The 143,874-nt window shown below is 34.2% G+C and overlaps 13 protein-coding genes, 1 long non-coding RNA gene and 1 pseudogene across 15 annotated transcripts; 9 read left to right on the top strand and 6 right to left on the bottom strand.

Moving 5' to 3' along the window:
* The first annotated feature begins 7,720 nt into the window (after positions 1–7,720).
* Positions 7,721–11,076, top strand: LOC115966007. Its single transcript, XR_004086248.1, has 2 exons — positions 7,721–8,926; positions 10,639–11,076. It is a non-coding gene; the product is annotated as an uncharacterized LOC115966007 (long non-coding RNA).
* An 11,475-nt stretch (positions 11,077–22,551) lies between these two features.
* Positions 22,552–23,259, bottom strand: LOC115964512 (ethylene-responsive transcription factor ERF112-like). Its single transcript, XM_031083809.1, has one exon. It carries the CDS (start codon positions 23,257–23,259, stop codon positions 22,552–22,554), a length of 708 nt encoding a protein of 235 aa, XP_030939669.1.
* An 8,593-nt stretch (positions 23,260–31,852) lies between these two features.
* On the top strand, positions 31,853–33,274 carry LOC115964511. Its single transcript, XM_031083808.1, has one exon. The coding sequence runs from the start codon at positions 31,853–31,855 to the stop codon at positions 33,272–33,274; it is 1,422 nt and encodes a 473-aa protein (XP_030939668.1).
* A 54-nt stretch (positions 33,275–33,328) lies between these two features.
* Positions 33,329–34,543, top strand: LOC115964510. Its single transcript, XM_031083807.1, has 4 exons — positions 33,329–33,632; positions 33,801–34,005; positions 34,122–34,297; positions 34,413–34,543. The coding sequence occupies exons 1-4, from the start codon at positions 33,344–33,346 to the stop codon at positions 34,541–34,543; spliced, it is 801 nt and encodes a 266-aa protein (XP_030939667.1). The 5' UTR covers positions 33,329–33,343.
* Positions 34,544–45,431: 10,888 nt separating this feature from the next.
* Positions 45,432–46,515, top strand: LOC115962900 (transcription elongation factor TFIIS-like). The gene has a single exon (XM_031081781.1). It carries the CDS (start codon positions 45,662–45,664, stop codon positions 46,439–46,441), a length of 780 nt encoding a protein of 259 aa, XP_030937641.1. The 5' UTR covers positions 45,432–45,661; the 3' UTR covers positions 46,442–46,515.
* An 856-nt stretch (positions 46,516–47,371) lies between these two features.
* LOC115965828 (mitochondrial amidoxime reducing component 2) lies at positions 47,372–53,552 on the bottom strand. Its single transcript, XM_031085123.1, has 8 exons — positions 53,310–53,552; positions 50,780–50,929; positions 49,867–50,043; positions 49,184–49,272; positions 49,035–49,099; positions 48,771–48,873; positions 47,807–47,917; positions 47,372–47,723 (listed from the first exon to the last, which is right to left on the bottom strand). Exons 1-8 carry the CDS (start codon positions 53,419–53,421, stop codon positions 47,598–47,600), a joined length of 933 nt encoding a protein of 310 aa, XP_030940983.1. The 5' UTR covers positions 53,422–53,552; the 3' UTR covers positions 47,372–47,597.
* Positions 53,553–59,505: 5,953 nt separating this feature from the next.
* Positions 59,506–61,521, top strand: LOC115963319 (annotated as a pseudogene).
* LOC115963317 (pentatricopeptide repeat-containing protein At4g20090) lies at positions 61,519–64,403 on the bottom strand. Its single transcript, XM_031082286.1, has 3 exons — positions 62,161–64,403; positions 61,951–62,067; positions 61,519–61,608 (listed from the first exon to the last, which is right to left on the bottom strand). Exon 1 carries the CDS (start codon positions 64,140–64,142, stop codon positions 62,169–62,171), a length of 1,974 nt encoding a protein of 657 aa, XP_030938146.1. The 5' UTR covers positions 64,143–64,403; the 3' UTR covers positions 61,519–61,608; positions 61,951–62,067; positions 62,161–62,168.
* A 3,666-nt stretch (positions 64,404–68,069) lies between these two features.
* Positions 68,070–71,634, top strand: LOC115963318 (calcium sensing receptor, chloroplastic). The gene is made up of 6 exons (XM_031082287.1): positions 68,070–68,474; positions 68,856–69,101; positions 70,023–70,215; positions 70,383–70,524; positions 70,958–71,089; positions 71,246–71,634. Exons 1-6 carry the CDS (start codon positions 68,247–68,249, stop codon positions 71,484–71,486), a joined length of 1,182 nt encoding a protein of 393 aa, XP_030938147.1. The 5' UTR covers positions 68,070–68,246; the 3' UTR covers positions 71,487–71,634.
* Positions 71,635–77,136: 5,502 nt separating this feature from the next.
* On the top strand, positions 77,137–87,137 carry LOC115963696 (probable acyl-activating enzyme 17, peroxisomal). Its single transcript, XM_031082814.1, has 14 exons — positions 77,137–77,545; positions 79,015–79,144; positions 79,255–79,523; positions 80,688–80,892; positions 81,304–81,344; positions 81,438–81,563; positions 82,151–82,224; positions 83,439–83,659; positions 84,865–84,959; positions 85,127–85,343; positions 85,478–85,603; positions 85,679–85,777; positions 86,544–86,756; positions 86,851–87,137. Exons 1-14 carry the CDS (start codon positions 77,283–77,285, stop codon positions 86,959–86,961), a joined length of 2,190 nt encoding a protein of 729 aa, XP_030938674.1. The 5' UTR covers positions 77,137–77,282; the 3' UTR covers positions 86,962–87,137.
* A 1,242-nt stretch (positions 87,138–88,379) lies between these two features.
* Positions 88,380–91,829, top strand: LOC115962545 (protein CHAPERONE-LIKE PROTEIN OF POR1, chloroplastic). The gene is made up of 5 exons (XM_031081398.1): positions 88,380–88,642; positions 88,727–88,812; positions 89,859–90,241; positions 91,379–91,455; positions 91,556–91,829. Exons 1-5 carry the CDS (start codon positions 88,575–88,577, stop codon positions 91,704–91,706), a joined length of 765 nt encoding a protein of 254 aa, XP_030937258.1. The 5' UTR covers positions 88,380–88,574; the 3' UTR covers positions 91,707–91,829.
* Positions 91,830–93,654: 1,825 nt separating this feature from the next.
* Positions 93,655–95,283, bottom strand: LOC115965501 (tetraspanin-11-like). The gene is made up of 2 exons (XM_031084744.1): positions 94,653–95,283; positions 93,655–94,181 (listed from the first exon to the last, which is right to left on the bottom strand). The coding sequence occupies exons 1-2, from the start codon at positions 95,160–95,162 to the stop codon at positions 93,861–93,863; spliced, it is 831 nt and encodes a 276-aa protein (XP_030940604.1). The 5' UTR covers positions 95,163–95,283; the 3' UTR covers positions 93,655–93,860.
* A 6,315-nt stretch (positions 95,284–101,598) lies between these two features.
* Positions 101,599–105,754, top strand: LOC115965505 (enolase 1, chloroplastic). The gene is made up of 7 exons (XM_031084750.1): positions 101,599–102,145; positions 102,972–103,279; positions 103,606–103,760; positions 103,837–104,154; positions 104,436–104,582; positions 104,672–104,722; positions 105,332–105,754. Exons 1-7 carry the CDS (start codon positions 101,751–101,753, stop codon positions 105,395–105,397), a joined length of 1,440 nt encoding a protein of 479 aa, XP_030940610.1. The 5' UTR covers positions 101,599–101,750; the 3' UTR covers positions 105,398–105,754.
* A 10,759-nt stretch (positions 105,755–116,513) lies between these two features.
* Positions 116,514–117,542, bottom strand: LOC115962901 (uncharacterized mitochondrial protein AtMg00810-like; the record flags this gene model as incomplete). The annotated part of the gene is made up of 1 exon (XM_031081782.1): positions 116,514–117,542. A coding segment is annotated over one exon (1,029 nt), but the record flags the coding sequence as incomplete, so codon positions are not given.
* A 5,626-nt stretch (positions 117,543–123,168) lies between these two features.
* On the bottom strand, positions 123,169–128,983 carry LOC115965689 (plant cysteine oxidase 3-like). 2 transcript variants are annotated; one of them, XM_031084976.1, is made up of 6 exons: positions 128,640–128,983; positions 127,329–127,558; positions 126,661–126,812; positions 126,133–126,295; positions 124,875–125,075; positions 123,169–123,586 (listed from the first exon to the last, which is right to left on the bottom strand). In XM_031084976.1, the coding sequence occupies exons 2-6, from the start codon at positions 127,438–127,440 to the stop codon at positions 123,453–123,455; spliced, it is 762 nt and encodes a 253-aa protein (XP_030940836.1). In that variant the 5' UTR covers positions 127,441–127,558; positions 128,640–128,983; the 3' UTR covers positions 123,169–123,452. The 2 variants fall into 2 exon arrangements, with proteins under 2 accessions (XP_030940836.1, XP_030940837.1); XM_031084977.1 differs by lacking the exon at positions 128,640–128,983 and having other exon boundaries at positions 123,169–123,583; positions 127,329–128,623.
* Between the last annotated feature and the right edge of the window lie 14,891 nt (positions 128,984–143,874).

The following is a 143,874-nucleotide window of genomic DNA, read 5'->3' as shown; positions in this document are numbered from 1 at the left end:
GGACCTCGGCATCCTTGTGTAAGGATCCCTTCCCCCCTTCTGCTGTTTTTTGGCCCTTCTGGTCCCTTTTCCTTTTGTGATCAGTAGGATTGGGTCGAGGGATTTGAGTAGGTGGAGAGGGAGGGAGTTGGGCCGGGATGGATTTCTCGGGTGCCTTGCTTCCTGTCGAAGACTCCATCACTTCTAGGAGACCAGTCCTCTGCTTGTGCTTTATCCCCATGTCTTTTGGTGGGGAGGAGTCTCCTTGGGCTTGGCTTGGCTTGTTTACACGGAAAAAGGTTGGCCGAGGTCACCAAATGGGATTTCAAGAGATAAAGGTTGGTTGAAAATTTCAAAGTCGTCCTCAGAGTCTTCGGAGCTAGAAACTTCAACAAACTCTTCCTCTCCCTCGAGCGTGGGTTGGGACGAGTTTACCTCTTCCTTGGCAGTGCATTGTAAAGGCAATGCTACCTTTGGTACATCGTCTGGGATGGGATCAGTAGTGAAGGTGCCTTCTGGGATAGCGCTAGTGATAAGGAAACCCAGAACAGTAACACTGATCCGGTGCAAACATGGGTCCTTGGCGTTTATAACGCACTTTGGCACTTGAAAGGTCTTGGATATGGGAGTGTAGCTGAGAATCAGGTGTGCCGCTCTAAGCTGACCGTCACTATGGACGAACACCTCGGCCTTCAATATTTTGTCTAAACTTAGCTGATTAATAAGACTAAAGTTAGGAACAACAGCTTGCTTATCTGCAAAACCATTAAGAAAAACAAAAAAATCATCAGCAAAAAGTAGTGCGAATCAAAGTAAAACTCATATACAAACAGAAACCAAAGAAAAAGAAAGAGGGATAACTTCGAAATAATTGACCTAGACCTAGAGCTGCACCTGGTTTCCCCTCTCTCGTGGGGCAGGGGATGCCATCGTGCCACTCCCCTAATACTATCAAGAAGTCCTTGTTAAGGCCTTTGTTGGAATCAGGGAGGCATTGAATGAGCCTAACCTTGGGGTACCTAGACTTTAGGTAGTTCCCCTACCCTTTCAGGAGATGGAGGTTGTAAACCCAATTAACGTCGTGATGGGTAAGACCTAAGTCCATTTTCTTGTTAAGGGCATCGACACTACCTAAGATTCTAAACATATTTGGGGTGCACTGAGTGGGAGCTAATCTATGAGCCTAAGGTAATCCCTGGTGACAGTACCCGTGGGGATTCTCATCCCTCCCTCTATAAAGGCAATCATCGGGATCACCACTTCTCCCTATTGTCTTTTCTCATGCCATTCCCCTTCCTTGCAATACCTAATGGACACATTTGGCGGGATCCTATACTGAGCTCTAAAGTCCTCTATACCCTCCTTGGAATCTACTAGGTAAGCAAATCTGCCCATATCTAGAAAGGGGATGGAGGTGCTAAGATAGTAAAGGAAAGACTAAGAAGGCCGAGGAGGAATAGACACGGAGAGAAGAAAGGTAAATGGAAAAATAAATGGAAGAGTTTATAAAGACTTACGAAGGAATGAAAGGTTTCCTCAAACAAGTCCTTGAAATTTGTGAGGGCATGAGTAGATTGAATAAGTTCGTAGGTTCAGTGTATGAGCGCTAAAGTAAGAAGAGAGCAAAATCCTCAACCGTTGGATCCGCATCACGCCATAGAACATGGGGGACAGGAAACCGTAAAAATTTAATGAAGGTGTGTCTCATATGCCGAAGCATCAAGAGCGTGTCTTGGACAACTAAAAAGGCATCTACGTAGGCAGAGCTGATGCATGATGAGCACAGAGTAACTATAGTGACATCGAAATCCTCCTTTCTTTCCGAGGAGCTAGAAAGAAGAATCTCGATGGGCTATTGTAGGGGTGATAGACTCAGGGGTACATATCTATGAATATGTTGGGCCAAGGGCCCAATCCGAGGACATTAAGTAGTCCGAGGACGGGTAAACACCATTCTAAGAATCCATGTTGGTAAGTAAAGAGGTGAGGTCTGATCATAACCATCCGAGAAGGTTGTCCAAGGAGGAATACTTCCTTGGCTGAGCAAAGCCGAGGTTAGAAGGTGTGGTCTGACACTAGGAGTAACATTCCGGACGATTCCACTGATGAGAATAAGTATCCCGAAGGAACAGGACAGAGAAAGGCCATGAAATATTTCAAGGAAAAGCTGCTACCACCGTATTAAATGCTTGCAGCTAACTTTCTAGCTGCATTAATGTGGAGAAGACCCATGAACAATGCTATCTTGGCTGCACCAACTCACAAAAGGCCTGAGAAGGTGTCCGATGGGATAAGCACTCAAGTGGTGGGTTGGATGATCAACAAGTGAAGGGCCAAGATCGTCTAAAGAGAACTATATAATGTAAAAGATCCTCTATAGAGGAATGAGGGAGAAATAAAGAGAAAAATATTGTAGCAACCAAGAATTGAACTTGTAATCAAACTAGAGAAATATACAAGAACTGATCTCCTCAGATTGTCCCGAGGACATTTTTTTTTTTTTTTTTTGGTTTAAACTAATTTACCTACATTTTCTTGTCATCTAGATCCACTTTACTTGTTATCCAACTCACTAAAGCCCGGTTTTCCAACCCACTCTCTACAAATTCATTATATTGAGTTTTTTGGGCCTAAGTTCATTCATCATTTGGGCTAGGAACTCCAACCTGGCAAAATTGCAAACTACACTCCTAAAATTTAGGAGTTTTTGAATTTTACATTTTGAAATTTTAGAATTTAGATTTTACTTCCTGAAATTTGGGGATGATGTTTGAATTTTACACCCTGAAGTTTCAAAATCCAAACACCCCCAAACTTTAGGAGGTAAAATCTAAATTCTGAAATTTTAGAGTATAAAATCTAAACATCCCAAACTTTAATGCTATGTTTGGAAGTTTGAGAGAGAGGATAATAGAGGGGATGAGAGTAGTGGGGAGAGGAGTAGAGGGGAATGATTATTCTCCATCTCATTTGGATGTTTTTAAAATTAAGTAAGGGGGAGGAGAATAATTAGTCATTCCTCTTATTTGAAAGTTTTAAAAATTAAGATGGGAAGAAGAGGAAATGATTAAATATATTTAAATAGACAAATTTACTCTTATTTGAAAATGGACTTGCAACATTGGCCTACGATTAATGTAGGGATGAAAGGCTCGGGTAAGGATATTGGGCCGTGGGCCGCACTCAAGGACATCAAAGAGCCCAAGGACAGATAGGTACTAGTGAAGGCAAGTAAATTATTGGGCCGAGGAAGAGGTATGATCATAATAAATAGGTGACGTTGTCCGAGAAGCCACTCTTCCTCAGCCAACAAAGTGGAAGCCTGAAGTCCGACCACCTATCAAGTATTGGGCAGTGGGCAATCGTGCTTGGAAGGATAAGCTTTAGAGAAAGGTGAATCAACAGGAAATTGATAAATATCTGGGAAGAAAACTGCTACCACTGTATTGAATGTTCTACACCTAACCAACTGATCACATTAATGTGGAAGTGATACTTGAACAATGACTTCTAACCTTTTAGATACCCACAAAGACTTCAAGATGGTGCTGATGGAAAAAGTATCAAAGAGATTAGCAATCTGATCTACATGTGGAAGGCTAAGATGAAAGAAGGGAAGAGAGTATAAAAGGGGAAGGATTCCATTATAGAGGGGATCATCAAAAAACCAAAAAAGAAACCACTGTATAACCAAGAACTTGAATATTTGTATAAGTCTGAGAAATATCTATAAGAACGTACCATCCTTGGGCATGACTGAGGAGTCCTTTTCTTTTCAACTTGTTCATTCTAGCCATTCCAGCACTAATTAACCTATTGTGGCTTATATCTAACTCATTGAACATTTAGTGACAAACTCACTCTCTAACAAATCTATTGTTGTGAGCCTATTGGGCTATTGTCCGAATCTTTTTGTACTGTGGACCAAATTGGGTCCTTACAATTAATATATTTAATTTGATAGATTAAATAATTATATGCCTTAGCACAGTGTTAAAAATTGTTTTGTAAAAGGGTCTTTAATTTTTAACATTAATTTTTTGATGCATGTCATTGGTGCAACATTAAAAAAAAATTTGGTGCATGTCACTAATTTTTAACATTAAAAATTGTTTTGTAAAAATATAATTTGTAACGTTACAAAGAATTTATACGTAGTGAATAATTTTTTGGTGCATGCCATTGGTGTAGCATTAAAAAAAATGTTTACTTTACAAATTACCCTTCACTAATGCTCCCTCTTTTACAAATTAATTTAATATCAGTTTGTAATTTTGTTAATATAATAATGGTAAATTGATCAATTCATTTGGTTAAGAATTTCTATATTCTAATCTCCCTCCAAATCTTTCCAATCTGAGAGAATTAAAAATGAGGGGTTAAAAGTAGTTAAAACCCCTCCAAATTCCTCCTCCTCCTTCTCCCTTAAAAAAAACATTGAAATTTAACTTACTTTCCTTCTCTTTACCATACTCCCCTCTATTCCCTTTCAATCTAAACAAAACATAAATGTGTACTTTGCAATTCATCCTAATAACAACATTTGGGTTGAAGTTAACTTAACTTGTTAAATCTATTGTAAATAAAAATGGAAAAAGACATTAAAAGTTTCAAATCTTATCCCCTCTTTCTCTCTCTCTCTCTCTAACACATGACAATTAAATAATGATTAGTGATCACATCATCAAAGTAATAATGCAATATATGTCATTACCATCTTAATCATCTTCTTTTGTTACTCAATGTTATCTTTACTTAATTACCATATTGACCATCCAAACCATCATGTGAGATTATTTTTGAATAGCACTAGATAGCAAAAGAATCTATAAAAATCCAACTGCAACTTACAATGATATTTTCTATTTGCAACAAAAAGAAGTGACAAGAAGTAGTTTATTAAAAATTAAAGTACTAAAATGATTAAGTTTATTGACTTTTCTTCTCCTTCCTCTAATAATTAACTTAAAAAAAGTTAAAATAAAAAACAGTTGAAATGAATACATCAAGGAAATTTAATGGTTTAAATTCATCATGTGCTTCATGACTTTACCGACTGATTGGTCCTGCCAAAGTAAGAGTCACCAAACACGTGTACGGGTACACCAGTTCTTTTGTACGTGAACCAGAGTTAAAAACAAGCACAAAAACAAATAAGTAAAAGCACCAGTACAGTAAAATAATAATAATAGAGATAACGTCAGCTCAATCAGTAAAAATATGTTATCAATAAGAGATTTGATGCTTCTGCCAGTGTTTCTTAGTTAATGATATTTTCATATTTACCAAAAAAAAAAAAAAAGAGATCTGAGAATAATAGATATGAGGTTGGAACTTGTGTATATTTAAGTCTCACTCGGTACATCCATTCAAATATATATATATATATATATATTTAATTTTTAAATAATATTATATTTTTATCAATATATACTTTCACACATATTTTCAAACAATAAAACATATATTTTTAAGTGTATGTACTAAACACTCTCCAAATTCTGTGAAGTTTGAACCACGAATAATGAATTAGTGTTTTAACTTGATTATAAGGATAATTATTATGGAATAAATATTATAGATGAAATTCTACTATGAGTCTATCTGAGATTCACTTATTTTGTTGAAACTAAAATTTTTTTGCTAAAAGTATTGTAGATAAAGGTAAAAGTTAGCTGAAATAGTATAGTATAACTCGTAAATACCAAAAAGTGCAGTAGAGCTCATGAATAGTAGGAATGGCAATGGGTTAGGTTCGGGCTTGGTTTTTACATACCTGGACCTGACCCACGGGCCAAGACTCGCGGTTCGGACCCGGCCCATTTACTAAACAGATTTTTTTCCCGGGGCTCGGACCCGCTCCCATGTTAAGCCCAAGTAGAAAGGAAGCTTTTTTGAAACAAGCCCCAAACTCAATATCAAACCCACGACCAACAACCAATCCCAAAAATCCCTTCTTTTCAAATCTCCACAGCCACACCCAAATAAAAAATAAAAAAAATCTCATTTTTCAATCCTCAAACCCAGAAATAACCAAACCAACAGAGGAGATTTCGGATCAAACAAAAAATAAATATAAAGAAGAAGATAAAAATATAAATGGAGAGAGAAGAGAATCTTGGCCCTGAGTTGGAGATCAGAAAGAGAGAGCTTGAGGTCTTCGGCCTTGGGTTTTAGATCTAGAGATAGAGGGAAGAGTGCTTAGGTAACAAGCAGATCATGACCCAAAACCAATTCAAGAGGAAAGTGCTTGAGAGCGAGTGAGTGCCTGTGTGAGCTATGAGATTGAGTGTGAGTGACTTAGAGTGGGCCGAGGAGTGACTCAGAGTGAGGTCGAGGCATGGTTGCGTGCTCTTTTGCGTGGCAGTATGCTCTTGTGCGTGGCGGCATGCTCTTGTGCGTGGCTACGTGAGTGACAGAGAGATTGAGGGTTAGGGTGAGGGCGTGAGTGACAGAGAGATTAAGGGTTAGGGAGAGGCAGATGGGTACTGGGTTATTGACTTAGGGTTTACAACTACACACATATATATATAAGGGGGGTTTTTAGCAATTTGACTAATTTCATGGTAACCGGGTCTTATCTGGGTTGAGTTTCAGGCCGGGTTTTAGATTTTTTTGATAAAACCTGGACCCAACCCGGACCCGTTTCGGGTTTTTTTTTTTTTTTTTTTTAAAACCCATACTCGACTCTATTCTTTATCAGGCTGGGTAAAATCCGACCCATTAGGATCAGGCCAGGCCGGGTATCCGCAAGTCGGATCTAAATTGCCATCCCTAATAAATAGTAGTAAAAATATGCTGAATAGTAAAATAAGCTGACTTTTTAATTTGAAGCCAAACTCACACTATATTTATATGGATCTGATTAATGTATTTTTTTAGGGCATACACAAATCATTTTTTTTAGAAAAATTTTTATGAAAAATTGAAAAATTGTCAAATTTTTTTACAACTTTTTTCAATTTTTCATAAATTTTTTTCTAAAATAGTTTACCAATTCATATCCTAAGAGGTTATGTTAGTAAAATCTTATTTATATAAATCAAATAGACGAGTGCTACATTTACAATATTTTCATAATAAATTCTAGGTTTTTTTTTTTTTTTTTAAATTTTTTTAAGAGGGTTTCAATTTATGACGTCTGCTTCTGATAATAATTTTTTATTATCAAACCAAGGCACCAATTGATTTTTGACGTATGCGAAGATTAAATCTCAGATCTCTTATTCAACTATCATAAACTTTACTAGTTGAGCTAACTGAAACCCACTAATAAATCCTAGGTGGTTCTAATTTAAATTATTTTTTTGCCATCAATAATAATTCGTAACAACTTATCACTTAAAATTTATTATGAATAATATTATCAATATAACATTTTTTTCAATAAATAAAAAGATTGCGTCTATAACATTTTCAAAATAAATTGTTATAATTATAATTTAAATTCACCACTTAAAATATATATATTTTTTCACCGGTTACGGTCACTTTTAAAATTTGTGGAGAAAGTGTTATGTTTTTGTTTTTTTCCTTAAAAAAAAAAAAGGACACTCTATGGACCATTGTACCATCCCAATCATAAGACGACACGCTACCTCGTCCATTTCCCATCAACGAGCCGAAGAAAACATAATAGTCAATTCGATTTAGTTGGGCAATAAGGTAATTCCATAATACATAAAAATAGTAGTAATACTAAAAATATCGTAAATTCAAAAGCTAAACCTTAAAAAGTCACTCTGTGTCACTCTCTCAGCAAAGCAAAGAGAGAGAGAGAGAGAGATTCCAAGTTTCCAACAAAAAGAAGAGAGAAAAGAGAGAGAGAGATGATGGGGGTGGGGGAGAGAGAGAGAGAGAGAGGAGTTTGAGAGAGATTGTACGGTAATGGTGACTCTTCAGATTCCTCAGTTTAATCAGTCTTTCTCTCTCTTAAACTAACTTTCTCTCTTTATAAATAAACTAGTACAATATTATGCTATTTATGATTATCGTTGTAAAAGGACAATTTTTTTTTTTTCCTTCTACTTCTCTTTGTAATCAGTTTTTTAGTGTTCAGATCTGTGTTGTTTGATACCATTTGGTTATTGGGTTTTGTAAAAATTTGTACTTGAATATATGTTTGATCTAGCAATTTTACTCATTTCATGAATGTTTTTAGTTTTTTAAGTTTTTATGACTTTGTTGTCAGAAAAAAAATAAAAGGCAAAAGAGAGATTTTTTTTTTTTTTTTTTTTCTCTGTTGGGTTAGTTAAGCTTATGGGGTAGTTGTGGTAGTTGAGCGTGAAGTCACTGGAGGCAGCGGTTCATCGATCTCTTCCTGGGAATTTGTTGTGACACTAAAACAAACATGAATCGGTCGATAAACCTCTGCATCCAGCGCTCACCTCTCTCTTTCTTCTTTGTGTCATCTTTTGGCATTTATGGAATCATATATTTTTGTGTTTTGTTGCTGAAAAATTTGAAGTGAGGCAACAGAAAATGATATAGTTTGGTCTTTTTTACTAGTTGGGATGCAAATGAAGAAGGATAAAAGGGGAATCTTTGCTTAATTGAGCCTTCTAGTCTGGTTTTTTTTGTATTTACTTCACTTGGGAATTATAAAGATCATCAAAACACTAAATGGGTACCTTCTCTCTTTTGTAAAAAAGCAAGGGAAGGTTGAATTTTGTTGATGGGGCTCAAGACCCTCCTGCTGCATGTATTACTTACTAAGAAAAAAGAAAAGAAAAAAGAAGAGTTTAAAACATTTGGGTTCAAATACTAGTTTTCTGGAATATGCCTCTATTTTTTGCCTTTTCTTTTAATTTTTGCACCACTAATACTTTTTAGTGCATTGTTTTGTGTTATGAGCTTATGATATGTTGTTGAGTAATTTGCAGGTTATGAGATGAATAAATTTTGAACCGGTCGGTTTTGAGGAAAGTTGCCTTTGCCTTCAAAGATTGTATGTGCCTTTTTTTTCTACTCTTTTGGTGGAAACAGACTATGTATGTCATGAAAATCGTTAACATTATGATGATGACGATGATGAACTCTATTTTTAACATCATAATGATGAATACTATGATGCTGATGACAGTGGTGATGATATGATAAACACAGAGATATGTTTAGCTGAATGATTCTTAATCTAGCATTCCTTTTTAAGTACATCTGCATGTAATTTGTGGCCAAATTCATTTCACAAAATTAATGAATCTGTGAATTTCTTATTGTTGGTTCTTTTCAATTGACACGTCTCTTTTTTTGCCTCATCAAGTTCAACTTATTACTGTGGATAGATCCCTCCCATTGAATTCTCCAATTCTCACTAATTTTTATTTAGACGTAAGACGTGTCATTCAAAGAACAAATAAATGCCATGTGACTCACATCCAGCCAAAAAAATGAAGGGAATTGGAGAATTCAATGTGAGATCTGAATCCTTTCCCGGGTAATTCTTGTTTGATGCTTGCTGGTTTGGAAACTTCAAGTTTTTCTTGTTTTACATATTTTGTTACCCTCAAGTCCTGTACTTGATGTGCAGTCAACTTGTTAAGCTCTCTAAAAAATGGCTATTTCTTTTTTATTTGTGTTTCACCTTGCGTGAAATAGCTTTTCTGGTTTTTTTTTTTTTTTTTTTTCTCTGCTGAATACTGTTCTTAGATAAGGTGAAAAGTCATCATGGCTATTTCAATGTCACTTGTGTTTTGTTTCTTTTGTGCTAAAGTTATATCTTATTTGACAGTTTGCTGTGTTTCCAAACTCAATGATATATGCTTATTGCATCTACATAACATTTTCACTGTGGAGTCAACTTGGTGTCTCATGTAGTCATGTTTTCCATATTCACCTAGAGCGTTTTCTCTGATCAATCATTCTCTTGTTTTTGGCTCCTAGTAAATTAATGAAGCAAAGATGGGTAGAAAGTACATCAGCATTTTTTTTGTAAAAGCTGGTACACATTTATTTTGGAAAAATTCTGGCTGTGCCACAATTTGCCCATGTGACGAGTTGTGGTTAGTGAAGGTGGTGACAGTGGGTCTATGTGGTACATCTCTCTACCAATCATAACTCGCCACATGGGCGAGTTGTGGCACAACTTGGCACCAAAACTACTCTTTATTTTGCCTATTCAAAGAGCAATGCTCTCTCCTCTTACATGAGGGGTGGGTTTTACGCATGGGTCCCACCTTGAGGCCCACTTCTCATGTGAGAGAGTAGGGAGCATTGTTCCCGGAGCATGTAAGAATTACCCTCAAATTAGTGTGGCACTATGTCAGTGGTTTGGAATCTTTCCAGAAGTTTCATTATTCACTGTATTACTTAGATAATAATTTGAGACTCATGGTGCCAACTTCCTTAAGAGGCCCTTTTGGTTTGTCTAGGTAGATGTGAAGACTGTTGAATGAATTTATATATATATATATATATATATATCCTGATAAATAAGGTGATATTTACAGCAGCTTCTTCTTCTTCTTCTAATAAAAAAAAAAAAAAATTTATTTTACCATCCTTGTCTCAATTTTTTCATGATATTTATTAGAATTAACCAATGAGTGGATCAAATGGCCCCCTCCATATTGTTAGAGCAAAGTTTAACTTACCAATAAAAATAAAAAGAGAATTATCGGAATGAATTTTATGCCAATTATGTGTCATTTTCTTGAGCAGGTGGTTGTAAAGTTACTACTTGTTTCTTTCTTTCTCTGATACGGGGAAAGGTATCTTTGAAATAAAGTTTGAAGTGGGAGACATAATATCGTCATTCCTATGTGAAAGTGTGGGAAAATCACAATCGAGTACAAGTTGGCAGAGTATCCTCTATGCAGATGCTCACTAGTAGAATCTGGTATCAAATTCCTTGTACCAAGCTTAGAATGGAAATCAATAAAAGTAGAAATGACTCTACTATACAAAGCAAAACTCTTTTTAAGTTTTTGGTTCAAGTAACACATGTATCAGCTAGAAAAGTAAGGGAGGAAATGAAACTAACGCAAGCTGTCAATATTCCATCATTTTGGTTCCTTGTGCTGATTCATTTTGTTGAAGAACCTGCCATAGTGAAATCATCCTAATATAATGGCATTAGAAAAAAATTTCATTTTCATTCGTTCTCTTCTTCCAAAATTTTCTTTTGGGCCAAAGGATCTATCCTTATCCAATGTTTAAATCGAGGGAGATGGAGAAGGGAGGGATATAATATGGAAGTGACAAGAATATACTAAATTTTAGTAATATTTCGGCCAACTTTCTCACTCTCTCGATTCTCTATTCTCGAGAGCGAGATTTGTAAATCAAAGCATATAAACAAATTTAAGGTCATGGATGTAAATCAAAGCATATTGTAAACATAGTTTTAGGATATGAGAACAACTGGATATCGTTTGATTGTTTAGTGCACAAAAAATACATCAGCGGATTCCCTGTTTCAAAGGTATGGGTCCCAAAACAGAATGTAGAGCATATAGTTTGTGCTTTCTAGTTTTAGTTTGACTGATGAGCCACAAAAATTGATATTCTTAGGTTTAAACTTTTCCCAAATAGTTGAAAGGCAAATTCATTATGAGACTTGCCCAAGAAAAAAGATCTACTGAGGGTGATCATGAATCACCTAGTCCCTATCAAAAAATATTGGAATAGGCCAATAATTCTGCAGATAATGAGAATCACATTGGTGATGGCAATGAAATCATGGTGATAGCGGTGGTGGTGGTAGCGTGGACTAGTGTCAGGCCTATGAAAATGACCACCAGGACATGTTACATGTGAGGACAAAGGCCATCTTGTCATGTATAGGATGGTGATAATTGGGCACTTAAATTGCACTATTTTGACTCTACGGACTGTTGGGCTTTCACCCCACAAAATGGTCATTTAAACCAAAAACAAAAAAAAATCTCTCCTTATCAAGTGATCAAATCTATTTTTAACCACTCATTTGTTTTTTTTATTTTTTATTTTTTTTATTGTGCCGCTAAGAGTATATTGGTGGACCAGAAAAAAATAAAATTCGGCACTTGCTAAAAGCCAAAAAAATAATATCTATGATCTTTTGGGATTCCTCATTCCTCAGGGTAAGTTAAACATAGATGTCAGCTCAAGAGGAAATTTTGGTCCACTAGAAGCAAGTGCGATCTTCGGCAATCATAGTGGTAGTTGGATAGTAGGGGTTTTTTTTTTTATTTTTTATTTTTTTAATAATTATAATTCTTACCACAGAGAGAATATTTGAACCTTGAACATTTTTATTAAAAATATTAAAAAGTATTTAATTGAGATATAATGTAAGATGTATAAATAGATATCTTGCTAAACAATGGTCGGTTAGAGAAGTGTTTAGTTTGGATATTGGACTTTTTAGATGTTATCTTGGTAGTAGATTCTATCACTGTTTTTTAATTTTATCGTGCTTAACATTTTGATTCCTCCTTGCTATTCAAATTTGGTATTGGATTGCAATATGTTGCTCTTTTGAGTTTTGGGGACTTCTGTATGACAGATATGCGATTCTAAAATTAAAAAAGAAAACTTTAACTGTGGATGGTTGCCAACAACTTTTGTGTGTGTTTTGCTCTTGCTTGATATGATATATATAATCTTTTGTGAGATGTGATCTTGGTGTAATTTTTTTGTTAATATACAATTCAATAACTTTTTATTGACTTAATATTTTAAAACTTCTACGGATAGATTATATATTATTAATTCTTTATAATATGTGTGGGGTCAAAGAATTTATGATCTCAGCCCATTTTTATATTAAGGTCCAAGGCCCGAGCCGAGGTGGTATATAGTCGAGGACATATAATAAAAGTCCAAATAACCTTGAGACATAGTCGAGGATGACTCTATCCTCGGCATCCCTAAGGTCCTCTTGGAAGAAAGGGCGAGAACGGTATAGAAACGGTTTTGGGAGAAACCTAAAATATCTGCGTTGATAGACAAAGGACCCTTGGATAATATGGCGACAAAGGACGAAGGGAAAGCTGCCATTATTGCCATTGAATACTCTGCACCTGACAGAGCCATGCTCTTCAGTTTTTACAACCACCCCCAACCACTTTGGGTATGGGCTGATGGGACAAGTATCAATCCTGGAAAGTCGAACCTACACGTGGACGTAGGATAAGGGATATAGGCTAATATAAAAGGAGAAGCAAGCAATCCGGAGAAATGGCTGGGAAAAAAGGCTAAGAACCAGAGCCTCCCAGGCCGAACCGGGGAGAAAAACCTCTCGAGCATGCATAGTTTATTTCCGTATGAATACCTTGACAAACCACCGTTCGGTGACCAAGACCTAACCTTTCAAACTCACGCTCTACAAATTATATTGTTTGGGTCCTAAACGTGCGGACCCAATACTATCTTGGGGCCGTCACAAATCGAGTCCTTACAATATGCACACCAAATTTCATTTAAATTTGATATTATTTATTATTTGATCCATAAATTAATGTTTTGTGTATAAATTTAAGTTATTTTTGTTTAAAAAAAAAAAAAAACCTTGATTTTTAAACATTTTATGGATGAAATAGTTATTGATCTCTAATTATTTTGATATTTTGTAAGCATGAAGAGTATAAAGAGACAATGTGATCAAATAGTAGATTTGTCAAAATACATATATAGTAAAAAATTATTGAATGGTTGATGTATGGGCCCGAAAATACACTAAGCCCACTTAGGATGATAGAGTTAGGTCATTAGGCCCAATACCATTAATTTGTTTAGAGTAATGGGTTTTCGAGGTCACTTTTAGTGCAATCTTATAATCTAAATCTTGTGTTTGAAATAAAAATAACTCAATAAATCATTCGTATAAGACCAAATTGGGAATTAACACTTCCTCGGATTTGGCCAAGGAGCCAACATTAGTATTGAGTTCAAGTTTTTCAAATACAGAGTTTCCCTACACAGTTCTTCTGTTTTCTTACAATTTCTCGTCCCCCAATTTGGAGGGGTTTCCTTTCTTTATATAGTCCTTTGGATTGCATCCTAGTCCTCCACTTGTATAGTTAGGGGCCTTCCTTTGGATACTTGTCCCATCAGGGCTGTGCTGGAGGTAGTAAACTGTGCTGCAAGCTGTGAGGCTACTGTTTAGGGATCATTCCTTTATTAATGCGACCATTTAAGTTGGTACAGTGCATTAAATGCGGAGGTGATGCCTACTTTATCTAGATATTTCCTTTCTTCTTTGCTCACGCGTTTCTTCCACCTTCCTCAGTTTCTTGTCTTCTGGTTCTATCGACTTGCTTGGTAATTCTCAAGGAATGCTTGCTCCTCGGGCTCCTTGGGAGGTCGGCCTCTTCATCTCCTCGGGCTCTAATCCACGGGTTGGGCTAGGATTGATGTGTGGGTGGGCCTTTTTCCCTCCTTGGGCTAGGCCCACAGTTTCTATTCTGTACTCAGCCTCACCCCTCCTACAGTTAAAAATGGTTAAAAGTTATATAATGTATAACTTGAACTCAACCTCTATATCTGTATGTGTGTGTTGGGGGGAGGGGGGTCATCCATTTTTCTTCTTCCTATATTTTTCCTTGGTATGTTGGTATTATGCGTACTTCAAGTTGGACTCTAAATAGGTCAAGTTAACTTAATTGGTAAAGTCTTTGATGATTGAATAAGATATTTGAGATTCAGTCCCCATCCACACCAACAACCAATTGGTGTCTTGATTTGATGATAAAGAGTACAATCATTAGAATCAGACACCATAGGTTGAAACTCTATGTATTAAAAAAAAAAAAAAAAAGGTCAAGTTTCATTTAATGGGTCATCTAATAAGTTAAGTTGGACTCTACTAAGTTTCATTTTGATAAGGCAAAGCTTAAGTACAACTCTTTAAGTGTAGTACATTAGGTTTATGCAATTAATTTCATACACATGTTTGCATTGACCAATGAAGGACAAACAATGTTCTTTTCCAATCTCATATATATATATCCAAAATTGAGAGAAAATTCAATTAAATTCTAAATGGATCTCAATTGAAGTATAATTTACCACAATGTGTCAAATTGAGGAGATTGGTAGTTTTATATGACACTACTTTCAATACAAATGATTTCTTTTTAAAATATAATAATTCTATAGAAAATTAAATTTTTAGTTTTAAAAAATTTCATTTATTTAAAAAAAATTAGACAACTCCTTAAAAAGAATTATTTCTTTTTTTAAATATAAGAATTTTACAGCAAATATAATTGAATAAGATAATTCAAGAATATAATTTTTCTAAAGCTATAATTAAAAAACTTAAATTATAATTATAATTAACATAATCGATATTTTAAGGAAATAAAATAAAATTTAAATGTAAAATAATTAGCCTCTAAAAATTGAAATCTTATTTATTTTTTTTTTTTTCAATGATCCTACCAAGAATAAAATTTTCATTAAATTATAATATAACAATCAAAAGCATACTTTATAATACTGACTCTAAAACATAACACAAAGATCAAAGTCATAAAGTAGACATAATAAAAGAAAAAAAATGCTACTACAATTAAGGCCAAATTATAGTGGTCCCCAAAAAAAAAAAAAAAAAAAAAAAAAAGCAAGCAACAAACCAAATAAAATGCAAATTTTTTTATATAAAAAAAATTGAAATAGTAATACAAATAAACTACAACTATATAGCTAAAGTTAGAGCTACGTGATATCAAATGTGAGATGCCGATAAAATAATAGACGAGTAATTTGTTGTTAAGTGTCCCAATATTTTAGATGGGCTTCAATTGTGCTAAGCGTCATTCCATCTGTAAAATTTTAAATGTGTAATAATGCTTCCAACTATTTAAAACTATTTTTAGTCAATTTAAAATTACTCCTAGCTCATTCTATTTAGACCCCATTTAAAATTGCTTCCATTCTATTTAAAACCTAGATTTTCTTATAAAAACTTATTATTAGTCAAATATAAAGTCAAATGACAAAGTATACTGTGCTCTAAAAATTGGTTGTTCATATCTTAATTGAAAAATGCACGCATGAAATAAATTTATTATATCGCAATAACATAAATAAGTTAAGAAGTAACATATATATATTTTTTTCCTTAAATAAAATAAACAAGCACAAAATTTGCATTTTCTACCCAATAATAATCTTAAAATGTTGGTTTTTTTTTTTTTTTTGTAAGAGCTGACAAAATATAATATTGATGATATTTAATTATGTAGGAATTATACTATGCATCTAAGCATATTTTAAAATGTACCCATGCATATGCATTGAGTTACAAGGTAGTAATAATTAAATTCAATGCAATTGTGTGTAAAAATTTAATTGGATAACCTAATAAGAAACTGTACCTATGTTTTACATTTTCTGCTAAATCCCAAGCTGCCTAATAAAGGAACCAAGAAGCCAAGAAGTATCAAATTTTCTGATTAAATTTTGTTTAGTATAATATACTAAAGTTAAACGAAATAAACTAGTAGAAAATCTTTACTAAAGGCAAAATGCTATATGAGTGATTGACTGAACCTTAGTCATGCATTAAGGCGTACATTTTGATGGATTAGTCCAATTATATAAGATAATAAAAATTGAAATTAAATTTGAGTTCAAATCCACCTCTCCATCCCCCTATCTATTTATCAATAAAAATTGATATTAAATTTCTTTTTTCCTTTTTCTTTTAATTTTTTTATTATATGTGTAGGGGTAAAATCCCCAGATTAAACAATGGGCCTTGGGCTCCATATAGAGTTCAATCACATCCTAGGAGAAAGTGTGGGCGCCAAAAGGGCTCCCGGCCCGATTTTTATGAGCCCAAACTTATTTAAAAGGCGGTCTGAGGAGGAGTGTCTCCTCAGACATGCCAAGTATGGCTCAAACGTGCATTCTACCAATAATAAAGAATCACTCCAACGAGTATTAGTAGCAGGAACGAGTCCCACAAGCCCGGGAGAGGGAAGAGAGTATCAGATGTCAAGGGAGAGACTACAGCTGCCACATTAAATGCAGGGCAGCTACTTTTTTGGCCGCATTAATGCGGAGAGGACAAGTGAATAGTGTTACCTTGACCACTACAACTCACAGAAAGATAGGGGAGATGTCCAATTAGACGGGCACTCAAGTGAAGGTCCAGATGATCAACAAGTGTAAGGTTCTGATGACTTCAAGGGGGCTATATAAGAGAAAGGAATCCCCATGAAGAAGGGGGCGGAAGGAAAAAGGAGGAAACAAGAGCAAAAGAAAGAGAAAAAGACCATAGCCTTTGATCAAGAATAGAGGTGCCCCCATGCGTCTCCTCAAACCGAATACCCAGTGGACTTGAAGGGGATATTCTTATGCTCAATTGTTGTCTGGCACAGAGTTAACTAACATTTACTTCGTTAGGGCCTAGTTCTGTAACCCGCTCTCTATAAATTCATTGTCTAGGACTCCTTGGGCCAGAACCACCTACCTTTTGGGCCTGGGCCCCAAAACGAGGCCCTACAGTATGCTTATGGGATATATTTTGAATTTTTGAGAGACAACTATTTTGATTCATTTAAAGCAACCTCCCGCCTTATTGTTAGATGGTAAAATTTTCTCTCAAAATTTTCTGCCTTTTGATGCCACTAAGTTGTTCACTTAGTCTCAAGACTCTCAACCAACATCAAACACACACAAGTATGCACAATAAGCACACATCACATACAGGAAAATTCTCGACCTATTTTTGCTTTATCTCAAAAAATAATACCACTCGCCCTTTGAACCCAAAAGCTTCTCAAAAAGTATTCTGTCATTGGAAAAAAAAAAAAAAAAATTAGAAATGAACATTTATTCCTCCGTATAGGCTGGTCAGTTACAAATTTAAAATTGTGAGTGAGATGAGCTGGTTGAGATCAACATGCCCCAAAAATTGAAGTCATGTGGTTGAGTGACATGCTATAAGGGAAAAAAAAATTGTTTGTTACAATAAAAAAATCATTATAATAAGGAAAAAGTTTGTAGTCAAACTTGGTTATAGTCTAAAGTTATAACTTTACTTAGTATATATATATATATATATATATAAATTTTTTTTTTATTGAATATGAATTTTGACAAAACTACTATTAGACTACAATTTCTTTTTATATCCTCTATGCTTGCAAAATTTCTAAAAGGCCAAAAGTCAGTAGTTATGTCATTAATCAATTGTTTAAATTGCAAGTTTTTGTAGTTTAAAATTTTGCATAAAAAATAAGTTTATGGTTCATATAATAAATAACATCTAATTGACACAAAATTTGACATGTGTTTTAAGAATGTAGAAGACATGTAATCTAATGATTGGATTTTCAAAATATGAAGTAGTGTTCATTTTTTTTAAAAGGTAGTTATAAGTTATAACCATAGACTACAACCAAGTTTGTAGCCAAACTATGTTCTTACAATAGTATCATAATTGTTGCAATAATGTCAAAGTCATTACAATATGTTGCTATTTCGTCAATTTAATAGTTGATGCAAGGGTGTTAAAATAAAAACCATGGTAATAGGTTTATGCAACAAAAAAATTTCATTGCAATAAACTTTTAGATATTTCAACAAACAATTTGTTGCATTGAATATTTTGTAACAATAGGCTATTACTACACAAGTTTTGTTGCAATAGATTCCAAATTAATTGACAGAAAAAATTTGACTCATTATTGCAATAAAATCTTTGTTGTAATAGATTATTGCTTCAAGAATGACTCCCTCAAACAAACATTCCCATTAGCAAAAACTAACCGCTTTTGTCACTAGCCAATCCCATCCCCTCCATCATCATCACCTCCTTCAAGTCCACCACTCCTTTCCCCTCCATCACAGGTGCCTCCTCCATGTCCACTCTCATCCCCTCTATCACCAATGTGTCCTCCATGTCCACCACTCCCTTCCCCTCCATCAAGGGTGCCTCTCCATGTCCACCATTCCCCTCCCCTCCATTACAAGTGCCTCCTCCTTGTCCACCAATCTCACTCCCACCATCCATGTCGCCTCCTCCTAGTGGCGGAGCCAGGAATTTATATTTGGGGGGGGGGGGCAAACATAAAATTAGACAATTTATTATTTCTATGTATATATTTATTATATCCATATAAAAATATGAGAAAGTGAGAGTAGCCTACACAGCTACACACCTGCTTTTGCAGGAAGTATTTTAACCACACACATAGTTATGTAATGGAGGAAAATTATTTAAGTGTTACCTTTACAATATTTTTATAACAATTTTACAATAAATCCTAAGTGGTAAGTTGTTATTAGTTCTAATTTTAATCCACAACTAAATAACCTTTTTGCACACACATAACAGTCAATAATAACTTGCCACTTAAGATTTATTGTAAAAATATTGTGAATATGACATTTTTTTTATTAAAATAATTAACTTTACTATATATATATATATATATATATATATATATACTATTTTTTCAAATATTTTTGGGGGGCCAAGGCCCCCTTGGGTCCCAATGTGGCTCCGCCACTGCCTCCTCCATGTCCACAACTCCCATCCCTTCCATCACCGTCACCTCCTCCATGTCCACCACTCATATCCCCCATATCATTGATGCGTCCTTCATGTCCACCACTCCTCTCTCCTCCATCATAGGCACCTCTTCCATAGTTCCATGTCCACCTATTCCACCACTACTGCTAGTGCCAACACTTGAGTTCAGTGCCCGAGTGCTAGCAAGATTTCTCTGCACAAGACGCTCATGCATGACTCTATTCAACTTGTGATCACAATAGCTTATTGCTTCATGCTTGCTATAAGGTTATTACAAAAATATGTTCGATATAATAGGCTACCATTTCAAAAATTTCATTGCAATAAATTGAAAAAATAATTGATATTGGGTAATTGAAACTCTATTTTTATTTTAAATTATTGCAACAAATTTTCCTAATGCAATAATGTGTTAAGGCCTCTACTACAACAAAAATATAAAAGTTATTGCAACAAATTATTGTCGATGCAATAGTTTACCACTTTTTAAGTTACTATTGCAACAACTTTATAACTTTTAGTGCAAAACTGTGTCTTACCGCTTTATTGTTTTTTGTTGCATTAACACCTTATACAATAGACATATTTTATTGTAGTGACATCTAAGTAATCCTCATTTGAGGATATGTATGTGTGAAACTGACATGATCGCAAGTTTAAATGGTGATTGAGAGTTTCACAAAGAAATTGATAGTGGTGATTTGTTTTTTCAAAAATTGATTTAATCATTGACAGAAAAAATAGCAAATTTGGATTGCTTAATTATTATCATTGGGACTCAAGTGATAGCCTAGTAGTAATGATATATTTTGTAGTACTCCATATCTGTAGTGTGTGTGTACATATATATATATATATATATATATATATATATATATAAAGACTTTTATAGGTTTACACCGTACTAGCAATGTAAACTTACATTATAGACACACAAAAGGCAAAACTTAGGTTCAGTACTTTAGGTTCTTTATTTAAAATTTTGACACTTGTCCAATTTAATAAACTAAGTAAACAACGTTAAAACTAAAATATCTTTTTTTTTTTTTTTTTTTTTTTTCCCTTCCTTGTTCCTTCTTTTAGTTGCAAATGTCTTCTCTTCCAAACCCAAAACCTATATTTCCTTCTTCCTTCTTTTTCCTGTACCTGCAATCGGCTTCTCTTCCAAACCCAAAACCTTTCTCTTCCAAACCACCCATGACCCTTCTCTTCCAAACCCAAAAAGGAAAAAAGAAAAAAAAAAAACTCATATCTCTCTCTCTCGGTGTGTGTAAGTATGTGTATCTGTTTCCTTTCTTCTTTTCTGATCTACTATTCTTTCTTTTCTGATCTATGACTCTTTCTTCTTTTCTGATCTATGATTCTTTCCTTCTCTCTCTCTCTCTCTCTCTCTCTCGGTGTGTGTGTGTATGTATGTGTATCTGTTTCCTTTCTTCTTTTCTGATCTATGATTTTTTTTCTTCTTTTTTGATCTATGATTTTGTGGAATCTAAACGGATCAAATCTGATTGGTACTGATCATAGCTTCAAGTTTAGGTGCTGTTTTTTGGTTTGAAACCCAGTAAATTTGGCTTTTATTTTTTGATCTTTCTTGTTTGGTTATTGAGAAAATGAGGAAGAAGGATCCCTTTTTTTGATTTGAAACCTGGTAGAAAATGAGGCAACTGGAGATTTGAAGCCGTGGGTTCTCGCAGTACAGGAAAAAAAGGAATAAGGAAAAAAGAAAAAAATTATAAGTCGTGGGTTAACGCCCTTTTTTTGGGAGGTCAAATTGGACAGGTGTCAAAATTTTAAATAGGGAACCTAAGGTACTGTATTTAAGTTTTGTTTACACATAAAATGTGTACAATGCTAATGCATTTGTAAAAAATGTACAATATTGTTCATTTTTGTGTGTCTACAATGGAGTGCTCTAACATGCCCTAAAATTTGAAAGCTTGGCTTTCATGAATTATTTATAAGCATTTCTTGATTGTTTAATGTTTATGAGTTTGTTTGTTATAATTTAAAATCTCAACCATTTTTTTAACCCTTTGTTTACGTACATCTTTTTAAAGTCTTAATTCTTTTTTTTATAGGTACAATTGTATTTTTACACAATGTATATTTTACACAATAAAATAATGAAAATAAGTTCACCCATACACAGATAGTTTAATTTTTAACTTTTTGGATTAGCATTTGTTTTTTAAGCAAATTTATATGTTTAGGGAATAATTATAAGCTAATTTTTTTACTTATTCTTATATATTGTTTGCGGGTTTCATATTAGTTTTTTCTCAACTTTATTTTAAATAATTTAATTTTTAACTTTTTATCTTACCTTGTACAAATAAACTACATGTCATTTTCAAACAGTAAACGATAACTATCAAGTTTACTCATTGTTATTTTATTCTTCTTTTCTTGTTTCTTTATCCAAGATTTTTTTAATTTTTGAGTCTACTTTAATAGTGTCTGCACGGCTGCTAACATCGAAAACAGGAATTTCAAAATTTTGAAATAAAATATGTATGTATACGCAGTATAGCAGAAATTAGTAATTTTCTTTATTTTTTAAATTTGATAAAGAGAACTATATGACTGCAACGCTATGTTAACTACTCTAGCGACATGTAAATTGCAAAACTAGCAAATTTCTCTATATCTATCAAATCATTTATTCTGAAACAGACCAATGATCCATTGACAATTTCGGTAGAGAAAGTTATTAAGGATCTGATTCTCAAATAGAAATTATATTTCATATTTTGGATTTTCCACACTATATATATATATATTTATATATATATATATAAGTAGCAAATAACGCCTGGATAGAGCATTCAGTGCAAAGTCAAAGGAAGCAATTGACATTGGACTAATGGAGGCTAAAGTTAAGTTCACGCATAAAAAACTAGTATTACCTTTGTTTGCTAGAAAACTTCCACATCTATTTGACATTCATGTAGACAATCTCTATGTAATTTCGACCAAAGACAAATAGCTTATAAGCTTGGAGGAGAACATCTAATCAATAACTGAAAACAACATGAAAAATAATTTACAAGAAAGAGTACTGGCCACTCTTTGACAGTATATAGAATGAGATATTGAAGTGACTAAGCCTCTTGGCTATTCTTTTGATCTTCTCTTACTTGACATAGAGAAGAACTGAAAGAAGGAGCTACAAAAACAGAAGAATAAACCTTGGAACTACCAAATGAGAGCTGTGAAAGCATATTTCTATCATGATCAAAACCACAGCTTCCAGCTGATTCAGAGTTTGATGAACAAACTATAGTTTCTTCAACAAGCGTATCAAAATGGTTTGAATCCACTTTGTCACCTGTTATATGATCATTCCATGGAATTACCTCATCAGGGAAAAGAGATGGGGATCTTGCATGGTTCTTTGTGATTGCATGCTGAAGAATTTGAAACAGCCTCGGATTCTTTCCCAATAAGCTGCTACTTTCTTCATGTGAGTTCATGTTTCCATGACATGGGAAGTTTGTCTTGGCATTCCTTCCCCTTAGAAGCCTGGCAGCACTGTCATAAGCTCGAGCAGCCTCTTCGTCACTGTCGAAAGTCCCTAACCAAAGCCTCAGCTTCTGAGATGAGTCTTTGATTTCAGCAACCCATCTTCCTGAGGGCCTTTGTCTCACCCCTAGAAACCTTCTTCCATTGCTGTTCACTCTTTTAGGAAACTTCATGCTTCTTTTTTCTTCATTTTCATGGACTTCTTCTCCTTCAAGTGGTGTTTGGGTATAATTTTTACATAAATTTTGAGGCTCAAAAGGGATTCCTGAGCTCTCTAGGCTGTCCATGAGTGTATAGGAGAAGGGTTTGTTAGCAAATATGGGAGGGACGCATTGATAGTACTATTATAAAACAAATATGACCAAAGAATGATGGTGGGGATGATGTCAAGTTGATTGTCTGGTTTCAGGTTTGTTTTTTACAAAACTAATAACATATATATATATATATATATATACGATTAGAATTATATAGTACCTGGGAAACAGTATTTATATTGTAACCTAGGGCAAAACTTCTGAAGTGGTCCTCAAATGTATGGGCCGGGGTTAGTGACAGCAATTGGGGAGATGTTGATGAAAATTAAACAATTAATTGTTTTGAAACATTGACAGTAGTACTATGGATAGGCACGATGAATGGTGTATTAGGTATCAGCTACTTCATTCATTTAAATAAGAGAGGCATCATCTACTTTTGGTACAATTTATGTTATTGGTATCCTGTACTGGTTTAACTAGAAGCCTAGTAGTTGTTCCTCAAAAAAAAAAAAAAAGAGAAAGAAAGAAAAGAAAAGAAAAGAAGCCTAGTAGTAGTTAAGAGAATATATGAGAAGAACCAAATTTTGCATATTAGAATGATACCCTGAAAGAATGTGGACATGTACTAAGAACTTTTAATTATTTGTTTTGAAAATATATACGTCAAAAATGCTTATTCTTCAATTTGCTTTCACTATCTACATTAATTTTTTCATTGTGCACAACAAAATCTTTTTAAATAATGAAAAAAAAAAGTGGTTTGGGACTTAAAACTAAAAAAGAACAACTCTTTTGAGCAGCTTATCCCAGCGTCCAAAGCCTATATATTGTTCAATATATTGGCTCAAATGGGATTCAGATTCTCTAGATTTCTTAAAATACTCTACCAAATAGATTTCCTTAAATCTAAACCATTTTTAATGATTTAATGGTCTAAATTCTGTCGTGTTAGCATTCCACTAATAATAATTTTAATTGTTTTGTTTGCAACATTATTTTATTATTTTAAGAATATTGTTAATGAAATGTTGACATGGCAGAATTTTGACCATTAAATCATTAAAGAGTGGTTAGGATTTAATAAAATCTACTAGTAAAATACCCTAGAAAATTTAGAGGATCTGAATCTGCTCAAATGTATGTCCATGATTGTATATAGTCCGCCAGAATTTGCAACACACTTTCTCCTTTGATGACTACAATTTGCCAATGATATCTTTTTAGTAAATGGTCAGTTGGATTAAAATGAGAACATAAGATGATGATCCAAGTAAGTTCAGGTTTTTGCGAGAACTGAGGTTAATTTTTTTGTTAAAACTTAGCATAGCTCTTAAATCAGTCTCTTTCAGGTCTCATATAAGGTTGCAGTGACAACCTGTTAAACCTTCCTAACCAATGGTAATGACATTACTTAGCAAAAAAAAAAAAAAAAAACACATTAATGGCATAATTAGTTGTTAAGTGCTCTGCTAAAAGACTCAAATCATTGGATTCTCCATTGTATTAGGGTGTCCCCAACAATTGGTCTGTAGGTCAAAATTTTACTAACAATATATGTTCATGACATTAGCAGAGGTGGTACCTAGTCTAAACGTCATATACAACATTGTAATAGGGTACCGCCCCTGTGCCTAACGAAACAAAAAATGTCTCTCTCTCTCTCTCTCTCTCTCTTTAAAATCAAAAATAAAGAACATGGGTCCAAGATTCAAGCAAAAGCAGGGTAGATTAGTAATGTGACATCCTGCCAAAGTACCCAGATGTTGATTTAAGGTGGAATGTGCATTAGCTCATGTGGGTTGCAGAAAAAGCCATAGCAATGAAGTGACATAAGCAACGTTTATTGTGATTAGTGAATAGTTTAGTGTTTAAAAAACCATTATTAAGGCTAATTAGTTCCAGACATGACATACATCCAACAACCTACAAACAAAGTCACACCTCAAAAGCTCAAAAACAAACCAGAACGCCCCACGTTTATTTTCTAAACTTCGTCAGGCTCTTAATCCTAAAAAACTAATGTATGACATTTGTCACATTATGGGTGTCTTTGTTATTCCCTCTTAGAACGTGCTACCCCATTCTTTGGCTCACTTATTATTTTTAAATTTTTTTTGAAATTATACCTACAATTCCTGTGCACTGCAAAATCCTCAGGCGAACTTTTAGCTTTCATATTTGTTGGATTCTTCATGTACTTTTCTCTCACATTTCTATCTTAATTAAACTCCCACTTCCCCTTTGTGTTAGGTTTGCTTTGTAGTGTTGTAGTTCTAAGGGGCTAAGATCATCGATTCTTCATCATTGCAAGCGGTTAGCTATCTTGTCGGATCCTTCATCCTCTTTCTTCTTTGACAACTACTTCATTAAGTTTTTTTGCACAACCTTACAGGTACTAAACTTTAATGGTTGTAGTATATATATATATATATATATATATATACACACACACACACAAATGTAGATTGAAATATTTGTAAGTGGTCTTATTTTATGGAGTAAAAGATCGTAGAGAAAGACTTGCAGTTAAAATTGAAAATTTTAAAGACTTGCACAAGCGTGGCCATTGTGCAAGCAACAGTGCAATAGGTACAAATAAAGTATCAATATTTGTAAAGTACGAATGACACTTTGCCAAGCCTGCTCAAGCGAGCATCGAGTTGAGGTCAAGCTGAATACACACGCGATAAGAGAACACGATTTCAATTATAATTATAAGAACACCCACAACAGATGTGGGATATGTGCCAAATGCTAAATATTTGACATATATCCCACACCAAACACCATTTGACCCCATTTATCAGATGTGTCATATCTCATATTTTTTGCAACATACTACAGTAGAGTCACAAATTTGTCACGATACGTATGGAAAGCGTGTGACATATGATTTATTCTTTTCTTATTCCTCTTTTTTGCAACTATGTACTTTCTCAATTGTGTGGCATAATCAAATAACATTCCTTTTTTATTTAGTAAAAAATTAAAATAATTAAAATTAAAAAAAAAAAAAAACTTTTTTGAAAGTGAAACACACGAATAAAACAATTAGAAATCCTAAACATGATATGGGTCAAAGGATATTTTTATTGTATATATTTATTTTGAACTAGGTTAGAAATACTACATAAATATCCCTGCTCTCCTTCCCCGGGCTTGAATTGAGGTTCCCACATTTCCTCATGAACTTAAAGCATGGCCGGAAAAGTACAATCAGGCTCAAATCACTGAATGGTATATTTGTATTGTATATTAAATTGCAATTAAATCATAAATGAGACGCGTATAAGCACACAATAATAATATTGTAAAAAATAATACTCCGTAAAGAGCGATGTACAAGTAGCAAATAAAGTAGTAGTGTAAAATGGACCTAGACTTTGATAGCCCTATTGTCTAATACTCCAATAATGATAACTAACATTACCCAAAATATTTGGTTTTTTCCAGTAATATTATACCTTTTCTGTCTCATGTATCTTGCTCACACAAGTGACAATTAGCAAGTCCCACACGTTATGATTTGTGAAGTAAAAAAAAAAAAAAAAAAGTAAAAAAGTAAAAAATTTGTTTTGCAAGTATATCTAATTTTTTTTGTTGCCAGTAAATATGGTAAAGAAGATTGATACGAAATAGACTACAGCAGAAGTAGCTATTATTATAATTTTTTTGATCTGCTGCAGAAGCAGCTATTAATCGTAGTCATTTGCATTTGCAAGCCATAAGCAAGATGTTCCAAGATGTAATGCTTTGTCCCATTGGAAAAGGTGCGTAGCATGCAACAAGCACATTGGACCAAAACCTGAATAATTGGACAGGACCATAATAATCAGTTTCTGAGGCCTTTCTTATTATAATATTTTTGGCAGGGGCCTATAGATACTAGATCTAGATGTAATCATCCTTCTCCTGAGGTTCGTATTTTATAAGGTTGGTTTAAATGAGATTTGTAGATCAATTGACAAAAAAAAAAAAAAAAAATTGATGATTGTCATAGGCACTTGAATACAAAAATCGTTTTTGGAGTGAGAGGATAAACATGAGGGCAAAATATTGTTATTACATACAAATGTGTATTGAACGTGTATTGCATCAGTCGAAATCATGTTTTCAAAATGCACAATTTTTTTTTTTTGAGAGAGTTTTAATCTATGGGGTTCACTCCTAATGATCCTCTTTATCATCAGACCAAGGCACCAATCAGTTTTTGATGTAAGCGGGGATTGAACTCCAGATTTCTTATTCAACCATCAGAGATTTTACCAGTTGAGTTAACTGAAATCCACATTGATATTGCGTTTTCAAAATGCAATTTCCAAAACTATGCCTACGGGTATGTGCATTACCCAAAATATTTGGTTTTTTCCAGTAATATTATACCTTTTCTGTCTCATGTATCTTGGTCACACAAGTGACAATTAACATGTCCCACACGTTATGTTTTGTGAAGTAAAAAAAAAAAGAAAAAGAAAAGAGTAAAAAATTTGTTTTGCAAGTATGTGTGCGTTTGGGAAGCACGTTTGCATTTTCCAAACGCACGTTTTGCGTTTTCTGTTCTTTTTTTTTTTTTTTTTGCACGCGTTTGAGAGACCAACACGGCTACTATTCATGAACAGTAGCAGCAAAATTTGACTTTTTCCACCTTTTCAGCACAAATTTTACTGTTTATGGACCCACAAATTTTACTTTTCAGCAACTTTTTCATTAAAAATAGGTCCCATGGTACTATTCACACATTTAAAAATTATTTTGCTACAGTATTTTTTAGTTTTTAGTTTTCAGCTGTATCCAAACGTACCTTATATCTAATTTTTTTTTTTTTTTTTTGTTGCCAGTAAATATGGTAAAGAAGATTGATACGAAATAGATTACAGCAGAAGTAGCTATTGTTATAATTTGGGTAATGTTAGTTATCATTATTGGACCAAAACCTGAATAATTGGACAGGACCATAATAATCAGTTTCTGAGGCCTTTCTTATTATAATATTTTTGGCAGGGGCCTATAGATAATAGATCTAGATGTAATCATCCTTCTCCTGAGGTTCGTATTTTGTAAGGTTGGTTTAAATGAGATTTGTAGATCAATTGACAAAAAAAAAAAAAAAAAATTGATGATTGTCATAGGCACTTGAATACAAAAATTGTTTTTGGAGTGGGGATAAACATGAGGGCAAAATATTGTTATTACATACAAATGTGTATAGAAAGTGTATTGTAGCAGTCGAAATCATGTTTTCAAAATGCCATTTTAGTCAAATTATAAAACACAATTTCATGATTTTAAAATTATAATTGATATTGCGTTTTCAAAATGCAATTTCCAAAACTATGCCTACGGGTATGTGCAATTAGTTGTATGTACCAAACATTAATGAAGGTAGGAGTATTTCTACACCTTTGAGTAATTTTTTACACAAACTCCGTAGTTTCAATCTAATGTGTTTAGGAACGACCAAATTGATCCTTCCGTCTTACTTTAGTGAGTTTTATAAACGGGAAAATTTCATCACTTGTGCAGTGCATGAATCATGATCCAGTGTTGGGGTTGTAATTCTCATAAAGAAAATTTCTTAGTTCCAAAAGTTCTGTTCAAAGCATGAGTATTTTTAACAAAAGCTGCTACACTAGATTTTTCTAATGTTAACGTCTAACTTATCTTCTCAAAAGAAAAGTGTTTAGTCCCACATCGGTTTGCTAGGAACTAACGTATAGGTTTAAAGCTTTCGCTAGACTAGCGAGGCTAAGGCCGTTTTGTTAGTATACCATTAGTGATATAAGACCTATTAGTACACTAGATTTTTCTAATGTTAACTTCTAACTTATCTTCTCAAAAAATATATTAAAAAAAGGCTGCTATCTGACAATCTCATCAGGTCAGTTGACTAACTTGTTTGCATTTATTAGACCATTACGGCTGTTTCCATGACTGAATAGTCTTAAAATATGTGAGCCCTATTGGTTTGTTTGGAGATGTTTTCTGTTTTTATTTCTATTATTCAATTTTCTAATTTTTGAGTGATGAGTTATGAAAATTAAAAACATATTTTATGTATTTTCAATTTTCAAAACTCAGTTTCAATAGCATTTTCATAATTAAAAACATATGCATGAGACCCACTGTAAGTGCAAAGTCACACCAGGCTCTGCTTTTGACAAACCCACCAATGGCTCCTTCTCAATCTTCACACCAAAAATCAACCCACACAAAAATATCCCACATCCAACCTCAGAGCTCCTATCACACACCCTCAGCCCAGACACACCTACCGAGCAGCCCCACCTCAACCAACCCACACCGGCCTGAGCTCAGACCGGCGAATGTGATGCCCAAAAAACCCAAAAAAACCCAGATTTTTCTTATAATCTTTCAAGTCCTAGAAAACCCAGATTTAGCACCAAATAGAAACAAACAAAATCCACTAAAATTAAACTTAGAAATCTAAACATATGAAGTTCAAGATCAACTCAAAATTTAACATCAAAATCCATAATCAATATTAAAACATGATTTTTACTGGGTTTAGGGATACAGATCTGGAAAAAAAAAAAAAAAAAAAAAATCAAGTGCTGAAAAAACAAAAAGGGGAAATTAGAAACATTTATGGGATAATGATAATTAAAAATAAATAAAAAAGCTATTGAAATTCATCTTCTCGTAGTACTGAATAGAGAGAAGAGACAGTGAGAGCTGCATCTCGTCTTTTCCCCACCGTGCTGGCGGCTTTGAGCTCACCATCGGAGCAAACGGTGACCAAGCTAAAGAAGAAGAAGTCGTAGAAGATGAAGATAAAGAAGATGAAGATAAAGAAGAAGAAGAAGAAGAAGATCCTTCACTGGGTTTGTTGTGGGTCTTGGGAGAATATGTGGGCTAAAGGGGAAAAATAAAGTGAAATGGCCCCTTAAGTCCTAATATGTTACGCGGGTAGGCTAACCGTGGCCAGACATTGTGCTCAGGTATGGGTCCCACAAAAAAGTAGAAAAATTGAGTGATGAGAATTTGAGTGAAATGTGTCAAATGGGTGGGTATAGGCATGGAACTTAGACCCGGACCGAACCGTATGGTTGGACCGTAAAACCCTCGAACCGTTCACATCTACGGTCCATTTAAGGTGAAGAACCGTTCCATGCGAAAAAAGCATGGAACCGTACGGACCGCAGTCCGACCGTCCGGTTCTGTGAACCGTGAACGGTTCGGACGGTTCAAACGGGCTGCCTTGTTTTGTCTCAAAACGGCGCCGTTTCGTCCCTTTTTTTTTTTTTCCCCCTAATACGGCGTCGTTTTGGGCTTTCTGAATCCTGATTGAAAAACCCTCAATCCCTTTACCTAAACGAAACCCTCTCATTCGTTTCTACCTCTTCCTCACTCTCTCAATCACTCTCTCGTCTCTACCTCCCTCTGTCGTCGACGTCGCCGTCGCGCTCAGCTCAGCCCACTCTCAATCGCTCTCTCGTCTCTGCCTCTCTCCGTCGTCGACATCGCCGTATCGCTCAGCTCAGCCCACTCTCAATCGCTCTCTCGTCTCTGCCTCTCTCCGTCGTCGACGTCGCCGTCGCGCTCAGCTCAGCCCACTCTCAATCACTCTCTTGTCTCTGCCTCTCTCCGTCGTTGACGTCGCCGTCGCGCTCAGCTCAGCCCACTCTCTCAATCACTCTCTCGTTTCTGCCTCTCTCTATCGTCGACGTCGCCGTCGCAGCTCAGATCAGCCCACTCTCTCAATCGCTCTCTCGTCTCTGCCTCTCTTTTCGTCGACGTCGCAGCTCAGCCCAGATCGCAGCTCAGCCAAGATCGCATGGTCATCGCTCGAGAAAAGGCCGTTGAAGAGGTCATTTCCATTTTCTTCTTCTTTAATTCCATTACTACATTTTATTTTTCATTCATAAAATTGGATAATTCTTTGATTAATGAGAAATGAGAAATTCTGAGATTTTTTGCTTTTGAAAGTGGGGGTTTATGTTACTGTGGGGCTTGAAAGCCGAATCTAGGTGAGTTTGTGATCACAGTTTTACTAATGAGAAATGTTTTTGTTCAAATTTGTGTTCGTGTCGTCTGTAACTGTATTCTTAGTAATGCAGAAATTGCAGAAATTATAATCTGATTAAGGTTTATTCTTCCATTGTATAATCTTAGCGGTATGAGTTGCTTCCTAACTATTAATGCAGTATCGTCACAAGATTAGGATGTCTTTGTAGTTCTGGCATTCTTGCTTTGATGTCTTTAGCATTTAAAAACATTGTTGAAAATGGGAATTTATTAATTTTAGAGCAATCAATAATTACAATAAAATTTTATTTTCTGTCATGTATCCTACTGTGAGTTGTTTTCAGTTTGGGAGTCGTAGCTTTGTTGTCTATGTAACATACCGCTGATTTATTTTATTTAAGCTTACTGAGATTTATCTGTGGAAACTTTGACAGCATTATGGGAACTTTCTGAATATAGTTGGTGTATTTATGTGGATAGAGTCTGTTGTTATGTTTTAATTTGTAGTGTCTTTACTCTTTTTTACGGTTGGTAGTGTTTTAATGTGTATGAAGTTGTGGTTCTTTGAATATCTATATTTCAAAAATTGATGGGTCTATGCGTGTTTGACTGTTGTTTAGTCTTTTAGATTAAAATGGAAACAGAGACCGGGTCTACTCCATCACATGAAGTTGATTCCAATGTAGTGGAATCTTGCTCTAGAGTAAGGGAAAAGGTTGATCCGGCTTGGGAACATTTTAGCCTTGGGTCGGATGAGAAGGGACGGAATACTTTTACATGTGTGTATTGTAGGCAAACATATAAAGGTGGGGGTATTAATAGGATGAAAAAACACCTTGCGGGGATAAAAGGTGATATTGGATCGTGTAAAAAGGTTTCTCATGATGTGAGATACCAAATGTTGGAATATGTGAAGGAGTTTGAGTTGAAGAAAAAAGCTGAGAAACAACGTCAAGAAGAAATGTTTAGTGTGCCTTCTACAAATAGTGATTTGCAAGAAGATGATGATGTTCAAGAAGTATTTAGTAGTGGGTTGCCTAAAAAACCTGTTTTAGGTAAAAGAAAGGGTACAAAGCTAGTGGATAATTACTTTGCTCCAAGAACTACTCCAGGAGCTCAACCTGGTCTTAAAAGTGTATTCCAAAGCAAAGAAAGGGTGAGGCAAGCTGATATGGCTATTGCAAGGTTTATGTATGACAATTGCATTCCTTTTAATGTAGTGAATTCAGTGTACTACCAAATGATGATTGATGCCATAGCTGCTGCTGGTCCTGGTTACAAAGGTCCATCTTATCATGCTGTACGGGTCCCTTTGTTGAGGGATAATAAGAAAGAAGTTCAGTTGTTGGTTGAGTCACAACGTAGGCATTGGGCAGAAGTTGGATGTACACTTATGGCTGATGGTTGGACAGATACTAGACATAGGTCATTGATTAATTTCCTTGTTTATTGTCCTAGGGGAATGGTATTTGTAAAATCAGTTGATGCCTCAGATATTGTGAAGAATACCAGAAACTTGTTTAAATTGTTTGATGAAGTAGTTACATGGGTTGGTCCAAAAAACATTGTTCACTTGGTTACTGATAATGCTTCCAACTATGTATCTGCTGGTAAATTGTTGTGTGAAAAGTATAAAACTATTAGTTGGTCTCTTTGTGCAGCACATTGTCTGAATCTTGTGTTGCAGGATATGGGGGAGATGTCTCATGTGGAGAGACTAAAAAATCGTGCAACCAAAGTTACAGTTTTTATTTATAATCATGTAGCTTTGATTGCTTGGTTGAGGAAGAGACCTGGTTGGACAGATATTGTACGTGCAGGAGCAACAAGATTTGCTACTACTTTCCTTTCATTTGGAAGCCTTCATGTGCATAAGCATGACTTGCAAGCCTTAGTGACTAGCAAGTTCTTTGTGGACAATAGATTGGCAAGAGAGTCAAAGACAAAAGAAGTAGTTTCTATCATATTGGATAATTCTTTTTGGGATGATATTAATGTTCTTGTCAAGATTTCATCACCACTCATTCGTTTGTTACGGATTGTTGATTCTGATTAAAGGCCTGCAATAGGATATGTGTATGAGGGCATGCATAGAGCACAGTAGGGAATCAAGAAGATCTTCCGAATGAAGAAGCACTTGTACAAGCCATACACCTCAATTATAAAAAACCGTTGGGACAAGCATTTGCGTAAAGATCTTCATGCTGCTGCATATTGGTTAAATCCCGCTTTTCAATATGATGAGGAGAATTTTTGTCGGAAACCAGCAGTAAATATGGCTATTTTGGACTACATTGGGACAAAATATGATGGTGATCAAGAAAAGGTAATTAGGGAAACCCAATATTTTCGGGACAGTATTGGGAGCTTTGATAGAGATCTTGCATTGTCAACAAGCAAGACCACTCATCCAGGTAAGAAGTAATTAGTTTACTTTAGTACTATAAACAAATCTTAGTTTCTTTGTTCATGTTAAAAGTTAGTTTTGTCACTATAATTAGAATAACTGAAGTGATTATTTAATTGAAAGTTTGTTTGTTTATGTTGATTAATATTAGATTACGTTGTGTTATGAAAATCAGATGAATGGTGGAAGTTGTGGGGTGCTGATGCTCCAAACTTGCAAAAATTGGCAATTAGAATCCTTAGCCAAACTTCCGCCTCTTCTGGATGTGAGCGTTGTTGGAGTTTATTTGATCAAATACATTCTAAGAGGAGAAATAGGTTGGAGCATCAAAGGCTCAATGATCTTGTATTTGTTAATCATAACTTGCGATTGAGACATAGGTAATTAAATGCTATATTTTGTCATTATATTAATTTTTAAGAAGTCATTTATATAATGTAATTGTTAGTTACTAATTATGTTCAAATTCCAATGATGAGCATGACATTTTATGCAGGCTTTACAACAAAAAGCTTAATTTTGATCCCATTGATTATGCAAGTATCGACAAAACTGATTTTTGGGTAGTTGTGGAAGAGGAAGACCCGTATCTTAATTATGAAGAGTTGGAGAATGCAATTTATGAAGAGGGTGCATATCTAGCAAATGTAGAGGCTTCTTCTAATATTGAAGGTTAGTTTATATGTAAACAATTTGATAACCTATAGTAATTTTTCTTTTATTTTTTTCAAACTTACATAAACATTATAATAATTTTTCTTTTTATTTTGTTCAAACTTGTGTGTAGAATCTATAGATGATAGCAGTGAGATTGAAGGAATTGATTTGGGAACATTTGGACAACCTATTGGCCCTCCTCCTAGATTTCCAGGGAATGATGACGAGCATGATAACTTTCATGACATTGATGATTTATGATCATAATAATTCTGTTTGAACGTTAAAGTTCTATTTTGTATTTTAGAGATACTTTCTATGTCTTTTTGTAAGACACAGTGTTTGACTTGGAGTTTGAAGTTAGTTTATTGTTTTTTAGAACTAAGTTTTATGTATTTTTGTAAGAAACAATGTGTAGTTATGTACTATAACTTGGAGGCTTGTTTATGTATTTTTACTTTGTACTTTTAAGTTTTATGGACTACATTGGCTAGTTTGGACTACATTGGGGTGTGAATTTTGGTAATAGAAGCAGTACTAGCACCAGTACAGCAGTACTCTATCTATGGTTGGTTGCTTAATTATTAGTTATATATGTTTTACCTTTGTGTTAGTATAGTTAATTAGTAAGAGTAATGTCTTTTTGTGCTTTTGTAATAGAAGCAGTAATAGTACTTTGTAGCTTGTGCATGTCTGAGCTGGAATCTGGATATACCTGTAATGTATGTGCATGAAAGTACTTAGATGAAGATTTCATTGCAAGCCCACTCTCTTGAGATCTAGCGGGCCATGCAGGTGAATATATTATATATAGATACTTCAAACTAATAATTTACAAAGTTTTGCCTTTTTCTCAGCCTGTGAATGCATTTGTGTATGTCTGTTGGTTGTCTTGAAAGTAAATTAGACTAATTTAGTTATTTTTTTTTTTTTTATTAATTTAATGTTTTTATATATATTTAAAATAATTATTAAATTAATTATGACATCATCACGGTTCGACCCCGGTTTGACCTCGGTTCGACCTTGAAACCCTTGAACCTCGCCCTTTTACGGTTTAATGAACGGTCCGGGTCTGAAAACCATGGGTATAGGAAATTGGGGTCTTTTAAGTGATGAGTGATGAGTGACGAAAATTGAGTGAGAAGTGATGAGTGATATAAAAAAAAAAAAAAAATCTATTTTACATCCTTAAATACTATTTTATCTATTTACCAACCTATTTTATAACTTATTTTACATCTCAGTTTTTATTTTTAGATGCAACCCAATAAAATAATATAAAATACCTAATAAAATAATAAAAATTACTATTCTCTCTCTTTTTCCTCTCACTCTCTTTTTCTCTTCACACACAATCACAAGATTAAAATAATATTTTTTTTTAATAACTTCAAGGGTCGAGTTCAAATCTCTAGGAGGGAACTTCACACACATATACACTTAGATTAAGCTAAAGTAGAATTTCTATCTTACATAAATATAAATAATAATAATAATAAAAAAGGTAAAGCTTCATCAAGTTTTTTTTTTTTCCTAAATTCTACCCATTCATTTTTAAAAGCGTTAATTGGATTTTGTAATATCAACAATATTTACAAATTGTTAACTATGGTATTATCTATTTAAATTATTGATGAGTAACAAAATCTACAAAACCTTATCTACTAATTTTAAAATGGATGGGTATAATTTTAGTAACTTCATTATCCTAAAAACTCAAGAGGATCTTAATACTTAATCCATAAAATAGATTTTTCCCAAATGCCACAATTTCTCTTATATGTATCTTGTACAATAATAATAATAATCATCACAGATAAAGTCTCATAAAGTTTTTTTTTTTTTTTTTTTTAATTCTACCCATTCATTTTTAAAAGAGTTAATTGGATTTTGTAATATCATCAATATTTAAAATATTGTTAACTGTGGTATTATCTATTTAAATTATTGATAAGTAAAAAATCTACAAAATCTTTTCTACTTATTTAAAAGTGGATGGATATAATATTAGTAACTTCATTATCCTAAAAACTCAAGAAGATCTTAATACTTAATCCATAAAATAGATTTTTCCCAAATGCCACAATTTCTCTTACGTGTTTTGAATTTCATGATAAAATAAGGATTTAGAATACACAATTGTTTAGGGTTTTTTTGGTAAGAGAATTTAAATACAATTTTTTGTTTAGAAAATCAAAAATTAATGGTGGGTCTCACACTTAAATCTATTGTCTAACTAATTTTTTCAGAAAATTGTTTCCTATTTTTCCTATTCAAAATAGGATTTTGAGAATAGTTGAAGGTTGTTTCCAAAATACGAAAAATGTTTTCAATGACATAGTTGTAAATAAATTGAAAACAATGAACTCCATAGATTTATCCAAATGCTTCTGTCTTTTAAATTAAGGAGCTTATTTTTATCACAATAAAATTCCCATGCTTCAAATTCAAAGCTTATCATTAAAATAAAATATATAAAAAAGTTGCATATGCTCTATTCTCTAATCATTATCCCAAAAAATTAAAAAACAAAATTCAATATTTTGAAAATCAATATCAATATATATATATATATATATATATAAGCAAAGACCTCGTGCTAGAGCGTACGAGGTTGAGCCATGTGGTGTATTCCTTAAAATTTTCTTTATTTAGTTTTCCACTTCAACAAAGTTTGCATTTATATTAAAGTATTAGTTCATTGAATTAACCAATAGAGTAAATGCATATATTAATTATCTATTGTTGTGCATTAATTATTTCTATTAAATGAATTTATATGATTATTTTTATAAACTCTATATAGAAAATAATTTTTAGTTGGAATAATAATAATAAATTTAGAATTCTTACTCATGTTCAGTTGTTTTGACAACAATTGTCACAAAAGCCATAAAAAAATAAATATTTGTGAATTCATTAAAATTAATCTTAATCCTTTAAATTTCCTAATTCCTTTGTGTGTGTGCATGTGTGAGCTTGCGCCTGTATGTATGTGTGTGGAAATAACATTGTAGCATGTATTCTGTACGGACACGATTTTTAACGACCCAAGGATGACGTTGGGCTCGTATGTAAAGGGTCCGAACAATACGATTTGTAGAGAGTGGGTTTGAAAAGGTTGGACCTTGGTCGTTGGACAACGGTTTAATCAGGATTTTCATGGAGGCTCATACGAAGGTGGATTTGGCCTGTATAACTAAGCCTTACACGGATGTAGTTTGAAAGGTCTGACTCCTCGGAATTAGTCCGAGGAGCAGTATCTTCTCACCATTCTTCCTCCTTTTTCCCCTTCGTTTTCCGGGCCTCCTTCTTTTTAGCTCTCTTTTCCCTTTTATACTAGTATTCAATTCTCCTTCTTCATCTACGTGTCAGTTCCTCCTTGTTTGGGACAATTACTCGTCCTATCAATCCTCACGTCAGAGTGGTTGGGAAAAGCTGGATAGCATGGTATGGGGTATGGGCTTGTCAGGTGCTGGGTTCCACGTTATGGTGTTGGCAACTTTCTCGCTTGTACTGCTCTTGTACTGAGTTTGTCCTTTTCTTCAGGCGTTTTGTGAGGCGTTGAGCGTGAGGTTGTCCTCAGCTACATTCTTGGGCCATTAAGGGGTTCTCATCATACCTCCTCGGCAGTAGGGCTCCTCGGCTTGGGTTTTGAGCCCTTAATATGAAGTGGGCCGGGATTTCAAATTTCAGGCCCCACATATTCTATGTAATTAGAAAGATTACTAATATAATAAATAAGTTTATTTTTTTATATTAATTATTTTAAGCATAATGAAATTTTAATATCATTTTTCTAAGATTTATATGAGAAACAATTGGTTTTTTTTTTATGTGAAAAACAATTGATTTGAAATATGGCATTTTTACTCAAATTTAGTTTTTTTTTTTTTGCAACAATTGAAACCATGTCCAACAAAAAGGGGAAAATTATTTTAGTAACACACAATCAAGAATGTAAAAAATAATAATAATAATAATAATTGAAGGATAAATGCATTTTTTAGTAGGCATGAAACATGCCTATTGTGGGGCCCGGCCCAGAAATAATGGGCTATTCCAAATTCAGGCCCGTCCGAGGAGCGTCCTGTCCGAAGAGAAACCACATATGAAGCATTATTCAATCCCAACAACGGCAGGGTAACCTGTCCGAGGAGTAACTACTCCTCGGACGTCACGAAGTCCAGACGAGGAACTCTCCCCAGCCAACTCAGTTCACCCTCCCAACATATAAAATGAATAAAATCCAAAATATCTCACGGGAAGCTACCATCACATTAAATGCGCCCCAACCACCCACTTGGCCGCATTAATGAGGAAATGACCCCTAAACAGTACCACCTTGGCCTCTGCAACTCACAAAAAGAGTGATGAGGGCAGCTGATGGGACAGGTGCTTAAGTAGATGTTTAGATGATCAACAAGTGTAAGGTTGAGATGAGAGGAGGAGGACTATATAATGTAGTAGAATCCCTCAAAGAAGAGGAGGGAGAACTGTATCAGAAACTAAAAGAAATAGAATAAAACGTGAGAGATCCATTCTTGTGTCTTGATTTTCTGCAACCATACTGTCCATGCATCAGATTGAATAGACTCACTGAGGCCAAGTTCTTTGACCCATCCTCTACAAATAATATATTGTGGGTTGCGCTTTGGGCCAAGGCCTGATCAATAGAATTTGGGCTAGGAAAATCGTGCAACTACACCTATCTATATTAGCTACTATATCATACAATTTTCAATTTGTAAACGCATATATATAGTATGATCAAATAACTATACTAATCTTAGTATATTTTTATTTTGTTTATATATAAAATAACTAAAGATTACACTATTTTACAATGTAATTTATTGAAATATCTTTTTTTATATATCGATAGTTGTGGGGTGGGAATCTAAATCCTTAATATTTCTATTGGAAATTGAAGTGTCAATCAGTTAAGTTACAAGATTTTTTGTACAACTAATCGAAGTATTGGAGAAAACTAATAATAAGTTGCATCGCACTTCATGCAGGAACTTAGCTAGTTGATCTTAAAAGTGAGAGCCAATCACGTATAGTGTAAAAATTATTATTTAAAAAATAGTTCAAATTTCAATTTTTTAAAATTGTTTTCATGCTACTATTTTGAAAACAAAACAATAATTATCCTACCAAAGAACCCTTATACTCCCAATCTCTTTTATTTCAAAATAGTGACTAAGCATTTCATAGCTTCAAGTTTCATGGTCATCTCTTGCTGTGAGATGAAGTAGATAAGAGCAAGAGAGATTTGGAGAAAGAGAAAGGAAATAAGGTGAAAAAGATTAAAGAGAGGAGAGAAGAATGAAGAAGAAAAGGCAAGAATGGTAGAGAAAGAAGGTGGCGAAAATGAAGAGTTTTTGGATACATAACAATTTTGGACCCTTGAACAAAAATGAGTAAATTCATACCCGACCCCATAAACACTGGTCAGGTCACGTCAATCCACAGGTCATGACTTGTTTCACGTTTTTTCTTTCTTCTATTTTTTGGGTGGGCGTGGACTTTGAAGAGCCTAGCCCTAGATATAACCAAAACCGTATTGCATAGTTTTGGGGAGGGAGGGGCTTCTAACCTTGTGTAATTGTGTTAAGAATTTGGCTATTATAAAAGTTCATTTTTTTAATTCATTATCAGGAATTTATCTGTTATAAAAGTTCACACTGTTCAATTAGACTTGTATTGGAAAGCATTCTTATAAGATGCTTCTAAATCAATATTAAAACTTTTAATATTGGAGATAAAATTCTTACTTACGAGATTTTTTTAAAAAAAAATATATATATATATATATATTATTATATATAGGAACCAATTTTAGCAAATTTTTTTCTATTTAATTACATTGTCGCCCTTAACAATATTAATAATTCTTTTAAGAGTAATGTTATAACCACAAACTTTTCTGCAACATTTTTTCATACTGCTAAAGTAGTAAATTCTTATTGATTCGCATTTGGACCGACACTTACATCACTTTTTTACTTATTAATAACCACGTACTGCACCCTTGGCACGATGGTCATTCTACAAGTATAAGTGTTTGTAGGGTGTGGAAGACAAGGATCACGGTTCAAATCACCAGGGGGAGTTTCACACACATATTCACTTAAATTAGGTTAGAGTAGAATTTCTATTTTGTATTAAAAAAATAAAAATAAAAAATAAAAAATAAAAAAACCACTCATCAATTTATAAAAAAGTTAGTAACTCTAGCATTATCCTACTTTTAAAGGCCATTAAAAATTTATAAATCTAAAATCTAAAACAAAATATAAAAGTCCAAAAAAAAAAAAATAGCTCAATCAACCAATTTTATTAACACAAACAACTCAGCCCTTTAAAAAATTTTAAACAATATAATTTTGTTCTTACCCAATGCAGACACAGTGACACACACATCTCAGAAACACAACAATAAAAATAAAAACCCCTTAGCGGTTAAACAAATAAGCCGGATACCAGAGCCCCTGCACTTAAAAAACAACATTCTTCATTTGCGCTTGAGTGAAAGTCGAGCAAGTGTCACGCAAAATTTTCTGTTTTCTTTAAGAGAAATGATATGTCTACAACATTTTTACAACAAATTCTAAGTGGCAAGTTGTTACTAGTTGTTATTGTTGGGGCAAAAAAATAATCTTAGTATTAGTTTGAAATTTGAACCAATAACAACTAACCACTTGTGATTTGTTGTAAAAATGTTGTAGACGTAACATCTCTCTTTCTTTAATGATTTGCTTGAGCGAGTCTTGGTTTTGCTCAACCAAAATTGCTGGTCTTCAGAATCTTCAATCTGCTCTTGACACCTTTTTTTTTAAACTAACTCAATACAGTACGTGATTACAACCGTTTGTGACATAAGTTTCTCACATGGATTTTGTCAATATCTAAACCTTAAGTTGTCCTTAACAAAAGATATTATATAACTCTTTTCGTAACATATTCAATCCTTTTCAATGTTTATTAAATGGCTTTGCGAATTCAGTGAGGAGACATAATAGCCATGTGGACTCCAATTTCTTTAATCAATAGGATTTAGATTTTTTTTTTTTTGGTATAAAAAGAAAAGATAAATCAGCTCTAATAATTTTATTTTATATTTAGTAAGTTACACACACATCAAATGAATCTTAAAACAACCTCACTTGTGAAGTTGCGATTCCATTATTAGAAGAGGAAGTCTCATTTGAGTTAGAGCTCATTGTGATCTAATAAACTTACTTTGTTATGCTTGTTGCTTGTATGTGCATAGCATGTCTATTTATTTATGAAATAGATTAAAGGTTTCTAACGAGTTATGAGTACTAATTGAATGAAATGAAGTTTTTTTTTATGGCCTCTAAAAGTATGCATGCTTGCAAAACCAATGCAAATCAAGTTGTACTCCTTGGCTTCAATCATTATATTCCTCTTACTCATAATCTAAGCAGAAAAAAATGTATATAGCTTATCCAAAATGCTAACAGACAATGCAGTAAAATAACTAAGTGTGAATGGATAAACAAAGAATTCACCCATATATGAGCTCTTAGTAGAGTCCCCAACCCTCTGAAAATGCCTCATATGGCAGCTCTACCTCCCCCAAAGCAAGTTTTGGTTTAACCCTTTGAGTATATGCCCTCCCTTTGTCATTTGCAACTATCCATTAACAATCCCATCAAAATCCTGTAATATCAAGCACCAACAAAGAGGAAAAAAATTAGGTCCAGTCCAACTGGTTTTTCTTGTTGCTTAACATGAAAAAAATTTTAAAATAAAAATTTACCGATAAATGTTAATCATTATTAAAATGATCAGTTGTACAACTTTCAGGGTGATTGGTTAATTTTCAATGACAACGAATTGGGGTCACATTATAGAGAGAAGAATAGCATCACCTGTTTAGTGAGCTTATGATGAAAGTCAACAATGTATTAGACAGAAAAGCCTAGACTATGAAACTCAATATGAGCTTGGAAATTTAGATCTTTGGGACTCCAATCTTTTTGTATCTATGTCCTTTATAGTGGCATTGCGGCTACTGACTATGGTTCTTCAATGACCAACAACAATTTGTCAGATTCAAAATCAGAATGTTTCCTAAACTAAATAGATGACAAATTTGGTCTGGAAAAAGCCCTTTTTGATTGGTTCCAATTTGACACATTTAAATTAATCAAGCTTAAGCTTGCTCATCAGCTTATGTTTACTTGTGCTAAGTGCAAACTATTTGATATAATGTCCTGTACCAAGTCATGCATCCAAGCGACCCCATATTTGAACACCTACTAGATTTGCTTAAATGTGAACATCGCAAGGAACTACTCAAAGAACATGACACGCCATATCACTAATATCAGGACGTACACTAAAATGCTAATGAACATAAAATTCTAACATGTTGAGTAAAGATGAGCACAAAGTCATAAGCACAGCTCTTGAGTCTTAGGTATTACATTTGAAGGGTCATACCTTGTCATTCCAACCAACATTAGGGTGATCGGGTTATTAGGCTCAATTTAAAGGTCAGCCTGTCACTCAACTCGATTATGTCGAGTTAGGAATTCTCTTGCCTATTGACAATTGAGTACTCAATCAAAGCCAACCGCTGCTCATTCTCAAGTGAGCAGTCAGATTTTGGTCAAGCAACAAGCATGATTTTCAAACCCGAATCATTCCAAAAACCGGTAAAGGGAGAGGCTAGTATGACCATTGGATTCATCACTTCATGGACTGAGCTTCATGATTGACATAATTCTACTTAAGTGGGCTTTGTGATCCATAAAATTTCATTACTTTTACGAATTGGGCTTTACAACCCATAACTTTTTTTAGACGAATTGGGCTCATAATAATTCTTCATTACTTTATAATATGGGCTTTACGACCCATAACTATAAGTTTCATCAAACAAATCAGGCTCATGATTCATTTTCTCTTTCTCTTCATGGACTGGAGTCATGACCCATGTTCTTTTCCCTTTATGTGGGTTGGACTCATGACTCATGTTTTTATCCTCTTTACGGGCTAGGTCCTAGTGTTCCACGTCTAAAAGCTTTTTATTTATATAAAATGGGCCAATATTATATAAAATGGGCCAAAACTTAAGCACATGGTCTCTTACACCGAACAATCAATGAGTTAGCGAATCCTTGAAGCCCACATTATGTATGGGGTAAGATTAGTGGGATTTAGATTTAATTTTTTTTTTTTTTTTATTTAACAAAAACCCTCTCAATCCCCATTCATTTCACTTCTTGCCTCCAATATTAGGAGTCACTGACTCACCATGGCCTTGATCCTTTTAAACACTTGTTACGACCTCACACTATTTTTAAAAAAAACACTTTTACTCTATTTTAAACTTTAAATTGATTAATGTGTCCTCATTTAAAAACACCATTATCAACAAGTAGACATGGAACTAAGCACCCTACTGGCAAATTAATAGTATAAAACTACTTTTTTTATATACTTTATTTACACTAAACTTAATGTATTAGAGAAAATGAGGAAGAAAAAAAAACCCCTCTAATCATTCATATTCCATTCATTTCTTGTATAAAGTCCTTGACATAGTGTTGGAAGATAGAAAATGAGGTGGGGTGGAAAAGTGAAGTGATAAAAAACTATTTTGTTTGGTTGAGTAGAAAAGTAAGAAAAGAGATAATATAAATTTACTCTCATACTCCTATTACATAAAATAAAAACAAAATTTTAATAGTTTATCTCCATAATATTCTCCAAATTGGGAGGATTGATTTTTGGTGGGTCCAGGGAGAGAATACCTGGGCCCACCAAAATCTCCACTCACTTTTCCCCTCCAACCAAGCAACTAAGAAAGTGTTTTTCCCCCTATTTTCTCCTTCATCTCCCAAAATCACTGTTAGTAGTTTCAATCTAGGGGTGGGATGATCATGTGATGTTTGACCCAAGTTTACTCAATTTAAAGTTCAAGGTTTACTTCATTAACCACTTATTTCCCTTGCGACTAAGGTTTCCCCCCCCCCCCCCCAAAAAAAAAAAAAGAAATTAAACAAGCAAACAAAATAAATAAATAAATCATTTTTTCACTTTCAAACTCCCCCCAATATTTTTTTTTTTTGGACATATTTGACTTTTGACCTTTTTGATTTTTTTTTTTTCCATTTTTACTTTTCGCTTTAATTTTTTTATTTGACTATCACATTTAAGTGTAATTGTAATTTCACTTGCGAGCATAGTTTTTAAAATCCAACCCACCCCAACTCAACCGGTTGGACTTGTAACTTGGTGAAGCGATACCTAAGCTAGTCCAATTGTTTGATCGGATAACTTATGAAATTGACCTATATATTAAAAGTAAAATCCAACAGTTTTTTTGCAACTCGTGCAATCAAAAGGGTAGTTGTGCTTCATCTAGTTTTGTAGTTTTGAATAAAATTACCTTTTTGGGTTCATTGCAGTCTTGTTGTCTTAATTTAGAGCTTAATGAAAATAAGAAATTTCTTATGAGATTGATGCTTGACTTTTCAACAAAGATATAGTTTCAACTTTCTAATCAGATTGTAATTCATGAGATTAGAGTAACATTTGAGATATACAATATGCATTGAGCGTAACTTTGGATTTTGAGATACTCTTATTCCTAGAATTTTAAGAAATATAATATAATAAGATTTATTTAGCAAAGCCTTGGCTACAATATTCTTTTATTTTATACTTTCAACTGTTGTTACTTGTGAAACTTTGAGTTTGTATTGGTGACTTGTATTTTAGACTTAATTTTAATTAGTAATTAAGGCATGTCATTTTTTTCATATTTATTTTTATGATTTATCAAACTTATTTTCATATTTATTTTAGTTTCATTTAATCATGTTGTTTAATCGATATCCACTAGTTGAACTAGTGACCCAACACTTATTCCTGTCCGGATTTAATAATTATGTGAGAACCAAAATCATCTCTATTTTAAATAGTAAAAAAAGTAGAAAATAAATAATTAAATAAAAAAATATAAATTGACCAAACCAAACCCCAAAACAGTAAACAGTTTAGTATATTCCTGAAGCACCGAAGCACTAATTAGTAATTACCTGTGACTTGCTTAAACTAAAAACCAAACAGCTTACAGCCCAACGGCTAGAAGCCAAATTTAATCACCGCCTTTCTCCAAACTCCGATTCCGATTCCAACTCGGAACTCCTACTCCTTGAGGGTCACGGAAACAGCAACACAAGTAGCTTTAAATACATATATTCTGAAATTATAACAGTTGCTACAACGTTGTGTACTTCAATTTAAAGAGAGCAAGGCTTATTTGATTGTGTATTTGTGAGAGGAAGAAGGTAGTTGTGATCATCAACAATCTCACTACACGTTGTGACAATGACAACAGAGACTGAGGTTCTCAAGTTTCGGCTTCCCAATCCTGAAACAGATGTGGGTATGGCTTTTCTTGATCATCAAAATTCCAAGAAACCCATCATCAACGACCGTAAAGGTGGTGGCTTTGAAAAGGATTCCGGGGTTCCAAACAGAAAGAGGCTGATAATCAAGATTCCTAATCCTAAGGCAAAAATAGAAACGACCACAGTGCCTTTGAAGAACAATATTGACGATCATCATCACCAAGATTTCAAACCCATCACCAAAACCTCTTGTTACCGTGAGAGGGTTAGGAATCAGTTGCAAGAGGCCTTTTCTAGAGTTTCTTCTGAAACTGATGAGAGCATATCACCAGCAATAGACCCAGTTCAAGTGGCTGTTTCAGTAGAGTCTGCTATGATTGAAAGGATTGGGTGGTCTAATCCCATCAAGAAGGCTAATTATCAATCCGTCTTGTTCAATCTCAAAGACCCAAAGAACCCAGATTTGAGGAGGAAGGTGCTTCTTGGAGAGATCAAGCCTGAGACTCTTGTAACCATGAGTGCAGAGGAGATGGCCAGTCACAAGAGGCAGAGTGAGAACATTCAGATACAATTGAAAAGCTTGAAAAGATGTATGCATGATGCTGATGAGGAAGAAAAGGCCACCACTGACATGTTCCAGTGCAGCCGGTGTCGCGAGCGCAAGTGTACCTATTACCAGATGCAGACCCGGAGTGCCGATGAACCCATGACAACTTACGTCACTTGTTGCAAATGCAGCAAACGTTGGAAGGTCTAACCAGGGCCAGTAGCTTGAATTAATTGATTGTCAAGAGCACTACAGCTACTGTTAGAAGAAATTATTAGTCTAGGAATAGGAATTACTTCCATTTTTTGTCCATATTAATGATTCTTGATGTAACTACGTTTTCAGTATTATATGTTAAGATACTGTCTCAAACACAAAGTTTTCTTATCATATGTTTGATTCTCTCTCTCTCTCTCTCTTTTCCTGGTTGATTAGTTTCTCTTAGAATTTCATGGGCCCAACACTATGATTTGTTATATTATAAAATCAATAGCATATTTTGTATGTGCTTTAGAAATTAATATGTTTCCTGTCTGAGTAATTTTTGCTAAAAGCACATTGTTTTAGAACTCAATTTCTGTTTCTTTTTTTAAGTTACAGTTTTTCTGCCGTGGATATCTAAAGAAGTGAACAAATATAAATTAATTGTAAATAATTAGTTTAAAAAAATTTCCTCTAGAATTGTTAGACGTGCGGCAGAGGTAGAATCAAGAAATTTAAAAGCTCCATTGTAGTCTATAATGACTCGTTCTATAAGATCAAGTATAGTTGCAATGATTATATATGATTTCTCATTAAATTTTAATGATAATCATTTATATTAAGTTTCAAATAGTTAGGTTAGGTTTTTTTTTTTTTTTTTTTTTTTTCTCGGTACAAGTTCTCGCACATTTTGTATGTGCATTGTTTGCCGAGAGCAATTCCTTTAAGTGAGAGTCCTTTAGCCATGGATATAAAATTGTGAGCAACCGGTCCATACATTGAGTGGCTGCGAATATGTGCTGCCATAGGATCTCTGGTACCTTTTTTAGCAATATTTTTACATCATGGTTATTAAGAATTCTGCTTCTACAAGCCCTCTGATGGAAACAAACAAATGGTATCTGATATGTGGACAAGTGAATGAGTTTGTATTATCAAAAAAAAAAAAAAAGCACAATGACAGAGAAGCATATATCCCAGCAAAACTGTACAAGCCAGTCACAGCTGATGTACTTATAACCAGGTCAGTAGGATAAACGCCATGAACACCATGCACTAGCAGCCAACAGGTTAATTACCAACCTCTTATTCTGTTATGATATACTAAGCAACAAGTCTTATTGTCTATAAAACATTAGTAATACAAGAAAATATTTTAAAGAGTTCAAGCTGCAGCTTCATCAGCAGAAGAAACCTTCCTGAGGACATAAATAGGATCTCCTACTTTAATGATCTTTCCTTTCCCTTCAGTAAGAGAGTCCTTCCAGACTAAATTCTGACCAAAGTAGATCTGCAGAACCATTTAGCACGCTATTAATGAATAATTTGGATGGAAAGAATAAAATTGTTAGGAGTCAGGGATACAAGATTGACCTTTCCCCGCTGTTTTTGAGTTGGACGCAAGACATTATCTGAGCGGAATTTTTTCAGAGTTTCATTTGGCTCAGAACCTGCAATCCCAGACTCTTGATTGATTGTAGGGACCTAAAAAACATAGAAGTGTCTTTTTAAACATTGAAAGATCAACACAGTCAAGCAAGTGAAATTCACAGCACCAAGTTGTGATTTAAAAGGTTCAGAGTGTATGAGAACCATTGTGGTAGTCATGGAAGCAAATATAACATCAGGACCCAAAAATAAACAAGTCCCCACTAGGATATCAACATGGAACATATAATCTTAGGGTGGTTAGATTTTAGTACTTTTAGTAATTTGCATAGGGCAAAACTTAGGTACAGTACTTAGATGCTATTACTTCAGTTCTTTTCTTAAGATTCAGCCATGTGGTTGTACTTAACTAAAAATACACTTCCATCCCATGAGAAAAAAGCCATATGGCTGAATCTTAAGAAAGGAATTTAAGGAATAGCACTTAAGTACTGTATCTAAGTTTTGTCCATTTGCATATAACTTAGGAGGTGATTAAAACGGAAAAACAAAATATAAAAACTCTTGTAGAATCAAATGATTTAGATCTATTAGGGTGATGATGATATCCAACATGGATCTACTAGTGATATCATCACCGATAAACATGTTCAACCTGTTTAGCTTTGGGGCCTGAGAATTCACTCATGCTTTTTCTTCGAGCTCACTGCAAGTTGCAGCCATTCTTTTAAATCGTATGTTCAACAGTTCATCTTACCAAGTGGCTGATAACATTTTTCATTTCAAGCTAAGTCCACCATAAAGTGAAGATAATTGCACATCAAACTGGAATTTTTTTTTTTTTTAAAAGAAGATTTTTAACACAAAGCATGAGATACACTAATATTTTAATGAAAAATAACTTGAATATCATTAGATAGGCAGAAAATGACGAGATGTAGCTCTTTACCTTACAGCGGGAGCATAGCTTGACACCCTGAAATATGAATTTGTTTATCTTGATCTCTGCCCATAAATCTTCAGCAAATGATTCACAACCATCAACCAGGATGCTGAGAAATGAAAGTAAAAATTTCAAAGATAGAACCAGTGTTTATGGTATGAACTTATTAACCTTTGGGTCTAAAGCAGTCAATAGTATTGGACAACAGTAAACGGTGAAGAATACATGGATGCTTTAAACGAAATAAAGAGATATGATAAGAGCAGATACTTGGGTCTAAAACGGTTGACTGGTATGGGTTCCCTGAGAAGCTTATTTAGTGCATCCATTGATCCCTGCAAAAGATATGTTGAGAGCCACCTTCAAAATTCTATGTAAAAGCAAGAAAAAATTCGATTTCATTTCCCAACTTGACCAACCTGAGATAACAGCATGTATGGATACATGTCAGAGAACATGACACTGTGTCCAGGAGCATACCCAGGTTCCACAGGCCTAGTTTCTGAAGCTGCATTTCAAAAAAATGGAATCCATAATTTACAGAGAAGTATATATATATATATAAAGAAGGAATAAGTCCACACTCTTTGAAGGATTAGAAATGGTCTACGGAGGCTGCCATGGCAAGAGGGGGAATGCAAAACATAAAAGTCTATTAATGAGTGTGCGTTTGTGTGTGTGTGTGTGTGTGTGTGTGTGTGTGAGAGAGAGAGAGAGTGATACAATCTACAATGCAAAGTTGAACCAAACCATATGGAGTTGACACATATCACTTATCAGAACCAAATGCAGCCAAATCATTATCAATTATTTTGAGTTTGGAAATTTGACAATGTGCATAATGACATGTATCATGATGACTTTACCCTTTTTTTCTTCTTGCTGATGATATGTATGTATTTGTCTTCTCTAGGGAATGTGTGTGTATTACGATGCCAAAGCACAGGCTTGCCCATGCCCATTCATCATTCAATTCAAAGAATTTTTATTTTCCAATAACACCCCTATCCAAAGTAATTTTTGCTTTTATTGGTATCCCTAATCAATGGATGCAGTGTCCTACACTCCTAGTCATTTAAGATGCAAAAAGATGAAACGCTACCAGTATTAAAACGAACTAGCCGGCTGGGCTTCCCCAAATAATTTGAAAACCATTGTGACGCTTCATCTCCTTCATCCAATGCAGAGCCAGACCATTCCCAGACTGAGACACCATCCGTTGTTTGACGTGGTTTACTTAGAGAAACCTTTAGCACATTCATCCCAGGTGCCTTTAAGACTGTAATGACAAACTTGGTTAACAAGTTGAAAAGGTAAAAACAAAAATGAATAAATAAATAAACTTACTAGTTACCTTTGGTAATGGTATGAAAGGGAACTTAGTCAGATAAGACTTTTATCTCAAAAAAAAAAAATTTAGGAGAAAATTCACTGTTCCTGGTCTATTAAAAGGCTGACGTTGCCTTCAACAAATCCAGAATACTAATACCTTCTAATACTGGCCATTAAAATCACAACTTCATAACCAAGCTCATCATACCAACTGACACACGTCATGTAAATGATGCAAATTTTTATGCCTTTTACTAACATTTCATGATATGTAACGCAAATGACCATAGGTTACGGGAGCTTAATTAGACTTTATTTTAACACATGAGAAAGAACCATTAAGGATTATCTTTGCATAATATTATACTAACACGAGCAATATGATCATCTAGAGCAAAAACAAAACAATTAAGATTTCATTTTGAAGTAAGCTAATAATCTTTATAAACAGTCTTGCCCAAAGGGGGAAAGATCTATAAACAGAGAAACGTGCATCACTTGATAATCTAGCAGTTAAGTAAACTCTCTGTTGTGAAAAAACATTACGTGGCTTAACTATGGTATAAGATGAGGCAACCATCATATCTGAAAGAATTTTTCTAACAGATAATGCAGTAAAAAAAAAAGGGTATATCTGTGTGTGTGTGTGTGTGTGTGTGTGAATAGATAGACAAAGAATTTACCCATATATGAGCTATTAGCAGGTTCCCAACCCTCTGAAAATGCTTCATTTGGCAGCTCTACCTCAACTAAAGCAAGCTTTGGTTCAACTCTTTGAGTATATGCCCTCCCTTTATTATTTACAACTAACCATTGACGATCCCATCGACATCCTGTAATATCAAGAACCAACAAAGAGGAAAAATAAATCACGTCCAACTGGCTATTTTTCCGTTGACTACTCCAAGTTTTTCCTGTTGCTTAACTTGAAAACTTGAAAGTTTAACAATATGTTCAGGAAACTTCTCATTATATGTTAATTATTTTAAAATGATAAGATGTACAAATAGCAGGGTAGTTAGTGTTGACTAAAAATTTAAGTACTCAAAGTAATGTTCAATAACAACTGATTGGGGTAGTCTAACATTATATAGAGAAGAACACCATCAATTTTCAGTGTTCTTATAATCAAACTCAGCTATTTATATTCTACAGACATGCTTAGAATATGAAACTCAATATGAAAAAGTTTTGAAATTTAGATCTTTGGGAATCCTATCTTTTTGCATCTATGCCCTTTGTAATGGTTTTGTGGCTACAGAGTCTGGTTGCCAACTACAATTTGCCAGATTCAGATTCAGCATGGCTCTTAAGCAAAATAGAAGACAAATTTGGTCAGAAAAATTAGGCCTTCTTTGATTGGTGATGTAGCAGCTGTCTTCTAGTTGGACACATGTAGGTTAGTCAAGCCTAAGCTTGCTCATCAACTTAACTGCTTGTGCCAACCAGCATGAATTTGTCCAAACTTGAGAATACTTAATCAAAACAGAAAACTTGAGAACCATTACTATGAGTCTATGACCATGAATCACCTCAGTTGACTGCTTAAAATCCTAACTAAAAAAATTCGATGTGGCTTTTGGTCTTGTATAGTTTTCAAGGTTGAAATTGAAGATAAAATCTGGCTAGTTTATATGGTGATGAGCTCAAACAAGCTAGCTAGCAAGCCAGTCTCAAATTGTTTATGATAAAATCAATCATTTTATAAGAAGCAGCCTACATCATTCATTGTGAAAAAAGCCAATATATTTTTTCAATAATTCTGAATTGCTTTCAAGATAGATATATAAGACAATTATATTGTTGCACAAGTTGCAATCTCTTTTTTTTTTTTTTTTTTTTTTTTTAAAGAAGAGAAATACCTTGGATACTTCGAAAATTAAGGTAAAATTCAAGGGATTAAATTGAATTTTAGCCAAAACATAGTGATGATTTTGGAACTGAGCATAGAAAATTATTGAAATTTAGTGATAAAAAATAATAGATAGTAGATAATGTTGGAAAATATGTAATATGTTTTTGTTATGAATTACTTACAATAATTTTTAATTTAGCTTATGATTTGCCATTATCCAAGGTATTTCTCTTCTTAAAAAAAAATTGCAAGGGATTAAATTTTACCTCAGTTGTAATAAAAACATATAACATAAACATTTTACCTTAATTACACCTTAGGGACTAATTTGACAATTGAAATAAAAGTGAAGTGAGAGAGTAGACTGAACATGAAAAACAAAGCAAGTCACCAACCTCACATTTCAAAATTGTACAGATGATTAATAAAAAAGTTTATAAATTATAGCTAACACCCAATTTCAAAGACTAGATGTATAAATTATAGCTAACACCCAATTTCAAAGACTAGATGATACTTTCTTCCCCTCTCAACTTGAAAAACTTAACCAAGAAACTGATTAGAGTACTACAGAATATATTGTTCAGAGTTAAGAATAATTCAAGAAAACAAATAGTAGAACAATCAAATGGGCAGAATAAACAACAGTGAAAGAACAAGAAATAGAAAAAATTTAAACGGGTGTCAGATGATTAATCAAAAGTTCACAAATTTATCATTCAGTTTCAAAGACTAGACCATATTCTGTCTCCTCCCAACTTGGAAAACTTAACCCAGAAAACGATTGGAGTGGCACACAGTATATATTGTTCAGAGTCAGAGTAATTCATGAAAACAGAGAGAACAATAAAATAAAATGGGTCAAACAAACAATAAAGGAAAAAAAAAAAAAAAATTATATATATATATATATAAAAAATTTCACAACTTTATCACTCAATTTCAAAGACTAGACCATAGTCTGTCTCCTCTCAACATGGAAAACTCAACCCAGAAATCGATTAGAGTGACATACAGTATATATTGTTCAGAGTTAAGAGTAATTCATGAAAAGAGAGAGAACAGTCAAAAAATGGGTCAAACAAACAATAATGGAAAAAAAAAATGAAATTTTATATATAAAAGTTTACAAATTTATCACTCAATTTCAAAGACTAGACTATACTCTGTCTCTTCTCAACATGGAAAACTTAACCCAGAAACCGATTAGTGTGGCACACAGTATATATTGTTCAGAGTGAGAATAATTCATGAAAACAGAGAGAACAACCAAAAAATGGGTCAAACAAACAATAATGAAAGAACAAGAAATGGAATTATATATATGTATATGAAGAATTGAGTCCTATTGGTTTTACCAGTAGGAGTGATGGGTGCTTGAGAAACTGAAATTCCACGACATGACTTTATTGGGTATATGAAAATTGAAGAGATTCTGGCTGTGGGTTTTGATGACAAAGCCTGTGCCATTGTTTCTCTGAGTCGGTGTGTGTGCTTTGTGTGTTTTGCTAATGAAATATGGCAAGTTTTTCGCGTAATAAATAGAAGTTAACATCCAGAATATCCAGACCAATTTACACACAAACAAACAAAAAAATAATAATAATAAAGAACATTTTAAAGTTGAGTAATGAGTGACAAAGGCACAGGACACTATCATAAAAATTAAGATTCTTCCCCCCTTAACCAAAAAAAAAAAAAAAGATTCTCCGCCGCCGACCCCCCCAAAAAAAAGAAAAAAAGAAAACTTTATATGTTTATTGTTTACAAGTTTGGGTGTCGCTGCAAGGAATATGCTGCTCCTTGAATGGAAATTTTATTTGAAAAAGTATGAAACCTTGTACTTTGAATAACTATTTAAAATATAAATATTTATTTGTCATAAGAGTTTATTAGAACTTACTTGTTAAAAACAATATCTATTTGTTAAAAACTTTTAAAAATGATGATGAATATTATCATCTTTCAACAATAATCAGTTGAGTTTTACTGAGACATTATCACAATATTTAAATTTTCATAATTAATAATTCTATATGCTACAATTGAAGGTCTCCATCAAACACCTGCAATCATCCATAACGAAGAATTTGTTTATCATTTTACATTTTATGAGTCTAACTACAATGTTTAACTTACTTAGTTTTTAACAAATACCCTTTTAAGTAAGAAAAAAAAATAAAAAAAAGGACATGTATTATTGATGTAACCATTAGATAAAATTATAGGTCTAGAAGATTTAAATCTAGTAAATCAAGGTTCTTTAGGTAACAAATAGGACACCTTATATCACCATTTGAATTTTCCAAGCACAACTACCACATAAAACTCAAAATACACGAAAAAAAATTTTGGGAAATTAAAATTTAGTAGGGGTATTTTAGACATTGCACAATGGAATATTCTAGGAATCATAATATTTCGTTATGATTTAACAGAGAGAATAACAGTAGAAGGTATTTGCTCGATTTTAAAGTTTAAGGGCGAATGAAACTACCCCAAACATAAACAAACCTTTTATATATATATATATATATATATATGTGTGTGTGTATTTATTTTGGTTGCAAAACTATTTATATATATATATATATATATATATATACACTTTAAACAGTGCATAAAAAAATACGAACAAAAAGTCAATTTAAGAAAATTGTGTGTGAAGTAGTGAATTTTGGCTCACCAAATTTGACTAAACCAAAAAAGAAGTCTAGGAATACAATAAAATGTTACAACATTTTCCTAGTACCTTTATTTTCAATTGTGGTGAATCCCAGTCTAATATTTTATATTTTATTTTATTAGGAATTTACACCTTAGTAGTTAATTGTTGTGAAAATATTATGATAACAACAAAATGTCATGATATTTTCACAATAAAATACCTTTATTTTCAATTGTAGTGGATCATGGTCTGATATTTTATTATTTTATTTTATTTTTATCAATAAGGAATTGACTCCTATGTCATAAAATTTTCACAATATCTTTATTTTTAGGCGTGGTTCATCTGGTCTCATATTTTATTATTTTATTTTATTTTGACTTATAAGAAGTAGACACCTCAACAATTGTAACAATTTGTTATATCCCTATTTAAAAAAAAAAAAAAAAAAAAAAAAAAACTCCTGAACCAAAATAAGCATATAAATATCTTTTAAAAAAATAAAACAAAAACAAACTAATGTACTTAAAAATAATAATAAAAATAAAATAAAAAACCAACTCACCACCAAAACTTGACTAAACCAAAAACATTATCTTAGCCTCTTGGCTCTTTTTATATAGTTAATAGAAATAGATAAAGAACTAACACCTCAATAACTGTGACAATTTGTTGTATTCGTATTATTAAAAAAAAATCTCCTAAACCAAAATAAGCATATAAATATTTATAAAACAAACAAAAATAAATTGACATACTTGGAAAAAAAATCCAACTCACCAAATTGACCAAACCCAAGCCTCTGAATAAGTTTGAAAAAATGTGTTTTTTAGTAGCATTAGCATGAGTCTAAAACTTGAATAAACCAAAAACACTATTATTCACTCGCTTGACTCTTTTTATATTGTTGATAGATAAAAAAAAATTTAACACCTCAACAACTGTGACAATTTGTTATATCCATATAAAAAACTCTTAAACCAAAATAAGCATATAAATATTTAAAAATAAAAAATAAACAAAAATTAATTGACGTACTTGGAAAAAAAAAAAAAAAAAAGGCCAACTCACCAAATTTACCAATCCCAAGCCCCTAAATAAGTATGAAAAAATGTGTTTTTAGTAGAATTAGCATGAGTCTAAAACTTGACTAAACCAAAAACACTATTATTTAGTCTCTTGGCTCTTTTTCTATTGTTAAGAGGTAAAAAACTGTTACATCAACAATTCTGACAATTTGTTATATCTGTATAAAATAAAATAAAATAAACTCTTACACCAAAATAAGCATTTAAATATTTTTAAAAAAAAACTTATGTGTTTTTTAGTAGTATTAGCATGAGTCCAAAACTTGACTATACCAAAAGCACTATTCCTTAGCCTTTTGGCTCTTTTTATATAGTCAATAAAAATAGAAATTGTATTGGTAGATTCTAAAAAAAAAAAAAAAAATTAGATTGGTAAATTTTACATTAAAAAAAAGTGATAAATATTGTATACATTTACAAAAAGTGTATAATATTAACCGCTTTTTGCTAATATATGCACGTAAATTTACATTATAAAGTATAATGTAAAGAAGAATTTCAAAACCAAAAAAATAATAATAATAAGTGACAACCAGTCTAACCAGATTTAAAAATTATAAATAAATAGGAAGAAAGAATACCCAAAAAGATTTGGGGGAAAAAAGGGAATAAGTTAAATGAAAAGTCACACAACACAGACTTCCCAAAAAAAAAAAAAAAAAAAAAAAAAAAAAAAAAAAAGGGCATCCATAAAGTTTTTGGGAAAGTAATGGGAATAAGTTGAATGCCTAGGGCATCCATAAAGTTTTGGGAAAACAAGGGGATTTTTTTTTTTTTTTTTTTAAGGAGAAATAAGGAGAATAATTTAAGTTGTCACTTCTTTTTCTACCCTCTAAATTGTAAGTGACGGAAAATATAATTAGTATCAATTAAGAGTGTTCATGGTGAGATGCAGTTTTGGACCATTTTTAACACTATACTTTGCGGTGCAGTTTAACTAAAATTATAACGGCAACGCATTTAATTTTTGTTATCACATATGTGGTGCAGTGCAGTGAGTTTAGCTAAAATTATAACCACATTGTACCTTATTTTTACAATCATATGTGCGGTACAGTGTATAAGATGTAGTTTGAATGGCTTGAAATCGGTATATTTTTCAAATTCTGAGTTTTTCCTACCCAATCCAAAACTAATTTTTTCCTTTATTTTGGGCCAAGTTTCAAACTATTAAACTAGTTTTTCTTTATTTTGAGCGAGTTTTCTTAGTCAACACTTACTAGTATTATCAAACTTTTTTTTTTTTGAAAAATAGGGTTATTAAACTATTAATAATATATTTAATATTAAAAATAAATAAATATTAATATATAGAGAGAGGGTGCGGTGCGGTTTGTGTGGTTTTCTTATTATAAAACTGCAAACTACACTACACCATACTATGCGATGTGGTGCACTGTTATTTGTGGTATAGTACAGTTATACCATTTTGTGAGCAATTTTAGTGCGATTTTTACAATTTGTACAGTTTGGTAAACCCCTAGTGCCAATAAAGGTACCATATGAAAATAATTCTCTAACAATCATAAATACTCACCAGCTCAATAGGTTGTGAAATAATAAGGTGAAAAATAAATAACATTTTTCTTTCTGGCTTTTGTGATAAGCATAAAAAATACAATAGAATATTGATTGTGAAAGTTTCCTACTTTTTGGATATGTCTGACTCTAGTCTTTGTGATAAGAGTGTGGTCCACACATTCCTATATTTTGGACAAATTGGGTATGTGAGCTACGCAAAATAGATCTTTCATCAGTAAACCAAGGACAAATTATAGGACCATTATCTCTTAAAATAGTCAAATTGAAAAATATTCTAACTATCCATTTGAAACGGTTTATCTAGTTTTTTTTTTTTTTTTTTTCTTAAAAGCGTATTAAAATATATTTGTATTTTAAAAAAATAAGATAAATTTTTTGAAAAAATAAGATAAAATTTTAAAAAAGCTGTACATAAAACCTAAAAACTAAAAACTAAGCTATGCCACTTTTTTTTTCTTTTTATAATAAACTTCCATCCTTAGGAGTCAAGACATATAACTATTGAAACTTCCAAAATTCTTTCACAGCTAAACAACTACTTATTTCGAGCAAGTATTACACACTGGAATTTAATAAAAAGAGTTCTTTTAAGTACGTGCATAACAAGACACAAGATTAGTGTATATAAAGAGAGAGTGTAGTTACCATCATACACCCTCGGTGCGATAGTTACTCTATAAATATAAGTACTTGTGGGGTGTGAGAGGGCAAGGGCCTGGAGTTCAAGTCTCTAAGAAAGAGTTTCATACACATATACATTTAGATTAGACTAAAGTAAAATTTCTATCTTGTATACAAAATTAAAAAAAAAAATCTTGTATCAAAAAAAAAAAAAAAAAAGTGTACAAATTGTGAGACACAATAAAATCTCACAACATTCATAGTTTTATATTTGCTAAATTACTTCATTTTAAATCATTTTTGTAATTTTTTATTTTTATTAAACATATTATTTTACCTAGTGTACACATTTTAAGAAAAAAAATAATGATACAGCAATAGTTGGGGAGTGAGGAGATTTAAACCCAAAATGTCTCCATTGAAAACACAAACAAGTAAGAGGTACCAGAAAAATTATTAGGTACTTCCGGAGTATCATGAATGTGTACTCTTCCCTTTCACATGAATGGTGGGAGTCCCACCATGAATTTAATTAGTAGTACCCATCATTCATATAAGAGGAGGGAGTACGTATTTATGGTACTCCGAGAGTATACAATAATTTCCCAAGGTACTAATTGAATTACAAGGTTCTTGGTATACATGCTTCCAAATTGATTGTTAAATAATTTTTATTTTAGGTAATTTTGTAATTTTTGGTTGTTATTAATGAGAAATTTGACCTATTATCCAAGTTTCCAAATTGATTATGAATTATTTTTATTTCTTCATTTGGCTTGATTTTTTTAATCTCAAGCTAGATTTAAAAAATCAAGCCAAATGAAGTTCGGCCAGAATGTGAACAAAGCTTTTTTTTTTTTTTTTTTTTTTTTTTTTTTTTTTTTTAACTCATTTTCTTTTTTCTTTTCATCTTTTCAAAGTTTTCATTTCTTATAACTCATTAATGACATGTTTCTTTTATATTTTTTTCATTATTAATGTGTTTTTCCTTTTTCGTATATTTTACACACGATTTTTTTTTTTTTTTGGGGAGTGGGGGAATTGCTTGACTTGGATCTGCATTTTTTCAAACAAGTAGAATATTTTGTGTGGGGTTTGTCCGTTTGTGTTGATTTACTCATATCTGTCTTGACTTAACACAAAGCAAGTGAACTAGGGGTAGGAAAAATAAAACCAACAAGCAAGTTGGGGCAGGCAGCAGTGTCATCTTGTGATGGACAAATCTTGGTTGGATACAATGTATTGTAATGAAAGGTTCATGCATAATTATTCAAAAATCTCATCAACTTAGGGATTGAGCATATGGTTGATCTTTTGGTCAATTGATTATTCTAGTTTATTAACTTGGATCCGTTCAAAATACAAATATTATTAGGGGCTTGTGCTAGTGTCTTTAAAATGATGTCCCTCTGTTCCTTACTACTTGGTTTTATAGCAAGTGTATCTGGAATATAAAATATTTCTCATTTGAACAGAAACGATTGAATTTTGCATCTTTCAAATGACAAGGACATTAGTAGTTTAGAACACAATCATCGGAATCTCCCACTTGTTTTTTTTAGTATTAAACCAAATCAGTGGCCTTTCTATGAGTCCAATTACAGTTTTTTTTTTTTTTCTAAAGATTTGCATCTTCTCTGCCATTTCTTTTTGCAAATATACTTCATTAACCCACCACAATAAAGAAAACAAGATCCTATTTTGTCATGATTGTCAATTTCAAGTCAACCATTGTGCATGGAGACATAACCTTTAGCTTCATTATCAATTATTGAAGAAAAAATATCTATAAGACATTGAAGCTTATCTGAACCAATCTTCCTATCTTTTTTGTCAGTGTGTAGTGTTAGTAAAGAATAAAGGGAATGCATTAACATGGATTCCATAGGAGAATTGGGTGATGATTTCCAACCAAGACATTATTGGAAATGGGGCACACATGATGTCTTCCGAGAGGAATCCTTTCAAAATGGGGCACCTACCAGTCTGTGCTATCATATACAAACATGTCTTTGATCAAGGATCATCTCATAAGCAGATCAAATGATGCTGAAGAGATCAGAGAACTTCATGAACAAACCAAGAATGATATGAAACAATGCCTGACCTGGTGCAATAACACCTGTTTCAGATTTGGTGCAGTCAGCGTTGCAGGCATCTTTGTACTCACTGGCCAAGAAGCGCATGAATATGCTGGACCAGCCAGTGTTTCTTCCTGTGTTGCTTCTGGTGTTTCAGCAATGCTCTGTCTTCTGCTACACAGAATTTGTAGCAGAAATCCCAGTAGCAGCATTTGCTTACTTAAGGATTCATTTAGGTGACTCTGCAGCTTTCATAACACCGGGAAACGGCTTGAGAGCAATGTCGGAACTGCAGCAGCTGCCAGAGCATGGGTGTCTTTCTTTATGACTCTACTGAACCACCACGCTGACTCATTAAGCATTCATAAAGACCTCTGCAATGGGTTTAATCTCGTGGACCTAATAGCTATCGCTGTCCTTGCAATATCCTCAAAAATTGCAATGATCAGCACAAGAAAACTTAATACTTCAATTGGATAGCAATATAGCATCGGCAGTTAATACTTAAGCAATTTTATTTGTGATAATTGCAGCATTTGCTCTAGCCAAAATGTCAAATTTGACACCCTTTTTTGTCTTACGGAGCTAAAGGAATATTTCTGGCTGCTGTAATTGTCTTCTTTGCTTATGGTAAATTTGACAATACTGCCACCATGGCTGACGAAACCAAAAATCCATCCCGAGATAGACCATTAAGATTGCTTGGATCAATGTCCACCATTATGGTGATATATTGCTTAATGGCACTTTCAAGAGTTACGATGCAGAAATATACAGACAGACCCAAATGCAGCATACTCTGTAGCATTTCAGAGCACGGCATGAAATGGGCAAAGTATCTGGTAGCTCTTGCTGCCCAAAAGGGGATGACAACTGTTCTTCTGGTAGGGACACCAGGACAGCACAATACTCATATTGCGCGAGATGAAGATGAGGCTAGTATTCCATAATTTTCATTTGATTCGACCATTGTTTGTTTGTCCAACCAAAGACAGGAACCCCCATAAGTACTACACTCTTGTCTTGTTTACTATCTCAAGTGCCTCTATTTTTTTCTTTTCAGGCATGGATGTCTTGGCAGGCCTGTTACTGGTAAGAACACTCTTTATCCTTATGATGATGGCTGTTGCACTTCTTGTGAGAAGATACTATGTGAGAGAAATCACCCCACAAATTAACCTCCTGAAGCTAGTTATCTTCTTGTTGATGTTTATTGCCTCCTCAATGGCAACTTCAGTTTATGGGGGACTAAAGAACAATGGTTGGCTTGGATACACTGTTACCATTTCCTCTTAGGTTCTTGGGGACTGCAGGAATTTCAATGTTTTTTCCTCAACAGAGGACGCCAAAGCTTTGTGGGATTCCACCTGTTCCCTGGTTTCCATCTGTGTCAATTGCAACAAATATCTTTCTCATGGGATCTTTAAGTTCTGAGGCATTTATCAGATTTGGAATCTGCAGCCTTGTAATGCTAATATAGGATGTATTCTTTGATCACTATGTAACTTGTGATATGGCCCATCAGCAAGAGAACCTGAAATCCATGAAAGTTGATGGTGCAGGGCCTTGAGATCACTGTACATCTTTACCTTTCAGTCTCTCAATCCTTAATAAGATCTCCTTCCCACTTGTTTCCATATTAGGATGCTCCATGTGTCTGAAATTAGTAATCGGAAGTCCAGCTAGAATTATGCTCATGTGACAATGATTAATGAGATATAGCTACATAGCACTGAAATGAAGAAGCATAACTAATTGAATATCGAAGTTGATCAATTAATTCTATAATTGAATACTGGTGACTTACCGATCAAAATAAACTGTGTAAATAATGAGAGTGAATCACACAATATCTAATGCAGAAAAATCTAATTACAATATACTCCACAAAATTAGTGACTATAATTCTATCACAAGAAAGAAAATGAAAAAGAATATGAACAAAATAACAAAATAAATCAGAGACCATATTATGTTAAGCCCAAGAAGCACTTTGTACCTGATTAGGATTCCCGGTTTCAGATTACTTGAGAGCAATAATCATCAGGTTTGTCACAAGCATAGTACTTTATTGTCTGATATAGTTTCAGTCTCAAGTCTGATATGGTTTGAAGACCTGGTTAAGGGTCAAGAAGTGGATATAGTCAACAGTCTAACTAAGATTTGAAAGGTAAGACTGATAATAATAAAAATAAAAAATAAAACTTACTTAAGAAATCAGCAGTATAGGTTGCTCCAACACTTGTCAATGCCAACTTGAATTTTCTTAGGTTTGCAAAGCTCTTGAACAACTTTTTCCCAAGTAGACGCTTTTGGAGGCAAATACTTTTGCAACATCACCTCTACAATTCTAGAAGCACCTACGACTCTCTGCCGCTTAAATAGCCGGACCACAAGCCCATCTAAGAATTCCCTTCCATCTTGAGGTGGGTGTACCTTCTCTCTTAAAGTTCTCAAGAAAATATCACATGTAACTATGTCAGGATCACAACCCCGATCTAGCATACTGTTTAAAAGATCAATGGCACGGGAGATGCTACTCTGCTTGCACAAAGCACTGAGAATTAAATTATAAGTGATCACATCTGGTTGAGATTTAGCCTCCAGAAAAAGCATTTCATTGAAAAGTTTCAGACTCTGCTCTATCAAGCCAGCATTGCAAAGGCCACGAATTATTGAACTGTAAGCCACAACATCAGGTTTAAATCCCTTGCCCAGCATCTGGTTCCACACCATCAATGCCTCACGAAGCTTCCCAACCTCACACAAGCCATGAATTAGTATGCTGTAGCAAACCTCATTGCGGGTACAATTATTGTTTGACATCTCATTCCACACATGAATAGCACTATTACTATCACCCATCTGAAAGAAACCCTTCATTAAGGAACTATAAGTGAAAGCATTGGGCACACAACCCTCATTCACCATCTCAGACAGAGCTTCCTTTGCTTCAACCAGCTTTCCTTCTCGGCATAGACCATCTATAAGAGCACTGTAAATAACAGTATTGGGTTTACATCCCTTTTCCTTCATCTCCTTCCACAATTTCATTGCCTCTTCAATCTTTCCCTCCCTAAAAAACCCGCTAACTAGGGCTGAATAAACGTACTCATTTGCGTGATGCCCTCTCTCCTCCATAGAAATCAGCACACGAGCTCCATCAAGAGCTCTTCCTTGCCTGACAAGCCCATTAATGAGTGTGCCATATGTGACATCATTAGGCACACATTTACTTGACACCATTCGATCCAAAAGACTAACTGCCTTCTCCAACTTACCCTTCAAACACAAACCATGGATAAGGGTGTTAAAGGTCACTTCATTAGGAACACATCCTTTGAGAAACATATTATCCACAAGCTTTGCAGCGCGTGCCAAGTCACCCTTCTTGCACATAGCATTGATCAAAACATTAAACGTAGGAGCACTAGGTATACACCCCTCAATTTGCATCTCATCCAACAGCAAAACAGCCTCATCAATCCTATTTTCCCTACACAATCCATCCATCAATGTACCATATGTAAACACATCAGGCGTACATTTCTTATCCGGCATTTCCCTAAACATCTCAACTGCTCTATCAACCAATCCCAACTTACACAAAGCCTTAATAACCAGATTAAAAGTGAGCAAATTTGGCGAAATACTAGCATTCTTACTACTCATAACACGCGAATAAAACTCCAATGCCTGAGAAAAACACCCTTCTTGTATAATAACATTAAGAACTGAATTAAACGATATCACAGTCCTCCTACATCGAAACTCATCCACCATTCTATCAAACAATTCAACAGCCTTTTCGGGCAAATGGGCTTTCCCATAAGCTCTAAACATAACAACAAAACTTTTCTCAATAAACTTCCGGTTTTCCCGTTTCATTCGATCTAAAACCTTGTCTAATGAGCTAAAATCACCAGAATCAGCATAGTTATGAATAAGTGAATAGAAAGTGGAATCACCCAATTTGTAAGAACCCATATGGGGACTTGACTTGAAAATCTCATTAGCTAATGGGGGCTCAGTTTGAGCATTGGTTTCATCTGGGGTTTTTGGTGATGGAATAGTGAGAACTGAGAAATGAAAGTGAAGTGAAGGAATAGAGAACTTACTACTGCTCGTTGGGAGAGCTCTGTGGACTGAGTTTGTGAGGAGCTTTGTGTGAAAATTTGAGCATTTTGGCATTGGGTATTGGGTATTGGATTGAGAAGCTGAGTTTTTATATGGAGCTTGAAATTGAAAATGAAAAATGGTGATTCCTTCTCAACGTTGCTAACATGAGTCACCTGTGTATGGAGCTGGGGCCGAGTCAGAGCTAGCTCGGACACTGACCAAGTCCCTGTGGGTGTCCTTGAAGATGGGTGGTCGGAGAATGCGACTTTCAGGCGTTTTTCGAAGCCGAATTTGAACCCTATTGGTGAAGATGGTGAAGGGTTCGTCGATGGAGTTGGGTATATGCCCATTTGGTCCTCGTTTAAAAATAAGAAAAACTTAAAAATTAAAAATTAAAAATTAAAAACTTTATAGATTATATTTATAATTTATGCATTGAATAATTAAATACAAAATATTGGTTGAGTGGTTTATATTTTGTATAGTGTTTTATAAAAATAAAAATAAAAATAAAAAAAATTATAGCTTTTTTACTAAATTTATGACAAAAAGCTAAAAGTTGATCTACTTCATTTTCAAAATAACTAATTTATTAAATTTTGAAGAAAATTGAACCATTGAGGAAGGATGTTATTGTTCTTGTTTGTTAATAAATTCGGATTAAAAAAGAAAAACAAAACAAAAAATAATCATCAAGTTATCTAACGATCACGTATGCTCCTTGTGGTCATTTTAGTGTTTTACAGTAAACCTTCATGAGATCAATTACCACTAGCAGATAGTAATAATTTTTGTTGATACTTTTTGTTTTATTCTCTTCAACATGGTAGTATTTTATGCGATGGGGTTATTATTAGCTACTTCGAGAGTATACTTCTTCTCTCTCACATAGAAATGAGTGTCACTCACCTAGTGCCCATCATCATGTGAGGGGAAAGAAGTATACTCCCGGACTATCTAATAAATTTCCTTATAGGATATACTATACTTATTTCGACTTGCATTATTATTATTTATAGAGAACAATAATTGAGTAATATTATAAAATCTTTAAAAATTCTCATTATAAAATTCATGGGCGACGTCATGTATAGTTCAGGGGGTTCATTTTCAGGGGGTTCAAATGAACCCCTGAGTTAGCAAATTTTTTTTTTTTTTAAATACAATATATTTTGTTTTTTTTTTATTTGACCTTCTTAAATAAAAATTTGAACACTCTGACTCTAAATATTTTTTAAACCCACTTGAAATAAGTTTATTTATGATCATCTTAACAATATTTAGATCTTTTTAGATACAAAAAAAAATGTCTAACAACAATCCAATTTTATTTAAAATCTAGGAGAAATAGTAAGCCCAACAACAAAGTAAAATTTTTTTTTCATCTGAAATTGTTTTAAAAAGCCCATTTAGATCTTAATAAATTTGAAATAAACTAATGGAAAATTCATAGTTTACATTGTACTATCATTGTAATATTTACATTGTTTCTAAACAAATGTGTACAATATTGTATAGTTTTTGCAAATGTGTGTAGTATAATTATTTATAATATAAATCTTACATTGATAGTACAATGTAAACATATAATTGTCATAAACTAATAAATAAAAGTATTTTAAGCAGTAATAATTAAAATTCGTTTAACAACAACAATTAACATGTTCATTATGTTAAGAAAAAATGTCATATAAACCTATAGTTTATTTTTTATTCTATTACTAGAACATACTATAGACAAATTTGTAATAAGAAAACTATTTAGACCGTAAGATTTATATTTTACCTAAGATGTATCTTCTTACTGACCCCTTTAGAAAAAAAAATCCTAGATATGCCAATAAGACCTGCCAATAAGGATTGTGTTTGATGAGATATGCCATTTAAATTTTAATAGATGTTAATGTTAGATGAGTATCATTCAAAAAAATAATAATGGAGAAATATTAAAACGAATTCATTTGCTAATAGAATTTGGCCGAAGGATTGATTGACTCATTTGGACAAAGTGATGAATTAATTTGACAATTGAAGTAAGTTTCTGAGAAGTGAGAAGTAGATATTGTCATTGGTGCTGGAATATTTTGACATTCATAAGAAGCCTCCTCAAGTGGTCGTGAGATCAGACCGGTTCCATGGATTCCCCCCATGAGAAGGTTTGTACAAAGCTAAATTTTATGCTACTTTCTTTGAAAATATCGGAATGGCTGGTATAGGAGTTGCTGTTCGTGATTTTACTAGTAATCTTATTGCTGCTCTAAGTCAAAACATTCAAGTGCCTCATTCTGTGGCACTTGCTGAGGCTTTGGCCTGTAGTCGTGCAATCACTTTTGCTCGTAGAGTTAAGCCTCTTCCAGGTTGTGTTTGAAGGGGATAGCCTTCGGGTTATTCAGGCCATAAATAACCAGGGGGAAATTTTCACTTTGTTTGGTCATTTGATAGACTATGCTCCACTTTACATAGCTCTAGTTTTCAGCATGTAAAGAGGGGGTAACAAGTTTGCTCATGCCCTCACTAGACGAGCAGTTTTATTTGCTAACACTATTGTTTGGGTAGAAGAGCTACCCAGTGATTTGGATAATGTATTTCAATTAGATTTAGTTCATCAACAAAATTACTTACCTTTCTCTCTCAAAAAAAAAAAAAAAAAAAGTGGGTCACGTTCTATCTTCTCTGAAGCCCTTCCCATAAAGTTGTCTCAATGCATTTGATTTGAAATTGAAACACCACAACCAAAAAAACCCCAAACAGTGTCCTCCCCATTCCTGTTCCTCTCTTCATAACACATGACCATTTAGGGGGTGTTTGGATCATCAATTTCCATAACTCATAACTCAAAAATAGTGGGACCTATAGTTAAAAGTCTGTTTGACACCACCATAACTCTATTTCCATTACTCAATTCTCTAATTTTTGAGTTATGAGTTATGGAAACTGAAAACATATTTTAACTGTTTTCAGTTTCCATAACTCATAACTCAATGACATTTTTGTAATTAAACACACATGAGACCCACTAGTCATAACTCAGCCGCACCTTTTGACCAATCTACCTTTTTTCTTTTTCTTTTTTTTCCTTTTTTTTCCTTTCTTCTCCTGGGTTCAGTCTAGGGTGTTCTTCCTTTTTTTCTTTTTTTTTCCTTTCTTCCCCTAGGTTCGGTCTTGGGTGTTCTTCCTTTTTTTTTCCCCCCTTTCTTCTTTCACTAGATTTGGGTTTCTGGGTGTTTTTTTTTTTTTTTTCATTGGGTTCGGGTTTCTGGGTACTGGGAAAAAAAAAAAGCTGCATCGAGTGATAGGTATGGGGCCCACAAACAGTGATGAGTGATGAGTGATTGAAATTTAGTGATAAAAATTGAGTGATGAAAAAAATCATCCAAACAGCCCCTTAGTCTTCTTATTCAGTTTGTAACTGAGTGTAGACATCCAGTGATTGTAGGAGAACCAAACGAGTAAGAAGGTGGTTGGTGAGGTCCTAATTATATCTTTTTCTTTTTTTGCCTTTTCTTCTAACTTACTCACAAATCTTAAGGAAATATTAATTCTTTATGTCCCTTGAGTTAGAATATAACCTACAAAAAAATGGGGTATGCAAAACTTTGCCTTTAATCTTAGATAAATACGATCTAGAGTCATAATAATTTTCATAAAATAGTTCACAAATATCAAGATGATAAATTGTGAATGGTAGATGACAAAATGATCTTAATAGTTGATTAAGATAAAAACAAATAAGAAGCTGCTAATTCAATAATTATGAAAAATATTGTGAGAATTGTTACTTATGCAGCATTAGTCATCTCATCTACAAAACTTTGATTTTTGTAGTTTTTGTCGTTTACCTGGAACTACCAATAAAGTCCCCATATCTGTTGGGACCATGGGGCTCTACAAAAATCTTTTGTTGGGCAAGTCTCTTTGATCCTTTCTCTTTTGAAGGTACTGGGCTTTGAATCTAGTTGAGACAAAAGCAACCCCTGCCACATGGGCTGAAGTGAGTGGCTAAAGTGAATATGCGAGCCACATTGGACATCAAAGGCCAAAGAAGAAAGTTACTGGTTTGTTAATATTTGCCATAAGTACCCAGTTTTCCTCCACTTATTTCTCATCACACAATCTTCAGGCAGACACGCTCAAGTACACTCTCCGACTGTGAGTAAGCGGTGGCACAAATCACAAATGGCTATGGAGTTGGCCATCCGAGCTTCAGCCACTCCCAGGCTTTCCCGTCCCACAACTTCCTCGCTATCTTCTACACCCAGAGCTTCTTCCAGACCACAATTCAGACCCACCTCTGTATCATTACCAACATCAACCACCATATCTCTGTTGGCTCTATTTTCTGCTCCCCATGAAGCAAAGGCTCTCAGCCTCTCCAAGGATCAGATAGTCTCTTCTATCACTGAAGTAAGTTCACCTAACTTTCTTTCATGTTCTTGCTGAAGTAAATTCACACCAAGTTTGCATCTTTATATGGCATTCTTTGGTGAGTATATTTGAAGTACCCGTTTTGAATGTCAGAAAGCATGGACAAGTACTTTCAAAATGCTTATTAGAGGACTACTAAGTTGTTTTTATTCTGTTTTCATCAGTACCCACTGATCAAAAATGGTGTTAAAGAGTAATTTTCTTACTCATGAGATGAGAGCAGAAAACAAAGCAATTTATTAACTTCAGAAGAATGAAAAGTGTTTCCAAAAAATGCTGTGGATTGAAGCTTAGGTAGTTCTCTTCAAATTTGAGTTCGTGCCCATTTCTTGAAATTGATTGTGTTTTCTGAATTAATAGGTGGAGAAAACAATGGATCAGGTTCAGGAAGTGGGTTCGAGTTTCTTCGATACTACAAAGCGTGTTCTTGAAGGTGTGGGGAATGTTTTGAAGCCAGGCATCGAAGCAGCAGTGCCAATTGTAAAACAGACAGGAGAACAGGCTTTGAAGATAGCTTCCCCGGCGATTTCTGAGGCTTCAAAGAAGGCCCAAGAAGCAGTTCAAAGCTCTGGCTTTGACACGCAGCCTTTCCTCAGTGCTGCTAAGGTTTCTTTTTTTTTTTTCTTTTTTTATTATTATTCAAATGCATTTTTTGTCAATTATGCATTGTGCTTTTGTTGTTGTAGCTTATGAGATTTGCAAACCATGTGTTTTTAGCAGTGCAAATACTGCTTGGCATTGGCATAAAAAGAATCATAACTGTAATAAGCTGGTTGAATTCTTAAGAATGTTTGCTCTTGTTCTTGAAATGACTAGATTTTACAATGAATGTTGTGGGAAATTGGTTTGGTTCTAAATGACTGGTTTGTACAATGATGGATGAAATGCATTTAGTTGCATGATAATTTTTGTATAAATTTGTTTTAATGGGGAATACAATGTGTTATAATGAAAGGTTGTACTGTGACAATCCTGGCCTCATTTGTTCTCTCAATTTTAACATTTATCAGAATTGATTCTTGTAAAGCAATCAATTTCCTTGGAATTTTTGCTTGTTTTCATTGAATACTTCATTAATGTAGTTTGAACAGGTTCAAATTTCATTAAGTGATTTGGAAACTGGATTAGCCCATGAGTTTAGTAGCGTGGGTTCTAAAATGAGGCTACTTGCTCCTCGAAGCATTAAAATTGTTCAATATGTTATCCTTAACATTCTTTTTTTTTTTTTTTTTTTCTTGAAGGAATGCACATTTTATGACTTTGATAAATTAACTTGTGTCCATTTTATGTTAGTTGTCTTTGGTGATGTCTCATATTGGACAACTAACTTATGTATTCAATTCATATGTAAAGCACCATGGAGTAAATAAGTGATTTTAAGGCCTACATACGCCTTGTATTATTTTATTTAAAGTAACACTTATTAATCTCTGGCATTTCGGGAGATATTTTGATATGGATGTAGCTGTGATCATGTTTATCTATTTGCTTGCATGGTCATAAAACAAATTTTCTCTTTGTTTGCAGACAGTCGCAGATGCAGCACAGAAGACCACAAAGGTGATTGAAGAAGCCGGGCCTATAGCTTCCTCAACTGTTGACACCATCTCATCATCAGACCCTATTGTGATTGTAGGAACTGCTGGAGCATTATTTCTTGTGTACCTCCTTCTTCCTCCCATTTGGTCTGCCATCTCTTATAACCTTCGTGGTTATAAGGGTGAGTTCATTGTTTGATATACAGTCACTTCATTTACACCTAGAAGTTTGTAACATGGTGAATTGGGCTTTATGAGTTTCTTCTGGTGTAATCCTTCCGAATTTATGTCACACCAAGTTTGTGCTATGTAATGGATCTAAGATTTTGATGATTCTGTTTCTTTGTAGGTGAGCTTACTCCTGCTCAAACTCTTGATCTAATATCTACAAAAAACCACCTTATGATTGACATTCGATCAGAGAAGGACAAGGACAAAGCTGGTATTCCTCGCCTTCCCTCTAGTGCTAAGAACAGGATGATTGCCATTCCGTAAGTAATCCTACAGTTTCAGTATATTTATTTTCACTTCCATTCTTTGCTTATTGAATAATTAACAATATCAAAAGGGACTATACTGTTAGAAATAGGTTAAATGGTTAAATTTATTATTTTCTTTCAATTTAAGCTTTTGGGACAATTGATAATTTATCATGATATTAGAGCAAGAGGTATGAGTTTGATCCTTGTCTCCACTTTACCTCCCATTAAGAAAGTTGAAAATCCCACATCACATGTTGTTCACCTTTAAGTCTCTATTATTGTCTTTAATGTGAACTGGTGTACTCAGTAAGAACATTTAAGGCTACTTGGGTTTAATGTGACCATTAAAGATATGCACTCAGGACTTTCCTGTACACTAAGGTTATGGAACCTCCATCTGTTGGTCACCTTTAATTCTCTACTATTGTTTTTAATGTTTCAGTTTGGAAGAATTGCCAAGCAAGTTAAAAGGCCTTGTCAGAAATGCAAAGAAAGTGGAAGCAGAGATAGCTGCTTTGAAGATTACATATCTCAAGAAAATTAACAAAGGCTCCAACATTGTGATCATGGACTCGTGAGTTCTTCCTCGTTGCATATTTCTTATAAATTTATAGTGCATTACCAGATTCAGCATTTGAATTTTAGTCAGATGGACGTCCCAGTCCCCCTCCCCTCTTTGGAAAAGTTGCATGAAATCATTACATTAATGTTCAATTTTCAACATATTCAGGTACTCAGACTCAGCAAAATTGGTTGCTAGAGCACTAACAAGCCTTGGCTTTAAGAACTGCTGGACTGTAGTTGATGGATTTTCTGGAAGCAGAGGATGGTTACAGAGTCGGTTAGGAACAGATACTTATAATTTCTCTTTTGCGGAGGTCATCTCACCATCCCGAGTCATCCCTGCTGCAGTCAGACGTTTTGGTACAATCAGCTCAAGTGGGCAAAAATTACTTCCCCGGGCTGAGTGACAATTTCACTTTTGTTTCCTTTCTTAACCTGCTCTGGGTTATAAATACTTCTGATGTGCATAAATGGTTTAGGTTAGAGCCCTCCAGACTGATTCCTGTAATTCTTTGAGCAATGTCAAGTCAATCAATTGTCCTTTTTCATAGTCCATTTCGTTGCCACTTTTTCTAGTTTGTTCTGAACATATGGTTTGAACAGTTTACAATATAATGGCATGGAGAAAACTTAGAACAAGCACAAACATTCTGGAATACCTACTCAGGTGTGAGTTGGAGAGAGTCAGGGCTTGATTGGTAGCGAGGTTCAAACAACAGTTTTCACTTTTCAATATTTAAACACTGAAAACTGTGGGCCAAAAAAAAAAACGTGTTTGGTAGCGATATTTTATTATGGGTGTTTGAGTTACAATTGTCAAATAAGGTGTTTAAAACATGTATTTTAAAAACTCATCCAAACCGGTTTTTAGTTTTCAAGTTGCACTGTTTAATGGTCATTTGTAAATAAGTTGAAAATCATCGAGCCCATTAACAAGACCAAACTCTTCTCTTTTTTTTTTTTTCCTTTCTTTTTCTCTTATGAGCCCACCTCTTTGTCATTCTTTCTTCTTTCTTTTTTTTTCTTTCATTTTCTCTCTCCTTAAATAAAACAATATTATTTTACTATGCAATCATCACTTTTAAAAAAAAGCAAATACACATACTATATACATAATTATGTTTTTTCACATTTTAAAATATGTTATTTGAAATATGATACCAAATACATTTTTTACATTATGAATACTTTAAACTCATGTTTTCACAACACTTTTTAAATCACAGTTTTCACATCAATACTTAAACACCTTGATGTAGGACAAGGGGGAACAACAAAACCTAATTTAGAACACCAATAGCAGATTTGGTATAGCTTGGCTTGGGTTTTGAAGAATTAGGGTTAGGTTTTGGTGGGAAATAAGCTAGAAAATAATAGGGATTATAGGTTTTCCAAAGGGGACAAGGATTAATAGTGCTTGGGAATGAAAACAAAGGTGAAAATTAAGATTTGGGTTGCTGTGAACTATGATGTGAATGGTAACCATGAATAAAAAAATTCTAGGAATCACACCTAGACTTCCTGAGCATCACACCTAAGCATCACACTTAGGGTTCCTTAGCATCACACCTCGGAGAAGGTTGAATCACACAAATCATAAAAGAAAGCTTCATAGCTCTTAAATTCTGAAAACATTTATTAAACATCTCCATAGAAAGTACTACAATTCTTTAAATAGAAGACTAATACCTAATCCTTTTTTTTTTTTTTGATAGAAGATAGAAATTCAACTCTAACCTAATCTAAGTGTATATGCGTATGTAACTCTCTCCTGGAGATTTGAACCCCGACTCTTGCCCCCCAGTCCCTACACCCCATAAGCACTTATACTTATGAAGTGATCATTATACCAAAGGTGTATGGTGGTAATAAGATTTGGATTTGGACCCCTTAGGATTTTACTACTAAACCCAACTAAATAACCAAACTTAAAATAAAACCCAAAAGAAGATCTAATGGACTGTAAGCACTGCCCATTCCAGCATATTATGAAATTACAAAATTTCCCTTGATACATAAAATCAAATAAAATATAATTAATCTATCTTCCAATTGCCTCCTACATCACACCTGCTACGAGCCCTTATTGTGAAGGCAAAGAATTGACTAATGGTATGAGATGGTAATGTGAAATCTTGCTAATTTAAGCATAAGAAATGTTAAGGAATGACCACCTATATCTTGGCCTGGCCTCTAGTGATAATATCAGCTTTGTGAACAGTAATAACTAGTCACTAACTCAAGCAATGCATGGAAAATCTATTGAATATGAGAAGTTGTATTATGCCTAACAATTTTGATGCAAGGATTACCCTCCTATAATACCATTTTTTTCTTTAAACCTACACGCCAACCTCCTCTACAATGCATGAAGATGTGAATGATAAAACCTACAATATGATATAATTCAGTGCTTAGCACCCTGTGTGATTATGAACTCAAACTCAATGTTTCAAACTTTCAATACCATTATGGTTTTACATGCAGTAGTTGTTCTGGATATGGCAACCTATCCTTAAAAAATAGCAACTAACATAAGCATTTGACAAAGGGAAGGAAATCCCAAATGATAACTCTTCAAAGAAGATTTGCCTACTTATGCAAGGCATTTGGAGCAATCACAAACGATGATGAGATCTACATCTCTATTCTGGTTGCACCCACAAGAAATCTAGGTTGAATCTCGTGAAAGCCATAAAAAATTACAGGTAAAATGCCACACACAATTTGCTCTATTATTAAGATTTGAAGGTCTAGTACATGATCCTTTGAAATGCTTCCATATTCTCTTTAAATTTGTATTGGCCCTAAGCTCCACCAGCATAAAAATCATAGTGCTTTTTTTTTTTTTGGAAGGACTTCCCTACCCAATTATTGGAACTCTTTCACATTAACTGCCCTACTAGATGTTTGTGCTTTCAAGTGGAGTGTGTTGACTAACTTTGGTTAATTATAATATTCACTTTCAGCCATTGAACTACAATCCACAAATATTCCTTCCTGTTGTCTTTGAACTTTGAGTGCTGATACATGCCTCATTTAGAAAGGTACAAAAGAATCAAGATCATGTATAGTAAGACTTTGGAGGACGCCTCTTAGAGTGATACCACTTGAAAAATATGTTTTATTTTCATGAATATCATTACTCAAAAAAGATAAAAAAGTACAGTTTTTAAATTTAATGGTATGCGATATACGCTTGCCTCAAATCCCCAAGTCTTAGACCAAGCCTCCTCTTCAGTTTGGCTTAGGCATTTTGTCAAACATTTTGAGGGTGATAAAATTGGCCACTCTTTTACATGCTACGATTAACTACCAAAAAAAAAAAAAAAAAAAAAATACTAATTTCCTTTCATTCTTCCTAACTTTTGAAAAATGTTTTCCACCATTCATGTTGACTTCTCACTCAACAACAAATTGGTGTTTTTATCTTAGCCATCCCTTGTTTACTGCTAAATTTGTTGTAAGTTCTTTGTCTACCACCATTTGTGCATAATATATTTACTTTCGAGAAAGAGTAATTGAAAGGATTGGGCATAGATTTGGAGGCCAGTCATGGGTTTTGATCCTAGTGGATGTGATGCAGAGAAAATTGTCCACGTTTGGTGAGAATATTGCAAACTGAAGAATAGAAACAATGGCAAAACTCAAAAGATATGATTTTTATAGATGGATAGAGTTGAATCTGAAAAATAGCTAGCCAAAAACTACAATCCCCCCAAAAGCAACCCAAAGCAATCAAACTTCGAATCCAAATTTGAGTTTCATAATGATAAATAAGTTGAACTATGCAGTAATTTTTATTTTTCTTTTTTAGGGGACGAATCATTGTCTTTGTCATCGTCAACAAAAGAAGGGAAGAAATAGAAAGTGAGAGAGGGGGAGGACTTTATCATTGAGAAGAGAAAGAAGGGGAGTAGGCTGAAGTTCAGGGTTCGTTTGATTGGATTGGAGGAGTGGAAAAGTGAGAAGATAGAAAATAGTGGGAGAATAGAAAAGATTATAATTTTTCACCTTTTTGTTTGGTTGGGAGTGGAAAAGTGGAGGGATAAAAAAAGTGAGTTTGTACAAATTTATTCATACACCTTTGTTAAAAAATGATGGCCAATTAAAATAAAAAGTGACAAACAACTAAAAAAAAAAAAGAAATTACCCAATTTATTAAAAAATAAAAATCATATCTACTTAAACAAAGAAAAAAGAAAAACAAAACAACCAACACACCCATAGCCCAAGAAATTAAAAAAAGGAAAAAAAAAAAAAAGAAGAAGAAAGGAATTGGGTGAATTGCCCATGTGCAAGTGTACATAGGTATTTTTGTCCATTAACTAGCCCCATTTTCTCCCTTCAGTTTTTTCTCTATTTTTGGGAGAAAACTTTTTGGTGGGTTCGGTGAGAAAACACACAGGTCCCACAATTTATTTTCCTTCTTCCCCATCCAACCAAACACACTCCAAAAAAGTTTTTCTTCTAATTTTATCTCCAAAGTTTTCCATCCAACAAACACACTGTCAAAAATGAGAAGAAAGAACATGAAAAAAATGATCGAGTAATCGACAACTTAAAATAAGCATTAAAAAATTAATTACAAAATTAGTGCTGATGTGTAAAATTGTGGAGCTTAGCAAAAAAAAAATTGGAGGTTTTGGTTTTATATATATATAGATGATGATGGAGAAAAAGATTCTAGCCCTAATTTTCCTGAAAAGGCTCTGAATAAAATTGATTTTTCATGTTTGTAGCCATCTAAGTTGTCTGTAGCAACTTGTTGTAATAAGTATTACTGTTTACTAAAAAAAAAAAAAAAAAACTCATGCAAAGGATGCTCCTTCATGTAATTGCAATGTATTCCTCAACAAGTTTCAAGTGAACATAGTTGAGTTATAATATGATGTCTAATATACATGTTCTACCTTCTACCGAACTTTGCTAACTGCATCATGTTTGAAAATGAATTTTGAACCAATCAACTATGCAATTCCAAATCCCAACTACTTGGCCAACTTCTCACTTTCTATATTTATTTTTTTTTTGAAAAAGATTAGAGGCCAACTTCTAATTAGTCCATCGACATCGACAATGCTAAATGTTTAAGCATGACTCAAGCCAAAAAAAAAAAAAAGGTTTAACAAGAAATTTTCATATTTTACATTTAATAATATAACAATTATGGCATGGATATTAATGATAAATAATATAAAATAAAAAAAAAACTTGATAACAAACTTATTTAAACATTACTCATTCTAGGTAAAAAGTTTTGTAGCAGTGAAATATGCCAACTTAATTATTATGAAAAATGTTTTGTATAATTTTTGTGTCCCTAGCATTATTTATAAAAAAAATTTAAAAGTTAGTGTAAATCTTGTTTACTATTTTTTTTTTTTTTTTTGAGAAATATGAAGGATAAATCTTCTTTGAAACATGAAGACTCTTAGACTTGAAGCATTGGACAATAAATACCTCCAAAGGTTAGAGAAAAAAGATCTAAAAATTAGATTTTAAATTCTATAAAACCTAGCTTTTAGATCTTATTTTCTCTTGATTTTTTTAGTGTTTTATGTTTTAAGAGAAAAGAGACATAAAAGGTAATAAAAATACAAATCTATTCATATTTTTAATATAAGTGGGCAAAATGTAACATACTATGGATGTAGTATTTGTATAACAAATATACAATAATATTGTGTTAAAAAAGAAATGGAAAATGCCCATTTGGTTCATGTGTTTAAACACATATTTTCAATTTTTAAATAATATTATATGTATTTTCACATATTTTTTCACCCACACGTATTTTAAAAAAATACAAACAACATTATTAAAATAACGTTACCAAACCACCAGAATATTAATACTATGTTATAACTGTCTCATTTAACGGACCCTCGTTAGTTGTACTATATGGTTCCACGACTTTTCTATGGTACTTTAAAGTCTTCTAACAGAGTACAGCACATCTTTCTCAAAAAAAAAATAGAAAACAGACTACAGCACAGCTGTAACATCGACTACTAGATAAGAATAAAAAAAGAACAGAAAAAAAAAAGAAAAAAGAAATACAAAATGACAAAACACCAACGTAAAATAAATAAACAAAACTCCGACCATCATCATCTACTACTGGCTCATCGCTCTGCAATTTCGACTCTGTGTTTGTGTGTGTGTGTGTGAGAGAAAGAGAGAGAAAAATTGAATGAATAATGGGTTACAAAGCTCTAGACCGAATCACGAGGTCGGACATAGAAAAAGAGGTTGGAACTGTTGCAGCGGCGGGAGTCGCTGAGAGAATCCACGAGAAGCTAACGGAGATCGTGAGGAATTATGGAGCCGACACGCCGGACACGTGGCGGAGTATCTGCGAGCGTGTCCTCAGCCCTGACCTTCCTTTCTCTCTTCACCAGATGATGTATTACGGTTGCTACAATGGCTACGGCGCTGACCCGCCTGCTTGGATACCCGACCCGTAATCTCTCTCTCTCACTCCTCTTATTATCATATCAAGTTTGGATATACTTCTTTCAGTTCAGATGTTCTTGACTTTATGGTAATCATTGATATGCTGAAATGTTCATATGGTATGTACTCATGATTTTCAGGCAAATTAGTAGATTAAATTGTGTGTTTTTTTTTTTTCGAGTGCTCTTTTATAATTTAAAAAAAAAAATTATATTTATGTCCTTTGTATCAAACTAAAACCTTAGCCTCCACTAATCTTTTTCTCTTCTATTTTAACTTTTTTCACAATTTCAACTTTCAAACACTTTATTTTTGCTATAGATACTTAACTGTCTGTTTGGATTGAGGGGAGGGAGGGGAGTAAAGTAAAGAAAAGTAAAATTGACCCAAAATTAGTTTAGTTTCAGCCAAATCTACTCTCCTCCACTCCCCCTCCCTTCTCACTCAATCCAAACGGGCCATAAAAAAAATATAGAAATAAATGTTGAATTTTGCATAAATTTTTAAGAGCATTCAACACCATGAGAATACAACTTTGCAAGTATATTGCTATATTTATCACACTTTTATATTGATTTATTTTCTCAATTTATATTGTATTATTAGTCTATAATTGTTTATTAATTTTGTTATTAACAGCGATTAATAATATTTAAATTAATATTACTTTCAATCTTGTCTTTTAATCTTGCCTTTCGAACTGAAATTCTAGCTTTGCCACTGGCCGCGAGGTACCCAGTGGTGGACTCATTGGTCTGAAATGTGGCGTAAACCCATAAACCTGGAGTTTCAAATTCAATCCACCATATTATCAGTCCATGAAGAGAGTGGAATAGTTTGGCCAAAGATTGAGACACAATTTCCTTTTATATATATATATATATATATATATATATATAACTTTTCGTGCATTGGCAAACAATTAAGTTGTGTAATTTGTGTATCTATATCATAATGAAGAGACAAAAGATTATATCTATATCTGTATCTATATTATTATTTCTCGAAAAATTCCTTATTAAATAGTTGAAGCCAAAAGAATTTTGTCTAAACTACATGTAAAAATAGTCAAAGTAAACATATAGATAAAAATCCTTAAATTTGGGAAATTGACTGGAAAAAAAAACAAGTAGGGGTAGTGAAAATTTTATCCATCAACTACAAAGTAGACAAATATTAAAAGTTTGTGCAATGTGTTTATGTATGAATCTGAAACCATGGGTTTATGAATTTTTAAATCTATGTATATAAGTGTATAATATTCCAATTAGTCTGTTGACAATCCATAGCTGATTTTAAACTTTAGATACTAAGGCTTTGTTGTTGTTGTTGTATGTATAATGTAACTGTGGTACTGTGTATATATATATATATATATATATGAAATTTACAGTTGTTTTTTTATATTCCTAGTGAAAAAGAAATTTTATGGACATAGATTTCCTTACGTGTGACTGCTGGTTGTTGCATCACCAGCGGAACTGCAATCTTAACAAATGTTGGCCAGCTATTGGAGAGGCGGGGAAAAGAGTTTTTGGGTTCAAAATATAAAGATCCCATATCAAGCTTCTCTGACTTGCAGGAATTTTCAGTCTCAAACCCTGAGGTAGTACTAGTAACATAGCAAGGTTGCCTTTATATATTTATTTATAATTTTGCATGAATTTGGATGGTGAGCAATTTCATATATCTAGCTTCCTCTCCTTTATTTGTTAGGTTTATTGGAAAACTGTTTTGGATGAAATGAGCATATCTTTTTCTGTACCTCCCCAATGTATCTTACGGGATAGTCCATTTGGGGAAAGCCATTCGTCATACCCAGGTGGTCAGTGGCTTCCTGGAGCTTATTTGAATCCAGCGGAGAATTGCTTGAGTTTAAATAGCAAGAGAAGTTTGGAGGATATAGCAGTAATATGGCGTGATGAAGGGGATGATATTTTGCCTGTAAATAGGATAACCGTCCGGGAATTTCGTGCAGAGGTTTGGTATGCTACTTTTAATCCTACTCAATTTTTCTGGTTGAAGTCATTGTGATATCTTACTATAATTAGGTTGTCTGATGCTAATTAAATTCTTTGAAAAATGTTTTTGATGCTGTGTTAACTGGCACATCTTGTAATCATGGAAAATAGACATACACTGATATCTACATGCTGCAAATAACTTGTTAGTATATTTATATGGCTTTAAGTACGTATTGTTTTTGGCGTGCCCACTATTCTGCAGTGCAGAATATATACATCCAAATTTGTTCAGAACAACTTATTACAGGTAGTATGGCATCATTGGATGTCATTGTAATAGCCTCTTCTTGCAGACTGATGGTGTGCAATGTGTGTGAACATGCAGCCTGCTTTTGTGTTATGCATACTAAGGTCTTCTCTCTATTTTCTACAGCATATTTTTTGTACCTTTTCTCATCTTGCGCTTACTCGGATGTTAAGCCATCATTATTACCTGATTAAACGTTAATATGTATTTTGCAATGATATTTTACAAGTGTTTTTTGATTTGTACTTATCTCTCTAAATTTTGCAGTGCAGATCATGTATGACTTATATGTTACTGATGCATTCATTCAAGTCCTCTTATATAGTGCACATTTATAGCTTGTGCTTTAATCTGCATTAGGGAATATCAAAAATTGAGTTCCAGAGGCACTGCTTGATTCTCACATCTGTTTTGGTGTTGAAAAGTCATGTGTAGGTCAATGTAAGTTCAGTGACAGGTCATATTTAACTAATGCCATTTTGCTTTTTGTGGGAGCATTGATGTTATTTAACATCAGCAAACATAAAAGCTTGATCTTCTAATGGCACGATAGCTTTAAGCATTCTCTAATTAGGTGGTTCTAAAAGCTCCATTTTCATCTCATAATTATGAAGTTTGTCAAGTTATGCTCCTCAAGCTAATAAGTAAATGACTAACTGTATATGTTTAACTGAAGCAGTAAGAAGGCTTAGATGGTGAACTTCTATGGTTAAATTCATCTATTTCTAGAGTAAATTTGCTGGCTTTATACTGTGGAAGAGTAGCATATTTTTCTGTTTTAAGGTTTTCAGAGATGTATTCTTCAATTTGTTTACTTGCAAACTTTAAATCTTTAAACATTTGAAACTCAAGGATTCTGTTGGCACTATAATACGTAGGTTAGTTGCACATGCAATCAAAACACTGGGTTTGGACAAAGGATCTGCAATTGCAATTGATATGCCAATGAATGTCAGTTCTGTGGTTATCTACCTAGCTATTGTTTTGGCTGGCTATGTAGTTGTGTCGATAGCTGATAGTTTTGCTCCACGTGAAATATCAACAAGGCTGAAAATATCAGAAGCAAGAGCCATATTTACTCAGGTTATTGCTCTTTTCTCTTTTCAAACATTTCATCTTGAATTTTTGTTTTTATGGATTTGTCTTTGCTGAACAATGTCTAAGCAAAAAATGTTTGCAAGTATTTTTTGGAGCTTTTTTTTTTTTTTAAATATATTTTCTGGAACATTATGCTCTTATTCCATTTTCAAATGCATATTTTACTTGAATAAGTTCTCTGCAACTCAAGGCACTATATCTATGAGTTTTGCATTAAGATATGTCAGAGTTCAGTAAGATGATATGTTTATAAGCTGTTGAACTTATCACTTTCGGATCAAGAATGTGCATCTTGTTGAGCCACATGTTTTTAGTGCATGTGTGTGTCAAAGATTTTATGCAATCCTTGCTTCATCATCTTAATTCTTCATAATTTTTCTCTTTCCATTTTGTCAGGATTTGATTATTCGTGGTGACAAAAGTATACCCTTGTACAGGTGAAGCTTTGATTGTCCTACTATATGATCTAACTATCTACTTTTTCTATTTGCTAGGACAATCAACCTCACAGTGTTTTTTCAGTCCTGCAGTAGAATTGTGGAGGCTCAGTCACCAATGGCAGTTGTTATTCCCGCCAGAGGTTCTAGCTTTAGTATGAAATTGCGGGATGGCGACATTTCTTGGCATGATTTTCTAGGAAGAGTTAAACATTTCAAGTATGCACTTCATAGTAATATTTGATTTATGTTGTCTTTTTAGTTTTTAGAGAGCATCTATTGCCACCCCCTCCCCCCCCCCCCGGGGGTCCCCCCCCTCCCCCCTCCTCCTCCTCCTCCTCTTGCTCTGGGGGTGCTTCTTTCTTATTTTCAAATCTAAGAATAAAATACATATAGCTTGTATTCAAGCATGAAGTTCTTCTGTCTTGAATTGTTATACTACTCCATGCTTTACAGTTTGGAAAGGGCAAACTTGATATACACACACGCACACACATCACTTAAGTAACTAAGGCTATATATTTAACATTTGAACCAAAAGACACTGGACGTTATTCAAATAGGGTTTTGTGCATATATATATATATGTCTGTATGTATGTATTTATATTTCTCTTTCTGCTTTGGTTAGCTTCCCCATAAATTGTTTCATCAACCAGTTAATTTTTTTTTTATATTAGTGTATTGAATGCACTTCACATCATATTTATCCGCTCATTAGGTAAAAAAAAAAATCATCCAATGTATATTTTCAAAAATGCTTGAGTAATATTCTTACAACAATCATGTTTCATATCAAATGGGCAGAGAGTGTGAATTTGCTGCTGTAGAACAACCAGTAGAAGCATTTACAAACATCCTTTTCTCATCTGGAACTACAGGTAACTTAAAAAGATAAAGCTTTCTTTATATTTTTATTTCATTTTTAACATTGCAAAATGGAATTTTCTAGAAGGACCAAATATTTAAGCGTTTGTCAATTCAAAGGTTTCGAATTTAATTTGGGTGCCAATCTTCATCCTGCATAAAATAAAAATTGGTGCCACAACTTGAAAGTCATATGAACTTTTGAATAGTCAAAATTTCTTGATGGCTCATAACTGGGAGGCATTTCATCATACTGGATGACACAGTCTCTTCCTAGTGACTGCCCAGCATGATTTTTTAATATTGGAGTGTCAAAAATATATTGGTTTCAGGTGGTCTTGATCAATTACTTTTTAGCTTGTGCATACATCAGAACAGAATGGACACTTAAAGTGTATAAGATTTGATAGAGAAAGTATGAATAGGAAGTTTGATAAAAGTAACCTTTAATATGAATGACTTCTGAACTTGAAGAGATTTCTGCCAGTTGCTTTTAATCTGATGGATATTGTTGTTTTGCTGGTGTAAGTCTGTTAGTTTCTCTCTCAAGTGGGTTTTAACAAATTTTTTGCTAGTTCATTCAAAGCCTTTTGCCTTAATGAGGTCTCATTAGAATTTAAGACTAGCTGAGAGTCCTTTTTGTTCAAAGGGTGCAAATAAGTTATTTAAAAATAATTATTAAAAAAAAAAAGGAAAGAGAACAAAGGTTGAAGAATACAAATGCAAGAGTGGTGTGGAAATGAGAAAAATAAATAGATTAATCATGTGCTTTGAAGATTTGATGTTAAAATATGTATTTAAGGAGTTTGCTAATTATCAAATCAACCAGTTTTTAGTGGTACTTTACAAGTGTTTAAGCAAATAAAAGTTTAGCAGAAAGGACCTTGATGGTCTGGAATAAAGGTTGTGCAGCTCTTCTCTTCATATCTTATCAAGAGGATTAAGAACTAGAGGAAAAATTCTAGCTGATTTGGCTAATAACTGAGGAATCTGACAGAAAAGGTTAACTATGAGAGTCTCACATCTCTGTAGGCAGGAGCATTTTATAGTTTGAACATGTGCATACAGATTCCATCATTATGGAATGCGTGGAACCTGTAAGTGTTTTTTAAGGGAAAAATAGAGCACAATTGGGGAAAATAATTGATTTGGTTCTAATACTAAATTAACTCTGCCTTCAAAACGGGCGACAGCTCAAATGCTTAACTGCACTTATTTTCTGTTTTAGGGGAGCCAAAGGCAATTCCTTGGACCAGTGCAACACCTTTGAAAGCTGCTGCAGATGCATGGTGCCACTTGGATATCCATAAAGGTGATGTCGTTGCTTGGCCCACCAATCTTGGGTGGATGATGGGTCCTTGGCTAGTATATGCATCATTGTTAAATGGGGCTTCCATGGCATTGTATAATGGATCTCCCCTTAGCTCTGGCTTTGCCAAGTTTGTTCAGGTGAAATTTTGAATTATGTTTAGCTAATAGGCTTGTTCTAAGTTCTTTTTTCTCATCTGTGGATTTTCATACTTTTCTAACTTCTTAGTTTTATACAGAGTTACCCAAAGTGTTATATTTGTTAGTGCCATAATATGTCAATCACCTCATTATAAATATGTGCAACTAATATGATGAGAAGGCATCCAATTCTAACTTTGAGATTTAAGTACATTAAAGTATAAGGTGACAGATTTTCATTTTTTATTTATTTAAAATTTGTATATTTTTTCCCTCTTGTTTTTGGGGGGGGAGGTTGGTGCTTTGGCTTTTTAAGAATATCTTTTTGGGGGAGGGTGGTGCTTTAGCTAAATTCACCCAAAATTTAGCTACAAAATTTGTTGTAGCCTTAGGCTATAATATTACTCAATATTTTTTTGTTTTAGGTAAATTTTGACAAATCCACTGTTGGATTACATTTTCTTCCTATATCTTCCATACTTGAAATATATTTAGAAAATTAAAGATCAATTACTATGTTATTAATAAATTGTTTAAATTGCAAGTTTTTGTAGTTTAAAATTATACATAAAATATAAGTTTATAGATTATATGATAAATAATATCCAATTGACACAAAACTTGACATGCGTGTAAAGAGTGTAAAGAACATTTAATTTAATGGTTAGATTTTCAAAATATGTAGTAATATTTATTTTATTAAGTAAGATTATAGTCTTAAGTTACAACCAATTTTGTAGTTAAACTTTATCCAATCAGAAATCACTAAATTAAAGATATAATAAATATTAATAGAACAACTCTTCATTCCATGCATTGATTTTTGACGAGCATGGAAAAGTCATGAATCGGTGCAGTTTTAGCAACATATGAATGCTGTTGTTAAGGGGGTGTCAGAGAGGCAACTTTTACCTCTCCTGTGGTCTGGACCATGTATATAGTATTCCTTAAATTTTTCCTACTTTTGTATGTTTAAACCGCTTCTTTTTAACATCCCCCCACCCCCCCTTTCCCAAAAAAACAAAAAAAAAAAAAACTAATTGGTTGAGGACTTTGAAAGGAAATTTGTGTAACTCATAGGATGTTGAAGTAGCATTTATTGCTATATGTTTAGAGGTTCATAACATTTATGCTACATGTTTTATTATTAGAGTATTCTGGATTTGATTATTTATAATTTCCCCAAATGGAATACTTTCACGCAGGATGCTAAAGTGACTATGCTTGGTGTCATCCCAAGTATTGTTCGGGCATGGAAAAGTACAAATTGTATGGCTGGCTATGATTGGTCTGCCATCCGGTACGTTAACTTGCAGTTATGACCCTTCATCTTGTTAAAGTACCATATAAGTGTATGTGCGTTTCTACTTGTGTATTATATTTAGATGAAGTTAGGTTGCGCAACTATGGATTTTTATCTCAAATTTGGATGTTTCAAGCTGTGTTTGTAATTTTGAAATGTGGCAGTTGCTTTGGCTCCACTGGTGAGGCATCTAATGTTGATGAATACCTATGGCTGATGGGGAGAGCATGCTACAAGCCTATCATTGAATATTGTGGTGGCACGGAGATTGGTGGTGGATTTATTACTGGTTCATTTTTGCAGGCTCAATCATTGGCTGCTTTTAGCACACCGGCTATGGGTTGCAGTTTGTTTATTCTTGGCAGTGATGGTTATCCCATTGTAAGAACCAAATAACCTTATTTTTAAGGGGGAGAAAGGTTTAATCATCTTGATGAATTTGTAGTTCATCCTTTTTTTTATCGTACTTTAATACAATGTAATTAAAATAATCCTGTCATCTTTGTCTGTTTTAGCCAGAGAATGTACCAGGGATTGGTGAATTGGCACTTGGTCCCCTCATGTTTGGGGGTTCTAATAAACTGCTGAATGCTGACCATCATGATGTCTACTTTAAGGGAATGCCCCTTTGGAAAGGAAGGGTAAGTGAATTCTTCTCCTTCTTCATAATAGTTTAGTGTCTAGGCTTCTTGAAGCAGTTGGATTTTCTTATGCAGGTATTACGGAGGCATGGGGATGTGTTTGAGCGTACATCTAGAGGATACTATCATGCACATGGTCGTGCAGATGATACAATGAATCTTGGAGGTATCAAGGTACACACAGTGTCTAATGGAATATGATTTGCTTACTGATGCAACACTATTGTTAAATTTAATTTGACAAATATTTGGACACTTGGGAAAACAATACTCGTTGATGAATTCAGAAATATTCAGGAGAACTGCATCATGCCTTTCTGTTAGAGAAACTTCTAAATCTTACTGTTTTCTTAACAATTTTGTTCTCAAGATTTTTCTAAATTTTCTATAAAGCATCAATAAATTTTTTTGTTGATATACCGGTAGTGTCATGTGTGATACCTTTTCACAGGTTGGAATTGTCGTTCATGTTTATGTTCATTCATATTAGCAAGGGAGTGAGTAGAGTGATTTTCTTTCCTTATTTCTCTGAGTTCTGTTGACACATAAATTACTATTTTTGGTGTTAGTATCACACACAAACAATAGGTTGCTTCTAGGTAGTCAAATTTAAGGTTTTTTTTTCTCAAATAACTATGGTCTCCCCCCCTCCATTTTTCTTTCATTAGTATCATGCACAAAATATGGTGTGCCTCCTACATATGTCAATAATTAATAATAATAAAAGTATAAGAAAAATCAAGATCTTTTGCTTTAGAAACTATGATGCTTGACCCCTGCACATTTTTGAGAGATACAAGATATAATGGATATTTTGTTAATGTTGTCCTTCATGTTTATTCAGAACACTTGCCTTGTATAGGGATAAATATATTAGTTGGATGCATTTCTGAATTACATCTTTATCAATGAAATTATGTGTTCCCTTCTGTTTGGGCAGGTGAGTTCTGTTGAAATTGAACGCATATGTAATGCAGCTGATAACAGTGTCCTTGAGACAGCTGCCATTGGGGTGCCTCCTTCTGGAGGAGGGCCTGAGCAGTTGGTAATTGCTGTTGTATTCAAGGATTCAGAAAACACGACGGCTGACTTAAATCAGTTGAGGATATCTTTCAACTCAGCAGTGCAGAAAAAACTAAATCCTTTATTCAGGGTATTGATTTTTGCTCTGCACACAGCTGCCCTTTCTGTTAAAATATGGGACACATTTTAGAGAAACATGCTAACTTGTAAACTCAATTGCGTAGGTTTCTCAAGTTGTGCGTCTCTCCTCTCTTCCAAGGACAGCATCAAATAAGGTTATGAGAAGGGTTTTGAGGCAGGAACTTGCTCAAGGTGACCGAAATCCTAAGTTATGAAGGATGGATGTATGTTATTCTTGATGAATTCACTTTTGTCTGGTATATTCAGGCTCTGTTAAAGTGTAAAATAACTATGTACAAGGGTCTCTATCCCACGAAATATGAACAAAAAATAAACTAGATTGAATGAATAATGCAAAAGGAGAGACTTATATATTGGGACTTTTTCTACATTTTTTGGTGGTTCAAACTTCAAACTCAGCAGCTCTACTCTAAATAAAAAATAGTAACATAGATATTCTCAGAATATACATGGATCTGATTTTGTTCCTCAAAACAGCATAAAATGTGTTCTTTGGAGGTAAATAGAAGAAGGACATAAGAAGTTGGCCACAGAGCTAATCAAGCAGTATATGATTTATGGTTTTTCTGTTTCTTCCAAGTCAAGGCAATACGATAGAAATGAGTCAAATGACCATCATGGTTGATTGGATTGAATTTGAACTATTTAAAGCACCTCTGGTCTGACACATAATCAGCCAAGTGAGTAATTGTAGTATGTTCTTTTTCAAACAAGAAGCTCATAATGCCCATGCATTAACTATTTATTAAGCTTACCACCCTAACTAATGTTCAAACTTCAAAGAGGTCAGCTAATCTTCTATCTTCACCAACACCCTTTATTCGCCATTGACTTGATTCTTGAACAAAACTATGGTTCAAACTTTCAACATTTGGTATAAACACAAATGATTCATAAAAATAAAATAAATAAATTAAGAAAACAAATAAGAATTTTACAAAGTAATAATTAAAGCAACCAATAACCTATTCCATTCATATTTACAGACATTTTTTAATGTTGAATTTGACACTTCTTTGAATTATCACTTATCTTTATAAAAAAAAAAGGAAAAAAATGAAATAAAGAAGGTTAAATAAGTGGGTTTTTTTTTTTAGAAGAAAAAGATTTATCTCACTTAATGAAGAATGAGCTTATTTGAGATGGATTGAGATAGAGGTGCAATAGCATTTATTATGACTTAGATTGAAAGGTAAAAATCTTTTTAATTTGATAAATTACAACCCTTGATAAAAATTTTTTTTTTATTTATTTATTTATTTATCATTTTGGACTTGAATTTGATCTTGTTTTCATTTGCATTAGAGACCCATCCGGTTGACATAACATCATCCCAATGGGTCTAGTGCAATTAGACACCAAACTTTCTTCATTCCTTATTATCTTACCTTCTCAACATTTTTTCTCTTACAATTTTCATCTAAATTCGTTTCAAACAAATAGTTTCAGAATTCAGAAGTACCCTTTTTTTTAAGGTTCCCAACATTTATTTAAATAAAAAAAAAAAAATTTGAAATCAGTCAGATTCAGCCCCCCCAAAAAAAAACTTATATATATATATATATATATAATTTTTATTTTTATCTTTGTAATTTTTTTTTTTTAATTTCGTGTGACTGTGTGGCTTAAAACCACAGGTCCCCCAAAATATGAGTTCTAGAGCTCTCCACTCTCCAGCTACCCGAAGGCGGCATTGGAGTCTCAACTCACATCACATCACATCACAGCGATAAGAATTAAGAAAGCTTGAATGGCGTCCAATTAGAATTAGGGTTTTGTCTGTTAACACTTCAACAATTAACACATCATGGCTTCCCTCTTCCTCTCTAATCCTACTACTACTCCTCTCTCTACTCCATTCCTTCCTCCTAAACCGTAAGTCTCTCTCTCTCTCTCTCTCCAATCAAATCCCCAAATCTTTTCTCTAGTATCTTATTTTCATTTTGTGGGATTTTGCAGTTTCTTCCGCGGCAATACGAAGAACCCAAGAGCGCATTTCGCCAATTTTGCAAGCCCTAGATGTGCTGTGGATACACCATTCGGAGGTATCTATACAATTCAATTTTAGATAATCAAATCATTTTTGTCTTTCCATGAAAAGTCTTAATTTTAATTTTTTAAGGAGTATAAACTTTAAAAGCAGTAAACACTGTTTGTTTTACTGGGATATAATTTTGGTTTACCGGGAAAATTTTTCTGGTCATGGAAACTATGAATTATCTTGTAAATATGTATGTGTGGTATGAATGTTTATGTTAGCCACTTTGATGATTGTAATTGTAGAGGAGGAAAATGGCTTAAGTGGGTCTTTTCCCGCAATGGGTTTTTTTTGCTTGTGATTATGAAATCAATTTTATGTATCTTCCGGATGATTGTTCACAAATGATGAGTTTTAGGTTATTATTCCTTGAATTTGTCGTTGATTCACTTTCGTCTCACATAAAGTGGACCCTATATTTGGGAATGAAATGATGGATTTGGGTTGAGTAAATTAGTTTCACTTCCACTATTTAGGGTCTGAAGTAATGATACTTCATAAGGCTTTAAGAATTGGACTGCAATGGGAAGCTAAGGGGAGATATTCAGGGCATATGTTATAACTCTTTTCTTTGACGACCCCTATGGGTCAATAAAAAGTTAGTAGCATCTTCAATATATTCACATTTTTCAAAAACTTTACTTGCCTTCTCTGGTCTGTTAAGTTGTATTGCAATTATGGGGAATGGTATACCATATAACAAAAGTGCAACATAATCTATTTTACCTTGATGGTTCCTAGCAGTTAAGTGTATATATCCTCTTATTTTTCAACTTGATTTGCATTACTCCTGTACGTAATTCTCTCATTTCCTGGTGGAATGGAAGAGTTCAAGGTATTTTTGTAAATTGAAATTTGCAATTGTTGAGGCATGTTATTTGTGTGTGAACCATTGATAATTTTGCTCTAAAATTTGCAGCCCTTAGTTATATAATTTTATATGCTTGTAACATGTTGCAGTTTCACTTGTTTCTGCTATCTCTCTATAATGCCCAACTGTTGATTACATCAAAGGATGTATCCTAATTTTATTTTATTTTCATTTTTCTGTAGGTAACGTCCAAAAATTTCCTCGAACGAGAGTGTGGGATCCTTATAGACGCCTTGGTATTAGCCGTGATGCCTCTGAGGAAGAAATTTGGGGCTCGCGCAATTTTCTTTTGGAGCAATATTCTGGCCATGAGAGAAGTGCAGAATCAATAGAAGCTGCATTTGAGAAAATACTGATGGACAGTTTCCAACAGAGGAAGAAAACCAAGATTAATTTGAAAACCAAGTTGAAGAAGAAAGTAGAAGAATCTCCACCTTGGATTAAGAACTTGCTCAATTTTGTGGAACTTCCTCCAACTGACGTCATTTTTAGAAGATTGTTCCTGTTTGCATTTATGGGTGGCTGGAGTATCATGAATTCAGCTGAGGGTGGACCTGCTTTCCAGGTTTGTTCTATATTTTCTGTCTTGATTTTCTTTTTTTATTTCAAATGGAACCTTATAGGAACAATGCATCATTTTTTGGGTCAAAGTGATATCTTCCCTTCCGATTATGTCCAGTTCTATGAATTGGAGGGCAGTTTTAACTTGCTTGTCTCTGTAATCAAGTATTTTATCCAAATAAGCTGCCTTAATAAAATGTGGAGCAATTGATAACTGCTAGTTTGATGTCATGCAATCAAATGGTGTTCAAATTGTTGAAAACTGGAAAAAAACCAATGGCATTGCATGGGGTTAATGGATGCTGAACTCGCCTCATTAGATTGACATTATCCTGGTGTAAGGGAAGATCAGCTAACCATTCTTTTCTTTTCTTTTATAAAAAAAAAAAAGGTCATTTTAATCCATTGTGTAGGGTTTTGGGCAGTCACCTTGGTGGACCATCTACTGATCCTCAGGCATATCCAAGCTTGTCTTGTAGGAATTAGTACGTTTGTAAAAACTATTTGGGAACAAAATAATTAGGTGATGAGACAGCCCTTTATTTTGAAATTAGGGTGAACTACAATCTAGAATAGGTGGGCTACAGGATTTAGATTTTAGGGATCTTTGATTAAAAAGAAAAGGAAAGCTTTTAAGATTTATCATGGTTTGTCATCTATGTAAAGCAACAAGAAGTTAAACCAGAAGGTGCTGGAAACAGTAATATAAACGGACTTTCTTTGAATATAATGCACATCCATGTCATGAGCCAACATGGTTCAACTTTAAAAGATATATGGCGAGTTCCTTCTATAGCATGGCTTTGTTTTCACACAGACCTTAAGGCTCTCAGATAAACCTTGCTGCAATCGTCAAATGCCTGCCCTCTCTTCTAGACTCAGATATTCTAAGATATTTTTTCTGTGATTGTTGATTGTTTCTTCTACTCCTTTTCTTGGACAATGATAAGAATTGAATTCCAAATCTTCCCATCTTTCACCATTGCACTAGGATTGTCATGGTCTTTCTTTCCCTTCACTTACAGCAATTATATTTTTGAACATGTGCTACACAGATTGTTGCTTTCTTTCCCTGCACCCTCCCCCCACCCTAAACTCACATTAACAAAGTAAAAATAAAATAAAATTTCTTTCCATGCAGGTCGCAGTTTCTTTGGCAGCTTGCATTTATTTCCTCAACGAGAAAACAAAGAGCTTGGCCAGGGCCTTCATTATTGGGTATGTTACATGCAAATAGTAGCAAAAAATTATCAAATTTCAACCTATTTTCTTTTTCATTTGCTTTTAGATACTGACATGTTTGTTTGCTCCATCACAGACTTGGTGCTCTTGTGATTGGCTGGGTATCTGGTTCTCTCCTGGTCCCCAATATTCCTGCGCTTCTATTGCACCCAACATGGACTCTTGAGCTTTTAACATCACTAGTCGTGTACTTATTTTTGTTTCTTGCTTGTACTTTTCTCAAGTAACAGTCTGATTACACTATCATCACTATTCATTTTTACGTGTTATCAGAAAATTGTGGATGAGAATATTCCTTACAACCTTCCTATATTGATTGAATTTTGAGTAGCCAACCCTTTTTTATCTTCTGTATGTGAGTGCGATGATGTGCTTATTTATTTTTCAATCTTTTTATGTTTCAAGTGCACAATTACAAGAAGGCAGAGTTGCCAAGTGAACGATTTGGGGGGAGAATCATTTTCTTGAAACAGCTTACAAATGTCTACTGCCCTTACATTTGAATCCATGGTAAACGAAAGGGCACTTTATGGCCCGTTTGGATGGAGGGGGAAGGAGAGGGAGTGAAGGGGAGTAGATTAGAGTTAGCTGAAAATAAACTATTTTTTGGTCTACTCTACTTTCCCTCCCTCATCCTCAATCCAAGCAGACCATTGGGCTCACATAACTGATGCAAGTTGAGTTGGTAACATGGTCATTTTAGGTTCTGTTTTTTGGAATTGAGTTAGTTAGGATGCATTTGGCCCCTGATAAATAAAGCTCAAACCTTTTGGGGTAAAAAAAAAGAAAAGGAAAAGGTATAAAACGTGACCAAAATTTGGTCATTCTTTCAATTGCTTTTTACCCTCGTCTATAAGTGGTTCTTATACTCCTAATAAAGCATAATATTAGAGTATGCAAGGATGGGGTGTAAACAAAAATTTACATCATCTAATAAGAGACTGTCATATTAGATTTTTACTTAAAACTCAATACATCCTGCTACACATAATAATATCTAAATAAACTCACAATTAAGTTGGATTTTCAAATAGATATTAGAATTAATTGAGTGTGATTGTGCCTATTTTATAATATGTAATATGATGATGTGGCGTGTTGGGATTGGAGTAAAACTTGGGCTTTGCTTATAGAATTTAATCTCATTTTAGTATAAGAATCTATTTTACTTATTTTACATGCTCACTTTTTAAAATGTCTTATACCAAATTATCTATTTTACATTATATATTATTAGAATATCAATTTTTCTTGATTTTTTTTAATTTTTTCTTTTTCTATATACACAATAATCATCATTCACTTTCTTCATTCATCCTTGGGATATTGAATAGTATCAGTGTTGGTTTACATGGTTACTGTAACAAATTTGTAAATTTAGACAATTGTATACTGATTGATATGGGTTATTTTTAGGTAAAAAAGTATAAATTTTACGCATTTTTCTATTATTCACCACTCATTGGAGTGTTCTTTGTCACTTTTACATTTCATCTTAAAGTGCAAAACACAAGTATTGCTGTTGTATATTAACGTTCTCTCTCTGACTCTTTTTTTCCCCTAAAGAAGGAAAAAAAAATAAAAAAAAATAAAAAAAAAAGCCTTTTTATGTCCAATGGTTGTACTTCAAAATCAAAGTACCCCTCTCTTATCTGAATGAATGTGAGCGGGATTCAAGCTCTCTAGTATAACTGTATAAGCATTGAACTATACTAATAAGATCTTACCAAAGAAGCTATGAACATGGCTGGTTTTTAGTGAACGGAAAAAATCTAAAATCTAACAAACCTTTATAAACATGCATCCTTCGCTCCTTTTTTTTTCTTTTCTTTAATGACATCATTCCTTCCCTTTTGTATGTATTTAAAAATAAAAAATAAAAAATAAAAAACCATTTGCTTGCAAAAGTCAATATTTAAATAAAACGATAAGTAACCTTTTTAGTTTTTCATCACAAAAGAACAATAGGATAAGGAGAATAACTTATACCGATCAAAACATTATTGTGTTTTTTTATTATAAAAATCAACATCTCATCGTTTGGGAAATCCATTTCTAAAATCATTCTCAAATGTCCTCTTTTAAGTCAAATTAAAAACGGGTTCTTGCGGATCAAACTACTAGAACATGAATTAACAAAAAAAAAAAACCAGCTACAATAAAATCTACCTTGTATTAAACAAACAACATGAAGAAATTCACCAAGAACTGTAAACAATAAACATACCATAGTTTGAGAGTTTTGAGTACTAAAAAAAAATAATACATAAAAATAATAAACATCGATACTAATATCACCTAAGCCACAACAAAGAAACAACATCTATTACATTCTAAACAGTAAACACTAACACATGAGAGAGCATGTTATGATCTATAGCTCAAGGGTATCCTGAGCCACTATGTCTAGCGTACTTAAACTCTGGGCGGTTGTTCTTGGTGGCACAACAGCCAACGCAGTAGACAAGGATGATGAAGATAGTGATGAAGGTGTTGATTATGGCGAAACGCCTCCACTCCTTCCTTATGTTGGCCAGCACTCCTCCCTTGCATGACTTGCAGTCGTAGCATAGCTTATCCTGCTTGTTGCTCCATGTTGTGCAGTCACTGTCCGGCGTGGCCGGCCCGGATTTTGGGACTTGCCAGTATGTTGCATTCTTGTATATGAACTCACAGTACGATGGGGGCTTGCAGCAACCAGACTAAAATTGAAAAAAAAAAAATTTATGTGAGTACAATTCCATCAATAACCGTAAAAAGATAAAAAGAACCCAAAATAAAGTGCTAGATCTAAGATCCTCTCACTTATTACACACACTAACAAAACTGTAAAAGCTTTACTAGAAACAATTATTAGTTAAAGAGTCAATTTAAACATGGAAATAGGGAAAAAAGTACACCAAAGGAAAACCGACTATAACAACATTGAAATTTTCAAAATTCTAGCAACTGATTCTTCACATGGTTGATTTGATTAAGTTGGTTTAAGTTATTGTGGAATTTCAATTCTCTGTATAACAATTAACTTCTAATTTGACACCAGTAAAACAGTAAGAAATTAAAGTAACATCTTTTATAGCATATAATACCATATTATGCAAAAGGGTCATTGACAACCTAAGAAACTGAATCTGGGTCTGTCAAATAAGGTAACAAAACCATGAATACCAAACCTGTATAGGAGACAAATTGAGTTTGTAAAAATCTGCAACGTTCATCAGCTTATTGCCATTACCAAGACTCCCACAAACCCCGGACTCAGCCAAACAACTCTTGATCTTCTCCCAGTTCTGGCCTTTGTTCACATACCGCTGCAGCCAGTGAGAGAAGTCTGCCACACGGTACTCCTTGTACCCTCGTCCCGACACGGCCTGGCCTAATCCTTTATTCGTGACCAACAGCGCGAACACGGTGAAGGCGATGAGGCCAACGATCAACAGGAAGACGAAAAACAAGTAGGTGTAAAGGACTGAATTGATCCTGCAAGCAGCCCCTACAATGCCGAGAATAGAGACCACGAAGAAGAAGACCCCGACGATCAAGAGAGGGGTCTGGAGAACCCTCTGGCAGTCGGTGGTGTTGGCGTGAAAGTGGAAATACGCCGAGGAGGAGATGGCGGCCAGGCCCACCACCAGGGTGCAGCAGTTGAGGATTACCACAACCGTGTTGCTGATTCGAAACATGGTATCAAAGCAGGAAATCAACTATTAGGTGCGTTTGTTTGATGAATTAAATGAGGAACCAAAATGGAGCCTTGGATTTGGTTTTTATAGAGAGAGATGGAAATGGAAATGGAAATGGACAGCGAAGAAAGGCGTTTTGAGAATGTGTGTAACTGTTGATATCTTATAATGAAGCGAGGGATTGGGACGTGGGAAACGGTTTAATTCTCATGGGGGATTTGAATGATGTGGAAATGCCCTTGGTTTGAGTGGTTTATTACGGGGGGATGCCATTGGCTTACGCGGAATTTGAGCGTTGGGGTTGAATAGATAGTTTTTTAAAATTTTTTTCTCCCTATCACGTCTCCTATCTCTTAGACCCTCACGTTCTATTAACTCCTTGAAATTAGGCTACAAATTTTTAGCACTCATCCGGACATCTCCAAAATTCTCTCCGTATCTAACCACTAAGCAGTAACCACCTCAAAAAGTTTTAAGTGTTTAACCGGTTTCTATTGCTTTATCCTTTCCCAAAGAAATCTATCATCCATACTTACTCACTCTTCTCCTCCTAAATGAAATTGAAGATAAAAAAACACACTCCTCTTACATTCTCTTCATTCTTATCCTTTTTACTCTTTCTTATTGAAATTGAAGAGAAAAAAAATTGTTGAAGTTTGCTGGGAATTTTAAATAACTGCTACCATTTGAAGTTTTCTAAGTACGTGAGAAAAGGTGCCTCATTTGTCTTACAAAAAATATATTCACTTGGTTGTAGTCTATGGCTTCACTTACTTAAATCACTCATTTTAGCAGAGGGAGCTTTGAAGTTTGAAGGCATCCAATTAAATGAAATTGTAGCTCAATACTTAAATAAAAGCTCAATACAAATCTGAAAAGGAAAAACTCTTTACTATCTTACATTCTTCTTTCAATAAGTTCCAGTGTTGTGTAATGATAAATAATGAGAATGATTATTCACCCAGTAAATTAAAAAAATTGAGGTAAGGTTATAAAAAAGAAAAAAGAAAAAAGAAAAAAAGAAGACAATTAGAGAAAGATATCACCCAGTAGGGAACGGAATTGACCAAATTTCGACAAAAATCCAAAGTTGGAATTATAAATTGGAGCGAGGAAAAAAACCCAAAAGATTATTCACAAAATGTGAATCAATATCCAAGCAAAAAGTTGGGGAAAAAAAACCAAAAAGATAGAAGAAGAAATACACCGGATTTAAGCAAAAATAAAATGGTGGTAATAGTAGGCTTTGTATTATTGAGTCTTTTCTTTTTTTCTTTTTTTTTGAAAATGGATTATTAGGTCATTAATTGAGAAGCATGAAGCCAAATATTTCTTTTCCACGTTTTTATTAGTAGCCACACGGGACTTAAGGAAGGTTATTCATTATATCTTATTTTGCACGAGTTTAGACTTTAGAGGTTATGCAAGGCGCAGTTAATTTATAGGAGAGTACTGGAGCAGCTTAATTTTCAGAGGGAAATTAGCTAGGTTATCGCGACAGTTTGATAGTTAACATTTTTTGTATGAGAGAGATAAATAGTTAGGCTCCTAAAGTCAAATAAGTAGTTTATATGGCTATGAAGCTTCGTTTTCTAGATTGTTCAAATTTTTGGTTAGATTGTTGATAATTTGAAATCAACTGGATTCAACCTTTCTTCTACAGTAAGTATAAGTATGCTTTTATGTGTATAGTGAAAGGATTTATGTGCCTGTAATTAAGGCTTCATTCGTTTCGATGTAAAATATTTTTACCCATAAACACATAACACTCATCAAACCCCTAAGTATTTTTGTGATTCGAAAATATAATAATCCTCAATTATAATACATGCAAATCATTAATTTTTACCCAAAAAAATAGAAGAGTCTCTGAGTACGCGCGTGAGGGCGTACTCAGAGGTTAGTATGGTATAATAATTGTAATTTTATTGCCAACAATAAGAAGAAAGTTGCTCACAACTAAGAAAACAACTATAGGCGTGTTTACAGTTTTTTTATATAGTTAAATTATAACTTGCACCTCCTAACTTTACTTCAAATTTAAAATTTTTATATTTAATTGTAATTTTATTGCCAATAAAAAGAAAGCTTAGTTATTAAGGCTCACAACTAATGAAAACAATTAGTCTCATTGTAGGGCGTGTTTATAGTTTTTTTTTTTTTTTGGGTTAAATTATAACTTGCACCTTCTGACTTTAATTAAAAAAATTTTATTTTGAATGTATGGTATAATAATTGTAATTTTATTGCCAATAAGAAGAAAGCTTAGTTATTAAGGCTCACAACTAATGAAAACAACTAATCTCATCGTAGGGCGTGTTTACAGTTTTTTTTTTTTTTTTTGGGGTGGGGGGGTTATATTATAACTTGCACCTTTCTATCTTAGCCTAAAATTCAATTTTGTCTTATAGTTTCACTTTTGTTTAAAGGTTTTCATGCTGAATGTTATGAATGTATCAAGTAGCACTGAAATAAAGAAAAATAAAATGGACATTGTCATCAAATTAAAAAAAAAAAATACAATTAGTAGCTAATTTGCATTAGATTTAGATTATTATTATGACTCCACTTTAATATATTATATATAGTATGATAAAATAAGGTCATACCATTGAGCTGCAAAGCTCTTAGCTATTGTATGGATATACTTATTGTTGTTAAGAGTATATCCATACAATAGCTAAGAGAATATCCATACACTTATTTGGATCTCTCAAGCTCTTAAATATATTGTTACGTGTAAAATACTTAAAAGGCAAGGAAGAATAGCATCGTCATCAAAACGTTATTGCATAAATTGCCAATAGGCAGGGACGGAGGCAAGCTCTTTCACGTGGGGCAATGGGCCCCCGCCCAAATTTTTTTTTTTTTTTTTTAAATATTAGTATATAGTTAGGTACTAATTTCAACAATTTTATTTTATAAAATTACATTTTGCCCTCCTTTAATAATATCATTAATTTTTTTTAAGAGTAATGTTATTATCACAAACTTTTCTACAACATTTTTACAAACTGTTTAGATAGAAAATTCATATTGGTTCGCATTTGGTCCACTGCTTACACTGCTGTTTACTTAGCAATAATCACTCACTACTTTAGCAATTTGTAAAAAAGTTTATAGCTTTAGCATTCTTCCTTGTAAAGACCATAAAAAAGTCTATAGATCTAAAATCTAAAACAAAATATACAAGTCCAAAAAATGAGCACAAAAATTTAAATTACCAATAAGTAAATTTAAAACAAAATAAGTTCAATCAACCAATTTTACCCCAAAAAAAAAAAAAAAAACCCAACTCTTTAAAAATTTCTAAATAAAATTATTTTGTTCTTACCCAACAGCAACATCAAAGTTACACACACCAAAAAAAAAAGTCCCTCAAGTTGCTAACTAGTAGTAGAGCTAGAAGTCGGAGCCGTCGCACATAGCCAATAATAGACCTGCCTTCCTTAACTCCAAGTCCTGACTCTGTTCTTGCCAATAGGCTTATAGTATCCCCTTCTTAAAATTAGCAAATGAAAAATACTATTACGCAAATTGAGTTTATGGAAACTGATATGATATAATTATATGTAATTAGTTCATGTAGCAATTACGTAAGTTTATAACTGAAAAATATAGTAGTATCTACTATACTTGTTATTAATTATTAGGATTGTCCAACCCATACCCGAATTCAATAAAACCACTTGACCCGTGTCATCTGAGATGACATCTGCGTGATCTAAATAGGGAGCCAATAAACGAGTGCAATTTTCAACCAAGTACCATTGAAAATTTGATGACAATCTGTATTCCGCTAGTTGATAATGAGTTTGGCTTTTTAGGACTCAATCCGGTTGGATCGAGTGGCAGGTTAGGTGCAATTTGACCAAACCCGACCCGTGAACACCTACCTACTATTTATAAAATTCCTTAGCAATGCATCTGAACTTCTTCAACTACAAAGGTTAACCTACTAAAATATTTGGGAGATACTAAAAGTCAATAGTTTACGCGAATTTTGGAATTGGACATAGTGAATCTTGGTCCAACTTGGCTTTTGAGGGAAATTTGGGCCCAACCTGCGTAAATAAAAAATGGATAAAATATTTTCTTACCAAGCATGGTGTATACAATGGATTTTTATTTTTATTTTTTATAATCCAAATATATTCTTTTGGTCATCTGATTTCTTCTATTAAACACTATTTAGTTTCTTGTAATTGCATTTCTTTCTATCATATCTGTAGGTCAGGAAACTCAGTTGCTCATTTTTTAGCAAAACACGCAAAAATTATTGATGGTGTTTCTGTGTGGATGGAGGATGTTCTACCACAAGTTGCTGATATACTTTTAGCCGATTTTGGCTGATTTCAGTTTTATACAATTTGGAGCCGGATTCTCAAAAAAAAAAAAAAAAAAGTGAGAGATGAGAAATTTAAACCTTAGTTCTCCTTATAAATGAGACTAGGATTACCATTGACTTACCTACCTTTTAACGATAATTCAAATGTTACAACAAGGCGGGGGTGGGCGGAGGGTTGCTCATTAAGCTAATTTTACAAATATATTAGTTATGCGACAAAAAAATTGACACATAGTACTTATATGCTCACTTTTGGAACTTGAGTTGCTAAGATTTGAGTTCCAAAGGGGGAACCATAGACTTGAATTCCATGGAAAAATCATAAAAATAATATGTATATTTTTAAAAAGTTTCTAGTGGAACTCGGGTTTTAAAAACTCAAGTTCTTCACATTGGAACTCAAGTATGTGATCACTTTGGTCATATAACTAATATGTTTGCAAAATTAGCTTAATAGGGAAGGAGAATTCAAACCTTGTTTCTCTTCAAGAAGAAGATTAGGTTTTTAGAAATCCTTCCTTTTTAATGGCTTGGGTGAAATAGAGTGACATAGGTTTCTTTGAAGTAGAGAGTGAGAGAGGGAACACAAGGTTTGAACGATCAAATAGGCTATAACTTGGATGCTATTACCACTGGGCTATTACTTAAACTCCTATTTGAAGTTTTTATTTTTTTATTTTTATTACTTTTTATGTAATTGAAAAGTGAAAACATATTATAGAATCATATATTGCAAAAATTCAAATGTACGAATTGAGAGATCCTATGAGTTAAGGTTGAGCCCAAATAAGTAAATGTCCAAACTTAAATTTAATTTGCGACTTGGTCTTTAAGAGTCCAATATATAGTCCACCCCAATCACACAAGTTCGTTTGGCAAAAAAAAAAAAAAAAAAATCGATAGTGCTAAAATACGAGATAGAAGATATGATTATTTGATGGTTTATTTGTTAAATGTGTGAAAAAAAAAAAAAAAAAATGAAAGCTAGCTTTTATTTATTTTTGTTTAAGAAGAAGTTAGTTTTGTTAATTTTTTTTTTTTTTTTTTAAAAAGGCACAGCAAAAAAGAAGAAAACTTTTTCCCAAGCACAATATTTTTAAATCTTCTTGGAAGCAATTAATAGGCAAATTCATTGAAAATATGACAAACTTTAACTTTAAAAATAATATGTAATGTTGTACCCTCCTCACACAATAAGAATAAGATGATAAATTATACTTTTTCACTTTAAACTATCACGCCAGTTACACTTAATTTCCCAAACTATCAAAATGCATGATTGAGCCTTCAAAGTTATAATTTTGTTTTAATGTCCTTCATATGGTTTGTTTTGGTATTAACTCTCACAAAATTTAATATTAAAAAACCAATTTACCCCTCTTTACAAAATATATGAACGAAGGGTAAATTAGTATATCAATGCTAAATAACAACAAAACAAAACGAAAATGAGTTAAGTGTAATTGAAATGATTTTTTGGATGGAAAAATGTGATTCCCCAAAACAAAATAAAAAGCATGCATGCGTGAATATGAATGGAGTACAAACTACAAAGTAGAAACCTAATAAAAGCTTGGAGTTTGGACACTTCTCCAGCTTTGGACCTAAGTTTGATTGAGCCATGAGTCACAACTAAAAATTCACAAGCATGAAGCATCCATATACCCGGCTGTGTCTTTTACTATTTTATGCACTATGAATCACAAACATTAAAATAAACAAATGGACCCCACTAATCATAACAAACAAAATTGGACACATGTGGGGACTTGTCACACACCTAACTCTTATTCACCCCCAACCCTCTCTGCTTAATTCTCAACGTCTTTCCAATCCAACCTCCACCTACCTCCAAATTTCAACAACTCATAAAAAAACTCCATTTTTCAAACCAATAATATTAGGATTATAACTAAACACACAACTTTGTTACAATTTATTTATGTAACGAGTTATGAGCAGTAGAATTGTAGACTTATTTGGACTTATTTGGACTTATCACTTTAACTTCGTCATTTTCAACTAGTTATATCTAGCTACACTAGTAAGTTGCGGCAAAAATTGTGTGTTTAATTGAGGCGGTAGCATTTTTGTTTTAAAAAACACAAACTGTCTGAGACTCTCAACTCTGCTTTCATCGCCCACTCGGCGGACTTTCCCACACTCCTTTTCCTCTTTCCTTCTCTATTAATTCAAACCCACTTTTCACCTTTCACAAAAAAAACTCAAAAAGAACAAAAATGGCCTTAGCTTCCCAAGCCTCCACGAATCTCCTCCAAAACTCTTTCCTTCCTTCAAAACCCAGAAATAGTTCCACTCCCATCTCTCTCTCCGAACCCCGCAAGCCCTTCACTGTTCAATGCTCCGTCGCAACTGCGTCGTCGAGAGACCACGCGGTGAAGTATGTGAAGGCGAGGCAGATCGTAGACAGCCGTGGCAATCCAACGGTGGAGGTGGATCTTGTTACTGATCAGCTTTACCGATCGGCAGTCCCCAGTGGAGCCTCCACGGGGATTTACGAAGCTTTGGAGCTTCGTGATGGTGACAAGTCCGTTTATGGTGGCAAAGGTGTTCTAAATGCTGTTAACAACATTAACCAAATCCTCGCTCCAAAGCTCCTCGGCATCGATGTCCGGTACTTATTTCAACTTATAGTATGGTTTTGTCTATTGGGTGTGTTTGTTTTTGTTGAAAAGTGTGCGGGAAAGTTTAAAAAGATTGTCTTTTGTTTTTTTGGGTCATGCGTGTAAAATAGTTTACATGTGAATAGAAACAAAACAAGTGTAAATATTGTGGAAGTGGTAAGATTGTTTCTATGATCATATTAATTACGAATCATTTAGAAGAAAGAAATTTGATTTACCAATATTTGAAATTCCTGTTTCATTGTGCGCAAGTGTTACTTTGATCGACTTCTAGGAGATTCTGGTGTAAGTTGCATTTCCATAATGTGTTTTATGCAGTGTTCTTATCAGAATTGTGTCAAATATTGAGTTACCTTTGGTTGTATTCAAGGGAAGTTTATATTATGATCCTTAGATTTATTAAGAGTCAATGGAATGTTCTTTTAATACGAGTCTTAAGTTATGCTTCTGTTGGGTATGGAAATGTTGTAAGAAGTTCTGCTTGTTAAGAAAGCTTGAAATGATTTTAAAAATTAAAATGAGAGAGGAAAAAAAAGTTGTACAGAAAACGATGTAAAAAATTACTGGCAAGTTTTTGTTATACAAGTCAAAATAGTATGTGGTTCTGAATGTGTTCACCTCAACTGGACTGTCAGACAATCTGTTGATTTCTGTTGAAAGTTGAAGCCTGAGCTTTGTCAATGTTATCTTTCTTACTCATTGCTTCTTGTAGACCTTGATGTTGTTATACTTATATGTATATTGTAAATGTATACATGTTTTATTTTTTTATTTGTGGGTTATGTAGCTCTGAAATTTTTACTTATGTTTTGCAAGGGACCAAGCTGATGTGGATGCTATAATGCTGGAAATTGATGGAACACCCAACAAGTCAAAATTAGGCGCTAATGCAATATTGGGAGTATCCCTAAGTGTGTGCAGAGCAGGTGCAGGAGCAAAGGGGGTGCCCTTATATAAGCATATCCAGGAAATATCAGGAACAAAGGAGCTTGTAATGCCAGTTCCAGCTTTTAATGTGATAAATGGAGGCAGCCATGCTGGAAATAGTCTGGCCATGCAAGAATTTATGATATTACCAGTAGGCGCGACCTCATTTGCTGAGGCCTTCCGCATGGGTAGTGAAGGTATGCGAATCAATTCCTTTCTTGCCAATTTGTCTTTTCTGGGGTGGTATATTCTTCATTGATTCTGTTTTGGAAACCATGCACATGCCTCACTCTTTTGGTTGGCACTTGGATTGTTGGATTTTAATTTATACGGATGCAAATTTGAGTTCAATCCTGCTATTGATTTTCCACACTTATGATCTAGACACGAATTCTTGGGTCATGGCTAATTGAAGACTTGCTTTGTCATGACCATATAGTTGTTCGTAGGCGGTTGTATAATTACAGCGTATACCCATTATGACTGATGAGAAAGCTAACACAGATTTTCTTTTTGAGATCAGTTTATCACACACTGAAGGGAATAATTAAGGCCAAGTATGGACAAGATGCTTGCAATGTCGGAGATGAAGGTGGATTTGCTCCCAATGTGCAGGATAACAGGGAGGGACTGGTATTGCTCATTGATGCCATTGAAAAAGCTGGTTACACTGGCAAGGTAGGCGGCATTGATTGCCATTATATATATTTTTCGCAGTGGACATTTTTGCTCAATGCGTGGACAAACAATGCAGATTAAAATTGGAATGGATGTAGCTGCCTCAGAGTTTCGCACTAAAGATGGGAAATATGACCTAGACTTCAAGAAACAACCAAATAACGGGGCTCATGTGCACTCAGCTCAAAGCCTCTGCGACCTCTACAAGGAGTTTGTTAAAGAATTTCCGATTGTGTCCATTGAAGATCCCTTTGACCAAGATGATTGGAGCTCATGGGCTTCATTACAATCTTCAGTTGACATTCAACTCGTTGGAGATGACTTGTTGGTCACAAATCCAACAAGAATAGCTGAAGCCATTCAGAAAAAGGCTTGCAATGGTTTACTTCTAAAGGCAAACATCTGTCCTCTTTCTCCATTTTTAATTGGTTGACACTTGTATGATGGAGTTAGGATTTTAATATTTGTTTCCTTTTATTTTTTGGTAAATTCCTTTATGTTCTCTTTTTTTTTTTTGATAGTCAATTCCTCTATGTTCTCAGTGAGCTGTCACTGTTGTCTTCATTGTTCTCCAGTTTCACTTTTTATGAAATTTTCATGGATTCATCAGGGCAAGGACAAAGTTCATGTTGATGCTGCATGTAGCTTATGTTTGTTTTATCTATCCAATTGCAGGTTAACCAGATTGGTACGGTGACTGAATCCATTCGAGCAGCACTTGACTCTAAAGCCGCCGGTTGGGGTGTCATGGTCAGCCACCGGAGTGGTGAAACTGAGGATAACTTTATTGCAGACCTCTCTGTTGGCTTGGCTAGTGGACAGGTTTTCCTTGCTGGATTCTTGAACTTTGCCATTTCTCTTGTATTTATGTTGTTGATAGAAAGTTGAACATTGTATGCTCTCTCATGTAGATCAAAACTGGAGCTCCTTGCCGAAGTGAGCGTTTGGCCAAGTATAATCAGGTAAACTGGAACCTTTCATTAGGTTTTTCCGAATTTTTTGCTCTCTCTCTCTCTCTCTCTCTCTGTGTACTAAGGCCTCTCTCTCTCTCTCTCTCTCTGTGTACTAAGGCATACTTTTTTCAGATATGAATTTTAAAAGGTTTCTATAAAAATTTATAATAATAATAAATAAAAAAAGAAAAAGAAAAAAGAGCTCATATGGGGAGAGTTGTGTATTATCATTGCAGTATCAGAAATGAGTTTGGACTTTTGGATGCCTATCAGCCTATGACAGTTTGTAGGCTATTCAATAGTGGGTTACAATACATAGACCCATATTTCATAGCTTGGACTTATTGCATGTTTAAATCACCCCACTTTCTTTAAAAGTATTTGACTGGCTAAGATTGAGGTATTAGACATTACAATTTGTGAGCATGACTTTTTGATGGTCAACTTTTCTAGTTCTACTAGACTCCAAACTGAAACCCACATATCATTTTAACTGATTCCCTGAAAATGATGGCTGGCTTTCTGTCTTCTGATTAAATATCATGATTGTTACTCTTCATGATAGGCTAATCTCATGTTAATTTCCCCCTATTTTTGGGTGTTTCAATTTGCTTGCAGCTTCTCCGCATTGAAGAGGAACTTGGAAATGTGCGTTACGCTGGTGAAGCTTTCAGATCACCCTAGGTGGAAGAAGTTCCATTTCTCAAAATTTTTATCTGGGAAGAGCAATCTCTCAACCTTTTCTTATGGAATAAGGTACTGGATCAAAGTTTACATCCTGGGACGACTCATCTAAGCTGCAAGTCAAAGCGAATGTAGAAAAATCTTGAAATTTTTTGCTTGAGTTGATCATCTTAAATCTCATTAGAAAGAATTAGTTAGTCTTTTGAAGTGAAACCATTTTGTCTTTGAGTGAATAACAAAGTTCCGCTTTGAAGCACCTATTGGAGTGCATATGGAACTGGTCTTGTGTATCACCTAATTTCGCACCTGAACTGGTATATTTTTTAAAATTTCCTTTGCCGGATGAAGTTTGCTTTATGCGTCATTCTTTTTTTGTGATTTTTTGTTGGTTTTTTGGGGGTGGGGGTAGAGAATATAAAGAACAACAAACCGTTACAAACTAGCAATCTTCAAAGCAGTTGCAAATAATGAACAAGCAACTAAACAACAGCTGCAGACCCCTCCTAATGGAAAAAGAACGGTCAAACTTAAAGGAAAACAACAAGTCTTTAAACAGTGACCTAACCTCCACGAACTTGACGTATTGAAGCTACCCTTTCCTCATGTTTTCTGCATCCTGGTGCTCATCATGTTTTGTTCAATACTAATACCCATTCCTTTATAATCATTCTGTAGGACTAAATCTTTTATTTCTTTCCATTGATATTTGATTGGGAATCTATATAAGATATACACATGCATTAAATGTAAAATAAGCATATGCATAAACTTGAGCCCGAATGTATGTAATAGCATCAAGTATCAACCAATCCTGGAAAAATAGCGTTTCTTTACATCTACCCATAAGTGATGGCCAGGCTAATTAAAGGTTTAATGTAATATCTTAAGGAAAAGCACTAGTTACATTTGTCCTATACCTTAAAAGGACTAGTTAAGTTACAATTAAGGCTTCTTGTAATCACTTACAGCGCCAAGATTCATCTTGTAAACATTCAATATAGGACTCAACACATGCCAACACAACACACATTCAAACAATCCAATCCAAATGAATCCACACAATTTGGGGTATCACATTTAAGAACAAGGTTAAATGTCTTAACACGAGTTTGTGGTGCTGATTAAAACCCTTAGCTACCAAGTGAGCTTTGTAGTGTTCGATAGTGCCATTGACAAGACATTTAATCTAGTGAACCGACTTGTAACCATGTTTTAGGAGGGCATTAAAGTTATCACTCATAGCAACGTGCTTTTTTGAATGGAAGATAGTCTGACAAAAACAAGTGGACTTATCATCAAAAAGAGTGATTTTTTTCCCCTTAATTATTATTATTATTATTATTATTATTATTATTATTAAGTTTAGTTAACAGATGAGTTTGATTTGAATATATTTCTAAATTGCCAAGAAGCTGAAGAAGCAAACTCACCAAAAACTCTAATGTGAGGTATGAAGTTGGACACTTTTCCTCTGTTTATGCATCTGATGGTCCTTGCACACTTTCCTGCCAAAAGGTTTAAAAAGAGACATTACAGTGATTTTGGAAATGATAATCTATCAGTCATTGGTTGCAACTGGTGCTACATTGGTGGGGCTTTTTTGCTGGCAGAGAGTTCAGTCTAAAGAAAGTGATGGGTGAGTAGTTTAGATAGTTGGGGTTAACCCTTGTTTAGATGCTTGTATCTCACTGTAAATTTTGTTCATTTTGATGATAAAAATTTCTCATTTGTTAGACTATTGCTGGTAATGTTGGGCAGTCCAGTTTGTTGTTTCTGAGTATACATAGTTGTATTTGGGAAGTAACATTTTCAGTCTCATTGAGTAATAAAGGCAGCTTGTTGGTAATGTTATTAACAGGGAAGTTTCTTATTGAGTATCTGAGCTGTTTCTTTCTCAGAATTTTGATCATCTCACTCCCTTGATTATCATTTATAATGCTTCCTGTCCAAGGCCAACACTTCAATGAAACTACCCAAAAGGCATAAAAACTTTCAGCCTTCTTTTTAAAAACCCGAATTCAAACTTAATAGTATCAGAGCAATATGTTTGTACTCAATGAAATATAAATCATGGAAAAATAAATATTCAGAGGCCTATTGCAAGAGAAAAACCAAAAAACACAAACTATTAGAGAAGATTTTGATCCTTCCAATTGAAAAGCTTGATATTTGGTAATTTAAGATGTATAGTATCGTAAATAGGTAGGAAGGGTGATAAATATAACATTTTATTTGTTATATTTAATTACAATGATTTTTTAAGATAAATATAACATATTATTTGTACTTATCAACTTTTCTTCTATTGTTTTATCACTTCTTAGGATAGAGTTGTGTTGTTCTTTGTGGATTTTTTAATTTGTTTTAAACTTTCTACATTTGATAATTAGGTTTTAATTAAAAAAAAAAATCATATCCTATTTCCTTACAACCATCAATCACCTTTTTTTTTTTTTTCCTATTCATAAGACCTTTCTTTTTATTTGTTTATTAATTCCATTTTGTTTTTAGTATGGTAATATAACACATTGATTAATAATTCTATTTTCAATAAGATTTAAATTTTATAACAAATGGTACTCTAAAAATATATATCCTTTAAAAAAAAAAAAATTTATCTTATATCCTTATTGCCTCAACCATCAATCACGTTTTTTTTTTTTCTTTGATTCTATTCATATGATGTTTCTTTTTTTAATTCTATTTTTTTAGTATGGCAATAAAACATGTTGATTAAAAATTATATTTTTAATAGGATTTAAATTTTATATCAAATGGGACTCTAACAATATGTATGCTTTCATTCTAAAAAAAAAAAAAAAACAATACATATATTTTTTTTATTCCATTTTTTCAAGAGATAACAACAAACATGTTAAATAGAAATCCTAATAGAGTTGTGAAGAAAGGGTGACATAACAAGACTCATGGCAAGAGAAAGGAGCACTGAAGAGGAAGACACTTTAGAAAGGAGCACCAAGAAGTTTAAAGATGACCACCTGGTGGGAGGCACCTATGGGAGAGGACTTGGTAATGAAACTAAGAAAGGAAGTGCTTCTGGCAGCTATAGAGACCGACTGGTGGGTTCCATCCTAGGTGCCTATGAACAGGCTTTTGGGTTCGAATCAGCTATAGAGGAAGAGATTGAGTTGGATGAGGAGGAGGAAGGTTTATGTGAAGGAATGACAACATTGTCACTCTTTAAGGAGGAAAAATACAGAATCAGAGAACCTTGGGAACAAGCTATAATAGTTAAAACGTTTGGTAGGAATGTGGGATTCCTTTACTTATCTTCTAGACTAAGATCCATGTGGAAACCTATTGGCTGAATGGATATTATTGACTTAGAGCATGATTTTTTTCTGATCAAGTTTGAACTTAAGAGTGATCTTGATGATGTGTTAAAAGGAGGTTCGTGGTTTGTTGGGTAGCACTTTCTTGCCATCAGACAATGGGAACCAGAGTTCGAAGCCTCAAAGACTTTGTGTTCTTCAGTTGCAGTATGGATACGACTACCTGATCTCCCTATTAAGTATTATGATCCTTCTATCCTTAAGAAAATCGGGAGCACCATTGGGCCTATGCTTCAGATAGACTCACATACCATCAATGGGGAAAGAGGCCAGTTTGCCAGGTTGTGTATTCAGATAAACATCGACAAGCCTCTAAACAATTGTGTCAAGATTGGGAAAATGACTCAAACGGTGCAATATGAAGGCCTCAACTCGCTATGTTTTGCATGCAGACGTATTGGCCACAGGAACTGTCTTGTGCTTATTAGGAAGCTAGACCCATCGCCAGAGGGCCCTGATAGTAATAAGCAGCCATGCACCTTGAGCTCAAGCGGCACCATATCTCAGGAAGAAGAAACGTGTGATGGTGAGGAACATGGGAAAGAAAAATACGACGATTGGATGGCTGTGAAGCGAAAGAAAAGACCCACATGGGAGAGATCACATTATCCCAGTGACACTTTTGGAGCAATGGATAGAATTGGAGTGACGAACATGCTTAGTACACCTCAAGACATGAATTATGACTATGGAAAGGATGGGAAGAGAAAGGTTGTACCTGTTAATGATGTTGATGAGTTATGGGCTGTCACTTCTTAACCTTCATGGCCCAACTGTAAACAAACTAGTTCTAAAGGGAAGAGGAGTGAGCTGGCCTCAACCAAAAATGGGCCCTGAAAACCATACCAAGGTAAAAAAAAAGTCTTGACTGTGGTGGAGTTGTTAACTCCAACAGATGGGCTAGCGCCACATGGACCATTAACCCATCACTTAATGTGAACTCTCACTCTGAAGATATATTACCTCAGTTAAGCTTAAATTTTCAATTCGATGCTGGGAGTGAAAATAATGGATCTCAAAGTGAAGAAGTGAGAAATATTCCTCAGAGGGAAAGTCATTCTACTAGGAGACAACACAATAGAGGGGATACAGAGAGACCCAATAGACATCATGGGGTGGTATGAGGTGGAAGCAATGTAGGCGTGGAAAAACATATTCCCTCTGATGGAGGTAAGTGCTCGCCTGGGTTACCTTCCGATGGAGGACGAAGCATGGATCACCACGCCAAACCCGTACTGGCATTTTCTCATGGACAAGCCAAAATTTCCACTCCTAGTAAGCATTCCCTCAGCTCATCAAGAGAAGCAATCATGGATGCACCTTTGTGAAAAATCTCTGTGTGTGCTAGAAAAAATCCATCTGAAACCGGTAATTGTTCAGAGGAAAGTTCCCTTGGAAAGACCCATAGAGATGGTGATAATGGGAAATCTATTTGCGATCAAGCTCCTCCAATTCTCTATGTCGATAATTGTATGCACCCTGGTCACACGCAACAACCAAGCTCAAATGGGGATTCTGAAACATGCAGTGAACCTTATCCTAAGGGTATTTAGGGAGAAGACAGTGCTGAGGCAAGCATGGACATTAAGGGAGGCAAGGGAGGAGCCATCCCTGGTGATCACAGAGACTAGAGTTGATGGGTCAAGGGCTGATGATATTATTCGGAGGCTACTTTTTAATGGCGCTTACTCCACGGAGACCATTGGCTATGCTGGTGGAATTTGGTTGTTATGGTGCTCAAATTTTGTTTCCATGGACATTCTTTCAGCCACAAAGCAAGAAATCCATGCCATTATCCATGTTAGATCCCTATTCCAATCCTGGCTTTTAAGTTCAATTTATGGTAGTCCGAGATTTAGAGAAAAATTTATTTTGTGGAGTAATTTAAAAATCCTGTCAGAGACGCATAATCTCCCTTGGGCGGTCATGGGTGATTTTAATGATGTGGTTTGTGGTGAAGAGAAAAGGGGGTGGGGGGGGGGGGGTGGGGGGAATGGAATCTATAGAAGGAGGGTGCTTAAGTATACCAACTATATGGATTACTGAAACCTTTTTGATTTGGGGTTCACAGGTCCAAAGTTTACCTGGACTAATAAGAGAGATCTTCCCGAATTAATTCAAGGGAGATTGGACAGGGTTTGGGAAAACTCGGGTTGGAAGGAGTGTTTTCCTGAAGCTATAGTGAAACATCTTATGTGAATCAACTCTGACCACTGCTCGTTACTTTTATCCTTGGATAATCCACCTAGTGGTTTAGGGGAAAGGCTATTTCGCTTTCAACCGATATGGCTTTGTCACGATGGCTTCCTTCCTATTGTAAGAGATGCGTGGGATGGAAACCAAAATAACATCAATGAGGCAATTAGCACATTTACTCGATATGAATGCTATTTGGGAGGAGGATATCAGTGTTGGCATAATGTACTTCAACCTGTTCACAAGGATTTTAGTCACAATTTTGTAGATTGTGTTGCAAAGACTTATTGGCCTATAATGGTTTATGGATTTAGGTCCAAGTTGTTTGGGAATGAGAGCAGTCAGAGTCTTATTGAGATGCTCAAGGATTATCTTCGTTCTAAAATTTTTTGTAACTTCAAATTTGATTGACTCGCCCACAACCGTCCAAAACCTTTGGAAAAATCCAGCATGAAGACCATCCGGCCCCGGAGCTTTAAACGCTTTCATAGTTTTTAAGGCAAAATTTTTTTTAGCATCTGTAGGGTCTGTAGCCAGGTTTTGTGCTTCTGATTTCGACAGACAGTTTCCCCAAATAGGAATTTGGCTAGGAGCCTTGTGACACATAACCTTCTCCGTCCTATACAGCCTATCAAACCCATTGGTGAAGATATCTTTCACTCTCTCAATGTTCTCTTCCCATGTACCATCTTCTTTCATAGTCCGAGTAATACAATTGTTGCTTCTCCTTATGAGGGTGGAAAGGTGAAAGAAGGTTTCACCCCTAAGGTGTGCCGAAGTAAGGTATTTATTTGTGAGCATTTAAGCCCAAGGCATATCTGGGTTAGAGGCAATTCTCCAACGTAGCTTAGCCAAAATGGCAGAGTTTCTAGCTTTCATTTCAAAAAGTCCAAGACACCCCCCCCCCTCCCATATCAACCGAATTGGTAACCTTGTTCCATCCAACTAAATGAAGCCTTTTCTTTTCCGCCGTAGATCCCTAAAGAAAGTCCCTAGTCAGTTTGTTAACATCCTCACATACCTTAGCCGGAAACTGTAGCACTGCATATTATATTCAGGTATTGAGGATATAGCTGCCTTAATGAGTACCAACCTTCCCCCTGGTGAAAAAACCTCACTGGATTGTGCAAGAAATCAGAGGCATACCTGTTGCTGCTGACCCAAACCAAAAGGACATCCTAGTTTGGGTTTACTCTAAGGATGGTTCATTTTCCCTTAAATCTGCCTACCTCATTGCTAAAGTGTTTAACATCTTGAACCTTGAAACTAGCCCTCATCAATGGGTGTGGAGAGCAAGTACTACACCCAGAATAAAGTTTTTTCTTTGGTTGTGCACTCATCATAGTGTTCCTACGAAGGAAGTGCTTGGTTCAAGAGGGCTAATTCTTGACCCAACGTGTGAGTTGTGTGGAGAAAGTCTCGAATCCATCCTTCATAGTCTTAGAGGTTGTAAGGTGGCAAAATCTGTGTGGAAAGACTTAGGAATTGAGGAAGGTAACCTGGAGTTCTTTGGGCCGAATCTAGATGCTTGGTTGAAAACCATCTGTGGGATGACTAGCATGTACCCAAGACCCCGTATGCCTTGGAAAATTCTATTTCCTCAAGTGGTTTGGACGCTATGGCTGCATAGGAACAAGGCTATTTTTCAAATTGGAAAAATTGAGGTGGGCACTAGTGCTTGCTGCGTTAAGAAAGGAGTGGAGTTCTATGCCATTGTCCCTAATGGCCCAAACAATCCAAGGCGAACGCAAATCCTAGTGAGATGGCTTAAACCCCCACCAGGATGGACAAAGCTCAACACAGACGGGTCTGTGCTTGGTAGCCTGATGAAGGTAGGTGGGGGTGGCATTCTGAGGAGCAGTGATGGTGAATGGGTGGCTAGCTTCATGCGCAAACTAGGAAACATGTCAAGCACTGTTGTTGAACTGTGGGCTTTGAAGGATGGACTTAATATGGCCAAGCAGCTGGGGATTGATAATATTTGCATTGAAATGGACGTTGATTTTATTGTACTCCTTGTTTCAAATCCCTCAGTAGTTAATCTAATGCTTGAACCTCTCTTAATTGACTGCAGGAACCTGATAAAGACCTTCCCTAATCATACGGTAACTCATGTGTTCAGAGAAGCTAATGGTTGTGCTGACTGCCTTACTCGCATGGGTGCAGATCTTAACCATGATTTTGATGTTCATCTTTTGTATAACCCACCGGATGTGGTGGTTGATTTACTAGCTAGAGAGAAAGCCGGAACTGCTTATTGTAACAGACTTATTATTTCTTAATATTAATCCAAGCGTTGTTCACCAAAAAAAAAAAAAAGAAATCCTAATTAAAATGGATAACAACAAACACTTTAATTAGAAATCCTAATTATAATAGGATATAGTGATATAAATAATTTTTTTATTTTTATTTAAAAAAAATTCTTCAATTTTTCTTCAATTTGGTACAACCACTTGGCGCAACCATGACTTATAAGCCCAAATTTTATTATATAGTAAATGATATGATATGATATGATGATATATATATATATATATATATATATAATTTTCTTATGCGGATTATCAAAACAACAAAAAAGACATTAGCAAATCACTTTGAGTTCTCCGTGTAATTCTTAATTGATATCAACTCTTTTATTGAAATTTTTTAATTTTTTGATTTGTACGTTGATATATATATATATATATATATATATATATATATTTTAAATCTATCTTATTTGACCCACACTCCTAAAAAGTTGATAAGAATTATAAAAAGAGTGGTATTAGGTGTTATCTAAAAAAGAGAGTGTGCAGCACGATTTTTGTATAATTAAATTAAGATTTTTATCAACTTAAAAATTATAAGAAAAGAAAGATAAAAATATTTAAAAAAAAAAAAAAAAACACACACACACACACAAGTGGTGAAGTCACTTTGACAAACCATGGCTTCTAAATAGGTTCATTAACCAGATGCGGCACTAGCAGGGGCAGAACCAGGGGGGGTCGAGGGGGCAGTCACCCCCCTTGTCTCGCCCAAAAAATACCTTTAGTCTTTTTTTTTTTTTTTTTTTTAGGGTGAAAAAAATACCTTTAGCTATTAAATACCCCTACCTACTTTTTGTTTTTGGGTTTATTAAATGCCACTTTGTTTCATTGGTCTTGAAAAAGAGCATAACTTCTAAATAAATTATTGAGGAACCTTAAGTCCTACACTAGATGCTTTGCATTGAAATTTTTTTAGGCTCCGCTTGGGAGTTCATAAGGGAAGATAATGGAATGGAATGGAATGAAATAATCATAAGAGAATGAAAATGAATGGAATGGAATGGAATGTATTTAAGTAAGGGAAATGAATGGAATTAAATAACCTTGATTGGATGTTTTAAAATAAACGAATGGAAATGAATGAAAATGAATGGAATGTAAGTAATTTTGTTTGGGAGCAACATGGAGGGAATAAAATGGAATCATTTTATGACAATATTACTATTAGACTCATATTTTAAAATAAAGAATTGAATATACATGGGTATTTTGGGAGTTTTAGTAAAAAAATTATTAAATCTAATTTCATTCCCTCGGGGGAATGAAAATTTGAGGTTTTAAGAGAATAGAGAGAAATGAGTATTCCCTCCTACCCATTTCATTCCCTCCTAATTAAACTCCCAAACAAGGGAATGAGCTTTCCATTCCCTCTATTAAAACTCCCAAACAAGGGAAGAGAATAATATTCTAAAATGATTCTTTTCATTTATTTCCATTCTATTCCATTCCCTCCTCCCAAGTGGAGCCTTAGTTTGAATATACGATATTATAATTTGAATATTTTATGGGAACACATTAACCAAAATAATACTAGAAATTCACATATAATATTGCGCTCAGTATCTATCTAACTACTAATAGGTTCATTCATAACTTGAGTTTTGGCTCTTAAAAAAAAAAAAAAAAAATTAGATTACTCACGTTAGAAATATCTCAATAGATAAATACAATATTATGAATAAGCTTTTTTTTTTTTTTTTGGTAAGAGTGTTTTTTTTTTTTTTTGTATAATTACATTAAATATCACTTAGTATTTAAATGAATAGCTTTTAATTTTTCAAATTGGTCTAAAAAATCATATATTCACATAAATTTGTGTAAGTGCGTATATCATATATAAATTTTGTTCCCTCTCAATTCAAATCTTGACTCTGTCACTGAACACTAGCTCGCTAAGCCACGCCCCAATGCCATTCTAATACCATAGTCAAAGTAGAGTCTAATACAACTCACCGACCCATGCATATATCTATATAAGAAGCAAGAAAGCTCATAGAAAAATTAAACAACATTATTATAGTAGTTCAACTTTCAAGTTTCAAGGCATGGAAAACACGCAACAGAAAGATCAAGAAGATGAGCGAGAGAGAATCAGAATTATATGTGCAAAATATGCGTAGAGCCCACAATGGGCAAGGTAATCCAGTGTTCACTTGTCAAATATGCGTAGAGCCGGTGCAATCAAAGCAGATATTCAACAACAAGAAGTGTGCTTGCACACGCTGTTTGCAAGGACTGCATAGCCAAATACTTTTAAGCCAAGATTGACGCCCAAGGTGCCCAACATTCAATGCCCTGGCTTGAACTGCAACCAGTTTTTGGACCCTCTCTTTTGCAAGAAAATCATCCAGAAACCACGTTGCTTCTTCATGAACTTCAGGTATATTTGCTATGACCAATTTAATTATTGCTATATTATGTCATGCATATTGAATTTAATTTTGCTTTTATATAAGTGTGCGACCATAAGTGTATTAGATATTATAATTGTTTGTTTTGAAACGTTGAATTTGAATTGAGGTAACTATAGTATCCTTTTTTTAATTTACAAAAAAGAAAAAGAAAAAAAAAAAGGAATATAGTGCTGTAACTCTTTAATATATAAGAATGAAATCGTAACATTTTAATTATTTCTCAGTGATTTATATTGCCATCACACCATATTTCCTCTCTATTGAAATAATCATACATCTCTTCCCTGTTGAAACAATTAGACATGAACTAGTTTTTTTAGTAATACATGTCCTAGATACTTCGTTAGTAATATTAACTTTTGATGTATTTGCAACATCATTCTCCTCGATCAATATATAGTTCTCTCTCTCTTTTCCAAAACTATAAAAAATAAATATGGCATTTTATTAAAAATTTGATTCACATTAATTCTTGAATCAAACATACCTGTTAGAAATACTGAATGATTGTATTGTATTCCATAATAAGAGAATATACATCAGAGCCTTATATAGGAGGCGTAAGTGTGCGGTACAAGTAAAGTGTAGTACAAGTACCAGTGTGCTATACAAGTAACCTAATTGGGCCTAAAGCCCATAACATAATATACATTAACAGCCCCCCTCAAACTCAAGGTGGATGTGAGACCAACTTGAGGTTGTCAACCAAATCACGAGTGCGTCCCTTAGGAAGTGACTTGGTGAAGATATCTGCAAGTTGATCTTTGGAGGAGACGGAGAAAAGCTTAAGAGCACCATGGACAAGATGATAACGGATAAAATGACAATCAATCTCGATGTGTTTAGTCCGTTCATGAAAGACATCATTATGAGCAATATGAATGGCACTCTGGTTGTCACAATAAAGGGGAGTAGCAGAGGAGGTGGACACACCCAAATCCTTAAGGAGCCATCGTAGCCAAAGGAGCTCAGATGTGGTATCAGCAAGAGCACGATATTCTGCTTCAGTACTGGAGCGGGCCACAAAAGTTTGTTTCTTGCTTCGCCAAGAAATCAAAGAAGAACCAAGGAGAAAACAGTAACCTGTAGTAGACCTGCGATCAGTAGGATCTCCTGCCCAATCAGCATCAGAGAATGCACGGAGTACAAGAGGAGACTGAGCTGAGTAGAAAAGGCCATGAAAGAGGGTGCCCTTCAAGTATCGAAGAATGCGCAAAACAGCAGCATAGTGAGTTGATCGTGGAGCAGACAGATACTGGCTCACCTGATGAACAGCATAGGAGATGTCTGGACGAGTAACTGTGAGATAAACTAGGCTGCCAACCAATCGTCTGTAAAGAGAGGGATTAGACAATGGTTTCCCCCCTGAGGGAGTCAGATGCGCATTAAGCTCAACTGGAGTGTCAACAGTCTTGCTATCAGTGAGTCCAGCTCGAGACAAGAGTTCAGAAGCATACTTAGCTTGAGTAAGATAAAGTCCATCAGTAGAATGAGTGATTTCAAGACCCAAGAAGTAGCTGAGATGTCCAAGATCTTTCATCTCAAATTGCTGACTGAGAAAATCCTTGAGTTCTTGAATGCCACTGAGGTCATCACCAGTTATGATCATATCATCCACATATAGGAGAAGTAAAATAGTGCCTTTGTCAGTGCGACGAAGAAATAAGGCAGAATCATAATGACTGGCCATGTAACCCAAATGAGAGATGGTAGAGCTGAATTTAGCAAACCAAGCTCGTGGAGCTTGTTTAAGGCCATAAAGTGCACGTCGAAGGTAACAAACCTTGTTTGAGTCAACAGAGAGACCAGGAGGAGGTTGCATATAAACTTCTTCATGTAAATCCCCATTAAGGAATGCATTTTTGACATCCATCTGAAAAAGATCCCATTTACGGGCAGCAGCAACAGCTAAGAGGGCACGGACAGATGAGATACGAGCAACCGGAGCAAAGGTCTCTTCATAATCAATCCCATACTCCTGTGTAAAACCTTTTGCAACAAGACGAGCTTTGTAGCGCTCAATGGACCCATCAGAGCGAGTCTTAATCTTGTAGATCCACTTACAACCAACCACAGATTTCCCGGGAGGGAGTGTCACCAAATCCCAAGTATGATTTTTAGATAATGCATCAAGTTCCTCTTTCATTGCAATCTGCCATAAAGGGTCAGTGGAAGCCTCACGATAGGTGTGAGGCTCATGTAGTGTAGCAAGAGCAGTGTAACAATGATAGTCAAGTAAATGTGCAGGAATAGATCTTACTCGAGTTGAGTGACGAGGTGGAATGTCTTGTGCAAGATCTTCAGGCGGAGCAGGAGCAGGGGACCCAAGCTCAGGGTTGGGGTTGGGTAGCTCGTCTTCAACCTGTTCATCTTCCACCTGTTCATTAAAGGGTGAACTAGGAAAGGGATCAGTGATATCTGGTGGTTGGACAGAGAAGTCTACAAGAGAATCAGGAGCAACTACAGGAGGATCAGGAGCAGCTACAGAAGGAATATGTGCCTCATCTGGAAAAAGATCTAAAACAGAGGAGGAAGATAGGGAGGCACGAAAGTGAGAGAGCTCGACAAAGAGGCGATGTTCCCAAAAGACAACATTGCGGGAAACACGAAGACGATGAGAGACAGGGTCATAACACCGATACCCCTTTTGAGTTTCGCCATAGCCAAGAAAACAACAAAGCCTTGACCGAGGCTCAAGTTTGTTATGCTCATGTGGCTGAAGAAGAACGAAACAAGCAGAACCAAAGGAGCGAAGGTGGTGATAGTCTGGAGATGACCCAAAAAGGCGCTCATATGGAGTTTGATTTTGGATAACCGGACTCGGAATGCGATTAATAGCATGAACAGCATGAAGAGCAGCTTCACCCCAAAAAGGAGCAGGAACTTTGGCAGAGAGAAGGAGAGCACGAACAGTGTCAAGAATATGACGAAGTTTTCGTTCGGCTCTACCATTTTGCTGAGAGGTACCTGGACAAGTTAGTTGATGAACAGTGCCATAGGAATGCAAAACAGCTTGGAAAGCATATTGAGTATATTCAAGAGCATTATCAGATCGAAAAATTTTGATGCGTTTGGAAAACTGAGTTTCAACCATTTTTGCAAAATTAGAATATACTTGCAATAATTCAGAACGATGTTTCATATTAAAAATCCAGCTATAGCGAGAGTAATCATCAACAAAGACAACAAAATATCGAGACCCACCAATACTAGAGACAGAGGAAGGCCCCCAAACATCAGAATGAATAAGGTCAAAGATATCAGTTGTTATTGATTCACTAGTATTGAAAGGCAAGGCTGGTTGTTTTCCTAACTGACATGAGACACAATCAAAATTTTCGGTAGACACTGAACCTAACAAACCTCTAGAAGCCAATTGTTGTACCCGAGAGGAAGATGCGTGATCAAGTCGAGCATGCCAAAGTGCAAGGGAAGGAACAGAAGAAACTACGGTAGCTGCAGCAACAGAAACAGGAGCAACAAGTGGAAGACGAAGGTTGTCCACGGGAAACATACGCCCAACTCTGGGACCGGTCCCAAGCTCCTGTCCCGTCCTTGGATCCTGCACAATACACCCAGAATAATCAAAGATAATGCGATAACCCAACTCAGCTAATTGTCCCACAGAAAACAAATTGTAAGAAAGGTCAGGAACATTAAAGACTCCAGGAACCGAGAGGTTAGAGGTCGAAACAGAGCCTATATTATGACCAGACATTGTGGAACCATTTGCTGTGCGAATATTAAGAGGGTGTGGTGCAGGTTTAAGTTCAGAAAATAAGGACGAGTGAGGTGTCATGTGATTGCAACAAGCAGAATCCATAAGCCAAGAGGTAGGAGACATACCAGATAAAGCTGAGAGAGAAGAGGAATAAGATGCATTACCAACCATACGAATGACATTGGCGATGATATTTATAAGGTCATCTCTGGAAATGGTGAAAGTGGATCCAGAAGACTGAGACTTTGCAGAGACGGGAGCCATAGGTTGGACATTCTTAGTGTTAGCAACAGTAGCAGAAGAAATGGAAACAACTGATTTGTTGCGTTGAAAGCACGTCTCAATATTATGGCCAAAACGTTTGCAAAAATTGCAAAAACGTTTGTTGGATTGTCGGCGACGATTGTTGCAAAAGGAAGAAGACTTGTCCTTATTCTTCATTTTGAAGCAAAATATGCAAAAATAGACTGCAAAAACGAAATCTACGCGAAAAACTGGGTAAGGAGCACCTGGACTGCAAAAAGTCAACTCTACAGAAAAGTCAACGGTCAACGGTCAACGCTCGGTTAACAGTCAGAAGATGACGTCACTGGATGATGTGGCGATGACGTCAGCAGAACAGTGGATGCTGACGCAGCTAGGGCTGACGTGGCAGGCTAGATGACGTCAGCAGACCGGTGAAGGCGCGTGAGGCGCGTGAGAGCGCGTGAGGGCGCGTGGCAGCAAGCAGACGGCGCGTGACAGCGCGTGACGGCGCGTGGATAGCGCGTGCCTGGAAATTTCGGCGCGTGGAGGCGCGTGTGGCGCGTGATCGTCGAAGCAGCAACTTTGAGCGGCGCGTGGAGGCGCGTGCGGTCTCCGATGGCGACGAGGCTTCCACGGATGTGTAGATCGGCGTAATACGATCTCAGTGGTACCTTCAAAAATGAAATCGGAGCAATATTCGCAGCGGTGATGCAAAGGGCAGTGGTCTGTGTAGTGTGAAACTCCTAAACGACGGCGGCTGCAGGTCCGGAACCCAAGGACGACGGCTGGATGACGTCGGAGGTTCAACGGCGATAGGCTGCGGCGGCAGTTGTGATGGCGGAAGCGTTAGTAAAAGAAAGGAAGACACACAATGAAGACAAGACTGCTAAGCAAAGGTCAGAGCAGTGGCTCTGATACCATGTTAGAAATACTGAATGATTGTATTGTATTCCATAATAAGAGAATATACATCAGAGCCTTATATAGGAGGCGTAAGTGTGCGGTACAAGTAAAGTGTAGTACAAGTACCAGTGTGCTATACAAGTAACCTAATTGGGCCTAAAGCCCATAACATAATATACATTAACAATACCCAAACAAATGAATACAATAGGGATAGTTTAAAGGGAGACATTGATAGAATTGGTGTCGGCCCACATTGTTGTGCTGAGATGACAACCAGAACTGGTTTGAAAGGTCCCATACGTGTTGCAATTCATTAAGTTGATACAATTTGAATATATTTATTGATCTTATTAGACTAAAATACATTTCCAACAAGTACAATCTAAAGTAGAGTGAACCAAACTTAACTTCCCCTTAAGGAGAACATAATCTAATAAGGGGATGAGATACTCAAACCATAATTCGTATTATAGGGAATATCACTAATCCTTCATTGACTGCCTCTAGTCCCGAAATTTTATGTTCTTATTATATATCTGAAGTTTTTAATATGAGAAATGCTAATAGATGCCCTTAGAGCAATGATTAATAATCCATTTAAAAAAAGTTATTATGAGAAAAGAAAAGAAAAGAAAAAACAATTAATGTTTTAACAGTTTTTTAACATTTGTCCTAAGAGGGCTCGTTAGCATAACCTTTTTAATATTAGGGTCATGCTAACAAGTGCCCTTAGGGCACTTGTTAACAATCAATTTTAGGAAAATTTTGACATTATTTTTATGAGAAATAAAAAAACTGTCAAAATATTAATTTTTTTTTTTTCTTATAAAAACTTTCTTTAACTGAATTCTTAACTAGTGCCCTAAGGGCACTTGTTAGCATTTCTCTTAATATTATTGTGTCTATCTTAATTTCATGGATAAGCATACATAGCATATTATATACTACAAAGTTGATCTTATTCTTGACATAATTGATTTAAATGCAGATGTGGGACTTGTTTCTGCCATAAATGTGAAGAAAAGGACGTGGATTCTCCTACTCATAGGGTTTCTAGGCTTGATGATATGGTTATGCCTAGGTTTATATTTTGGAATAAAAAATATTTACGTACCCAATTTTATTCCATGCCATTGAGCTTGGAATTTAAAAAGCACCCGTGGAAGAACTCCAAAGCGGCACTAGATAATGTATTTTTTTTTTTTTTTAATGATTTACAATCTTGCTCCCATTCTCCTTTCACTCTGATTTTTTTTAACTCTGTTCCTCCTTTACTTTTCTGCTTACCTTCATTCTTTTGCTTTGTTTTCCACGTATTACAAAAATTTCTATTGCTTTCTTATGCGGCTGTGGTGCTATTGACTTGGGCAACATTTGGGACTTGGTTGGAGATTTTTAGTATTGTTGTTTAAAATGATGTAAAAATTAAAAGTATTCATAAAGCAAAAAATGTGTTTGGTACTATATTTCAAATAACAAGTTTCAATGTGTGAAAAACATAATTGTTTTGTTTGGTATGTGCGTGTTTTATTTTTTTTAAAGCCTGACAAACATAATACAAATTTTTTTTATTTATTTGAGAGAGAGTATTTTTTTTTATTTGAGGGGTGAGAGAAGTTAGTTTATGTTTTGTCACATCAAGTGAGCTCCATGGTTTTCAACATATTTACAAAAGTGTCATTGAGCAACGTTGTTTAAAAACTAAAAATCAATAAGAAGAGTTTTTTAAATTTAGTGTTTAAGTGACCGTTTGGTCATGGAGTTTAAACACTAGTGTTCTAGTGTTCAGTGTTTAAACACTGAACACTAGTGTTCAAAAATAGAAAAATGCGTTTGGCAACATATCTATGTTCAGTGATGCTTGAAAATTGTTGTTGGAAATATGGTTTTTAAATGATACTTTTTGAAATCAGCCGTGGCCTCTTTTCAAACAACAAACAACATTTTTTTGATAGGAAGTGGCAGTACTGTAATTACCTTCAAACACCATGGGAACCACCTGATGTGACATATCCTTGTTCAGTTCTCTTCCTCTCATCAGACCTTTCTGCCCTCATCAAATAAAAAATTTTATTTTGTATAGGATGTTAGCTTTTTTTTAAATCATACACCCACGTACCAAACACATATTTATATTTTTCGAACACTGAAACATGTTATTTAAACAATGATACCAAACATTTTTTTTTTTGCTTTATAAACACTAAAACACATTTTTTAACAACACTTTTTAAACCATAGTTTTCACATCTTTTTAAACAACAATTTTTGAACTCTATAACCAAACAAGCCATCTTAAAATGAACAACGAAACTCAAACACTCCAGTAAAAAACACATTTATCAAACGCATTGTTTTTTTTTTTTTAGCTCACAATTTTCAGTGATTAAATACAATTGTTATTCAAATACCCTAACCAAACAGGCCCTATCCTCTCACATTTTCATTCTCCATCAAACGAGCTTATGGAATGTTTGAGCAATTCAAACATACTAGGGATATGCAAGCTTTGACATAACAGAGGAGAGGTTGGAGTAGTTTATCCAGATTAATTATATCTATTTTCATGAAAAAGTAAAGAAAAGAAAAAGCATAGTAGTGTAACAGACAGCCCCGGTTAATAAAGGAAGACCAAAAATAAACAAATCATTATTGACGTGATTGAAATCCTTGAATAATAACCAAAATGGCCAATTAACTTGGAGAATAGAGATGGATTTCGAAATGACTTTGTTAAAGTTCTGTAGGTGATCATCTATAAAGCACCCTGCATCAGCATTTTATAGTACCTCTTTTGTAAGACTATGGCAGGAATCAAGGCATTAACATTTTTTATGGTCCAAAGCTAGAACTGAACGCAAATGAGAATTTTGAATTATCTAAACAAAAGTGATGAGACAACTAGAGCTCAATGGCTGGGCCAGCATATTTTCCATCGCAGATATTGAGATCATCTGGTGTTTCTATCGCTGCAAGCCATGCATAGTCCTCTTCTTTCCCATCTGGTGTTTCTATAAAAGCTCTATTTCCTGCTGCTGCATTAACATGTTCAACAAGCCACTCAAGTTGTTCTCATGTAATATAAGAAAAAAGGATAACTTAAATACAATACCTCAGGTTTGAACTTGATTTTAAACTAAACATGTGATTTTCCAATATTTCAATGTCAATTGTGTACTTATAAAGTTGCGCCTTTTCACAACTGTGAGACCCTGTTAGCTGGGACTAATGGAGCACCGACACTCATGTGGGGTGTTAAAATAAATAAATAAAGCGCATAGAGCATGACATGGTCAAAAGCTCCAAAAAAATCTGTTGTTTTATTGAAAGTAAATAAAATTGGACAGGGTTTTACTCCAACTCACAACATGTTGATTATGTATTGTCACCAACTTAATGATCATGTAACTTGCTTAGATGAATTAATGGGTCATCTGGTTAAAATACACTTGGATAGTCATCTAAATTGTCATGTAATAGACTGGAGAAAATTCTTTCAAACTAATTTGGGGAAAAACTTCATCTAACATTATTCTCTTACACCATCACATTCCCTCACTAAAGTTTTTCCACTCTACTATTGATCATATTGAAAATCTCTAGCTCATAAAATCAAAAAGTAAATGTGAACAAATTTAGGAAGACAAGTACAGGTGTTGCTGAACCAATCAGAGATGAGGACACGGAAAACAAATAACAAGAGAGCAGTGGTTAAAAGAACTACAGCTCTAAAACTCAAAAAGAATAGCTCATGAGGAGTTTACTGTTGGTCTCACTAGCTTTTGAAGTGATGGTGGTGGTTATCTAAGGACTTATGTCTCTCAGTGCATAGTGGTGTTTTATTAAAATCATAATAGATGACTATATTTAAATTTCCAAGTTCCAACATTTTCTTATTCTTTGGACTTTTATGTTTCAGTTTCTATGTCATAATATTGGATATCTATTCATTTGAATACATGAGTGCTTTTTTTTTGTGGGGGGGGGGGGGGGGGGGGGGTGTTGTTGAATGGGGTGTGTTGTTTGTGGTCCAATATCACATGTGGTTCACAAGCAATAGTCCTCCAATATTAGGGAAATCACATGGTCAATATCTTAGAAATTTAGAAACTTGGGGTTTAATTGGAAATCAAGGTGAAACCATGGGATTCTCTATGTCACTTCCAAAAAATTAGTCAAAAAAGAAGACGAATAAGAGGGATGAAGAAGAAAAAGGAGAAATATGAATTAAAGAGCTATATGTGCATAATCATGGTATAGCACAACAGAAAGAAAAGAAAAAGGAAATAAAAATAACATTAAAATTACTTTAAAGATACTTACAGAAGGTAGAGTAGGGGTAGTCATGGTAGTAGCTATATTTTCTGCCTGGTTCTTCTCTGTATGGAGGTGAGAGGATGTCAAGTACAGCACAAGGGGTGACTGCAGTCAAACAATGCAAATTACCCCCACTTTTTGGGTACAAAACTGTGGCCTCACATGGTGCTGTCAAAACTTTATCAGCCGACAACTTTGCCAATCTTACTGCAAATCAGAAAATTTTCATCAAAAGTTCCAACTACTGATCCTATATCTGAAAATCAAGAGCAAGACCTTAGACTATAGATGACAACAACAAAATCTTAATCGCAAAATTTTGATACGGTCTCTCAGGCTTCCAAAAACAAGATAATATCAATTCCACTCATGAAATTTGGCTGCTTCACAGTCAAGGAAATAGAAATCATGCTGCTTTTCAGACAAGAAGAGTGAAATTGCTATTCCTCTTTCAGTAAAAGGTGACAATGCCCAATTAGAGATACGCAGAGCAGCTGTTGGCTGGGGATTGGTGATTACAAGTAAAGGAGATTGTAGAGACAAGCCCACGTTTCACAATGATGTGGACAGTATAATTATACAGGCGAAGATCAATATTGTAACAGTTATCTAATTGGCTGATATATGGCATAAAACCGAATTCATAGATATGCAGCTCCAATCAACAGGGTAAAATTTAGACCATGGAAATGACAAACCTGCCATTAGAGCTGAGGCATCATGAATACAATACTTACATCAACAACTAATTGGAAAATTAAAAAAGAAGAAAAAATCTCCTATCATATATAATATACACTGTTTCTAATCAAAATCCTACAAAAGATAATCTGTCTTTGATATCTTTTTCTCCTTCACTTGGAACTGAGAATAGTAATTTTCATATTATTAGCATGCAATTTCCTTCTTTATCATTTTTTTTGGTTTTAAATAGGCCCCATAGAACACATCCTAAATTAAACACCCCCCCGCCCCCTCTCTTTTCTTATTCAATGCTGTACACATAAACTTATACTGCTTCTAGATCATTTCAAAATTACAATTCAATCTGTCCATCATTGCAGGGGATTGAGAGATTAAAGCTCCATAGCATAAAAGTGCGTTTTAAGTTCTATTCTCATATATTTTCTTAAAGTAGGATAGGAATTTCATACAAGAAAATATCGTAAGGGATATACATATTAATCGAGCTAGAATTGGCTTTAGGTAATTAAAAGTCCTAGAATCTGTTGTGACAAGCTGAAAATGAAATGAGAAAACAGACCTGGAAAGGAACTAGGTCCTTTTGTTTCCTGGATTTGGGCAGGCTCAACCCAATCATAAGCTTTCACATGCACAGAGCCATAGAGAACTTTGCTAAAAACAGTCATCTCAGGATGGTTATGGAGTGGAAAAACTGCGGAAGTAGGAAGGCAAAATATACACATCTACAAATAAAAAAGCAAAATAGTTCTTACTCAATACATGAGTAATATATTTGAAACAGCTTGTCACATGCACACACTGGCCACACAGATAACTTCAGACGCATGCAAAGAGGTAGGTTTAGAACCTACTGATAAATGATCTTAACCAATCTGTATACTAATTTCATATAAATTTTATTTCTAATCAAGGGAAAAAATAAATGCTAGAAATAAGAACAAATCAAAAGAATTGGGCAGAGCATTAAACTCTCATATTTTCGAGGTCTGTAACAGCAACACTAAGAATTACAAACTTGTAATGAGGTGAGCATGAATTGCAGGATTCAACGAATTTTCATTCAGGATAAGAAGATGCTAGAGCTTACAGTAGAACTATGACATTTATATACTTCCAAATAAGTTATTGGTTGTGCCCGTCGTTCTGCCCTGTCTAGTTGGTTAATTCCAAAATTTCCATGTTCTAGATCATCATCCGAAAGTTCCTCTTTAAGCCCAACATCAGCTGGACCAAGTGTGTCTGTAATAGAGTGAAAATCATATGTTAGAAGCATAAAGCTACATTTTACAACAAAATGTTTATGAAAATACATAGAATATAGCTTCATGGGAAACTATTACAGCCCTTACCTATAAGCAAACTTTAAGCAGGCATGAAGTTATTAATCTCTAAACGTTAATAAAATTTACTGTAGTATTTAGTAAAACTTTCCTTAGAAATGGCAGCTGGATTACACTTTATGCCAACTATCGATTAAAAGAATTCACTAACACATATTGCAAAGTCAATATTATGGCCCAATTTCATGTCTATTTCATCTCTACTCATGTATATTGAGGTTATTAAAAATATTTGACTCCAATGTGACCCTTACAATAGGATACCACAATCAAATAAAAAAAACTCAAAACAAATTCACATATGTCCAATACCCATTTCCTCAACTGAGCCAAACATTGCAAAGTGCACAAATTTTTTTCAACTTGCACATAAAAGAGAATGCAATTAGAAGAAAGGAAAGAAATTGAGAAATACCCAGAAGAGAACAGATACTCTGGGAAGCTTGAGGAGAGGGAGAGGTAGAGGGAGTGAAGGTGTTGTTGCAGTGATCATAGAGAGCCTGAACTTTGGAGTTGTTCTTAGTCATGCTTAGGTGCCTTAACAAACAAGGTAGCTGTTACGACCCCCTCCACGGCCATGTGCAGATCCTCTTTTCCCTCGAGGGGCTATGGTATGGTTATACTTCAAGGGATAACCAAGACCTCCTTAACAAGCAAAGCTTGATTTTTACTAAAATATTCTCATACCCCTTTATTAATCATAATAGGCCTTACAACTGAACGTAAAAACAAATCCAACACCTAAACGATAGAAACAATTCCTACAATCTAGCCTACTAATCTGATAAGGATAAAGGCAATTGTTATCCCATTAATAACAAATAATTGAAATATTAGATAACAATCAATAGCTAAGATAAAGATAAACTCCTAAGCAAATTCAAAAGCTAGAACCAATCTGGTAGGACAGCTGGTACGTAACAGTAGCTTTGTTTTGTAAGAATCTCCTAGTCTTATCGGTTGCTTTGTGGATTTTTGAAAACATTGCTTGGTTCAGGCGAGAAATTATAACGAGTGAAGGTGTGCTAGAATTAGAAACCCTCCTCTTTCGTGGTACAGATAAATTTTGTAAGGTCCTCCACAGACGACAGCTGGACCACCATAAGACTCCGTATTTCTAAGAGAAGTAATGCAATGGCTATACAAGTTTTACCGCATGATATTATAAATTGACGTGTCATTGATTATAAATAGACAATTTATATATATTTAATTATAAGACGTTAAAGCTCACCAATCATATTTATTGTTACATTAATTTGTAACCTTCATACAGTAAAATTTGCAGCTCGACCATCTTTCTCTCTATGTATATATAAACTGAAGTATATTTTTGGTCTTAAAGCAATCTAGTCCTACTAGGGTTGGAATAGGGTTCAATAGGTTTCGTATAAACACCATGGTTTTGAAGTTCAGACCAGACCATACGGTTCGATCCGGTTAACCAAAAACCGTCCCTTTAGACGGTTTTTTTAACCCAAAACCCACTATACACCAAAAAACACCGTAAACTGTTCGAACCCCAGTTAAACCGCCCAGATTGGAGAACCGTGGCCGGGTCTCACGGGTCAGGCTGAAACTGGAAAAAATAAGAAAAAGAAGAAGCGTTGTGCCATTTTCTCTGTTGGAATTTGTCTTTTTATCTCTCATCCTCACCACAAATCCGAAAATGCAGTCCCAAAACACACTTAAGTCCACAAAATAATAAAGAAATAAAAGCACAAACCTTATCTTTACCCCTTCGTCTGTGTTTTCCAATTTTTCCTTCTTCACCATTCTTCTACATTTATTCTTCTTTTGCTTCTTTGGCGTTTCCTTTCTTCTTCTGTCACTGGTGCCCAAAACCAAAAGAAATCAAAAGTCTAAGATTTTTTCTTTTCCAATAAAGCTGTCTACCAATATGGCAGACACTACCCTTTCCCCATGAAAAAGTTGGACATGTGGCCACGATTCAGCCATTCATTTGCTTTTAATTTTTTTTAAAACTTTTTTCATTTAATTGCATTTTTTATAGGACATTTAAATATTTATTGGTACTACAAACCCACATATTTGTATATTAAATTCATGTACTGTTCTCCTCAACAACCATTCATGTACTGTTATTGTAAATTAGGATTTATATTATAAATTAAATCTGTATAATATTACATAAATTTATAAAAAATTGTATAATATTATACATATTTACATAAAAATATATAACGTTGTAGACATTCATTTTGTTTACAATATAAATTTATTTTATCTTGATAGTATAATGTAAACTAATAATTTTTAAAAAATATTATTTTTAACAATTAATAATAATATTCCATTGATTTTTGAAACATCATAATGAAAGTTATGATATAAAAAATACATTTGAATGATGGTCTTTATATTTTTTGCTTTTAATTTTTTTTAAAACTTTTTTCATTTAATTGCATTTTTTATAGGACATTTAAATATTTAATTGCATTATTTATTGGTACTACAAACCCACATATTCGTATATTAAATTCATGTACTGTTCTCCTCAACAACCATTCATGTACTGTTATTGTAAATTAGGATTTATATTATAAATTAAATGTGTATAATATTACATAAATTTATAAAAAAGTGTATAATATTATACATATTTACATAAAAATATATAATGTTGTAGACATTCATTTTGTTTATAATATAAATTTATTTTATCTTGATCGTATAATGTAAACTAATAATTTTTTTTAAATATTATTTTTAACAATTAATAATAATATTCCATTGATTTTTGAAACATCATAATGAAAGTTATGATATAAAAAATACATTTGAATGATGGTCTTTATATTTATTAGAATTATTTTAGTTAGTTTTTCTATTTATACTAATTTATAATATTTATCTATATTTTAAATAACTATTAAATTAATTATGACATCATCACGGTTCGACCTCGGTCCAACCTTGAAAACCTTAAACCTCTTCATTCTCCAGTTCTTTGAACGGTCCGGTTTTTAAAACCATAATAAACACTGTCTAATGTTCAGTTGTATAGTAAAATCAATGGTAAATAATGATTTTGGTCTCTAATGTTTACAATATGTATCAATTTAGTTCCCAATGTTTTAAATGTGTCAAAATAGTTAATATTGTTGAGTGATGATGGAAAATACTGATATGGTTAATGGTGGTTATTAAAATTATTGGGAAATTTAGACCTCGGTTGATAGAATTAACAAGTTTTAAATCCAAGTTGTTAATTATGAATAAAACTTGTTAAAACAAACAAATATCAATATCATGTCAAAATCATGCAACGAAAAAGTAAATAAAACAAGATATGATAACCCAGGAAAACCAATGAAACAAACTAGTTCAATAGTAAAAAACCTAGGGGGAAACCTTTCCGAAAAGCAATCCACTATAGTAAAGAGAAGTTTCAGATCTAGTATAAAACCTTTGTTCCTAGACTCTACAATCCCCGTAGATGAACTCACAGTAGAAACCTTCTACCGCTTCAGAACCTCTGAACTATTTAATATATGAACGCCACCCTTTGATGCATGAATCCCAGTACGTGACTAACCAATTGCGCGGATCGTAGTACGCGACTTAATCACCAACTAGAAGAAGATTGTTGGCTGCAAAGTTCTATACTTCATCAACAATGAAAATTAAGAAACACTTGGTTACAAAACCCTAAGGCGCAAAGACGCAGTAACTTCTTTAAGAGAGAATAAGGCATCCATCACCTTTTGCATATGTTCTCCTTGTATTCTCTCATGTGACGGCCTCTAAAATAAGACTTATATATGTCTAAGATTATGAAAAAAGAAACCCTATACAAATACATAAGCTTCGGCCGAAAATCAGATCTGGAAATCTGAATTCCCGTAACCTCAATAGATACCTCGATAGATAGTATCTGTCGAGCCTCATTAAACCTCGATAGATACCTCGATAGCTATCTGTCGAGCAGGTGTCGAGCTATCTGTCCAGCTTTAGTGAATAACTTTTCTTCACTTGTTTCTTGGTCCAATCTTCATGGCTTTAATACTAGACTTGAACAACATGTTTCTTGAAGTATTAAGCACGTCCTAGATCTACCAAAATACAAGTAAAGTGTGTTTTGTCAAAGAATTAGCCAATTACATAAAATAGTGACATATGTTCCTAACAAGTGAATCATATATGTCCTAACAAAAATATCAATTTTATGTCACCTAAGCTGTCATATATATTGCAATGTGGGCTAAATTATTTATTAAAAAATTGATATTTTTATATCAATGTTAGACACATTAGCAATTTCCATCCATCACTTAACAATGGGAAAAATATATTTTGGTACAATATCAAAAGGTTAGAAACTAAACTGACACATTTGAAATGTTAGAGACCAAATTGATGTGTAGTATAAACATTAAGGACTAAAGTAATAATTATCCTAAAATCAATTTATTTTGCTCTCTTTTCGCAAACAATAGTAGGAAGCAATAACATAAACCAACTACAAGGAGCAGCAAGTGTTTAATAAAAAGATTAGTTGTCCATCAATTTATTAAGATGCTTGTTTCCAAGGCCATGCACATTCCATTTTTTTTATATTAAGCACAAGATCGGGTTCGATCTAGGATTGCATGTACAGTTTTTAATATAAAAAATTAGTGGTCACATCAATTAAAAATTGTCATATTACTGCTTTGCAAGACACGTAAACAAGAAACTAACGGAAGTTAACAAAGGGACCTATATCTCTCATTTTTTTTAAAAAAAATTTAGGAATTAAAAACACTCATTTGAAATGTCATGGATCAAAAAGCACTCATAAGGTAAACTTTAGGAATCAATAATATATTTCAATTAAAGAAGAATTTGGTAACATTCTCCATAGCAAGTTCCAAAGCCCTCTTCACAACCTCATGATGGAAGAATGTAACACCCCCAACTCCCTTGTGCACCTACATGCTGGTGCAAACAGGTAATCAATTATGCACATCATACTTTCAATTCATTGAGATACCACAGTAACATGAAAAACGTTTTACCTATTTTTCTTCGCGTGCTAAGCTTGTATCATCTTTCAGTTCTCTTCGATTTTTAGGCTAACCCTTTGAACCAGCTGCAAGCAACCCTTTTTTTTCATAACAGTGAAGTGTAGCTAGAAATCCTTAAGTTTAGTACGATCCTATGATGCACAGGTACAAATATGAGTATGGGTACATACGGGGATGGGTACAAGAATACGACATTTTTTGAAAAACTTAGGATACGTTAGAAATATGTGTATTAATAACTTATTAAAATATATTTTATTTATATTTTTTATATATTGTTAAGCATTGACTTTATATATTGTTAAGCATATATCAATTTAAAAGCAATAATTGATAATAAAGTGAATCTATGGCCATTAAATGATGTTTAGAAATGAAAACCAAGATTTAAAAGAGTAAAAAACAGATAACTAAGTACTCAACATTGAAATCAATATATAAAACATATAAAATTCTTTCATGTATGGGCTATTTCTTACCATCGGGATTTGCGTTAGAACGATATCCAAGTCATATCACAAGTGTATCTAGATGCATTGGTATTTTATTTTTAAAATGACTAAACATGTGTCTTATAAATATCTGGTACGATACATATAGGATAGGAGTACGTGAGCAAAAATAGAGAGCTAAACCATCCTACAAGCTCAGCTAAAAAGTCAATATTATAACCACCCATTCCCATGTGAACCAGCTCAAAATACCACCTAAAAACTAAAAAGAGTAATAAATGGCTGAGTAGTGCTCTATCGACCGCAAGAAATGAAGCACTTTCAGCACTAATTCATTAAGAAAACAAACAGAATCAAACAGCCGAACCATATTTCAGAGGGGAAAAAAAAAAAATCAAATTTCATAGCCCCCCATATGACCCAATTTCTATTAGAGGCCAAACAATCAAATCCTGTTGGACAAAGACCCAAGCATTAAATATACACATTCAGAATACACACATGCCATTACAATCATTTTGTCAACGTTCATCGGATTCCCACACGAATCAAGTCAAGTGTGCAAGTGAGAAAGTTGTGTATTGCGAATTTGTGATACAATAGGATTAGGCTCTAAAATTTGGTTATTAACGTTTTAAATGTTAAGTTAGTGTCTAATCTTTTGATATTGTGTCAAAATAATCTCTATCGTTAAGTGATGGATAAAAAATATTGACATGGCTAATGGTAATATTAAAATATCAATTTTAAGTCACCTAAGCTGTCATATATATATATGTTGCCATGTGGGCTAAAGTATTTATCAAAAAAACTGAAACCCCTTCTCTTTCTTGCATTGGGAGCTTAAGTGGCATAAAATTAATATTTTAATACCACTATTAGCCACATCAGAATTTTTTATTTATCACTTAATGGCAGAGACTATTTTTGCACAAAATCAAAAGGTTGGAATTAAACTAACACATTTGAAACATTAGAGACTAAACTGACACATAGTTTAAACATTAGGGACTAAAGTCATAATTTACCCTAAAATCAATTTATTTTGCTCCCTTTTCACAAACAATAGTAAAAAGTAATAACATAAACCAACTACAAGGAGTGTCAATTGTTTAATAAAAAGATTAGTTGTTGTGTCTTCAATTTATTAAGCGGCTTGCTTCCATGACAATGGAAAGACAATTTTTTAAAGTAGTCACAAAATCAAGTTCAATCTAAGATTAGGCAAGATGATGTACTACGACAGGCTCATCTCTTCCCTAAAACAATTTACATGGCTCTTTTTTTTTCTTTTTCTTTTTATCCTTTTAATTGAATAATAGAATGTGGGGGCCCTTTTCGTGTTAATGGGCCAGGGCCCGTTTTGCTATGCTCGAGCCCGTGGAGTAGTGGGTTAGGGAGTTGGGATTGGCCTATTATCCCAATGGGTTATGTTGCAAGCTAACTTGTGCACAAGCGAAGTGTTCCCGATATGCAGACAAGGTAGGGAGTGCTATGGCAGACTGGGTATCTCAACGAATACAGCAGATAGTGCCATGACAAAACAACTGATACATCAAATATAATAAAAGATGCCACGACAGAACAACTGATACAACAAATAGAATAAAAAAATGTCACGACAGAACAATTGATACAACAAATACAATAAAAAGATTCCACAACAGAACAACTGATATAGCAAATATAATAAAAGGTACCACAACAAATATAATAGAAAGTACCGCAGCAAATATAATAAAAGGTACCACAATATATATAATAGAAGATACCGCAACAATTATAATAAAAGGTACCACAACTAAATGGCTAACAATAAAAGGTGCTATAGCAAAACAAATATCAATATAGATGATAAACAAGTTAAAAGAAGCTATAGCAGGATGGTGATAGCAACTCCAAACAAATAGGATTGCGTGAGTTCATCACCTTAGTCTTGGGTCGTCTTTTAGCAGGAAATGTTCCAAGAAGGAATCCAAACCCCAACACGGACAATCTTGTCACAGGCTTCTGCCATCAAAGTTGTGCATCCTGGAGAAAGGACCTAAATGGTTGTGTGTTGTTACTTATAGAGTTTCAAAGAGTGGGCTTGTCAAGAGGGAGCAAAAAGATGGTCTATTGATGCATGCCATATTTCTACTGTGTTTTCTCTCTTCTCCTCACCTCTTTCTTTCTTTTCGTTTTTTCTTTTCTTTTTTGCTTTAAGTTTCTTACTGCTATCTTGCCGTGGGTTCCTCCTCCTCATCTATGGTGCCTCTTCCTTTTATAGTGAACTAATTCAATGGGATTTCTCCTTTTTGCCTTTAAGGCTTCACTAATTGCTTTTGGTTTCTTGTGGTCATTCCTTTAGGACTACCCACCAACCCCTTGGTTGCCTGGCCACTACCTTTGCTCAGAGTGTGCTTGTTGCACCACTCCCCGTTCTATGACAAAACCCCTCTTTGTTTTGTTTCTCCACTCGCCTTTCCTGCCTTACCCGAATGGATAAGGGTTTAAGTCCCTCTCTCTACCCACCTCTATGGCATGCATCAAATGGTCCAAACCCTTTTCTTATCTCTTTTGGGTGAAATGTCATCCTAGCAAGGTATTTTTCCCAAAAGAAGCCCTGGTAGGAACCCTAAAATAGACCCCTTTCCCCCCACCATCAAACCACACCCTCTGAGTCCTTTGACTGTGAGCCCACCTCTCTTGTATTGGCTAGGTACAAGTGGGTGGTACTCCGGCCCTTGTGTGTTTGTTCTATTACCCTCTGTATTTGTCTTCTTTTGCTCCCACGCCATTTCTAACGTTTCTGCCATACCTTATTCTGCTGCGTGTCTTGTGTTCGTGCTTATCCTCCACGGCATGAAGGGTGTAGACTTTGGGGCTTACATTGTTTCTTCATATTTCCTTACGGGATTAGTCATTGGCTTAGCAGAAGTTCCTGCCCATCCAGTTCGTAGGGCTTTTGCCCTTGTTGCTTCTTGTCTTGCTATGCTTATGGGTTTGTTGGTTGTCATTTCTGCCACGTAGGCCTATGGGGTTCTTATACCTCTTTTCTTGGGCTTTCACAACCTATTTGTTTTACTTTTACATCTTGTTGTGCCCGTGGGCTTGCTAGCTATTATTCTTGCCATACTGGCCCATTGGGCTTTTTACCTCTTTTCATGTACTCCCATTGTCCATTTACTTTACTTTTACCTCTTGTTGTGCCCATGGGTTTGCTAGCTGTTATTCCTGCCGTGTTGATCCATTGGGTCTTTTACCCTTTTTCTTGGGCTTTCATGACCCATTTACTTTACTTTTACCTCTTGTTGTACCCATAAGCCTACTGGCTGTTATTCCCACCGTGTTGGCCCATTGGGTCTTTTACCTCTTTCTTGGACTTTCATGGCCTATTTGCTTTCATCATGCTTCTTTCACTTCCTTCCTCTTTCATCTTTCTTCGTTGTTGGGTTTTTTTTTTTTCTGTTGGGCCCTTTGTCAAAAATGGGTATCAACACAGAATAAAAAAATAACCAGAAATAAAAGAATACACAACCATCACATTTTAACAATTAATAGTCCATGGCGCAAGTCGCAACTGCTAGAATATATATCAAATATCATTACAATAAAAATAATTAAAAATCTCTACATATAGATATATAGTAACTGGTACGCATAATCTCTTGCTAATATTTATGATGATGATTACAATATAACTAACTCAACTCCTAGGGTTAGATGATTCTTTTGCTGCTCCGCGCATTCTCTGGCCCCTTTGTTCTCTTTCTCCCACGGGTTTCCCACTAAATATGGAGCACGAGGATCAATAACAATCTTCTCAAGCTTAAAGGCTCTTTCGAGTAAATAAACAATAAGTTCAATGTCTATTGCACTCCCCACAAATCCCACAAATCCCACTATTTCCACCTCCTAGAGGTGTTCATTGGGATATTTCATCGCCATCCTTAATTCTTTCTTTTTTTTAGGGGTCTAGACAATGCAAAACATGACAACTGTTGGGAAAAGAAAATAAGGACCATATCATGCATGGAATTGGGAAAGGAATTGGGAAAAAGAAAATAAAGAACTTCAAAACATAGCATTTCAGCCTATTTCGATCCGGCTAAATTTACGTGAAAGTCTTTCTAAACATTATGGCTATGAATATACAAATCTAATATTTATGGCAATTACTGATTTATTTTAAAATCATTAGTCATTAATTTTAAATGAATTGCGTGAGGTTGATTATACATTTAACCAAAAAGTAAACAAATAAACAAATATGTGTGTGTAACTAGACCGAATTGACCGTATGGACCAAATTGGATCGAATAGACCTAAATGGACCAAATTGACCAAATTGGACCGAATAAATTAAAGTGGACTGAATGGACCGTATGGACTTGATTGGACCAAATGGACTGAACAAAACTGAATTGACCAAAGTAGACTGAATAGACCAAATAGACCCATAGTTGTCAGTATCGTACGATACACGATACGTATCGTATCGTGTACAAAAAGTTTCGTATCGTAAGTGTGTATCATAAGTGCTCGTGAATCGTCCGATACATAGGTGTGTATCGTATGAATCATATCGTATCGGTGAATCATACATATCGTACGATACATAGACATGTGGGTTTAAAATGAGTTTTTTTTTGTTAAAATTTGTGGTTTTATTTGATTTAAACAAGTTGTTAGACTCTTTTAACACAAAATTATTGGGAAACTTAATTGAGTCTAATTCCCATGAGTTTTTTTTTCCCTTCCTTCTCTTTCTCCTACAAAATTTAGACTATACTCATAACACTCATTTTCATATATGCAAATATATTTTCTGTGCTATTAATAATAAAATGAAAAATATAATTATTTTTTATTTTGTTATTATTATTATGAGTCTAAAAAGCTAGAATGCTAAGAAAAAATATATAGAATAAATTATTAGAATAAAAAAAAAAACAAAAAAAACAAAAATAGTAAATGTTGATAATAATGAAGAAAATGTCTACAAAAAATAATTTTGCAAGATGATGAACATGATGATAACATTGACTTAGATGGAGTTGATTAGATAAGATAATGAAAAGATATTATATTTTGGTTCATATATCATGTATTTTCACTTCTGAGTTTAATCAATTTAAATGTGCATGTTACAAACATAAGTTAATTTTATTTATTTAGTTAGCTTTGTTAAATTTTTTTGCATAAGTAATGATTAAATTGGTATTTAATTGAATATATTTCGAATTTATAATGAGTATATCTTTTATATATGTATACTTATAATTATTTTATAATTTTATTAGATGTTTTTGTATCTTACGATACATGATACATAAAAATTAAAAATCAATTCACAATACAATTCACGATTTGACAACTATGAATAGACCTAACTAGACCGAACTGGCCAAGTGGACCGTATGGACCAAATAGACCTAATTGGACCGAATTGGCCAAATTGGACTGAATAGAACTAGGTGGACCGAAGTGGACTGAATAAACCCAAGTGGACCGTATGGACTAAAATTGGACCGAATATACCTAACTGAACCAAATTAGCCAAATTGGACTGAATAGACCTAGGTGGACCATATGGATCAAATTGGACCGTATAGATTGAAGTGGACAGAATGGACCGGATTGGACCCAATGGACCGAACAAGACTGAATTGACCAAAGTAGACCGAAATGACCGAATAGAGCTAATTGGACCGAATTGGCCAAGTGGACCGTATGGACCGAATTGGACGGAATAGACCTAATTGGCCAAATTGGACCGAATAGACCTGAATAGACAGAATAGACCAAATTGGACCGAATAGACCTAAGTGGACTATATGGACCAAATTGGACCTAATAGACCTAACTGGTCCGAATTGGCCAAATTGGACCAAATAGACCTAGGTTGACCGTATGGACCAAATAGATCGAAGTGGACTGAATGGACCGTATGGACCATAGTAGACCGAATGGACCGAATTAACCAAAGTAGACATAATGGACCGAGGCGGACCAAATAGACCGAATTGAATTGAATGGACTGAATAGACCGAATGGGACGAACTGGACCGATCTAGACCGAACTGGACTGAATAGACCGACCTAATTGAATTGAAGTGGACTGAAGTAAACCGAATTGGACCAAAATTTACTAAAGTGGATTGAAGTAGACTGAATAGGACCGAATTGATGAAGTGGATCGAATGCCGATCTTTTATTAGTATAGCCAAGATTGTGTTTTGATATAAATCAAATTCTTACTTCCAAAATAATCAAGTATTAACTCAAACAAAAATCAAATCAAAACTATATAAGAGAAAAATATGCTACTTGTAATGGGAAATCAAAAAATACAACACCAAAATGTATGAATCCAAAATAGAGTTTTAAAAATCATAATTATTCATCAAAATAAAGAAGAGTTGTAAGAAAGAATAAAAAAATGAAGAGAGAGAGAGAGAGGGAATAACCACATTTCAAGAGAGAATGTGAGAGAATAATAAGAAATTTATAATAAAAAAAAGAGTAAAAAAAAAAAATTGTAATAAACACCAAATTATCCAAGTCATGTTATGTCATGTAATAAAATAGTATTATATTCTTATATACTATCTTTATATATAATGCAATAGGATAATATTTATGAAATTAAAGAGAAGAAAAAAGATAACAACTTAAAAACATAACTTAATCACATCAAGTGAAAGTAGAGTTTCAAATAATACAAAAACTTATCAACTTAAAATAGAGATGCAAGAAAAATAATAAAAAAATTCACCAAAAAATTTTAAAAAAGAAAAATTGAGAGAGAGAGAGAAATAACCTTATGTGTGTGTGGGAAAACTATGTATAGAATGAAATTGAGAATTGTAAATTTATAGTAAGAAGGGGATAAGAAAAACCAAAAATAAAGGAAGATAAAGGGATTGAGGAAAAGTGATATTAAGATAGATAGTAGTAGGGAGATGAAAAAATAAAAGGGAGGGGAAAAGTTGGTGAAAGTATAACATTAAGTTGGGAAATTAATAAAAGGAAAAAAAAAGTTAAAAAAGAAGAGGAGAGAGAATGTTGGAAATGGATGGATGATGTGGCTGTTGATATAGTTCAACAGGAGTGTAGTAATAATAAATGCTACACTTCAACTTTTAAATATATATAGACGTACAAAAGGTTGACTTAGCCTAGAGGAAGATATGATTTTTACCTTATTGGATGTGTTGTTCATTTAAATAAATACTATTACTGGAATTACAATTTGAAAAGAGTTAGTATGTATAGATTAATGACACTGTAGACCAAATTAATGTCTACAAAACAAGACTACTAAGGCAAAGATCGAAAAGAATAAAAAACAATCTCTTCAAAAAAAAAAAAAAAAGAAGAATAAAAACAATAACTTTATAACATATAAATATAAATATATATAAGATCAACAAAATTAAATTCCTTCTGGGTCTCTGTTTTCCTCTGATGAGTTATTCAAAAAAAATTGATGAATTGAATATTCAACAATATATATATATATATATTTATATATATAATGAATTGAATAACTAAGTTTAGGTGAGAGTCAGGGTATCAATAACAACACTACACCGACTTAATTACTAGTAGAGACCTAATTCTATCACAGGACTGGGTTTCTGTTGATGTGGACCGTGTGGTTATGAATTGCCAAGCCCAAGTCAACGACAAACTTAACCAAATCCTATATATAGGGATTTTATTAAAAAATAACTATAAAACCCAAACTATATTATTAGTTAGACAAGGTTTGAAACAAATTTCATTTCTAACAAATCGAGTACAGAGGACTCGATTTTGCTCCAAGGAAATCGAGTGTGAGACACTCGATTTCCAAGTGCAAATTCACTGGGCAAAATCGAGTACAGAAAACTCGAATTGTTAGAAACCAAATATGTTTCAAACCTTGCTTAACTAATAATATAGTTTGGGATTTATAGTTATTTTTTAATAAAATCCTATATATAACCTCATATGATAATTGCTTTACAAGAAATTGCGTTGTCATTCTCTGCATATATATATATATGTATATATATATATATATATAATTGCTTTACAAGAGATATGAGGATATAATAATTGCTTTACAAGAAATTGCACTGTTATTCCTGGCAGAGGTGACATATTCCAGTGGTGATATGATAATTGCTTTACAAGAAGTTTTGTCTAAAAGGTTACAATTCCACAATGGAACCTATTTTGAACTACCAGATTCTATCAAATTTATTCTTGATAACCTTCAAGCTGCTTTTATTAGAAACCACTGCAACCTCTTCTTGAGAACCCTCCAAGCACTTTGAAAAGGCCATCAATGAAGCAATAGACTTTGAGATGACTGAAAGCTGAAAGAACCTCTTTGAACATCATTATTTACGCATGGGGTTGTGGTGTGAAACAATAATGGGAATTTTACCAAGGAGTAAACATTGTAGTAATTTGGCCGTTGTGAAGGCCAAACAAATAGGGACAGTAGCAATAGCCTAAGGAGACCATTCATCAATTAGTGGAAGGAGAATCAGATGGATAACCATCATAAGGATCCCATGGAGAATCATCATAACATGCATGCTCATGATAGATAACATATTTATTACATAGTCCACAATATAATAGTGGCTCAAACTCTAGAGTTTTTCCTGGGATGAGAAGACTTCTTGGATTACAATGATCTACTACCCGTAAATGAGCAATGGCATTGGCATGGGGTCAGGGACCAAAAACAGAAATTCTATCTATGCTTCCTATGAAATGATAATCTTTTCATAGATTCTGAGCAACCTCAAGAATTTGATTATTAAAATAATTTCTCCAACATTTTGCAAGAGCAAAAGGATCATCAAAGAACAAGTGGGAATTTCCTTCAAGCCATTGTCCTTGGTGGGTGTAACCATTAATGAGAATGAGATACTTTGAGGGCTAGACATTCATCCAATTATCTCTTTCCCATTCTGGCAAAGTGCTCCAGCATCTGATGCAAACAAAAGATCTAATGGAAGAGCTTTCAAACCCTTTAATAACAATCTGAATAATTTGTGGAAGCTGACTGGCCTATTTATGGCTTGTTAATTTTATGAACCTGATAAAGCCATATTCAAACATTTGGGAAAGCCAATTAGGATCCCTATCATCATCATTATCATGTTTTTGGAGGAAATTTTAGCGCCATGAGCATCATATTTTATGGCGCTTAATACCAAAAAAGAATGACTTTGAAAATACTTGTTATTGAAAATAGGATAAAACACTTACAGTAGTAACAGTGATTACAAGATCTCAAGAGAACAGGTTAACAGTTACAAAGCTTGTATTAGTTCTAGTTACAAGATTGTAAGGTAGTAGGAAATGCTTAGGTGAAACAAGGAACTCTCTCAAAAAAAGGCTCCCAATAGTTCTAAGAGGAAGTTCTCTAAGATAGGAAAGAAAAACCTTAAGAAAAACCTGTCCTAAACTTAATGGACAACCTCCCTTAAATAGGCAAAAATTCTGAGTAAACGGTACCATGAACAGAAAAAAGTGAATAGTAACTATGAACAGTAATCGGTGAATAGTGATTGGTGAACAGTAATCCGTGAACAATAATCTGTGAACAATACTTTTTTCACTTTTTGACTTAAAATCTTCAACTTGTCTGATTTTCCAAAGCATGAAAGTCCAAAAGCCAAAGGAATCTTCTGAATTTTCCAAAGAGCATGCAAGGCTAAAAGCCAAAGGAATCTTTTGAACCAAAACATTACGCATGGAGTAGCAATAGTAGACTAAAAACCAAAGACTTTGAAATGACTAGAAACCAAAGGACCAAAAGAATCTCTTTTCTGAACCAAAGCATTATGCATGGAGCAGCAAAAAAAAAAAATATATATATATATATATATATATGCGCTTAAGAATGCGGCAACTAAATTAGTGAAGTCCTAAAAACCTAGTGAGGTAGTAGCTAGGGTGTTTTTGGGATTTGGGTTTATTGCTTGTGGAGATAGACAATTTGCCAAACCACGTAAATGCTTGTTATTTATTTTCCATATTTATTGTTATTGATTTGAGTCTAGGGGTATCAAAGCAATGTGAGGATTCAATCCTTTGAATGCATTAAGGATGTCAAGCACAAAGTATGAGGTAGAGAAATTTTGTGGTAAGTGAAAACTTTCTCTTTGGCAAAGGCGGATGAAGGATCTCTTAACTCAATAAGGAGTTCATAAGGCCTTGCTTGGGAAGGAGAAGAAACCGGAATAGGTGAAGGATGAAAAATGGGTAGAGATGGATGAGAAAGCAACTAACGCTATTCGTCTCAACCACAAAGGAAATTTGGGAAAAACTATAAGTTCTTTATATGAGAAAAATATTGACAAACAAATTGCATGTGAAGAAGCAACTTTATAGTTTGCATATGAAGGAGGGTTTAGATTTGTTGGAACATCTCAACATTTTTAACATGTTGAACACTCAATTGTCAAGTTTTGGAATGAATTATGAGGACAAATATAAAGAGTTACTCTTATTAGAATCGCTCCCCATACCTTTTGATCATCTAGTGACTACATTGATGTGCGATAAAGAGAGCGTAGGTGACTAGTGTTCACTTGTCACATATAAAGATGAAGCAAGATGGTGATGGTTCTCAAGTTGATGAACTTATTGTAAAGTCAGCGTCGTGCAATTGGATTAGAAGCAAATCAAGAGGAAGGAACTCCAACAAAAACAGATTTCAGTCTAGATCAAAATTGTGTTGTTAATGAAAACCCTTAGCTACAAAGTCAGCTTTGTAGTGTTCAATAGTGTCCACTTGTAACCGTGTTTGAGGTGGGCGATAAATGTATCAATCATAGCAACATGCCATTCTGAACAACAGACGGCCTGAGAAAAACAAGTAGGCTTATCATCAGAAGGAGAGATATGAGTAGCAAGGGCTCATGGTAGGAAATAGCTCGTCATTCCTTCAATGTGAACCAAAGGTCACTTACTGTGTTTCAACTCAAAGCTGAGAACCATGTGATGTATTAGAAACAAAGGACCTACGCTTCAAAATTGAACAGAAGGATGGGACTTAGGTTTAAAAATATCGATTTGGTGAAATGCTCATGGGTGCATGCGGATAGCTTTGCACAAACTATGAATCAAGAACAGGTGACAGTAGAGAAGAAATAAGAGGTCAATGTTGATAGTGCTGTGGACAGGAAGATGGGTGATTTGGAGTTTTAAGGATGCTGGCTTTGTGTGAGGTTTCGATAATGGGGTTTGATATATGGTTTGAGTTTGTAGTTCAACCACTTTGTGTGGTGGCTGAGCCCTGTGCTTTGTAAGGAGGTTTTATTTGTGGGTTGACTCTAGGTTTTTGGGTGGCTGAGTGAATCATTGATGAAGATGGAGTGGGGATTTTGGGTTTATGGGTGTGTACTGTTGATAAGGTTGGGTCATACATATAGGCTTGCTATGTTGTGGTTAGGTTTTGGAAGGCAAAGCTCAGAAGAGCAAT

The sequence above is a fragment of the Quercus lobata genome, chromosome 10, assembly GCF_001633185.2.
Source record: "Quercus lobata isolate SW786 chromosome 10, ValleyOak3.0 Primary Assembly, whole genome shotgun sequence".
Lineage (NCBI taxonomy): Eukaryota > Viridiplantae > Streptophyta > Magnoliopsida > Fagales > Fagaceae > Quercus > Quercus lobata.
This window is presented reverse-complemented; position numbering and strand designations above follow the sequence as displayed.

Excerpts from the sequence above, each read along its gene's own strand:
- LOC115963696 (XM_031082814.1), top strand. The coding sequence starts at position 77,283 with ATGGGTTACAAAGCTCTAGACCGAATCACGAGGTCGGACATAGAAAAA. Across the intron at positions 84,960-85,126 it reads TATGATTGGTCTGCCATCCG|TTGCTTTGGCTCCACTGGTG; the intron begins GTACGTTAACTT and ends GAAATGTGGCAG. Across the intron at positions 86,757-86,850 it reads AACTAAATCCTTTATTCAGG|GTTTCTCAAGTTGTGCGTCT; the intron begins GTATTGATTTTT and ends TCAATTGCGTAG.
- LOC115965828 (XM_031085123.1), bottom strand. The coding sequence starts at position 53,421 with ATGGCACAGGCTTTGTCATCAAAACCCACAGCCAGAATCTCTTCAATT. Across the intron at positions 50,044-50,779 it reads TGCTAATAGCTCATATATGG|TCTTAAAGGCACCTGGGATG; the intron begins GTAAATTCTTTG and ends TTGTCATTACAG. Across the intron at positions 49,100-49,183 it reads CATACATGCTGTTATCTCAG|GGATCAATGGATGCACTAAA; the intron begins GTTGGTCAAGTT and ends TATCTTTTGCAG.
- LOC115964511 (XM_031083808.1), top strand. The coding sequence starts at position 31,853 with ATGGAAACAGAGACCGGGTCTACTCCATCACATGAAGTTGATTCCAAT.
- LOC115962900 (XM_031081781.1), top strand. The coding sequence starts at position 45,662 with ATGACAACAGAGACTGAGGTTCTCAAGTTTCGGCTTCCCAATCCTGAA.
- LOC115964510 (XM_031083807.1), top strand. The coding sequence starts at position 33,344 with ATGAAGAAGCACTTGTACAAGCCATACACCTCAATTATAAAAAACCGT. Across the intron at positions 33,633-33,800 it reads AAGCAAGACCACTCATCCAG|ATGAATGGTGGAAGTTGTGG; the intron begins GTAAGAAGTAAT and ends TATGAAAATCAG. Across the intron at positions 34,298-34,412 it reads GGCTTCTTCTAATATTGAAG|AATCTATAGATGATAGCAGT; the intron begins GTTAGTTTATAT and ends ACTTGTGTGTAG.
- LOC115965689 (XM_031084976.1), bottom strand. The coding sequence starts at position 127,440 with ATGACTAAGAACAACTCCAAAGTTCAGGCTCTCTATGATCACTGCAAC. Across the intron at positions 126,296-126,660 it reads ATAAATGTCATAGTTCTACT|ATGTGTATATTTTGCCTTCC; the intron begins GTAAGCTCTAGC and ends TTTTATTTGTAG. Across the intron at positions 125,076-126,132 it reads AGGACCTAGTTCCTTTCCAG|TAAGATTGGCAAAGTTGTCG; the intron begins GTCTGTTTTCTC and ends TCTGATTTGCAG.
- LOC115963318 (XM_031082287.1), top strand. The coding sequence starts at position 68,247 with ATGGCTATGGAGTTGGCCATCCGAGCTTCAGCCACTCCCAGGCTTTCC. Across the intron at positions 70,216-70,382 it reads TAACCTTCGTGGTTATAAGG|GTGAGCTTACTCCTGCTCAA; the intron begins GTGAGTTCATTG and ends GTTTCTTTGTAG. Across the intron at positions 71,090-71,245 it reads AACATTGTGATCATGGACTC|GTACTCAGACTCAGCAAAAT; the intron begins GTGAGTTCTTCC and ends CAACATATTCAG.
- LOC115964512 (XM_031083809.1), bottom strand. The coding sequence starts at position 23,259 with ATGGACAGCCTAGAGAGCTCAGGAATCCCTTTTGAGCCTCAAAATTTA.
- LOC115965505 (XM_031084750.1), top strand. The coding sequence starts at position 101,751 with ATGGCCTTAGCTTCCCAAGCCTCCACGAATCTCCTCCAAAACTCTTTC. Across the intron at positions 103,761-103,836 it reads AAGCTGGTTACACTGGCAAG|ATTAAAATTGGAATGGATGT; the intron begins GTAGGCGGCATT and ends CAAACAATGCAG. Across the intron at positions 104,583-104,671 it reads TTGGCTTGGCTAGTGGACAG|ATCAAAACTGGAGCTCCTTG; the intron begins GTTTTCCTTGCT and ends TCTCTCATGTAG.
- LOC115962545 (XM_031081398.1), top strand. The coding sequence starts at position 88,575 with ATGGCTTCCCTCTTCCTCTCTAATCCTACTACTACTCCTCTCTCTACT. Across the intron at positions 88,643-88,726 it reads CCATTCCTTCCTCCTAAACC|TTTCTTCCGCGGCAATACGA; the intron begins GTAAGTCTCTCT and ends GGGATTTTGCAG. Across the intron at positions 91,456-91,555 it reads GCCAGGGCCTTCATTATTGG|ACTTGGTGCTCTTGTGATTG; the intron begins GTATGTTACATG and ends GCTCCATCACAG.
- LOC115963317 (XM_031082286.1), bottom strand. The coding sequence starts at position 64,142 with ATGCCAAAATGCTCAAATTTTCACACAAAGCTCCTCACAAACTCAGTC.
- LOC115965501 (XM_031084744.1), bottom strand. The coding sequence starts at position 95,162 with ATGTTTCGAATCAGCAACACGGTTGTGGTAATCCTCAACTGCTGCACC. Across the intron at positions 94,182-94,652 it reads TCAATTTGTCTCCTATACAG|TCTGGTTGCTGCAAGCCCCC; the intron begins GTTTGGTATTCA and ends TTTCAATTTTAG.